The sequence below is a fragment of the Acipenser ruthenus genome, chromosome 8 (assembly GCF_902713425.1).
Source record: "Acipenser ruthenus chromosome 8, fAciRut3.2 maternal haplotype, whole genome shotgun sequence".
Taxonomy (NCBI): domain Eukaryota; kingdom Metazoa; phylum Chordata; class Actinopteri; order Acipenseriformes; family Acipenseridae; genus Acipenser; species Acipenser ruthenus.
Window position 1 is genome coordinate 40,121,838 of NC_081196.1, and position 127,465 is coordinate 40,249,302.

Sequence of the window (127,465 nt, forward strand, 5' to 3'; positions counted from 1 at the left end):
AGTCGTATTATTTACGTGATCACCATTTAACAGCTGGTCCTAGTTTATAAACATACATATGCCTGAGTGTTTCTTTCGTAATCATACTCGGGCAACATGTTTGCAATAGCGATACTTACCACAAGGTGGTGCCAAAGTCGCATGTCCGCTTTGTTCTTTAATGCACTGGCAGAATGTGTTTTTCAGTAACTAAAATGCTCTGCTAATAAATAAATGTACGTATAAAATTGATTATACTTGATGTAAATGTATACAATACCGTTTTTGGGGGGAAGACTAGAGTTTTAATCCACATCCCAGGACACATACGTTTAATGTTTTGTTTACGTTTATTACTTGGTTAACGGTATACTATTTTTCGTAGCATTTACCTGTTTATTACCCTTTAAATATACATCGTTTGTTTCTGCTTAGATAATTATTTTACATGCTTACTAATTAAAAAAAAAAAAATCAACGACTGAGTAAATGACTCACAAAAAACTCGTTTAGCCACTGAGGGAATAACATTTTCAACCCCTGGACCTGTTGCTGGCCGTTCCTTAATCTATATGGCAAACAATATACAAACATTATGCCAATGATTTTTTAAAACCCGACAGCGACATCATTGCTTAGATTGGTATTAGTTTAATGTGACGCTTTTACGGATAGAAAGACAACAAAGAAAATCATCCATATTATTTCGCTTTCAGGAATGTTACCACTGCAGCTATTGTTGTACACAAAACGCTGCTGTTCTTGTAACCTGACGTTAGGGGGCATAAACTGCAATCCCTAATGAATCTGCGATGCTTCGTTGTTTTGCATTTTGTGCAGGTACGCCGCGCCTCTGCTGGCCAGAACAGCGGTAGCTCAATGTTTAATCAGTGGAAGACTGTGGAATACAGTTTCGTTTTCCTCTCGCGCGTATCACCTTTTTATTCAAGAAAAACATCGAGATGTTGGAAAACAACATTAGACGCAACGTGGAGAAGCAAGCGTACTTTTGTTCAAAATGATTTGATAGGTTGATTTGATACGTTGATGGGACGGGACACTAAAGTCGTTTAAAAAAACAAAAAAAACAAACAAACAAAAAAAAAACGAAGGGAGTTTATTCCGCCGGTTGATAGAAAGCAGGTTTGGGAAAAATAGATCGCCTGTTGGAAGTATTTCACCATTTGCCATGTACGAAAGACTGAAACAAACTGCAAGTGATGTATTTATACATCGATTTTAAGATCCAATGGACATAAAGTAAGTAACTAAGAGAAAGAGGAAACCAAGGACACTATCGATGTAGGAACAACGTGTGGATACATTGCCCTCGTTTTATTACGAGATTGATAGCCGGATTTTAATTTAAAAATAGGGCCTGTTCTGTATTTTCTATTCATTTAGTCGAGTTTTATATTTTATTTGCCCTTTCTATGTCTGACAAACCGAGGTTGGAATACTGTTGAGCACTCATGCTCTCTGGAAGTCGAACAACTTCACAATTTCTTTAGTATAGTAGTAGGCTATTTATTGGGTTTTGATCTTATTTATTCGTAGGTGTCACGCCTCAGGCTAATGCTACATGTGTTGCTACTTTTCATAATAATTTATACAGCGCATTGCACATCGTTAATTTAATGTGCATTATCTACAAAGTAGCAAGGAACGCAGCAGGGTGAGTCTGGATTTTGGAAACCCGTGGCTTGTTATCAAATGGTGTCTAGTTTGTTAACTGAGCTGTAGTGATACACAGACTGGAGCACCATGGACATTGTTGATCACAGGAGGACTGACCAGAGGTTTACTGACAAGAATCAGAGACTGGTGCGGGGAATTGTAGACCAACAGGGAGTAGAAATATTCAGCGTTATGGAGCAAAGAGCTGCTGATACCGAAGGAACCAGCCTGGTGGAGGTAGTGCTGACAGGCGGGGCGCCCTGGGGATTCACTCTCAAAGGGGGTCTGGAGCACAGAGAGCCACTCCTCATAACTAAGGTAAGTCATAGCAGCACGCTTCTGCTCGCCAGATCTTATACACCTTACCACAAAACGCTAAATAGAGAAACAAAAGTTGCTTGTCAGTTTGAGGGGATTACAATTGAAGGTACAAATGAAACTGCTGATTACAGACGTAGTGTTTTCTACCTGCCAGGTACTCTCTAGACTACTTTCCATATATATTTCCTCTTGCAGGATGACATCACCATTGTTTCTTACTACAGTGCCTTGGGATTTGCAACTCCCTCCCCGAATAATTCGTTTTTCTCCAGTTATATTAATAGACTATAGTTTTTCGCTTCTAGTTAACGTTGCTGTATTTGTCAATACCCAATTACACTCTTGGGAACGGTGTCCTGCTTTATGGATTTTAATATAAATACATTGTGATAGTTTATATGTGATGTTTGGCAAGCATAAGTCAACATTTAAGAATCTGCAGAAGGAAAGATTGCATTACAATTAAACAAATCTGTCATTTGAAAGCTGTTCATTTGTTATTCAAAGCTGATATCTCCAGATGTTTCCACATTGTAAAAAGTGATACGATACCCCCCCCCCCCCCCCCCCCCCCTTATTTTCCTGAAACAGTTTTCTATTATAACTTTTGTTGATTACATAGCGACTCTTTAGCTAAGGCCCTTCCCTTGAGTTTTGGGGATTTCATAATAACATTTTATTCAGCTATCATTAAAAAATAGTTTCAGTAAAACTGATCTAATATATCATCTGCAGCAAAAAGTATCATAGCCTAGATTATTTTCTTTCAGATCATTTCTCTTAAAATGTATCTTTTTATAACCAATACATATATTTGCAATACAAGAAAACAAAACCAATCATCTTAACAACGGAATGCAAATGGTCCTATAGACTTTTTTTTTGTTATTTTCTTGTTGAAACCGTGATATTAGGCTGACAGGCAGCCATTCTCTTGGGCCTCCAACAATTTCCACTAACACATCATTTGGTTTGGATTTTACTTGGCAATGTTCCGCCCAAGGCTGATTGCTGTAGATTTAAAGCAGAATGTGTTGTTGTCTTTGCTTTGTTGCAAAATGTGTTTCCAACTACATCCTGCTGTTAAGTTACTGTTGTTAATTTATTTGAAATGGTTCTAAACTTTTTTTTTTAATGCAGTGAATCACTTTAATCAATACCAGATTTACTTCAGTTAATCTGTGTGTAAAATGTAAAAACTTTGGTGGGCAGTGATCTGCATGTTGCAAAAACACTGGCTCATTTCCAATGAAACTCAACATTAAACACAGCAAAATTAGTATTGTATAATGTAGAAACAATTCCATCAGTGAAAAATAAAGCTGTGTATTTAACATATTTTTCAGGCATCCCACTGTGTGTGCAGTTAACCATAAGCAAGGACCAAATGTTATTGCACAGACTGATGCTCAAAGATGGTTAATTGCTATCCAGTTCTAACTGTGTGTTGTAGATTGCTTCTTCACTTACTATAATAAATGTGTTAGACTGTTCAGAAGTCTGAGTGAATCCAGACACTGTTTCATTTGTAAACTGCACCACTGAGTACTGGTTGGCTTGCAAGATAGGAATTTGCCTTTTTTATTGAACTAGATACCCATCATGGGACCGCTGAGAGGCACAGGCTCTGTTCCTGTCTGCCCAGTTTTATAGCTGGGAGGACTGAAGCACAAGGATGTAAAGTGACTCAAGCAGGGTGTCCAGGGCTGATTTCATGTAATGATGTCATGCAATGTTCATACTTCTGTCCTACGTTGTCAGTTGGAAGCACTTTGAGAATGGTTGGGTTCAAGTTGAATAATTATTTACCTCTCCTGCAGGCTGTTTACTTATAACTGTGTGCACTCATTCACAAGATTCGAAGTAATCCTCAAAAATATATCTTTGTCCGGGAAGCTCATTCTGCCAATGCCCGCACTCTACCAGTGCTTGAATTAGCCTACATCGTCTTTCTCAGTTGGAGGAGTACAAACAGTTATTCAAGGTAGAACGCGGTAGAAAAAAAAAATTAGAAGGGGAACTGCTCACAGAAAACATAGTCTTTCTATTGTGACAATACAGCTTTATTGCGTAGAACAGGAAGTGACATCACTGACAGAACTGTGTGCACAAACTACTTTTTGATTGATGACTGATTTGTCACCAATCAGGATCTTGCGCTACGATGTAGGGAATTAATGTAATAAGTATACAGCCATCAAAACAACAGTTCACCCCGATTTTCGGATTTCGGTGTATTTTATTTAGACGCTTGTCGAGGACCGGGATAGTTCAGTCTGAATAAAGTCACTGCCTATGATAACAAACCAGAGGTTTACTCTCATACGCGTAACATTTTGTTTGCTAAAGGCTAGCTTTATGTGTTGCGTTTAACCTGTTCTCATTGCATGGTAGTTTGAGCCACAGTTTAATGTCTTACAATACTTAGTGCTTCATTAAGTTCATAGCACAATCTGGACTTGATCAACAGCTTTGCAGTTATTTTGACTTCACACCATGCCTTGCTTTATATCACACGTGTTACATGCAGTCATTTACATGTTTGTACACAGATATTTTGTTATTGCATCAGCAATTCTAGTGCAGCATTTGTCTTTTTTGGTTGTTGCAAGTAATGCATTGCACTGCCCATTGATGGCAGTACAAAGATCACAATACTTTATGTTGTGTAGGCTTACTGTATTGAATGCAAATCAGGCTACAGTTTTTTAAATAAAAATACATGTCATGCTGTATCATATTTTCTGTGTAAGATTAGGGGGCTATTTTATGTACAGTATTTGTATCGATGGGCCAACATTTCTTATGTAGCTTAACTATTTTTCAGGAATTTTGAACTTGAAAATATATACAAATATACTGAGTTTATGGTGAATATCCATATTCTAAGTAAAGACAGTATTCACTGAATCTAGAATGACTTAACACACTTGGTTTTAATTCAAATGGTAAAATAATAAACAATTCTATTGCCATGATGGTATAATGAGAGGTTTGTTGCTATATGAATACAATGCAGTTCTGATACAAGAAGCCTTAGGCAACATAAAAACAGACAGTCTTACATTTTGGGTGGGGTGTGGTTACTAAAAGTTGGTTTCTCACAAGTGTTTGTTTGTGATCCTGAGAAACAGATGTTTCGCTTTCCTTTTTTTTACCGAAGTAGAATTTATTCACACATTTTAAAGACTGTTTTCAGGAATATTTATCTAAACAGTTATTTGAAAACTGGAAATACACTTTTCTCTAAATCAGTTGAAAAAAGGGATTTGCGAGCGCAAACTTAATTTAATTTGTAAATAACAAAGGTTTTAAAAAGCCAGTCCTTAACAAAATCATATAAACCTGTTCTAAAATTGAGAAAAGTTATGGGTGGGGAGTGGGTGGGATAACTTCAGGAGAATAGATCAGGGACTTAAAATGTCTAAATATTAGGGCTGCAACGAAGGGTACATACCGAAGCAAGGTTCGAACCTTCAATGGTACTAATTTGCATAATTTACTTATGCAAATGGTGTGTCACCATAGCTACTAATTTATATTTGATTGAAAATCCTATTATTTTACAGGTAATCCATATAAATGTAATAAAATATTCATGTAGTTTAAAAATACATTGTATAAAACATGTAGTTTAAAAATACATTATATAGAACAGTAATCATGTTTTTATAATTAAAATAAAAATACAGGTTGTTTATGTATATGTAATTGATGCTGCTTGCGATGTATACAGTAAGCTTGCATTGCAGCAGCACCTTATTGCTGCCAATAAAGAGAACTGCAGCTGACAGGCAAAATAAAACTCTATTAGACAGTTACCGTTCCAAGCAGGTTATCGGTCACAGTCACATTTTACTACTACGACTAATAATAATAATAATAATAATAATATGAACTTCTGCTTGTCAAGTGACCCCGGAGATTGGTTCTGCCTCTGATACATCAACAGTTGCTTGCACAGTTTTCATTCAACATTTTTTTTTTTGGTCATCTGGGCATTTAAGAAAAGAAACTCACAGCAGAGGGCTTTCGAGACATTTCTTTCAATACAGCTATACAAAGCTTTGCCGGCGAGATGGCGAATGAAGAAATTAAAGGTTTGCCTTTAGGTGCAATAGGTGCCCCCCCAATATTTTTCTTTAGCTGTTAATGATGTTTATAATTCGTAGTGATTTTTATTGCTGTTGCAATTGTATTGAGGTCTTATCAGCTGTAGTCTGTACACCACTACCTACCTTTCATTTCTTCATTCCAAAATGGCAAGTGATTATGATTTCAGGACACAATTAGTAGCACATGGATAACCTTTATTATTTTTTAGATTACTATTTTAATGCTTTATGCAGAACACTGTAATCCCGAGTGGGTTGTGTTCCTGCACCTCTGTTCTGGGACCACACTGAAAAACAACATTCTGTCGCCTCAGTGAGTCATTTCCCAGTTTTGAAGAGTCAAGTGAATAAATCTGAGCTGTGGTTCTGAAGAGCTGCCACGTACAGTAGATAGATGCCTGGCATTGTTGATGTACAGCCAGGCCAGAGGAATTCCTGCTGTGAATACAATCTCACACACAGGGGGCTCTTCCAAATAACCTGTCCTCTTCACAGCTTCAGTAACCTCTGAGTTCATTGAAAAGGTAACACAAATTAAACCATTTGAAGACTTTTTACTTCTCTCATGAGATCTCCTTAAAGGATTGATACCCTGTGGTAGAGTGGCCTGGTGTCTATAGTGGTCAGGAGGCAGAAAGGAGACTTGGGACTGAAGAACTGCAAGTTTATTTTTCTTTAAATCAAATTTATAAACAAAAATACAGCTTACCGAGCCAAAATAAAAAGGCTAAACAAAAATAAGTCATGAACACAAAATGAAGCAGAAAATCCCTCACCCAAGTCTTGCACTATCATGGTGGGTTTTTAAATAAATATACAGGCATGTTTGTTTCTTTTCCTGTAGCAGCAAACCTCTGTTTCCAGCTCCCGGGTCGTCTCCCTAGTGGAGCTCTGGGCTCTCTTTTTATAGCATGTGGCTGCTCCCAATTATCACCAGTTATTCTATTTGGAAGCAGCCACATTCTCGCATTTTTTTTGGCAGGGACAGGAATTAACCCCATCCCTGCCAACCACCACCAAAACACGCAATGCAACCACGCTATTTACAGGCAGTGTTTTTTTAAACTGAAGCGATATATTCAAATAGCTGTTGTTACTGGTACAGAATCACACCCTTTGCTGTACAATAGAATATTCAGTTGAACGGTTGGAATGCAACGTGATCAGAGCACAGTGATTGTGTACTGGGAATCGGAAGTTTAAGCTTTTAATGTTAAATGCTGTACAGAACAGTCTGAATAAAGCCAGTGGAGAAAATGGAATATGAATATAATTCAAAACCCTAGGCATGCCTTCTTAAACATCCAACCACCCAGCCACAATAATACAATGTCATCTGCAATCTGCATAAGACTCCTGCATCTGCAAAGGCAAGTTTTATGTGAGTTTCTAATTTGTGCACACCAAAGAATTTATTCCTACAGTGTAATATCACATACTATTCCCTTAAATATGACAACTCCAGTTTTGATATTAAATATCCACTTAGAATTATTTATTTACTGTATAGCAGACAGATTAATCCAATGCATGCTGTTTGATTGTCTTAGTTTAGTTTCAGGGTCTTAAGCTACGTCAGGGTTTTGGATGTTGTCAGATAAAGCGTTCCAGAGTCAGTGCCTGAAGAGATCATTTGTCAGTCTGCTGAGCCAGACAGTCTATCGTCAGTGTGTGCAAGCAGATTGGAATAGCTTAGAGTGCAGGCGCTGTCTCATTGAACTATAGGGGAAAGATAAGACAGGACAAGCTCATTCCAGCACTGAGCATCTGCCAGGAGAGAGGGTGCAGTAGTTGATAATAGCAATAGCAGGACAAATACTACAAGTTATGTACAGTTGACCCCTGTCTCTTGTCGTATAAAAGTTTCTTCTCGTGAGCACTTTAGGTGGACAAGAGGTTCTTCTGAAATGAGAAGACACGCTTACCCTAAGAGACAGGGTCAACTGTACGTACCATTATACATTTTAAGTTAGAAATTTTGTCAGTTGCTAGTATACCGTGAATGAGACAACACTTATGACAAAATAAGATGTACTGGAATGTTCTGGAATCTGGCGTTTTAATCGGATGAGAGTGGCTTCGTGATTTATAATGTTGGTCCCTAGCTACTTAAAGAAACTTAAATCATTGCGCATTCCTCTTATTCACAGGCTAACATTTGTGGTGAATGAACATTCCTGGACTCTGTGTCAAAGCCGAAGAGGTTACTTTAAATATAACTTCTACACATACAGGGACTTGGAAGCAGATAGCTGAGGCTTGGCTGTTAGGAAACATGAATTCCTTCTGTATCAACAATACTCACTGTGTAGTGGTTACAGTATATAACTTGTCAGCAATAACAAACAGCCACAATGATTTATGTGTCACTTGTTTTTTAGGATCTTGTGGAGTCCTGGTCCATTTTCATAAAATCCCCTGTTCTTATTTTAGCTGCCAAAGGTTTGACTTTTGTCCTAATTTTGATGTACCGTTTATGTCTTGGGGAGGGGCAGGGCATTGTCAAGTAACAATTGAGTTATCTTATCTAAAGTAGGATTCCTCCCTTTTTCAATGTGAATCTCAGTCTCATGTAAACACTTAAAATAGAGTTACAAAGTTACAGCTGAGTTTCCAAGGCACAGAGTGAGCCTAGTTTGCTCGCCAGCTCAACTCTTAATCAGACTGTATCTTAAGGGGCTTGGCAGGCCCGGGGAATTCACGGTGCGGCTGCTGGCTGTGATTGGATAAAGTGCCCTGCGCAAGGTCACGAGAGGAGCTGTGAAAGCACACTTTTTTTTTCGTAGGACAGCTTGCTTCGAGGTTAATGGAGCTGAAAGAGATTGAGGGACAGGGGAGCAGACTGTACGCTGTGTTAATTTCTCTGAGGGGGGCTGGGGATCATTTTGAAACCAGCTGATTTATTTGTGCCATCTTTTGAGATTCATATATATATATATATATATATATATATATATATATATAAATATACACACACACACACACGCACAAATAAAAAATTAACCTTTTAACTTCTCCTGGCCATTTTTGGAAATGGTTGTACCCCCAGAATCAGGGAAAATGTAAAGTCTAAAACCTCTTGCATCTACGATACCAAGTTTTGTGTTAATTTGTATGCATTAGTTAATGTTGTACTGTTATTCCAAAAGGAGCTCAGAAGAGAAGTGATACTGGTAGATGGTTACATTTCATACCTGAAGAAAAACACCCAAGGTGTTGCATCCTATGATTATTGTTATTGTTATTGTTATTATTATTATTATTATTATTATTATTACAAGCACAAAGACAAACAGTTGTTATCAACTGAATACTGTTCAACAGGTTATTGCTCCTGTTTTGTTGATTTAGAAAGACACATAATGTGTAGGGTTTTTACAAAATTAAAAAATAGGCCTAAAACTGATATTACTCGTTATGCACAGCATGGTTTGCACGAACTACACAGCTGAGCCTTAAATATGCAAGTCCACCTTTGGTAAGAGATTCTTGGATAGTATCAGAATCTATGGATAAAAGGAAGTTTGTCTGTACACACTTTCATACTTATGTAACAATTGAATCCACCCACCCAGGCACTATCTTCACCAAGTAATGTAACAATACACCAACTGGGTACATGCATTATGCAGTAATATTGAATTAAGGTTGAACTGCCACTGAATATACATATCCACAGTACAGCCCTGTTTTGGAGGCTGGAAAATCTGCCTCTAAAATAGCAATCGATTAATTGGGCATACAAAATATAATCATTCGAATAAATGTCGATGATTCTACCACCCACATACATTTTCGCTCCATTCCTCTCCCCGTGACATGATTATTTTTATATCACATCAGTTAAGTAAAAGCTTGTGCACAACAATTGAATGCAAGAGGTAATTACGCCTGCGTAGCATCAGGAGAAAACAAACATAACACAACAACATTCGTAACTAGCAAGTTTAACATACTACACGGGTGTTACTAAAATATTTATTCCAAACAGATTACAGTACTTTGAATGTATTCTCTATAAACTAGGCGCGAGCATATGAAAAACGTCTTTTTTTTTTTTTTTATTATGACAGCTGCAGCATTATGCATTGCATCATAATACTGTACCACCTAACATTCACTATCTGTGAAACACAATATGGAAGTCCCTGTCGAGCAAAGCATTTTCAAAACTGATTCGCTGGTAGGATGGGACCAGCAAATCAGATGCTAGTTAACACGAGCAGGAAAAGAAGAGCACACCCACTGCTTGTCTGGCAGAAATACTGTAACTAGCAAGGCAGAGGGTTCGGTGCATTTTCGTTGATAGACTTAAATAATGCTATTAACTTTGCGCGTTACAAAAATGTAATTGAATTGATTATCCAGCATTTATATTGATATATAATAAGGAATGGAATCTCATCGAAAAATGTAATCATAGTAGCCCTAGAAAGTGACAGAACTGTAATAAAGTAGCATGCCTTTAATGAGTACCACAATACTGTGGAATGTTCTGCATCAAGGTAGGTGGGTACGAGCAGGTATTTAAAGCATGTGTATGCCATCCTGCAGGCAATATGTGTTAGTGATAGGTAAGGGGGTTCAATTCACTTTCCTGGCCTCACTTAGTATATCTAATACACATAAATAAATTAAATAAACAACCACTTTGAAAATACATTTGGAAGCTATTCATATTGAATTTTTAAAAATGTTTTCCATTTCTCTTATGATTGTTTTCCATTGGACTCTTCCATTGTAGAGTGGATTAGGTATCGGCTTCTCAATCCATCCATCCCCTATTTTGTCTGAAATCAGCCGCCCCTCTGAAACCCCCTACAAGAATGTTCACCCTGCATTCTTTAAGCTGAGCCAAGTTACTGCATCTGCACTGGAATACATTTTACTGCTTTAATGTCTTTAGGTGAAGGTCGGAGAGGATGGGGGTGGGGGGGCGTAGTTTTTGTAACCAGCAGTGCCAGGAACCATGGAGGAATGCTGAAGTTTTGTAAGCTCCACAGTGCATACTGCATTTTTTATGATAGCCCGGAGCTTGTTGGAATGGGACGATGCACCACCTGTATTAAATTTAGATTGGATTTTAGAATGTTGCTTTCTTTAGAATGCCCTCTTGGAATGAGGACTGTGCTTCTATGCTAGAGTTCTCAAGGCTTCCCATTGACCAGTGTTAGAAACTCACACTAGTCAGACACCGTCCAGAGTATCAGAACTACTTTGAATATAACTTAAATGATTAGGAGCCAGAAGTTTAAGCAATCAGGCTCCTGTTAAATAAGCTCTTCCTGTCCTATATATTAACTTATTTTAGTAAACCTGCACTCAGGTGAGACATGTTGATCCTGTGCAATCAATTCAGACACTCTGAATTTGACCTCATTGCCTCCTACAGATGAGGAGTGCCAATCAAAATAGTGTTTTGACAAGGCAAGAAAGTGTGTAAACTGTAAAACTATGAGCCCATATGTGCTAGGGATGCAATGCCCTGAAAAGGATAGGGAGTTGTTTGTACTTCTGTACGTATTGCACAATTAGTTTTTCTGATATATCGGGAGAACAGCTTATCCAATTGTCATGAAACTTGATATTAACATTATTAAGTTATGAAGAATATCAGATTCTGAGGATTAGGGATGTCACGGCTTACCGGTTTTATGGTAAACGCGGTATAATCTGCCACGGTTTTGAAACCGCAACCATTTTTCTATACCATGATTACCAAGTTCACACGGTTTAAGGTGATATGGGCAAGTTTTTTATTCACCGTTTGTCCATCGGTGAGCCACTGTGTTCATTAGAACTAACTGATGAACACAGACATCTCAAGTTCTGAAAACTGCCATGCATGAGATTATCCGAGTAGTCTATTAAATAAGCAATGTCATATTTAATACAAACCGCCCTACTAAACAATGATCAGTAGCAAACGTGATTGTCAGTAAATGAAACACAAATACTCGAAAATATCAGCAAGAACAAGGCACTGTAACTTTTCATCACTGCCTTCCTATTAATTTACCAAACCAAAGAAGTAACAGCAGCTATTATCTATCATATCGGTCAAGAGAAATGCAGTACGCACACACCAATGCAGAGAATCAAAAAGTCTATATTTACTACTATATAACCAAGTCTAAGATGCTACAGGCATTTGTATTATTTTTTATTTTAAACGGTATTGTAAAGATGTTGCCGTCTCCTCGAGTTGATAGTGTTGCAGGGATTTTGTTTTTATGTATTCAAAAATTAATACAATTTTATTCCCATGTAAAAAAAAAAAAAGACCCCTAGATGCCGCTTAACTTTGCAATGGTGTCATACCCACCTTAACTTTTCTTCTTTCCTTTGTGTTCGTTGCTGTTAACATGCAGTCAATGAAAAAAAAAAAAAAATGCAAGTGCCGTCTTTTCATCATTAAGTTTTACATTCTCCTGAGAGATCAGTGGGCGGGCACTGCATGTCTTAAAACCCACTCGATAGGCTATTGCTAGGTAACACTTTGCTTCTCTTAACTAATAGGATGCCGTCCAAACTGATAAACGTAGTTTTCTGGTTAAAAAAAATGTCTTGACTTGAGTGTATTTCTTTAAATAGCCATTTAAAAATGGATTACGAAAAAATGACATTATACCGCGGTACGACGATAACCGTGGTATATTTTTTGACGGTTACCATACCGTCAAAATTTGATACCGTGACATCCCTACAGGGGATAAAGTGTCCGTCTGTCTGTACTTTATTTAATGCTCTTATTGTATTACTTGTATTGTAACGCTTGAAATGTTTTTGCTTACGATTGTAAGTCGCCCTGGATAAGGGCGTCTGCTAAGAAATAAATAATAATAATAATAATAATAATAATAATAATAATAATAATAATAATATGTTAACATTGTTTTGCAGGTTATTGAAGAACCGCTTCTTGACATTTCTTATTCTATTCTGTGTATACTATTGATTACTGATTGTCTAACATTGAGTTTACAGCTGTTGTGGGGAATGCATTTTACTGTTGGCAGTTTGAACTGCCTACAGTAACACTTACCCAACTCCTAACTAGTCTTCTGCTCTTTCTACAACGTTATTGAAAGCCTTTCTTTTCAGTCGATGACGTCCTGCCCCGGAAATATTTTTTAACAAACGTCCTCTGTGACACTGACCTGCGCTGTTTGGATGACATCACTACAGGGCATGCCGAGTTTTATCAGGAGGAGGTGTGACATTTCTCAGGGGTGGTTCTGAGACAGAGGAGTACAGTGCAGGCTTTTTAACCTTAAATGGTTCTCACCAGGGTTTTATTTCCCTTTTGCAAACAAAAAAAATGCGCACTGAAAATATTTGTATTTCTTATATTTCAGTTATTTTAATTTTCTATGTTTATTTAAGATAAAATGCAGTAATGAAGCCTACAGTATGCCAGTAAAATAATGTTGTTTATCCTTTTCCCCACTATTGGAGTCGATCAGTCACTGCTGTGCTAAGTATTGCTGCAACGGCTTTAAGTTAGAATTGCCAGGTTTACAAACACACTGTTTGTTGAAGCCTATTTCTTGGTCCTTAGTCTTGGCTTCACTGGCTAACATGGCATGGCATGGTATGCAGTATTTAGCTCAAGGTTGTGTGTTTCCCATCACAGAAGGTGACCCATAAGCAGGCACACAGTGGGACTCAAGCAAATGGGACACACCTTGCAGATCTGGATTGCAGACATCATTGCTTTGATACACGTTGAAAGAAAATGACTCATGTGGAAATGTAGGTTTACAGATGGACATGCAACCGGTTTTTCACCCTAAACCCAGGGGAGTGTGAAGACCAATGTAGCACGGTCTGAAGGTGTCATAAAGCAGGGAAATCACACAGGTCATAAAGCAGCATTCTATTTTCTCATTGAACCCACCCCTTAAACGTAGGAAAATGTTACTGTGCTTGTAGCTGGGTCTATGCTGTTACATCTCAGCAAAGCAAAAATTTCAGTTCTGTTTCTAAACACTGCTGTTTAATCCTTGAACAGTATGGATTTCACATACACTCGTTTTTAAATTTTTCAATCAGTAATAATCGGAAGACACCAGACTCCTTTTGTAAACAGTGTGGATTCTAGGCCACAGTACAGCATAGCGCATGCTAGGTTGGCAGGTTGGCAAATATTGTTTGTTGTTTGTTCTGTTTGAGATTTATAAAGGACAAAGTTACTGTGTGTCCACATTTAGTTAGAAAGATAATATTGGAGTTTGATGAAAGCATGATGCTTTGGGGTGCAACCAGAATACTTTTTATCATGATGCTTTGATACGGGTGTCAAAATATATCCAATTGGGTTGCCAGAACCAGGATTGGGAAACCCTGGTTTAGAGAAACTGATACGTGCTGCCAGCTGAGTTTGTTTACAGGGAATCGCAGCCGAGGATTGGACGGCTGTGGGTCCTTGACCGGCAAGTGGGTGTGTCCCGACAGAGTGTCACACCATGTAAGGAAGTCGCTGACACACCGTCGGGACTGATGAACCAGGACAGGACCGTCCCAAGGTATAGCGAGATGTGTCAGCGGTACCTGGATAGCGGGAGGAGCCCTCACCGTCTTAACGGGAGCCTTTTGTTTGTAGTATTATTTTTCTTAGTGTGTTGTTTTTCTTCTTTTTGTTCCTGTCCATTTGTACATTTGTTGTATATCCACCAGTAACTTATTGTACCATTGTTGTTAGCGTCACATGGTATTTTTATATTCCTGTAAATAAATCCTGGGCTGAGGGCAGTATGGCTGTTGCCCTTGTCCCTGCCAAAACAAATTAGAGGGGTGGGAGGTAACGTTTGTGATCAGCTGGCCTCGGTCAAAGACCAGACAGACAGGGCTGTGAGCTAGCAACTTATAAAATCCAGTGGGAAAGGTTTTATATTCTATGTATTGCAATGCTTGAAAAACAATACTGTTAATCCTATCTATGTGTGCATATAGCTGGAAATCAGAAAATGAAGAAAACCAATAAACTACTGTACAGGTTTTTTAACCTTAAATGTTTCTCACCAGGTTTGTTTTATTTTATTTTCACAAAAAAATATACAAATTTCACACTGGAATATGAACTGGGGACCAGGTATCGGTTGACTATACTGCACATACTTTTATAAAATTCAAAGTTCAACCTGGCCATGAAGAAAACCAATAAAAAGACTGTTTTCCTAACTGATTCCCACTGACTTGAGTGATCTGGAGTCATGGAAATGACTACCCCAGGAAGAACCAATCAATGACAAAGATAACTAATACATACTGTCCAGTGTGTGGCCACTTTTTCAGGACTGGTTTGTAGAGCTCTCTGCATTCCTCATGGCTGATTCATTCTTTGTCTGCAACTTATGTATTGCTGGTTTAAGTTGTGGATAAGGTTGGATGACTTTTTTGTTAGTGAATAAATTCCAGTTTGGAAGTGGACAGCACTCTTCTTCTTCTTTTCTTAGTAAAATGAGACTCTCAACCTTGTACTGTCCTTGAATCCCAAATGGACATTCTGAGCGGAAAGGTTTTAGTGAACTGATCTTCCACTCCCCATGTGAGGTTTGCTAACGGGACCTCTGCTAATAAAATTACCAGGGGAGGATAAAGGCCGACCAGAATTGGAAACTTTTCATTCAGATCCCCGCAGATAAGGAAAGTGCGCAAACAATTCATCAAGCCAGAAATTCAGTCTTGACTGGATTTGGAAGCCATAGAAACAGTGCCCGCTGAGAGTTCAAGAGGAAGGATAAACATGAACTCTCAGACATGAGCCTGTAGTCATTGTTTAACTCCTTCTCCTTCTGGGAGCCCACTAGCGCATCTAGCCTCTGTAATGTATGTCTGTGGTTGGTAACTCAGGCCAAAGCACCTTAAACATAAACTGTTTTAGTAACATAAGTGAATACGTTGTGTGTAGGGTGCCTCTTATTGTATAAGAAATGTCATCTTGTGCTGTTTGGGTGAGAGGGCTGCTCAGACTGTGCCTGCTAACAACGTATTAACATAGTATTAATCACACCAATGAAGATTGTACTCAGGAATAGCTTTAACATAAAAATATTTTTATTTTTGAAAATATAACTTTTATCCCCCTCTCCCGGTTATGAAATGGTTCAGTCCAAAATCAACATGAGATTTCGGTAATATTATCTTTTAAAGAAACTACAGTAGTTCATCAAAATTTTTTAAAAAAGTGCAGTTAATAGGCTGCTCAATTTTATTATTTGTTTATTTAGCAGACGCCTTCATCCAAGGCGACTTACAGAGACTAGGGTGTGTGAACTATGCATCAGCTGCAGAGTCACTTACAATTACGTCTCACCCGAAAGACGGAGCACAAGGAGGTTAAGTGACTTGCTCAGGGTCACACAATGAGTCAGTGGCTGAGGTGGGATTTGAACGGGGGACCTCCTGGTTACAAGCCCTTTTCTTTAACCACTGGACCACACAGCCTCCTACAATAGGTACCGGCAGCTGTGTGTGTATGTGTGTGTGTTTATTTTTATTTTTGAACATTGGAATTAGATGTGATGGTACATGCATGGGATGACATCTGCACTGTGATTGGTTGATTTCTGATGTGATTTATAATTACAATAAGAACCAATCTGCATGGTTGCAAACATCATAAAAAGGTAAATTAGCTGTACCCGCTAAAAATGGATCCCAAATGGATGTAAAAAAATTTTTTTTTAAATTGATGAGAACATGCATGCAGCTTTCTTGACCACCATGTTTTTTATTTTGTTTTTTTTTTGCCCCATTGGGAAATCTACAACATTGTGAACACAGCTTATTCTGCTTTGAATAAATTTGTTTTCTGCACCAGTGTCTTCATCACACTGCCTGCCACGATCCCATCTTTCTCTAAGAAACTCAGTGTTATCCCTGGATTCCCAATCCTTGCACTTTTGATAGGTATCATACAAAAATAATAGACTTCCATTTAATAATATCTATTGTTTTATGTTCCTTTTGAAGCTGGACATGTAAATGCAAATGAGTGTTGGGTACAGGATTTGTTTATTAGCAAGTGCACATCCACATCTGTTTCTGTGCTGTATATTTAAGAGTACCTTTAGGAAAGGATTTCCCAATCAGCCACTGCATGTACAGCGATGGCTTTCGTTGAATCCGTTTTTTGCACAGATTCCATGTTTACTTATTTCAGGCTGTTTGAAATTGTGTTCTGAAGTTCAAAAATATGTTTCTAAAGTCTGTATTAGGAAATGTTAAAATCAGTATGGTTACATTATCATGTCCTCTAAGCAGCATTTCTATTGCAACCACTAGCTGTGCCTCCTTCCAGATTACAAATCCATCAGTGGGTTTAGAACATGTTACATACTATTGGGGGAGGAAAAGGGGCGCTGAAACACCAACAGGTTTGAAAACCGCCAGTGGACTGCTTAACATGAGGTTTCTATCTGTGCTTTGAGCAATCAGGATATAGCGTGCCAGCCTTCCCAACTGCTGTAATATGGAGTCTAGGTAAGAGGGGAATGTGTACTCTGGGAGAGCCACTAGGTCGGAAAGAAACTGACAAGAGCATGGCAGAAATTCACTCGGGTTCAACTGTTCAAAGTTTGTTTCATTGCCGTCAATGGAAATGTACTGTAGCTTGTTGAAACTTTAGCCTCTCCGATTAATTATTCATGCAGGTGATGGCTAATAGCAGTTCTTTTTTGTCCAGTTAGTAACCGAGCCAGAAAATAGGAATTAAGTTTATTTTGAATAGGATATGATATTTCCTCTCAATTCCTTTCATGTGACAAGAAGTTATTAAATCAGATGTACTGTAAAAACAGATAGAGTAAAAACAGAATCAATGGAATGTAAAACATGAAAAAAAATAGCATCATAAAAAAGTTCTGCATTCAGACAAATTCATAATTAACATGTCGCACTGCAACGACCTCTTACTGTAGGTGAAGTGTAGAAGTAATTTATGAACTCTCTGTTGGCAGTGTTCGCAGTGCTGGGCTGTCTTTTTAATGCTATTTCAGGTTGGCCCATGTTTACGGATTGTGTTTACTGTATGTGCTATGAAGTCGCATCCAGTGGAAAAGGTGTGGTTTTTTTAATCCATGTTAGGACAAGCTTTATGCTACTCTGTTGTGTTTTTTTCTTCTGTTGACTTATACCACTTGCTCATAAATAGCTGCATGTGCAAACTAAACTAGAGGCTTTGTATCTCCATCTAGGCAAATGGTAAACATAGCAACATGTTTTTACACTATAATTACACAAGGTACTGTAACCAAACTGAAATATTCGGCACAATGTTTTTTAGTCTAAACCTTTTTGAAGGGGTTTAATGAGGGCCGGCCCAAATCATCCAGCACACACACGAGTTTATTAAGAAGTAATACATTTACACCATCCAACAGTATCATTTTTAAATTGCTAGTGAAAACAGAGTAACCTGAAAAAAAATAACCTGCCATTTAATACAGACCTATATGTCGCTGCCTAAACTAATCACACTGAAATTAGTTATTATGTGCTGTTGCCTGGCGATTTAAAGGAGTAACAGAGCTGGTTGCTGTTTGAAAGAACAGATGGTAAAGAGACTCCATTCAGAAATTTCACAATTGGGGCCATACAGTACAAAAAGATTCCTGTAAACCTTCAGGACAGCAGTGCAATGGACCAGCAAATAGTGCGGAATCACCCAATTCCCAAATACACATTTGTATCTACTTGTATGCCAGATTAACAGAATTTCATAGTGTATCGGATGTTCAAGACATATTTATTAGGACTGAGTACCTGATATCAGGTATCACAGCCCTGACATGACGTGGTTTAGACTCTACAAGGTGCTGGAAGGTGTCTCGAGGGATGATAATCTATTGAGTTGTTATTTCAAACTTGACAAACCTCACTAACCGTCTTTTCCTCTCTGTCCGCCCTCTGCTTACTGCTCTGTTGGTGACCACTTTCCCTTTTTTTTCCCCTTTCCTGATGACCGATGTCTTGAAGCAGCCTACCAACATGACTGTGCTTGCTACTGTGGCACCAGCTTGATGTGCACCTACTATCCTCCACTTTCAAATGCTGTTAGAACTTTGCCTTTCCCTGTTTCTGGTAGTCTGTTTACAATACATTCATCAAGTAGCATGCAAGCTTTTTTTTTTTTTTTTTAAATTGGCTCACTACAGAGCCACAACCCTTATAGTTCTGAACCTCTGTCAGCCTTGTGATATTGCAGGAAGACCGCTAAGTTAGGAAAGAGTAGGAGGCGAGCAGGAATTGTTTTCACTCTTTCTTTTTATTAATTAAAAAAGGCCATTGATCAGCTGACAGATTGCCCTTTATTTCAGTCGCTGGTAAAAAGTAATGGTCAGGGCAACTTGGAGTAAGTAGTGGGGTTCTGAAAATATAGCGTTATACGTCCCCACGTGTTGCTACAACTGTTAAAATAATGTACCTTTAATTTTTCCAACCATTGTTAACATCCTGACAACTTTTTACACTTGTAACTTTAAAGTCTGTTTCAAAGTTATTTTCAAAATGTCCGCTCTAATGCACTGGGGTTTGAGATGTGTCCTCTAAATCACTGGATGAAGAGCGATTTAAAAAAAAAAAAATGTAAAAAACAAGTGCTTTGTCTTTTCTGTTCCGTACCACATCTTGGATCGTTATTGCTGTGCTACCTGTTTGACAATGTGGGCAATAATCCTTACAGTAACTGAATGCCGGCTCTAAAGACTAGTCAAGGTTAATTTTAAATGACATTTCAAAAGCAGTTAGATCTTCCTTTTTGGATAAAAGAATGCAGTCTGACATTTGCTGCATAATTATGATTTTTTGGAAAGATTCTTTACTGTTTAACAAAGGTTGTGCCCTCCATCAAATCATTGAGCCAACAACTCAACCATTACGTTGAACCATATGTAAGGTATTTAACATTCCAGCACTCAGGGGTTATCTACATAATGAATGGAGGAGCATGTGTCTATAAGTCCATGGTCTGGCACTACGACTTTGCTGCATTCTTAAGTAACTGAACTGCCTGTCTTGACTTTATCAGCCTTTCATCTGGTCCCACATCATTATTCTTCATCAGCCGTCTGTCTGTTTTCTTTGTTTCTCTTATCAGCCAACCTCTTTCTCAATTTCATCTGACTACATGTAGCATGTCCCGTTGCTCTGTGGTTGGCTCAAATGTCTTCATACAGCGGTAGTTTCAAAATACCATTAATTCCTTCAGCAGCCTATGGTAAACATAACAGAAATCCTACAGTATACACACTTTTTAAAATTTAAACCTATCCCTACATGGAAATTGGTCCCTGGCTCCCTCCATTCCTGTCATGTGCACTTGAAATATAATCTTTTTTTCTTGTGTGATGACTTTTGCCTGCTTTCCTATCAGCTGACCTGCCACAGTGGGGATCTCGCGTTGTTGCTGCCGGCACTGAAGCTGGATAAATATGAGTTTGCAGTGCTTGCACCTTTCACAAGAGCTTAAATCCTAAAACACACCCAGCAAAATCATCTTGTTGGCCAGAAAGTCCTATACCATTTTTAAAGCCTATAGGTGGCTGCTGGGAGCCTGTTGGACATCTGTTCGATAAATATGAAAGCTCTGCTGGGTCTCGCTGAGAGTTTTGGAATGCTAAACTCACCCTGAGAATCTGATTCCTATTTAGTGAGTTCCAGATGAAAACTTGGATGTTTAATATCTCAGGGCAGCAGTTTTACTGTTGTAATCCATTACTGCTGTTAAACATTGCTTCCCTTTTAGGACAATGACATATTGTTTTACTAAAGAAAAAGAAAAAAACTCTCTACATTTTACAACATTACGACAATAAATCAAGCTGTTTTTTTTTCTTTGTATTGCATATGACTGGTCACTACTTGAAATATGTTTTTTACACCTTTATTTTGTGACTGCCAGGATTTATATACTATGATGTCACAATCACGACAGCATACTTTTTAAGCACTTTTATAGGTTCTTTATAGATAATTTAATTGTATTTAACAGCAAGAAATTAACTGTAGTAACAACATTTACGATAACTACTTGACCATATAGTATTAACACTGGAATTTAAAATCTTAATGTGGGATATCTGGACATGACAACCCCACAAACGGCCTTGATTTTACTGTTGAATTTATGACTTTGGGGTTATTTCACAATCTTTTCAGCACATAAAACATGGGGGGGAGCATGCTTTTTATTGGGTTGTAAAACAGGATCTAGCTAGATGAATTATAGGGAATGAATTTCATTTTGCTAGTAAACCAACAAGTGAATTCCGTTTACTGCCATTTGCAGATGAGAATAAGAGACTCGGAGTGCTGCTGATAGATTGCTTTGTAAGAGCTATGTTTACTGCATCTTGTCCAAGTTTATTCCAGCCGTTTCCTTCCCTAACAATCAGCATTCTACCGGGCACGGGGCAGTGGGCTATTTCCTCTATTTCTAACAGGGGAATGAAAAGAAACAAAGGAAGAAAGGCTTGCAGTATGCAATCCTGAGCGGTGAAATGGTTCATTATCAGTACACAATATCTACACACTTTCCTGCCTGGGTGTCGGCTTGAGGAAACAATTATTCCAAGTCTTTTGTTCCTCATTTTCAATATGCGTCACAGCAGACCACAGGTACAGTGTTCCATCACTTTGAGTGACACAGTCCTGTATCTGGCTGGCAGGAGTCCAGCGTGAGCCATTGTACCCCATAGGAACTGCTGCAACACAGAGTGCGGGCCCCTCGTACTTTTCACAAATGAAATAAGTCAGTTTGTCAGAGTGGAGATGGTAACTTTTTTTAGGTTGTTTTGAAAAGTCTACAAAGTGATTTCCTTGTACCCAGTGCAAAGCGACATGGTTATTGTTAGGGTTCTTTGTTTTTCGGTCTTTAGTTTTGAGAAGCGTGAAACACAAGAAGTGTTTTTTTTGTTTTTCATTAAAACTTCATTAACACTTTGCGGTCCTATGTCGGACCAGGTCCAACATTACAATTGTCCCTTTCTGGTCCGATGTCGGACCCTGTCGTAAAACACAGGTCTCTAGTCGTTTTTTCTCCGGAAAAAGCCAAGAAAACCATTCAATGAGTGAGACCGATAGGAGCTGAGGGAAGCTGAAAAAAAATAAAAAAATTAAAGGGGCGGATCTGAACAATACACATAGCCCTGGCACCACAGAGATAACACGGCCATAAACAAACAAGATAGCTGCTTCTGCATCCAGCACTCAAAGAATATCACAGACATTTGCAGAGCTTTTTGAAATGTTATAGTAATAAAATAATGACTTGGATCGCATTATTGAGGAGTTTGTTGATAAAATGAGTGATCAGGAGATGATTTATCAGTATGCACGACTATGAAGAGGTATGTGAAAAATACAGTGAACAAGGGGTTGGGCGGGGCTGGAGATGCAGTACTGAGTGTCCTGTTGATATGCAGTGCCTTTTATTTATTTTATTTATTTATTTATTTATTTTTTAAATTTAGTCGTTGCCAATTATTTATTATTTATTTTTTATTATTTTCTCCCCAATTTGAAATGCCCAATTATTTTTAGGCTCAGCTAAAGAAGGCGAAGATGAACACACGCTGTCCTCCAAAGCGCGTGCCGTCAGTCGCCCGCTTCTTTACACTCTGCAGACTCACCGTGCAGCTGCCTCAGAGCTACACCGTCGGAGGACAACGCAGCTCTGGGCAACTTACAGGCAAGCCCGCAGGCGCCCGGCCAGACTACAGGGGTCGCTGGTTGCGCGTTGAGCCGAGGACACCCTGGCCGACCTAACCCTCACTCCCCCGGACGACGCTCAGCCAATTGAGCACCGCCCCCTGGGAGATCCCGTCCACGGTCGGCTGTGGAATAGCCTGGACTCGAACTCGCGACGTCCAGGCTGTAGAGCGTATCCTGCACTCTAGCGAGTGCTTTTACTGGATGCGCCACTCGGGAGCCCCCTTTATGCAGTGCCTTTTAAACCTGTTTTACTGTGAAAAAAAAAATACTTTTAAACAGCGTGTCTAAAAAAACTCCACGTGTGAAAATAAATTGGACCTGATGCGCTGAATAAATGGACTGCTAAGGGTTAAACATGTTAATTGGGCATCAGGTTTGCAGACGCTTTTCTGTTTTGAATGTGTTACTATTCAATGTATTTGTTTCTGATCAGCTCAAACACTTCCTGACTTGTATGTAGCAGCGGTGTAAATAGTGTGTGGGGGAATGTAAGGTTGGCAGGGATGGGGTTAAATCTGCCCCTGCCAGAAATCACAGGTGTGGCCATCCAAGAGGAAAAAGAGGAGCTGCCTGCCCTAAAGGCTGGAGAAGACCAAACATCCTGCCCCAAAATGAAAGAAGGGGAGGACAGGCCGTTCCTGGAGGCGAGGAAAGGAGCTGCTGTCATCCCAAGAGCCAAAAGGGGAGGAGCCTCTGCCGTCTTCAGTACCAAATAAGGGAGGAGCCTATGTCGTCTCCAGTGCCAAAGGTGGAGGAGCCTCTTCCATCTCCATTGCTAAAGGTTGAGGAGCTGCTGTCGTCTCCAGAGCCAGAAGGGGAGGAGCCTCTGCCGTCTCCAGTGCAATAGACATAGCCACCGTCGGAGGGCCCAGCGCAGCCTTCACCGGTGGAGGTACCTGGTTGCTGTCATGTTTCTGTTTAAACGGCTTCCATGATCCAGGTGACCAGCCTGTAGTTGGTCCATATGACACATTTTAAAAAGCTGCAGCTAGGTAACATACTGCATTAGTATCCTTCAAGTTCAAATTTCTTTAGAAGATGAATTTAGCCTGACAGTCCCCCACGCTCAGACGTTCTGGCTGTTCTTCAGAAACCTTCAGATTCACAGTCTTTTAATGTACTTTCTTATTGAAACTTTCAACGCTTGAATTGCCTTACCGTAAAGGCATGAGGAAGCTTGTTTGGATCTGTTTTCTGTTTTGGAGCACTACTGTTTTTGGCTACATCTGGGTTGACCTTGTAGCACAAAAAAAAGATTTAAGATGGCCCCATCTGTGTTTTCTATAAATACTGTGCAGGGAGGACTAAAACTAGCCATCAGTGGAATCAGTTAGAAGCTGTTCTTGAAACTCTGCAAAATAAAAAAGTAACAGCTTAATACTATCTGAGTTTGACCTGCTACTGGTTACTGGTTGTTTTTATGGACAGGAGTAAAGGAAAACAAACTATATGGTCTCGAAGCAGTAATTATTTTATTTTAAGGACACTTTTTCAAAGTGTATAAATCTGCTCTAAGGTTAAACAGTGTTTTGAAAAATGTGAATACATTAGCAAATCCTCTAAAGTAGTTGCAAAAATGGGCTCATTAATTGCAATCTAGATTTCATTAATTAAAATGGGATTTAAAAAAAAAGGTCCTAATAGATTTGTGAAAAGGGCTCTAAAATTAGAAAAAGAAAGGGTTAAACGGAATGAGCTCAGTGAGATTAAATGTTCATCACTAGATTGCAACATCCATCCAGATCACCAGGGCACTGCAGCTGCTCGTGCTTTATTCATTCTTTTTATATTAAAGGACGGCAGACCTAGTTGCAATAACTAACTACAGTAGACTCTCATTAATCCAAACCAGTTGGGACTTGATTAGTGATTTGTTCGGAGTTCTGATCGCTATTTATACCATGCTAAAAGTTCTTTATCTATTCTTTAGTTTTATGTTTTTATACTTCATCAAAAAATGTAATGGCCATTTGAATAACAAGTACAGAAATCTGTAAATGTTTTTACGTTCTTACCATAGAATTCTGAAGGTTTGGTTTCTGCAGTTGCTATCCAGCATGCATTTCATTATAATAGCATGTTTTGTATAATTGTTTTTTTTAGGTTAGTGATATATGACTCCAGTGGCATCCCAGATGAAAAGACTTAACAGACTGGAGTCAGATGCTGGGACATATAATATATTACAGTATGTTCTTATCTTTGCTCCACCGCCGCAAAAAACACTAAGTGGAGTGGAAAAACAGATGCTAGTGTTTCAAAATTACAAGTAAAGCTTAGCATATACACGTATAGACTCATAAGGCAGAAGTGTCCAAGAATTGTGTTGTAAAGTGTAATTCATTACTATCTGTTTAATACATCTGTCTATAGTTTTGCCCTTTATCTAGTTTATCTTTGTTGGCAGTCCATTCTGTTTATATTTCCCAAAAGCAGACACACAAGCTTCCCCCACTAAAAACCTGCTTGGCACTACAGTATGTCACAGTGCTGTATGGGCCACCACACGTTTAATATTTATTACACAACACACCTTCAGGTGTTTATACAGAAACTGTCTTTCATGCAGGTTTTTCCATGTAACAGACACTTGTGTAATACAACATAAATATGGATGCGCTATGTATTATATGATGCCAACAGTTAGTTTACCATGCTATTTCTGACATTTTACCATACTTTTTTTTTCCCTTTGATGTACTATGCATTTACCATAGTTTTACCCTGGTTTGCCGTGTTTATTAATATGCTTTACCATGCCTTGCTATTCTTTACAATGCTTATTTATGCTTTACCATGCTTTTACTATGCCTTATTACACATTTGTTATGATGGTAAACCTTTATAATGGGTACCTCAAAGACCATGAAGTTTATAGCAGATTTTCTTAGTGTTTATTAAAATCGACAACACCAAACTTCATATATACTGTGACCTTAGCGTTAATATTTCCTTTCTACTGAAAGAGTTCTTGCTTATAATTATAATAGCTGAAAACACAGAGGCTGAGCCTGAGGCACACAGTTTCCTTGAAGCATGCATAAAGGTCTATTCAAAGGAACATAACCCTAATCCACTTCTCCCTTCTGAGGTGGCAAAACAGAATGCAAAGTGCAGCTCTGTGTTGTTCAGGCCACTCAGCTGGGAGGGTTCATTATTATTCCTTCTAAACAAACACACGTGTCTCTTAGAGGGCTCTTACAATTGGCTTTTCTGGGCGTGGACCCAGGGCATCGAGTTTTTGGTTCCAGCTCATTTTCATTTGATTTACATCGAGGCCACCTGCCCAGCTGAGGGATATGCTGTGTGCCATGAAAAAGAGTCCATTTCTTTTTCGGACACTGTAAAACCATCTGCATTTCTTTAGGTTTTGTGGTTTAATCCGGATGGGAACTGATACTGTATCTCTGCTGTTAGCCTCCAGTACCTGTTCCAGTTAACCCATACCTCTCGCTCGTAAAGCGCATTGGTCTGTATAATATAAATTTGTAATCAAAAGATTTTGAAATGTAAAATGTTCTTAATTAACATTTAAGCGTTGCTTTATAATTAAAAATTCTGATGTTTTAAACATTAGTTTAAAAGCCACAAGTCAAACATAAATAGGCTTATAAAAACATCAAACGTTTGTGGTAAAAACTCTGTACAAAGTTCCCAGCGGGGAATAATGTAGGCGCCTATACATTTGACAGGCAAAAAAATAATTGTAAAGTTTGTTTATATGTACACACACACACAGGTTTGCAGTTGTTTGTATCCCCGGGACTGACGTCTGTACTGCTAAGTTTGGGGTCTACTGGTTGCTTGTTAATTCTTGGCAAAATTAATGGTAGTTCTGATGTTGGGTACCAGTAGTTTTATTTATTTTTTCTTCAAATTACCGTAGCTAGATATAATGTAGAGAAAAATAAAGAAATATGGTCATTATGATTTAAATCTCCCTACTAATAGCCAATCATATTAAATATGTTTTAAAAATGAGCACCCCTCGAGTTATGTTAGATATTAATTATGTTGATACAGTTTTAAAAAATGTAACAAAAGCAGGACTTCACTTCCCACTTTCCTACAGCTCAGTGTTCTGGCACGGAGAGCAGAGCACGCATTGTTTGCCATATTGAATAAGCAAGTTAGTTCAGGGAACTCCAGTGAAAAAAAAAGTCTAAGAGAGAACAAAAAATGAGCTATGATTTATGAATTTAAAAACCTGATCGGTTCTGGAGCATTTGGTCTCCTTTTAATATGAGCAGTGGGAGATGTGTGGTTGAGTGGAATGGCTGGTTGTCCTTTGATCCTTGTGGAATTTTTGCTTTTGTGGGTTCTATTGCTATGCGTTCTTGTTCTTTTAAACAGAAAAAAAACAAAACAAAACAAAAACTTCTGCTTGTGGCTTTTAGTGTTTGCTTCTGTTTGACAAAATAATCACTCTGCCTGTGGTTGAATTTGTTCAGTAAAGAATTGTACTAGTTTGTTTTACTATTTATACAAGTTTATTACAACAGATTTAACAAGACCAGACTTTTACCTGTTAGTCATATGCATCAGTTCACATCATGATTCAATGCAGTACATTCAGTATCTGTCAGAACATAAGAATAATATATTTGAAACTAAACTAAAAGTACCCGCTGGGATTTAGCCAAATCCAGCCTCCTTGTATTACTTTTCATGTTCACATCTGATTGCACTGTATGACAGGGCAATAGCGTAGTACAGTAGCTAAGCATATCTGTGTGTCATTGCTGACAATCTGTCTGTGAATAACTAAACCTGTAATTAACACTGTTATTAATGACCATCTGTTCATGCACCACAATTGGGTTGCATTTGAATTTTTTTGAATTTGCTATAAAATTTTATAAAAAATATTCAATTAAATGCAATTAAGATTTCATTAAGCTGGTGCAAACTGTGTTCCAACTACCTGCATTTGATGAAGTAACTGCTTTGGAATGACTGGAGCACTAAAACCACGCTGGGTTTAAAGGCTGCTGTGTCCCACATGCTTGCAAAATAATCTATCGCCTCATTTTAAGTGAATTCAATTTAAAGGGGAAATAACCAACATGTAGTCTTGCCTCTCTCTGGCACAACAAACTTCCATTTTTGTTATTTCATTATTTCGTCTTTAATTATTTTGACTCCCGCCCATTTGTGTATTCACTTCCTGTGCGGGAGGTATTTGGGTCCTATATAAAATCCAATGTGCTGAAATGTGCACTGGAAGTGATTCTTTAATGTAGTGGTTGGATAAAAAAGATTCACTGAATCAAAATCAGCCATAGAAAAGCATGCTGGGGGGGTCTTGTCATTCATACTGTGCACTGGGATCCACTATAACATGAAGGGGGTTCTCGTCAACATGCACTAAAAAGGTTTTGTATCATTATTGTAATGGGGTGAGGTAGTTGTAAATGCCTGCATAACTCAGTGTAGTGAACCAGGCTTTTTCACTCTTATTATTTATTTGTTTTCTATCAGTATATTAAAAAATAGACCAGATTGCCAAAGGACATTAGGAGGCAAAGTGAATTTAATTTCCTCAGCTTTCAATAATTACAAACTAAGAAGCATAAGGTACATGTATACAAACGTACTGGTCTTTACTATTTCAGTTTTGGACTATAATGTAATTTTTGAAGCCATACCATATGTTTTAAAAGTGATAGAATGTACTACTGTATGTTGAAATGTATGTCGAATTTTTCTAGGGGACCTTTTTATTTTATTGTGTTACATGTTCCCATGTGTTGCTACAACTGTTTACATAAGGTGTGTGTGTTTCTTTTTTTGTTTAACATTTTGACCACTTCTTTAAACTTTTAAATTGCATTCCCGTAAAACGTAGATATTTACAAATACGCCCCAATATAAACAGTTAATAAATTCAAATATTCAGGACGGTTGTGTCTCAAGTCGTTCTTCTCTTTCTGTGACTCTGCAACGGCACTGCAGCTTCTTCCTGTTTAGATTCCGTGGGGGAGGAGCCGAGTGGCACTCACGTCGTGCGTGAGCCATCCTAAAGTCGGGTGAGTTTACACTGCCTTTCGGACGCATCTAAGCTGGCACTGAGCCACGTCTTTAGTTTGCCATTTTTAGGACAGCTGAGAGTCGACCGTGTGCGTTTACACTCAGAAAAAAGACCTGAGATGGCCCAAAGCCGTCCTAAAAACAGCCAGTGTAAACACACCACTTGAGGCAGGGAGTGCAATTTAAAAGTTAAAAAAAGTGGTCAAAATGTAAAAAAAAAATTATAATAATTTAAACACCACACACCTTACGTAAACAGTTGTAGCAACACATGGGAACGTGTAACACAATAAAATAAAAAGGTCCTTATGTACCCTTTAAAACGACTTAAATTCTAAACAATGTCTTGAGCATTTTTTGTAGCCATTTAAAATGGCCTTTGATGGTTTTCATATCAAGATTTTTAATCCGTTCATAAGGACCTTTTAAAGGATTAACATTTTTTGCTCCATGCACTGCCTGGGCATTATCAGGTATTGTCTGACACAGTTAATGTGGGAACAGAATGGCGTAATCACCCCACAATAAGTATTGTTCTGTGTTGACCACGCATTGCTTTATTTATTGCCTGGGAAAGATAATTATAGACTCTTGTGCAGGGGAAAAAAGCTATGAGTGGGAAGCTGTTATCATTTCCCCTCGTACAGTACAGTAGCTTTCTAGTTATTGTGTTTATACAGGTGCCTATCCAACAAAGCATGCAAGTTTCCGAGAAGACAAATCAAGCATATTATTGCACACGCAGTAGATTGTGTGCAATATTGCTGAAGACACATTGTGGGGTCTGTTACCTTGATTTTAATGGTGACACAAAACAAGTTTTAAATAATACACTTACAGTAATGCTCTCCCTGTTATTTCACCTTCTCTTAAAATACAGGGCACTGAACTTGCATACACAAAGGGCAGTATATTAATGATCTAAGCAGTAGTGATATAGATGTTCTATTGTATGCGGCTGTCAAGTCATTTATCAACATGGATCCAGGCTTTTTTAAATTACCTAATGTGTTGATTGAGATTGGGTAATAAATACATGTTACATTGTCTTATAAAGATTATCACCATTGTCCTTTTAATTATGACTTTCTCCTTATTTGGTAATCCTTTCTGTCTCTCACACTCTTTTTTTCTTGTTCTGATTTTTAAAATAAGGCCAAACCACTGTTCAGCCCCCTACTGTGGGAGAGAATTAAAGTAATTTTCTGATGGCCAGTTAAATTATGTGGCACTTTCTTGTCCTGCACTGGTTTAGCTATAGTGTCTGCGTACACCTCTGAAGTAGAACGGTAACTGTAGGAGAAGCTGGTATGATGAGAGCTTAAAAGATCAAGTGGGGACAACATCACCTTAAGCTGTACAGTCACATTTTGGTTCCCAATACATGCCCCGTCAGACAAAACTCCTCTTTTATACCTGGCTTGAGACAAATGGTATTGTGGTTCATCATTAACTTTTCACAGTAAAAGTCCTATACACCTTACACATCTTCCAGGAATTAGACACAAAATGTGTGTCTTTTTCCAACGTCTGTTGTGTTTTCTAATCCACGGCAATTTGTGTGTTGTTTAAGAATTTGGGTGTTGATCTTTGGTTTTCTATCAAATAAAATTGAAGAAATGTGTTTTCGTGGCAGATTTGTTTATTTTGCACCTTTCAGAAGGGTAAGGGTGTGTGTCTCTGTGGGAACACGTCTAAGCCTGTCTGCGTGTGTGCAAGTGTATTTCCTCACGTGTGCCCATGTCTTGTTCTGTTCTAGATCGAGGAAGGCAGTAAGGCTGCAGCAGCAGGGAAGCTCCAGGCCGGGGATGAGATTGTCAGCATCAACGAGTTCCTGACCGGATACAGGCAAGAGGCCATCTGTCTGGTGAAGGGCTCCCACAAGTTGTTGACGCTCGTGGTCAAAAGGTAGGGACCTGAGGTCTGGTGAAGAAACGGCTGCTCGCTTTAAACAAGGGCAGGTGGTACAGCAATACAGTCACTAGAGTGGGGATGCCTGTATGGTTCCATATCCAAATGCTTCCGCATTTAAAGTGATCCTGGATGATACCAAGAGGAGCCCTTGGAAGGGAAGCATGTAATCTTTTGAATCCTGGCATACTGTCATTCTTTAGAATAAAACAAACCTTGCTCATACCATTTATTTCTAATATGTTTAAGGTTATGGAATAATGACATTAAAAGTGCAACTGTCCTACAATCAAACATCACTTTTACAGTATGCAAATGTAGTTTTTAATGTCTGAAAAGTCACATTTTGTTGACTTGTAATATAATGCTATTTGGGTAGTTCTCATACAGCACATTTGTGTATTACAGCCGACGAGGATGTTGGTGAAAATGTGTTATATGCCAAAGAGAATTAGACTTGTGTACAGCTGGTCTTATTTGAAACTACTTAACTACAATACTTAGTGTTTAAGCCGTTGTTTAAGTCCTGGTTGGCTCTCACGCACATAACATTTGGCTGGTCAAATCAATTTCTTTTAAAATTGTTTTACATTTATGACCTTGTTAACATTTCCAAAGGACATTTAATTGAAATCCCCAATTAGGATTTGTCCATTAACCTTCAGTTTTATGGGAGTAATCAAAAAGGTATGCATCGCTCTTTTCAATGTGACTAACTGACTCCGTGGGAGATTGAAAGCTGTTGTTTGCTCTGTAGTTTGCTAATGCTAAGTTTTAACTTGTACACTGTTATGAAGTTTACATCTGGACCTAAAAAGTTAATATTTAGGCCCAGCAGTGGTCTAGAAGCAGCAGTGGCACAGACGACAGTACATTTAAAACCAAGGTCAAGCATTAAACAAACAAAACCTTTTTATAGGAGGCTGTGTGGTCCAGTGGTTAAAGAAACAGGCTTGTAACCAGGAGGCCCCCGGTTCAAATCCCAGCTCAGCCAAGGAGTCATTGTGTGACCCTGAGCAAGTCACTTAGCCTCCTTGTGCTCCGTCTTTCGGGTGAGACGTTGTTGTATACACAAATAAAGATTATTATTATTTTTAGACAGCAGTTATTGGTGTGTAAGTTTGTCAGTTCTCAATACAGATGTGTCATTGAAGAGAAGATAGCACATTTTATATTTGGTTAGTTTTAGATTTTTATAGCAATTTTGTTTTTTTCTGCTGGAGAACAAAACTGGTTGCTTATTTATTGTCAAGTGTAGGGGCATTACTTCAAGCTTCTGGAGAAAAGGCCTCAAGCATGTGGAATAAATTACATATTTAATTAATTTACATTTCATTTCAGCTGAGAGAGCAAAAGGTTCATAAAAGACAAAACCAAAACTAATGAAAAAGGCAGGTTTCGCTCTATTTCTAGCAGATTACGTGAATATCTCACAAAAGGGCAAGATAAATAAAGGTACTAACATTTAAGCTGTAAAATGTTAACCCTCATGGTCTTGGATTAATAATGTGAAGGGGGAGGAATGCAGGAATTTCCTGTTCCCGTTTGTGATCTGTACAATCTGCCAGGGATTGTGCTTTACCGCAGGCTGACAACAGAGCAATATATCTCAGGTCAGCGGTTTGATCCAGAACGCTTTTGTTTATTTCCCTTTTAAGGATTGCGTGGCTCTTGAACTGGACTGTGTGCTGCAGTAGTCAAGCAGTTGCATGATCTCAGTCATGGCTGTTCTAAAGGTGGGAGGGTAGGTACCACAAGTAGAATGCCATAATTACACTCTACGCTCCCCTGCAGAATCATCCAATGTCCCGAAATGGCATGCGATCCAGATTAGCACGAAGATAAAGTGCTGGTAGGTCATTACTTGGCCACAATGGAGGGAAGTACAGTAATAGTGTGGAAAGCCTATAGCTACCACGCTGTGGTTCCTGTACACAATGTGCATCTAGGTCACAACACAAAACATTTTTTGGATATAGTTGTTCTCATCTTTTCATTATACCTGCCTACTCTTCCTTTCCTCATAGCGAGGTCCTTATTTCAGGTTCTGGTGTTGAGGTAGTCATTATCCTCCAGCAGAAGACATTTATAAATTACAAGATGAAGTCTCTACCCTCGCCTGTCAGTTTTAGGTACCAATGCCTTCACAGGTTATAGACAAGGCCATATTCTTTGTTGTGTTCTTTGTTGTGTTTTTGTTTGCTTATTTGAATGTATCTGCCTTTAGTGTGGTAATTTCAGAACAGGCTGCCACAGTGTAAAAGATGCACTAAGAATATTAAGAAAATGGGTCTGAAAAAATGTGACAACACAGTGAGGTTACGACTTTTTGATTTGATTTGTGTGTGATGTAAAGAAACTGGACAGTAACAAAGTGTATTTTTGGAGTTAACAGAAGGTGCAACAATTAAGCAGAGCAAGAGTACATTAGAAGGAAGCATGTCAGCTTTCACAAGTCATTATAAAATGATGCCTTGCTTATCCTTTGCTGTTATTTCTGTTTGTTTTAGACCCAGCATATTTTAGATGACAAGCCGGTTCTGTAGAAGAAGCCCAGTTAAGCCCTGAACAAGTTATATTCAAAGCAGCACTCTGAGCTGTTTTTTAGTCGATTTGTATGAGTTTTTATTTGCATTTTGATAAAAAGAAAAAGGGGCCTTTAAAATGCTTTCAGCTGTATCCAGGTTACCTGGTTACCGTGGGGGAAAATAAAAATAAATAAATAATCATAATGTCAGACTGCATCTCATTTTGCATGAGGTGACTTATCAAACCTATAGGGGACTGGAAAGGAAAAATGAATGCAAAAAAAGGACAGCAAACCCAAATGAGGTTTTCACTCTTTCAATAGTGGCAGGGGCCAGTTTAAAAGAAAATTATAACTGCAGAAACAAAGATTTACCATTTCTCTCTTAAAAGTTATGTTAATGGTAACCTTGAAATCCTCGATACACTGCCCTGAATCGACCAGTGAAGGTCAAGGCTGCTGATTAGTACAGGGTAGTGCTCTGAAGTACTGTACTGGGAACTACTTAATCTTAGTGGACTTTGTTTTAGCATTCATGAGCACAAATTGTGAGTAGCAAAATCTAGGCCATAGGTACAGCTGCTTTGTAATTCACGATTATTAAGTGACTGATATGATTTAAAGATATCTCGTCACACTTTTCACACCGTGCCAGTAGAGTAGATATATTAGCAGCTAGGGTTCAAAGGCTTGTCCAGCACTTGTATTAAACCATTCAATCCTGAGCTAGGAAAGGCAGTACAGTGCATTCGTTCTTTCAACATGGCAACATGGCTCTTAAGAGTTCTAGGAAAAATGACTCCACTCAAAACAGCAGACTGCCAGTGCAGCTTTGAAAAAATAATTCCATTGAACACCGTTGACCAGGTAACTAGCCCCGGTCTCGGGTCAACTGTCAGACCTTTTTCTTTCATAACAACCCCCCCTCTTTCTTTCCCAACCCCATTCATCAGTTTACTTGACTTTTATTTTTACTTTGACTAAGATGAAGCTGATTTATCATGTAGATTCACTTCCTGTGCAGCAGGTATTAGGGCCCCACTTGAGGCTCTCACAAATTTTCTGTGCTACTTATAGAACAAAGTGGGGTCCAAATACCTGTTGCACAGGAAGTGACTCTGTAGTTTGTGTTGGCAGGATACATTTACTTGAAAACTAAATGATGGCTAAAGGATTATCGATTATGATTATCAAAGTTTGAAATAACGAGGTTAGTGAACAAAAACAACACGCAAACCGCTTTAAACATGGGGACATTTTTTGCTTTAAAAGTAAGCAAACGTAGACAAGATTAATTAGGCTACAAATACACAGTGTAGATATGCGGTTTGCTATAAGCCATCTCCACGTAAAGCTTTTTTTTTTTTAAAAAAAACCCAAAACAAACGGTAAATGTACAGTAACCTGCAACTGATGGCTTCTTTCTTAACTCTAGAAGTCCCTGCCTCCCTGGTTCTCCTTTCTTAATTATCTCTGTCACGGTACTTTGTGCTATTTCTTGATATTGCCTACAGCCGATAAGCAGCTCAGTTTGAATATTGCTTTGGCTATTTTAAACAAACGGCCGGTATGGAGCTTGCTTTGTTTAAATCAAATGCATTTAAAAGCTACAGCAACAATCTGTCAAAATCTGCAAGCGTGCGCTCCATTATATAAACACATTGCATAAAAAAAAGCTTTCTCGACTGGTGTATTGAAATATCACATCTACACGCAGCCGACTGACACACGCACACAGCCCGCCTCTCTTAAAGGGGAATGCACCAAAAGGCTGATTGCTATAACTTTCCATTGCCATCGCGGAAGCTGCATTTGCTGCCAATGCCATTACTCTCGTAGCCTACTTTTAATATGTGTTTGTTTATTTATTTATTTAGCCAAGCGGTTAATTGATCAGGGCGGTTATGTGACGGTTGGATATGCGACATTCCACTGTAATGCGTGAGCAAAAAGATCTGTTCTATTATTATTTTGTACAGAGTTGCTGTTTTTGGAGGCTGTATAACCAACAATCCAAACAATGCATCTTTATTGTAATAAAAGCCAGGAGGGAGATTTAGCCAGATTTGTATTAGCTTTAGTGTGCTTTACAAAAAAAAAGAATAATTCTGAGCAGGTAGTCGACCCAAGTGAGAGTCAACTTGCGTTTAGATAATGTCCAGGAATGTTCTGTATCCTGCTGTAAACAGGAAGAAAACCAAGCACAGTGTGTTCTTTTAAAAAAGGCACATTTATTCAATTTGAGATGTAATTAAGTTTAACATGTTTGATTTTTAGCTACTACTAATCTCAAAAGGACTATCCTTGATATTGAAGAGCTATGGAACTCTTTCCTTTTGACACAGAATAGTTTTTTGTAAATGTGTAACGTTTCCCAAGGTTCACATGCTCACCTGCGTTTTTAGAGTATATTGACAACTGCTTCATGTAAATTCTTTAGAGTTCATAACCACTTGCTTTCAGATTTTTGGTGTGCTGTCCAATGTTATTGCTGTGACAATGTTTACCTCATAGCTTGTCTGTGATCTATCACGGTGGCAATGCTGCTGAAGCCAGTCGAAGTTCCACTCGTACTGATGTAGTTGCCATGGTTTCTCTGGAGCAGTCGTTAGATGAGTCCTGAGTCTTAGTACAACTCTCTTGTATTATGGCACAATACCGCTCATAGTGGAAGAGAGGGCTAGTAGTTGTCAGGTTTAGTACAGCATATCATTTTTGTTTATGTACTTAAAGCACTTCTCAGCAGGTAAGTTACACTAAACTATGCCTATGCTGGTTCAGCATCCTGTGTTCTGTCAACACATTTGTAGTCACAGAAATTAGAACAGATGTCTGTTGTGCGTGAGTAGAGTGATGGGGGAGTTCTTAATGCTATTCTATAAGGAATACATTGAGTGAAGGTGACGGGTTTGTAGGGTTTTGGCGAGAGGACTGTAAAGGCTATAAGAGAAACCCTAGACGTGGCTTACTATTCTAAATAAAAAGAAAACTAAGACTGTACTATTAAGCATAATTGGGGCAGCATTGTGGAGTAGTGGTTAGGGCTCTGTACTCTTGACCGGAGGGTCGTGGGTTCAATCCCATGTGGGGGACACTGCTGCTGTACCCTTGAGCAAGGTACTTTATCTAGATTGCTCCAGTAAGAACCCAACTGTATAAATAGGTAATTGTATGTAAAAATAATGTGATATCTTGTAAGTCACTCTGGATAAGGGTGTCTGCTAAGAAATATATAATAATAATAATAATATGTAGTTGTTGCTTATTAAGCAGAATTCTGTCATGCGCAGGATGACTTCTGTAGAATCTTTAACAGTGATTCAGTTGATTTTCTCATAAATGATTTCTAGTATCTTTCCCAGCATTTCAGGCCTTTTATCATTTTCTACTTTGTTTTTACTGACATTGCACTTTTAGTTTAGTAATCAGGTCCTCTGTTCATATTCAGCAAGTACACAAGAAATTCTGGAGCACACTTGAGGATATAAGGGTTTTAAGGGTATGTCTTCTGGCATAACGTTATGGACAGAGCAATTTCTGTTTATATGTAGCTTTTGTTTCGCTGTCGTAGCTTTTGTTAAAACATCGACTTGTCATCACTGTTATTGCTGGGACGATAAATAGCATTTTCAAGAAACTGTTAGTTGATGGTGAGTCACTGGGTGCAGAAGGCATGGGCAGCGAGATGACTGAATGGAGAGATTGACACGGGGTCTGCAAGCTGCCATTCCTGAGTGCCTGAGAGAGATGAAGACAAAAACTGCATTCCTCAGCGGATAGCTCTTCAAAACAAAACCTAATCGATGATACTGCCTCCAGGCTGATGTGAAAATAAATTAAGTCTAGCATAACTGGTCATGACACAGTTTGATTTAAAAGCACCGCTCCTGCTCTTGAATTTAAAACAAATCTATTCAGTGTACTGTAGTGCTACTTGAACCGATAACATTTTTTTTGTTTTGTTTTAAATGCTGTTTTTTAAAACAAATTGTTAAAAATGTACTGAACTTCAATAACAAAACCAAGTGCTAAAAACATTTTTTAAATGGTTTTATTTGCAAGTGTGATATTATAATATTTATTGAGACTTAACATATTAAGTTTTTATTGATTTCAATTTGTTATTCCCAATATACTGTACAGATTCAAAAGCATATTTCAGTATCCTTAGCAATCATTTTATTTTGATCTTATTTTACTTTACCTCAGCCTGCAAATTGAATAATGCAATCAAATTTGCAATGTGGTCCTATGGGACGTGACATTCCAAATCACACAGGCTAAGAATAAATATGTCTATACAATTTATGATTATGGAAACCAGTAAATATTTCAAATGTTGTATGCATTAGAACAAAACCTTAAGCTTAGGGAAAAAATAAATAAATTATAGCACTAGATCTTGTATTTAAACATATGTTAACTTTTTGATGTTTTTGTTGATAAAGTTTATTCCTAGCATGTAGGGAATAAAACATGAAAATACCACATTCGCTTTTCATCCTGGACACAATAAAATTCAAGCTGTTCTTGGAGCTTAGCTAATAAAACATTTTACTTCGGCATGATAACAAGCAATCTGGTGCATTGCCTGAGCTCCATTTATGAAGAAACCGGAGCCAGTGACCCTTGAGCTTTGAGGCTTAACCATCTGAATTGTTAAAACGACCTTTCAAGAGCAACAGTTGACACAAGCCGGTTTGCTCAACTTCTATTTTAAAGGCTAATTTCTCCAGAGTTTTACACCTCATTTTGTACTGGGACTCAGAAATCCTAGATTGTTCCCTTTCTGCAAGGAAAAAACAATAACAAGAAACCACTGTAATGTGTGGCACAGTTGAAATATGTGCTGAATCCAGTTATGTGTCAGGTCTTAAGTATTGTTAATCCCAATGGATTGACCAAACCAGTTATTAACCTTCTGGTGAAAAGACCGTTTTTGGTTCTTGTTAAGAGAAGTGTTGTCATTCAGGGCCAAGCCTTGGCTTGGAATACATATTAACTAGACAGTACCACAGGCAAGCATAGAACCCAGCCAGGCTTTATTTGTCTATTTACAGAGACGGATATCCAAAGCACTTTATTTTAAGCAAGTGTTATACGGAAGACTAGTGGATGAAAAGGACAGCGTAGCTATTCTGACAGTGAGACAAGCCAGTTGAATTTATATTTATAACTATTTGTTTTTTAAATACACATTATGGTTGCACTAAAGCTCTGTCACAGTTTACTGGTCACACTCTCCATAGCTGTGGAAAGCTTATTTACTTTGGTTTAGAAATCTACTGGTTTGTCTTGGAATAGCTGGAGTTTAAAACAACAGCACAGAGGGGAAAGGTATCGGAAAGTGGCTGTAAGTGGCCAGCATTTTCTTACAGTGCAGTAAATATAATGTTCTTGTGGTTTTTCCACTGGGTGTTTACACGGCTGGTGAAGAGCATTGAGTTTGGCTGGAATCTGAGCTGCTTCTCGGGTCTTCCAAACCACCAGAGCCTGGCAGAGCTGCATTAAAGTAAGATCGCTTCACAAGTTAGCTGAAAATGTGTTTTTGTGTTCTTATTACACATTAAATTGGGTAGCTTTGGCCAAAACAAAGCGAAAATAACTGCAGCTGAAGCTACCTTTGTTTGATATAAACAAGCTAGACAGTCGACAAAGTTCTGTACCTTTCAGTGTTGCTCAGGCATAGGGTTGACCACTCTTTTAACTTTTAAATTGCATTCCCTGCCTCAAGATGGCTTCCCATGTACCCGCATGGACCTCTCAGAACTACATTTCCCATCATTCTCCTGCTCACATATGTAACTGAGATGGATTTACCAGTGAGCAGAAGGATGATGGGAAATGTAGTTCTGAGAGGTCGATGCAGGTACATGGGAAGCCATCTTGAGGCAGGGAATGCAATTTAAGTTTAAAGAGTGGTCAATGTAAAAAAAAAAAAAAAAAAATTAAAACAATACACACACCTTATGTAAACAGTTGTAGCAACACATGGGCACATGTAACACAATAAAATAAAAAAAAGGTCCTTATGTACCCTTTAATTTTCATAAGTTTTTATCGCAGACTAATGCACACATGCACACATACATACATCGGCATGTTTCATACCTCTCTTCTCTCTGTCTCGTTCATTGATTGATAAGGAGTCTTGCATTCCTGCACACACACAGCTCCGCATTTTATCATTGTAATAGGACACAGGCCTCCATCTATAAACAATGATTTCATGAGTTCACAGGCTTTATTGGAAACCTCACATTCCACCTTTGTGACTTAAACTTCATGTTTTCTGGTGTAAAACAGGCAGTAAGAGAAGTGGTACTGTATATTTTGGAACCATTACTGTGAGGTCTGGTAAATTAAGTGGCAGATTGTAATTAGCGGTTTTCTAGTTCCTGATCTAATTTTTATGTCATTTTTGTGATCAGTTGCTCTAACATACATAAGTACACATTTAGTTCTCAAAAAATTATAGCAAATTAATATATTTTATTTGTAAAGGAAAATGCTTGAATGCATTACAGTGCTGTACAAGACAACAACTGGGGCCATCTAGTGGTTGGGAGGTGGTAAGAGCAAAATAAAGTTCATTTGAATGTTTGTTCTGGTTTCATTGTGTTTTGTTTGTTTTTTTCTGTTTTAATTTGGTATTTTCCCATGCTGATAAAATGATATTGAGCTTTTCCAAGTGTGACACAAATCCTCTTTATGTACTTAAAAAAAGTTTGTAACCTTTTCCCACAGTCCTGCCTGTCCTTTGTGACGTAAAAGCAATGTAAAGTTTAGTTAAGCGAGAAGATAAGCGAGAAGATATGCCGTACACTAATGTATTTTACATTTCTGTTGGTCCACATACCAATCTCTTCCTATTCCTGGGGACCATTAAGACCTCAGTGATTTCAAGAAATAAGGCTGCACTCACTCCTCAATTATCCAATCCAGAAGTCTCTGTTTTCCTGGTGTACTGGCAGTCCAGCTCTCGAACTTAGGAATATTCTCATATTGTCACAGTTAGTGTGGCACAACCTCAAGATGCGTTTAACTATTAGGAGTCATATAAAAGGCTATTGTATCAACTCTGCACCACCTAGCTTCTCCTTCTATATATTTTTTCAGTTGCATGTAATAATGTATGGTTAAAGTCATTGCTTTGTGTCCCAGGCCAGAGGTGAATCTCCTGGAAAGATCTGATTTCAGCATGTTCAGTTAATGAAGTCCTGTTTTACTTTGTAACTAGTAGGAGGGGAAGAATGAATAATTGATTGTACCCGGTACAGTAGGTCTGCATTGTGTTTCGGTCTTTAAGCTGGGAATGTGCTGGAATTTGGTTACAGCGGATCAGAATACAAGCTGCTTTCTAGTTTGTGTTTATTCTGCTGTGCCGTGAGGGAGATGGTATGCAAACCAGGCTGGTGTTGCTGTGGATTTGCCTGCTAAAATGACACGTTGCAGTCATTACTTCTGAGAAGGGGCGGTGACCAAGTTTGTTAAACAGTCCTTGCATTGGCTGTTTAGTTGACCATCGATATACCCTGCAGAATGTGTTCTGCTGGCACGGTTAGTCACAAGTAAATAAACTGTAGCTTACAGCTCACGAGCGCAAAAAAGAAAATGTTCAAACAGCTAATTATCATTTTATATACAATAATATTCCCAGAAGAATGCTGTTTTATAACATAAAAGCAGTAAAAAGAAGAAAAAAAAAGCCCAGAATCATTTGTGTATTTAACTGTTAAGCCCATATAACACCAGGCAGCTTCTTGGCAACTTTCTCTCTCTAGTTTTGAAGTAACTTGTTATTGATGACATCTTTAAGCCCTATTTGTCATTTGAACAGTTCAGTACACACTATCTAAACAATCTTGGTTTGAGTAACAATGTTAAAATTGTTTGAAAATGTCCCAGAAAACAAGTTGCTTAAACAGTTGCCAGAATGTTGTCTGGTATTTTGTTGATTTTACATGTTTCATTGTGCTTCCTGACTAATTAAAGTATTGATTGTAAAGGGATCTGTTCTCCGTGCATGTAAATCTAGCAAGAGATAACGCGTTTATTCAAATGTACGGTTACAGAACCACACCTATAGTACTCCTTCAGTATTATATAGTTAACCATTTATTTATACCCATTCAGCCAGTATGCATTTCAGAGTAAACTATTTGTGTATGGGTTTTAACAATGTGCGTTTTTGTTAAAGTTGTGTCTTGTGCTGTAAATTTAAAATGCATGTTAACAGCGCTGTAAGTTCTGTATCTGGGGTTACATGCAATAACTCTTATTAGCCACTAGAGGGAAGCCTCACTATCTGAAATATAAATCAAGCTGCTCTGTTACTTGGACAGGAGTGTCCACCAGTTACAAGCCTGGATCACAGCAGAGTTAATCTTTTCCCAAATCCTTGGGGAATATGGAAGAAGATGTATTTATTAAACATGAAAGTTATTTAGAGAATAGTTCAGACGTAAACAGTTTAGAAAAGTACATGTATAAAACATAACTTTGAGAGGCCATGATGTGTGTTTTTTTTTTGTTTTGTTTTTTTTTTTAACTCAGAATATAATTCAGTTTTACAATAATTGTTAAATCCACAGCAGTACAGTGTAGAAACTGCTATGTACTCACATAATATTAAAATGACTGGAAATCCAAACAGCTGGGAAAAAAGAAAGAAGAAAACAAAAGAAACTTAGTGAAGGACTGTTTTTAAAGAATGCATTTAATGACTTTTTGAAGAGTTTCAGTAAACGTTCTCTTAGTTTGCTAAAACAGTGCTTTGATAAACGAAAAGAAGCTAATATACCACCTCTAAAGCAGATGAACAAGGTTTAGAGAATATCAGGCTGGATTTAATTATTCAAAATGGGCTAAAAAAAAAAAACTGTCCTTCACCAAACATTACTTAAAACAATCTTTCAAGTTTTTAAAATAGGGCCCATTGTTGCAGAAGCTTTCATCATAAGTGTTTACATTATTTTGTCATTGCTGGTGGTCAAGTGCATTGTTTACCAATGTTTAAATACATAGATTATTATTCCTGTTGAAATTTAATGCAGTTTTACAAAAAATACATTGTAATTGGAGAGAAAAATATGGTTGGAAATGGGCAATGAAAATTATTTGATTCTTCTGTACTTGAGTACCACTAAAGCTGGTTTGGAACTTACCATACTATCATTTTCCTTTGGAGGTAATGGACAATGGCCAGGCATATCTGTTCCCTACTTTTGTGTACACGATATGTTAACATATACACAAAATTTAAACTCATCAATTGAAATTGAGATTGTTGGCTAGCTTTGTGTTCGCAGTCAAAATACAATAGTAATACAATACATAGTAAGGCCATGGCTTGCATTGTGCAAATCAGTGACTGTCATCTCAACTCAACTCAAAGGATATTTGAGCATTAGGTGACTCCATGCCTTCGGGGACACTGCAGAGAAGAAGCAGTCAATGACGAGACTAATCAAAGTAAATACCGGTTTCTCAGAACAATGAACAGAAACACAATAATCACACAATGCAAGACAAACAACAGATTTTCCAAGAAATATTTTTGTGTCCTTTAACTGGGTTAGTATTTTGGGTAAACAATTTATTGAGGAAAATGAAAACTATAGTATTAGTGGTTTTCAGAACATATGCTTTAAATGAATAAACTGTGCTTAGCTTTAGCATATCATCAGTGACGTCCAGAGTAGAATTTGATGGCTAGACCTGTAACAAAATGGAATCATTTGAGGTTTGTTGTTCAGTATCAGATTATGATGTTGAGCACGGTCAATGGCTGGAGAAAATAATAGAAACAACTTCAGGAGACAAACATAATTACCAGTACTGTATGTAATTTATTTGTTTGTTTGTTTGTTTGTTTGTTTATTTGTTTATTTATTTATTTTTATTGATGTACTTATTATTATTATTATTATTATTATTATTATTATTATTATTATTATTATTATTATTATTATTATTATTATTATTATTAAAACGTGATTGATACAGGGCCACACGTTTCAAATGAAACACAGAACCTGAATTTCAACTGCTTCAGTCAAGCAGGTCCTTGTGACACCACAGTCAAAATGAATGAAAAGTGGGACACCTAATCTATTTTTTGACATAAGTTAATTATAATACAATATGATTTAGGACAAATGTCAGTACTTAAATAGAAATACTATAGACATTTTGATGAAAACTTATATTTTAGTTGTACCTTCTGATAAAGTACATTTAAAATATATTGAATCATCATAATTCTTTTGAAATTAAATCTAACTGCACAAAACACAATTCATTTATGGACTGTGTGCAAATCAATCTGTACCGCTTCCTCTAGCAACTAGAATGCAGATAAATCCAGTTATGAAGGACAGATTAGTCAGGAAGAGGATAAACCCTGGAAAAAAAAAAAAAACATGGAAGTCAAGTAGGGCTCACTATTATTATCATGACTAATTGCCATTCAACATATTCTACCGTGGCAGCACAAATCAATTCAGTAGGGGAACAAAACTGCTTTGTATCAAACTAAATTAGTTACTGAGTGCTGCTGCTGCTGCACCTTGTGTGTGGTTCACTTAGATTTCATTCAAATTAAAATATCCTCCCCCCCCAGGTTTCAGGATGTGGATCATTCCATTGCCTAGGTGAACTTGCAGCTTTCATTAGAACAGATGATATTGGAGCCATATTGGTGATCAAAGAGAAGTCTGGATTTGATAACAGAAACATGGTTGGGGTTTAATTCTGCTTTATTTGCACGGCAGGTATACTGTGGTATCTGGAAGTAATGGCCCCCTAGTCTATATTAGACAACAGAAGTGGTATGTACATGCAGATATGTTGTTTTAGGTGATTTAGTGCTTGGTGATGAGGCTAGTATGTTTTTTGTTCTTTGTGAACTCATTGAAATACTGTTTTTTCAGGGGGGGGGGGGGGGGGGTCATTATTATCTGGTATAGCTCATTCTCACAATGTATTAGCTGTGTAGAAAACATTTTTTATTTTGTTTTCTTCATTTAAAGGTATACCGTACCTTTTCCTAATACTGATGGAAATTGTTTGCTAATGGCTGTATTCATATTGGAAAATACATAGTCAACACAATTCAATTAATGTTTAATTGTAAATAATCTGTAAATGAGTTTGGGGACGTACTGTAAACATTCTGTTTGTGTTGTCCATCGTCATTGTAGAGTCCTGCAGGTAACTCGCTGACTAAAAACATGTTAAGCTTTTATATTTATTTCTGTGTACCATCCACTATAATATACTCTCTTGTTCTTCCAGCAGCTTGTTTGCTGGTTAAATTACATGTTTGTAGTGACAAGTACACTTTTTTTTTTTGAGAAGCAGAGTCCCTACAGCATATGTGATACTGCATTTTTGTCTGAACTGACTACCTAACAAACAAGTTAATTCCACTTGCAGAACAGGTTGTCATGACAGCTCTTGTTAAATCGTCAGACATTACATACAAAGGCCTTGCTGGCCTGCTGTACTAGGCTGGAAATGTAAATACTGTACTGTAGACATGTAAAATGCTACATTTACCGAGGGCTCATACATTTTATACTTCAAAACCTTCTTTGGCATAGAGCATTGGCAGTTGCAACTTACCATGATTCGGAAATGTAAACATAATGTTATGGGTAGATAACCCAAAGTTTATAGCAAGTCAATCTATATAATAATATGTTTAGAGTAAGAGTGAAGCACTGAAAGGAATGCTAGGGCATCCTGTCAAGATAACCCCAGTCAAAGACAATTGCCAACATGTTACCACCAAAATTTTAGCTGGTTGATAAGCATCTCCACGATGCGAGGTTGGTTATTAATATCGTGTTTATGTTTGCTCTCCAAATCATTGTAGCTGTATTCTCTGTGAAAATGCTATTAAGTCATTTTGCCTTTTTACTCTAGCAGTCCCCACAGCTGCATCGGATTAAATCGGTAGCACTTTGCATGCGACCCCAGAAACCCTCAGTCTTTTGATCTGCATTCCTTTAAGTCACTCAGGTTCCAACACAACAGTCCTGGAAGCTACCAATTGGTTGGGTTTATTTTCATACAGTCATTTCACATTTAGTGATGCCATATGGACACAATGGTTTGCACTATTTATACATTATTCTTGGTTTATTAGATTGTGTTCTTTGCATTATGAAATCCTACTTAAGGCACTGATTTGGCAGAGAAATAACTTGACAAGTCCTTGGGGATGCTGGTAACTGGACGTTCTTACGAAATTTTGTGAAGTCTTTGTCATCTTTTTCTAGATGCTAGAGTACAGCATGCAGAATGTGTGCTCCCTCGGGTTGCTTTAAAATAGCTGTACGTTTGTTTATTCAATGGCAGTACAGTACAGGATACAGGAGTTTTTTAAATGCACTGTGATGAGTTTGTATAATTGACATGGAATGAAAGTGTTTTTCCATTCATAGCCTTTGACCAAGAAACATGTACAAGACCAGTGATTCCCTAAAAGGTATGAAAAGGTAAAATTTCCAGGCAAATCTTTTTTAAATCCACTATTTGTGTAAGACAAAAACTATTCTCAGAAACCCAGAATGGAACCCAGAGGCTAAATAAATCATTTTAAAACAAATGTTTTCTGTCTGCCCCATGCAACAAAAGAGGGATAAACTCTTGGGGTTAAATGTCAAGCAGGATAGAATAGATGCACTGACCTTTTCAGGGGGATATTTGAGCCAAGTTTTTTACATCCTGGTCTTCAAAGTCTGAAGCTCTTAACTGAGACGGAACTATACTAACTATTGTTTAGGTATTTCAACGTTTCAGGGAAAGATAGACATAGTTACACCAGTTTAGCCAGTTTAAGCTACTAAATAACATTCACTAAAAAAATAAAATAAACTTGCTTAGCTTTAAAAAAAATGACCTGATAACAAAAACAGTAAAGGATGTATTGCCGATCTTAGCTAATAATGATTATTAGCCTGAGAGAGAAATTCTGCAGTTGGCTAGCTACACTATGAAGGCACTTTTGACAAGGTAAATGTTCAGGTCATCTGAGTGGCTGGCACAGTCCATTCGAATGGCTTGTCAAGCATTTGTGTAAGTGCCAAGGTTTGTATCATTTCATCAGCTCAGTCATCCTGAATTAACGTTGTGACGTTAGCCAGTGTTTTGTCATTCAGCCAATAATAACTAAGAAGGGGTGGGGGGGGGGGGGGGTGGTGTCGGGGTGTTCTGCCTGGATGGGCTTCGATAAGCCCTGTCTATGATTACGACTGCTGCTTCTATTGTTTGCATGTCACCCACATTCACAGACTGATGAATGCTGAACATTTCTGTTTGTAAAGCTGACAGCTATTTGCTTTTGTTGGGTAGCAGAGAAAAAAATGGTTCATCCTGACTGAAATTGCCTGTCAAGATAAAAGAAAAAATAATAGGCCAGCAGTCCTGCATCCTAGTTGTTTCTGAGTAAATATTTATTTTTTCCTGCCACAAAATACTCCACAGTGAATTCATAGACCTGTCTATTAACAGTAGGCCTATGTTGCTTTCACAGTCTTCCCTTGTGTTTGGGAAGCAGGAGGGCATTTATTAATTGCGATATGCAGTTTTGTTCAACATTATGATTGTATGATGTCGACAGATCCTGCATCCACCTGCTATGCTTGCATTGTCTGTCAGAGTTCATTTGTCAACTGTTTTCCCAGTAGAGCAAGATTCATAACAAGGCTGATGTCACATTAACTTTAGGATTCAGTAAATATTGTGATTCTGAAGTACAGTACCTGCGTAAAACCAGTTTTTTTTTCTTGAAATTTTTTTAAACTAAAATAATATACACCCTATCATGTAATCTGTACTCCAAATGTGTATTTGTGATTTATGGGTGTTCAAATCCACTTATGTCTTGAAAACATAACACACAAACAAACACACACAACAGTCTGTGATGAAATATTCCTGTGTACATATATCTTATTCTTCCAAGAAATATTTTTCTCTTTCTAAAAGCTTTCAGTACATATTGTTACTACATACATCTGAAAGGGATTGTTCTGTAAACGGACCCCATTTAATTAACCTTCACAGAAGCATACAAGATCAACAGATTGAATCCTGTTGTGTAGAGTCCACTTTGTCATTGTTTTTTTCAGTCTTAATTATTCTGGATTGGTTGGATATATGCCTTTTAATTGTATTTACTGTACAATACAGTGCATCACCTGAATCCACAAAGCAGCATTTGGCTGGCTATATTACAGATCTTTAGGATTCCTGTTGTGTGTTCTGTAAATTATTGACAAAACTAGGTCTGTAGGCCTAATCCTGCTTTGTTACCAGGGTCATTTTTGTGTCAGGACAGGTTTACTTGCTAACCAGTGGACAAAAATGATTCTCATACCCTGAATGTCCAGTCGTAGCGGTGATGAATAGCACTGTCATGCTTATTAATTGATAACATTGAAAGTTAAAGGTGTTAATCTTGGAACCATTCCTTTATGATATTGTTTTAGTCAGTAGTTTGGCAACACGATCTGAACAAGCTCAGTAAAATAGTGCATGTAGGAAGGCAGCTACTAGAGTGCCTGGAACCAAATTACAGCTGAATAAAGGTTTGGTGGGTGTGATTTGAATGTGAATGAGCATTTTGAATTGGGGGAGCCTGTATAAAGAATAATTACAAACATGCAGTGTTTGTAATTGGTATTTCAGGAACGTGCGTGGCAGGTGCGAGACTGGCTTCACAGTGCCCTCATTTGAACAAGGAGATGAACACAGCTGTCTCCGCCCCACACTGATTCAGTATTTAAAGGTGTCGGGAGGGGGGATTACTAGAGTGGTTCAGAATATTTTTTCATTGGAGATCCTAAGAATTGATTGCACTGTCACTAGTTGTTGGAACTGGACAGGAATATCAATACAGTTCCAACAAGGCTCAAATATTGTACTGTTAAAGTATTTTGCAAGTCATGGTTCAAATAGACTGTTTACAATCAGGCTTTAGTAGGACCTTTTAAAAATAAATAAAGTTAATCAGGGTGTCTATTTAAAACAATACAACAAAAATGTAATGTGTTATCTATTAATCAATAGCTAATGTTGTAAATAGGCATATAACCAAACTAAGCATTTAATATATATATCCCTAGTTAAATAAAAAGGATAATGTCTTACCTGGTGTGATGAACTCCACACACAAAAGTGAACTCCCAGCCTCACTCTGTGTTATCTCTGGTTTCCTCTTCTAACATCTACCCCACCACCCTCTTGTTTTAAGCCGGGTCCACACCTGAGCGATCAGTTGCACAACCCAGTTGCTCCCGAAATCACGCAACTTGGTTGAGAGCAATTGCTGTGTCCACATCTGAGCAATTACTTGTGCAACAAGGTTCCCACATCTACAAGTTTCATTTTTTTTATGATAACTGAGGTGACTTTTTTTTTGTTTTTGTTTTTTTTTTACATTTTTATTCCATCTACAAGGTGAAGTAGTTTTTGGGGGTTTTGACAACTGAGTTGACACTTTATTTATTTATTTATTTATTTATTTATTTATTTATTTATTTTTTGTCCTGTGTCTACAAGTTTAGAATTGTATTTATTTAATTTAATTTTTGACAACTGAGGTGACACTTTTTTTGGTCAGGTCGTAATGTGTCCAGTAATTAACAAGGAAGAGTTGACTGTTATTATTTTTTCAACTGTTGTTATTTTAAATGCCATATGCCAATAATTCATTCGATTATTAGCGCTTCTTTATGACAGGCTATGAAAGCCATGCAGTCAGCATTATAACAGCCAATCAGAGTTTGCGAATTGCCACGTGATCGCCTATGTCTACAGAAGTCGCTCAGGAGGTTGCATGGAAAGTAGAGCACTGCTCTACTTCAAGCAACTGGTTGCACAACTGCTCGCAACTGGTTGCAGGGATGTCCACATATAAGCGACTCGGTTGCATGAAACTAAGTTGCGCAACTGATCGCTCAGGTGTGGACCCGGCTTTACATCCTTTTTATTTTATCTGGACAGTGAATCTGGAATGATATCTGATTTTATGGGGGAGGGACATTGACTTTAGTGCCAAAAAGTAACACAATTATCTCTGAGTAAGAGATTGATTTGTTCTCCTGACCCAAGCAACGTGGAGACCGGGAGCTCACTTTTTGTGTCGACTGGAGTTCATCATCTAATGATGAAACATATTACAGGCAATTTTTGTATTCAGTATGTTCTTCACACTCATTATATCACAAAGTAGGTGATGAAGGTCATTGTGACAAAGGTAAACTACACATACGAATAAGGATTGAGGGAAACCTTTGACCTTTTGAACTCCCAAGTCAGAATCACAGAATACAAAGACATTCCTCTGTTTTCTAAGTTCTCGTGACAGCAGTAGAGCCACTGATTCAATATGGATAAAGAATTACAAACTTGGTTCCTGTCCGTTTCCATGACAATTTGGTGTACAAAACAACAAAGATGCCTGCTGTTTTTTACAGATGACACAAAGGTGTTGTGAGATACCATGACTGTACAGTAATCTAATAACTTGAACATGTAGGCCTGTGGTATTTAAAAAAAAAAAAAAAAAAACTGGTGACCTGGTTTTACGTACTGTGCTAAAACATTGTATAATATGCTGTTTTTAGGTTCAGAACCTGTTTAAAAAAAAAAAAATACTGCAAATTCTACATTGACTCAATTTTTTCAAATATGCGAAAGTATAAGTATGTGCCTAATCGTCATTCAAATCCTCCTGTGGTACTCTTCCACCTACATTCTTCAGCCATATACTGTATACAGTACAACACCAATTCAGCTTTAACCTGCTGAAATCAAGAATGCCAATGTGTGCCTCTGTTTGTAATATTGTGTATTAAAAGCTGGGTGGAAGAAACCTTTCCTGGCTAAACAGCTTTTGTAGAAGGAGGGATGTTTGTGAAGCCTACCTGCTAATTGAGTAAACGTGTTGCTATAGTTATAGGAGAAAGAGCATGGGGTGTTGGACAGCCCAAGACTGCTATATACAATAGGAGCGTATGAACAGCAAACCCTGCATTTTCGCTTCATTTGTTTGTGGACTGTCAACCAATCAGGGGAGACTAACTGCTGGATTACCTTCAGGAGGGCTAGGGGGTGGGAGAGTGACAATACCCCCTCCTTTTTTGTTTGAGGAGGATGAATGTAGTGAGTTAGATAAGTCCATTGACCACTAGTGCATGTGGCTTGCTTTTGGAATTGCTATCTTTTATTATTATTATTATTATTATTATTATTATTATTATTGCCGTGGAAGAAACAAGTGTGCTGCAGCCAAACCTCAAAGTCTGCTTGTTTGTAGAGCTCCCATTGTGCCTGCCTATCTTTTGAAGTGTCTGAGGAATGCTTAGCCTGCACTGAAGTGCACTGGAGCACAGCGAAGAAAGGTTTCAACCTACTTTTTTATGGTTTGTGACCCCATACTGTAGTGTCCCATTTTTAGTGAGGTACTGCTTTGTACTCTACAAAGGATTGTTCTATTTTTTTGCTCTAGTTATGATAAGTTATTCTCTGGAGTCTGGTAAGTATTCATTTTTATTTATTGTGAGGGTTCCTCTGAGCCTCCAACTGTGTTTCTTCCCGCTACTGTGTTTGACTTCTTCTTTGGCTTGTCTTTGTGCATTGTCTTGCGTGTTTGTCAGATGAAACTTTTCATCTTTTAACTGTTCTTCTTTCTTTAAGCTTTGAACACCATTTCTCTAATCTCTTCTCTCAAAAAAGCTGCTTTGATTGGAAGTAGTTCAGTTTTTCGCTGCTGTAGAAGTGGCATCTCTGGATTCAAAACTGAGGCCTGTGTGTTTTACTGTGCAGTTTGCACAATAATTTAAGGATGATTTTAAATCTTGGTCAGTAAAGGGACATATTTTATTTTTGTAAAATAAATCCTGTAGTAAATATAAAAAAGTAGTGCTCCATAATCATGTAGTTGTACACAAGTAAAGTAATCTTATTAATATTTAGTTTTATTGTACAAATGTAGTTCGTCAAGTTTGTAATTTTTTTAAAAGCTCATATATAACAAAGTAATAAGCAGTTGGCTTTTTCTTTTCCCAAATGCACGAGTGATTGATTCAGTGGTTCTGGATATCTGAGGCAACACAGCTGTAGTCCTGACGATACTGGTAATAAAAATAGTCATTTGCATATCAATTGTGATCCCTATGTGAGGCTTGCGGGCTGCATTTAGAAAATTTGCATGATTTGGGAAGCAGAATCACTGAACTGGTAACCGCGTATCTCTACAGAAAGTATGGTATCGCTAGCTTTCCCATCAATCCTCAATAATTGGTATTGTACTGTGCTTCATCTTTAGGATCCCCATATGCCATTCTATTACAATCATGTTAGCAAGACCTTGGAGTACAGGTCTCAAGGAAGAGCACAGACTTGCTTCATTCACATCCAGTCCATACTAATATTCCATCCTTTTTCAGAATCCTCTGAATGACTTTCAAACTCCCTATGCATATTAATACTTTTGTTGGCTTGTAAGTTACCATATTCTGGCAACTAAAGTCAAATACAGAAGAGGAACATTTTGGCATATACGAAACACACTGACGAAGGCATTAGCATAAACATTTGTCTAGTTACCCAATTCAGCTTGGTTCATCTTAATGTCGTGTTTCAGTTTGTGTTGGGTAACACTGGCCTTCAGGCTCATTGTACTGCAGCATCTCTGTGTTTGAAGTGCAGAAAATTGCACAGGCTGCAGTTTGTGATTGTAGTTTGAAAGTTGGATGGAGAGCATGACAAAGTCCTGCCAGACAAAATTTCTAACATCAGCGTTTATTGTACTTGATGTTCTGTTGTCTCATGTAAATGCCAAATCTGTACAGTATTCCGGTAAGACAATTAACATCCACTGTGAAGCGACTCAGAATCTCTCCTTATCGGTTACTTATAAACACTGCATTTGGAACTTCAGACATTAGGTTTTGCATCTGTTGGTTGCCATGCATTTATTATTTATTTGTACAATGATGATTCTACATTTAAATTCATCTTTGTGAAATTTAAATTGTTATCAAATAAAATTGCCTTCCTTGTTTTTAAGCCATCACCTTGAAAAGATCCAATATTCTCTGCCCTAGCCAAGGGGAGTTTACAGATTTGAATATGGAAATACAGTGTTTACTTTTGTTTGTTACAAGAGCAACTGTATATAAATGAGCATAATGAAATACTGTATGAGCAGAAACAGGAATCCAGTTGATAAAGTGTTAGACCAAAAATCAGCAGTATGGCACTGTATTAGTTACTTATAATTTTTGGGGGGGATATTATTACCTGTTTTATATTGTATCTTTTAAATGTAGAATATTACTGTATATCTATGGTTTGTGTCATCTGTCTGTCTATCATCCGTTACCACTGACAATGTTACTGCAAAAAACACTTGAAACTTTGTAGAAAGTCAGATAGCCTGCAGAACCCTATTAAAAAGCAGGAAAGTTTCATATAATTGTGGCTAATTCTAGTTATCTTGAAACCAACAATTGAGTTCAGCTAATTTATCAGTTTATTCAGATAGCATAGGCCTATGTGGAGATTTGAAAGTATAGGAAGCAGCTGGTTAAAGTCAACAATGGAAATGTGCTTATGGTTGATGTTGATAAATATAAATGTTACTTAAGTTAACAATCAAACCAAGTATCTGAGATCTTGACAAATTGTTATACGTCTGTTTCTTAGCGTTTCCACTGATGAAGACATACCATACTCTACAGGCACTAAATCTTTGATATGCAGGGTTCCAGAACCTTAAGTCTTTTAATCTGAAACAACAGCTTGGACAGCCTGTGAAAATGCTGATCTTGTTTCATAAGCGATCCACAGGCCATTAAGTCCCCCAACCCCAACTTTTGATAGGTTAACAGAAACCATGTGGCCAGGTGGTGGTGTGAACTTATAGAAAGTTCAAGGGAGCCTCTTATCTCATCTCCCAAGTTTACAACAGGGGTCTGCAATTTTTGAAAAAAACTTGTCCAAGGGTCAAAATGCTAGAAAAACTTTTTGTCCCTCATACAAATCTTGTTGTCCTGGTCGTTGGGCGATATGAATTGCACACCTCTGTACTAGCTTGTGAAGCAGAAAGGGGTCTCAAGGTGCTGCAATATGGACACACCCACTATGCTATGCAGTCTGTTTATTAGCTACTGTGAAGAGGCCAGTGGATCATAAACTTCAAAACTGAGGAAACGTATTAGTCCTGTGTGTGGTGGATAAATTGTTATTAGTGACAGTTACAGTATCAGGTTTTATGCACTGTACAGTAGGCCTATACTTTTACGATCAAATAAACAACTCTAGTACAGTTTTTAATGCATACTGAAATCTGAATTGGAAACCTGAAACTTGCATTTTGTTCCGGCTAATGCTGTAAGAACTTGCTTTTATGGTTAGTGTTTAGTTTTATAGCCAACATGTTTCGGATCATTATTTTACTGCCAGCCTGAATTGAGTGCTCTGTATTAAGAAACCGCTACTGTAGATGCCAAATGAGGGAGCATTGGTACAGATAATCTGGTAATGAAGGCCAAGTCTGCAACACTTAGCAATGTTTGTAAAACAATGCGGTTTAAACTCTTGCTGGGAATGGATTAGCATGGAGGTGAGGGTGTTATATTGTGTGTGTGTGCAAGAATCTAATCCAAAACAGTGTCCACCTGACACAGAAATACACAAATGTAGGGTAAATACAGGTCAATAGTTTAATTTATTGAGTTTTGCTTAGTTCCCTGGCAGTTTTTGTTTGGTATTTTGTTTAGGCTACAGTATGTCCTTTTTACAGTTTGTTAGCATTAATAACAAAGAGTTCATTTCAACACATACAATGACTAGACAGAAATTTGTATTCTTAGGAACGCTGTGCAAATGGATATAATGTACTGTACATTGTTACAGTGACCACCTGTAGTAAAATGGTATGGCGTCCCACTGCCTTCCTCCCGCTGTAGATCGAGAGCAATGCACAGGGGGTCTGGCCAGCGCTTTCCACTTTACCCTTAAGCAAATAACCTTCTTTCTTTCAGATTTTTCTTTCTGTCTTGTTTTATTTCTAAACTTTAAGTAAAATAAAGTCTAATTTGTGTCTGCTGCAATTTGAGTTGTTCTTAAATGGGAAAGTATTACACATAAAGTATGCTACTTTTTTCTGTAGTGTTTCTCTTATTTGTAACTGCTTCCCTTTTTACAACAGTAGAGTTTGTGAACTATCATCCGCATCAGTTCAGTTTTATAGGATTACAGTAGGTATTAATAAAAACAAATGTTGCATACTGTACCACACAGAGCTTTCACATGCACACACTTTTAAAGCTGCAGTGTCTCTCAATCCTGTTAAATTTTACACAAAAGCAAAACTCATTGGGATCAAATGACCAAATGTAACTTTAACTGAAAGGGCACAAGAAACCTCCTTGAAACACACTTGCCGCTATGCCAGTATCAGCAGGCTTCTGTTACTGCTTTCAGCAGTAGGAGGTTATAGCATGTGTTTTTAGAATTATTTATTTCCAAATGTTAAAATTTTTTTTACAGGAAACAGTTTTACAGATAAATAGAAGAGAATGGCTAGGGATCGCCTCTCATCTTTAAGAACAGGCTACAATGTCTCTTTGCAATTCCTATGTTGTAATAAGGTTAGCAAGTTGATATACTATGTCCAGTCCATCTGATTTTAAAGCAGTTGAACTTTTGTTGGAATTTGTGTTGAGCTTCCATACAGTAGCTCTTTCTACAGTAGTTAAAACCCCAATTTCCAGACTTCATTGAAATCAGTTGTTCCTCCCTCCTCCCTGTTACCCAGGAAGATGAAAATGGTGGATATTGTAGCACAGAAAATGCCATCAGAAACTGACGTTCATGTGGCCAGGAGCTTTCTTACGAAGATTTTGAGGAGTTCCATGAGGTACGGTACAAAAGTAACCACTTCTAGGCAACATAATCCACTCCTTCCCTGCCCTTCCTCAGATCATGCGCAGTAACCCTACAAAATGTTCTTCAGTGTGCCTTATTGCTGTATCACATTACCCCTCATTCCAATGATGTTCTTTTGTGCTTTGTGGTAGAATGATGTGTACTTGTCTTGTGCTGTAGTGCTTAGTATTGAATGTATTTAATTAATCATTTTTGTTTTCAGATTGAAAACTGAATAGTTATATTTCCACCAGTATTTTCAGAAGTGCATTTACAGTGTAAAGGTTTTTTTTTTTTTTTGTAAAATGTATCCTCAACAATAGTGCACTTTTTTTATACTATTTGGCAAAAAAAAATAATAGAATGCAGCTGTTGGTATGGGTCAGCACTGCTCGGACCTTTCCAAGCATTACTGTAAGCTCCTAACCCACGTGGTTTTAAGCTCGTCTCTCCCACGCAGTCACTCTTCTGGTCTACCGAACCTCAGAAAAGGCATTCACTTTGTATGCAATCAGATCATATAACTTTTTTGGCTCCAACTGACTATGATGGAACAGAAATGGTTCACAGCTGTAATGCCGATTTGTCACTCAGGGCTTTATTTTGAAGTGAGTGTTTGCCCCCATTTTTTCTGAAAGGAATATTAAACTCCTCAAAACAACCATTTAAGTTATCAGTAACTACAACACAAGTTATTTATTACTAATTTTATATTTATTGTCATTAAAAAAAAAACAAAAAAAAACCTCTGCATGCTTCAAAACTGGACCCTGTGTGTTCTGCAGGATTGTCTTAACAGTTAAATAAACAGAAGTGTTCCTAGACTTTTGCCAGAGCATAGGACTTGCATGGGTATCTTGCAGTGTAATAACTGAAAAAAAAAAATGAGAACAGGGAAAGTTTAAATATTGGTCATAGCCCATGTTTCCGGCTTGGTTATATATGTAAATGAGCATTACTATCTGGTTAACAGGGTTTTACTGCAGTTTGAAACTGGTTAACAATGTATTTTATTGCTATTTAAAACATTTCTTTTTACATGACAAATGTTTTTACCTTTCAATAATGATTTGTTTATATATTTATTTATTTTCTAACGCAAAACCTTTTATTTGAATGTTCTACTGCGTCTAATGGAGCTTCCTGATTAGTGGACACATGCTGTACAGTAGCTCTTCACCCTTTTGATAGTTTTACTGTCAAGCACTCCTACTGTGATTAAAGGCCACTTATAAAAACAGTGTTAAAGTGCCATTAGTGTTGTATGAATTTATTATGTCAAGTGTTTATGTTAATGTTTTCTTTCATCTTTCTGAAACGTGCATAACAGAAAGAATCGCTTCAAAGGGTATGTTTGTATTTATGAAATGTATCAAAAAAATTATAATAATAATAATACTGAAGTGTAATTTACAGCACCAGTAGTCCTGTTGCTACAAATGTACATACTATCCCAGAAAGCACTATAATGTACTGTTTTAAATTATATTTTACCCAGCCCAAACTTCTGAAGAGGCTTTTACAAGCAGGTTTCATTTTCTCTGTGTAGAATAAAATAAGTGTTTTAATAAACTTCAGTACAAAATCTGCTGCACACAAGTTGTTACCACCAGTGAATATATTTTTTAATGCATCGTCCTGGGTTCTGTATATTTGGTGGGCTTTCACTTGCAGTCACATGCACCATTATTTATTATGTCAGAAGTGTTCTATACTGTTTTACTGTATGTTAGCTTCAATTCTTGCTGTTATATGAGATTTGTATACGCCTTTTTTACAACTAACTAATTGACACGGAACAGAATGTTGACACAGTAAACCCTGCCTTTCCAGCATAATTGCATGGACTACAGTAGGCTAATATTTGAATAGGAACTTTTACATATAACAGATACACAATTGTGTGCAGGTCATCTCATCTCACCAGGTAAGATCAGAGAGACACACACTCTCCCCTCACTTTTTTTTTTTTTTTAACTACAAACAAAAATTTAAATCCTGCTGCTTGCAATTAATAAGTGAATTCCCAGGAGAAGCACATTCTTTTCAGTATCTGAAAATGTATGGATAATAGAAAGTAGCATGTTCAAGTGGTGAGATTTGAAAGGGTTTAAGTAGGGCTAATATGGGTATTTGCAACCTCTTGGTTTATCGTTTCCAAAGGGAGAAACAAAGTGGTGTGCAAGTTATGTTCTGAATGCATTTTCTGCTTTTGCTAATGATGCACATCGCTCTCTATTGTTTTTCAGGAGAAATGAACCTGTGAGTCGGCCTCACTCTTGGCACTCCACCAAGTTCACAGAGAGCCAGTCCGAAGCTGCTAAAACAAAGCTGGCCCCTGCTGTCTGGTCCACCAGATGCGATGCAAGGTGAATCTGCACGGCTAAAAAATAAATGAATAGATAGATATCCTGCTAGCACATACAATACAACACCTGTTAAGAGCATTGGTGACATTCTGTTGTCTAGTCCACATCCCAAAAATTGGCACGAATAAGGAAGAAAATGGAAGTTGGGTATGTACAGTTAGGGTTCTCCCCAGGAATTCTGTATAGCCGGGTGGCATTATAGCCCGGAGCACTTTTAACGACAAATTAAATTGCCTTACCTTAAATATATAATAAGACAAAGAATTTGAATAATAGGGAATTGAATAATGAAAAATAATCCATCATAATTCATACACAGGCTACACTGCTCCATTTACGCCCTGATCCTTTGCAATCTTTTTTGTGTTTCTGCCAGAGCTTGCACATCATACCACCCAATTTCTTGCTGTAAAAAAGCCATTTCCATCCCCCCCCCCCACCCTCCATAACATCATACCCACTATCACGATGTTTCTTTTTTTATGCACTGGTCCCTCTTGCGGTTCTTCCCATTCGCTTTCTACAAGTTGCTCTTTGTTGACTCTTATCAGGTTGCTCTTTTTCATTTTCTTCATTTTTTCTTTCTTTTTTTCGTCATCCATTTCGGTTTGGTAATTTCCAACTTCATTGTCACTATTTTTGCTTTGAAAATGATCAGTTATTTTTTTAGCAGACATTTTAACGTTTCAGCCCCTCGAAGTGCTTAAAACAGAAAACCCATCCCTTCAACTCTCTGATTGGTTAAATGTAGTGTCAAGACATAACACAGTTGTCATTTGGTTCCAAGATTGTGTTGTACAGCCTGAGCTCTTTTGTTGCACTTTGCTCAAATGTAATGCTAATGTTCAAATGTAAGTTCATTCTTTTCCCTTTTCTTAAGTGTTCGTCTTTATGAAAACTCTGGTATGTTTAATGTGTTTTTTCAGTTCTGCATGATATATAGCTGCCATGTAACTGTGAATACATAGGACAGTGAACATGGTATAATTTGTGTACAGAACATGTAGAGGGCCTGAACAGCAGTATGGAGCAGATTATGAAAATACAATACTTTATTTTTTAAATTAGCAATAATTCATCCTCAAAAATATCCTTTGACAGGTTTCTTTGCATTTATGTAGCACAATTCATGAAGCAACCTCTTGAATGTTTATCTCTCAAGGAAATTATTATTAAGCTTTCCTTCGCACTGCTTTTTTGAAGTGCAACCATACAAACTTTTGGATTATTATATCAAAAGTGACCTTTTAAATAGAAAATATATTTAGATCCACACAAAAACTTGGTGCCAGGGATTTGTGTTCTTCAGAAATATTATAAACCAGGGATGTGGAACCACCGTACCAAGTAAAACATTTTTTTTTTTTAAGAGAAGTTATTGTATCCTTGTGGGCATACAGTAATTTGCTAAGCTTGTAAAGTCTCTAACTAATGCATTATAGAAAGCAATGCCTATATGTAAAATGAACATACCATGTTGTTGCATATTCCTGGTAAATACAATGTAGAAGTATGAATATGCATTTAATAAATGCCTTTTTCTTTTTATTTCTAGTTCGTTTTCACATGACCTGTCTAACTCATGGGATCAGACGAACCTGCAACGAGTTTCCGATCAGTTCAGCTCCCTGGGCAGCATGGACAGCCTAGACCATTCCTCCCACAGCTACCAGCATGGACGACTCTCTCCTGCTAAGTCCAACAACAGTATCGACAACCTGGGAGGAGGCAGCAACAGCAAGCGGGATTCGGCTTACAGCTCTTTCTCCACCAGCTCCAGCACCCCAGACTACACTTTGTCCAAGAGCAACGCAGCCTCCACTGAGAACATGCTGTATAAAGTGGGCCAGTGTGACTCCGGGAGGTATGGAAACGGGAGGCACAGCCAGAGCCTGAATGAGAACAGCAGATTGGATGACAGGCAGGGATATCTGCAGCTGCCGGCTAGGAATGGGGGCAGAGAAAGCCCAAGGACAGAAGAGCAGCCTGGATCACGGCACTCCAGCTCAGGGAGGTCCAGCTTCGGCCCGGTGTGGCACGTCCCTGAAAAGAAGAAGAGAGCCCCCTCCCCGCCACCTCCCCCCCCTCCGGTCCGCAGCGATAGCTTTGCAGCTACCAAAGTTCATGAAAAAGGTCTCCTCCCGCCTTACTCGGAGAGACCTGCCACCCAGAACGTTCAAAAACCTCAACCCAGGGTTGCAGACGGGCCACCTATCGAAGCTGCAGACTATCAACAGAAGCTCATCCGTGTCAGTGAAAGAGGACCTGATGCAAGGAGGAGCTATAACCCTCCTCCCAAGAAAGAGTCTCCCTCTTCTTACCTATCGATGGACAGCTATAATAACAACCAGTTAAATGCTAACCGGTTACAGTCTTTGTCAAGCACAGATGTACGAATTGGCCAACCTCCCAATGCATATGTGGCCCATCACCAGCGGCAGTACAGTGATGAAAGCACTTTATATACCCACACTCGATCTACTGCAGTACCAAAGCAACAGAGTGTTGGCAGCTATTATAGCAGCATGCAAGAGTTACCGACTGGCAACTTTAATCAGTACTATAATCAGGCCCAAGTCAGGACCTCTAGTGCTTCCTTGGCCAATCCTCCTACAGAGCAAAATATGGAGAGTGCTGGGCATAGCAGATATTACTGCGTTACAGCAAGGCAGCCAGCCCAGTCGGTCTCTCAGGCATCACTGGTGAAAGTTGAAAACTGGAAAGGTAGCACAGGGACAGAGTCGGCCCAGGGACTAAGTGAAAGGAACTCTGCTGCACCCACAAAGGTCCAAAAACCAAAATATCCGCTACCTCACCCTGAAGTACAGGAGAACAATGGATATTATCGGCTGGAGGACAGCCATGACAGGTCTCCTGCATCCATGGAAGAGATGCCATCAGTAAAACCCATTGTAGATGAAAGGGGAAGCCAGAAGAGTAACAGTGGATATCATTTAGAATCGCATTACATTGGCTTTACCCATAACAAACAGGATAACCTCAAGAACTGTGGTGGTGTTCAGCAGAGAAGTCAGCAAAAAGAGCCCCAGTGGCCAGAAGATGAAGGCAAGATTTGTCCACAGAAAACCCCAATGTTGCACTCCCTAGCTCAAGAGAGCAAACATTTAGCCTCCAAACAGATGGAGCCTCCAAACAGCCGCAGGCAGGATGCTTTAGACCCCCTTGCCACAAAACAGCAGCGACGGAGTGACCGTTATGCCACCACATTACGTAATGAAATTCAAATGAGAAGAGCTAAGCTGCAGAAAAGCAAAAGTGACGCCACCCTGACGGGTCCCAACGAGGTTGAAGAGGAAGCTGAAATCTGGAAGGAGGAGTCAGCTGAGAACTCCACATCATCTTCAGATGGCTCCTTCAACAACACTTACAAGGATCACCTGAAGGAAGCTCAGGCCAGAGTTCTTGGGGCTACATCTTTCAGGAGACGGGATCTTGAGCCTGTATTGCTTGAGCATCCAGCAAGCCCATCTGATACCTTGCCCAGTTACCCCACAACAACATCATCTCATCCAAATAAAGATGCCAACCTCCAACCTGCCTTCCTTGAGGCCCCACAAAGCAAACTGATCCCTGTAGCTGCTGGTGGTGCTTCCCACACGTCTCGCATTGGAGGCAGGAAACGCTTCACGGCTGAACAGAAAGTCAGATCCTACTCTGAGCCAGACAAGATGAACGAGGTGGGAGTGGGCAAGACCCACCATCATTCCAATAATCCTGATAAGGCCACTACTTTTGCAGATCGACGCAAATTCTTTGAGTCAACAAGCAAGCCTGCATTCCTAAAACCAGCAAACAGGCCAAACCAACAGGGCTCCTTCGAAGAACAAAGTGAGGTCAGGTCTTCCAGAAAACTGCATCCTAATGAGACTGAGGAGTCTTGGTATGAGCGCAGAGCCCGTGCCGCCTCCTTTGGCTATGAAAGCTCTCTGGGAGCTCTTCACGAGGATAAAGATAACTATAGGGATATAAGCAAAAAGTACTCGGACAGGTATATGATGCTGGAACAGCAGCGGTTAGGTACTTTTGCAGAGTATGAGGCTACCTGGAATGAGCAAAGGAAGCCATCAGAAGCAAAGAACTCTGGAATGTACCACTCTGCTGACAACATCCTGGATTCAGGGGTCGAAGAGCATAGTAAACCTCAGTACGTGCATGAAAGATCCAGGTCATCTCCGTCTGCAGATTTCTATGGAAAGGTAAACTGATTTTTAAATGTTCCTATCCGTTTTAAGACGTTTTATTGATTTACTTTCAGTAGTCCTTTTTAACTGAATCGCTGTGCTGTTTGCTTTCATTGGGATTCCAAATAATGTTATCCTATGATAACAGGACACAGTTTAAATTACAAATGTCACAAAGGTTCCCACTTGCATCTTTCTGTCGCAGAGTACTGACTGATTCGGTTAAATTCAGAAGCTGAACATAATATCTTGCGAGGCAGAGCCATAAAACTTATGACATTTGTTTTGTAAGTATTGTCGAAAGCAGCAGGGACAAAACAGTAAACTCCAAATGCAAATGGCTATTTAATGAATATAAATCAGTGTAATATCAACGGAAGTAACACTGTTGCCTTGTCCATCCCTGACTTAATGTTTTAAACATGCTACAATAAGTCTCTGTAAAAATTGGCTGTAGTCTGTATGTCTTTTACAGCATATTGTTATAATTATTACCCTGTCTGAGCAGCGCTATAGGGGAGTTAGACCTTCACAACCATATATCACTATCCTGAAATAATGTTGTGTACTATTATATGGGTATATAGAGTCCGGTATTTCCTGCACTAAAGCAGGAGGCAATTAGGGAGGAGTCAACTGACTAAGCAGTGTTCTCGCTTGTTTGATACGTCGCAAGACCTTTTTATCACGTCTGCTTGGTGATATTAAAAATGCGTGTGGACGAGGTGAAACAAAAGATAGCGCAGGGTTTATATCATGTAGTGGATAATGGTTCGAGAGGTAAATCACAAGTGTTGAATTCTTTTGGAATCAAAGTGAATGAAAATAATGAACATGTGACTGGGTTCGTTGCTTGTAAAACCTGTCATGTTTTTGTGAACGACAGCCACAAAACTGGTACATCATCTCTGTGAAAGCACAGGTGTAGCTCCCTTTAAACTGGTGGCACGAAAGGAATAGACAGGTATTTTATCGTAAAGAAATAGAGATAGTTAATATGTTACAATGTTAAAATATATCCAGACCACTAGAGAAAGCTACCACACTGTATAGCCTATTGTGTAAATTCAATCTGTGGAGAATGGTAGAGATATCTGTGTGTGAGTGACAGCGTGAGAGAGTCAGTCGGCACAGGCAGTAGGTAAAGGACAAACACTTGTGGGTTCGGGTTGCAGGCCTTATTAAAGTGGGTAAGAGGATGGTGTTGCAGCAGGTTGCGGGTTCGGTCGGGTCCTGTAGTAGCGGGTCCGGGTTGGAAGCGGGTCGTAAAAATCAAACCCGCGCAGGACTCTACCAGTATACCATGCAAAATTAAACTGTAATTAAAATACTGCCAGATTAGTTTTGTGTACTGAATTTTTATAATCCAATTGTATTAATTTATACAGCATTGAAAACCTCTATTTCCTGCCCCCACAAGTGCCACGACCTGGTGCACAGTGCCCTAAAAGAAAAGCCAGTGGAAAGACACTGCATGCCTCCTTCACAGTCCACATAGGTTATTGGAAACTGGGTTTAACTGACCTTTTTATTAATATATGGGAATCTATTTGGAGATTACCTGTCGCTTGCAGGTATATGTGTCTGTAGCTTGCAAAACGGAAACTGTACATTTTGCAATATTCCCACCAGATTGACAGGCAACGTGACTAATTAAAATAACAAAACATTCAGGCTTAGTTGAACATTAATCCAAGTTGGTAAATGTTGACACACCCAGTGAACAAGGAGTAGGTGTAGTTGCAAAATACAACTTCTCACACGATGAGCTGTATTAAATAAGAATTGTATTACATTGCATATTTTATTTTTCTTTATGCCAAGGCAGACCAAATCCTCAAGAAAGAGGTTTCATAATAAAAGGTCTTCTTTCAGTTTGAAGCTCTCAGTCTGTTAGAGATTATTTTATGTTGTAAATCTTTTTTCTTTTCTTTTTTTTCCCCCAGAACATTGTTGTGCAAGCAAAGAAGAAAGCTGAAAATTCTCAAACAGACCAAAAACTTCCTGGGGCTAAAAGCACAGATTGCAACATTTCTGTAGCAAGGTAAGGAAGTGGAACTTAAAAGTATTTTTTGCATAGTATGCCATTTCAGAAACATCTTTTAAATCGTTATCTACAATTCTTTGTCTAAGCCCTTTTAGAATTTTATGATGCGTGTTTCAAATAGTATGAGAGTTATGTTTCTGTGTATAAGATAATGGGTACAGTTCATAAAGAGAACAATAAGTTGTATTCTCTCTATAGACTTGTATCTCTTGCAGGTTTGCATTTAGTTGTATTTCTATTTTAAAGGGAGTCGAATGTAACTGCTTGTGTTTCTTAATATTTCTAATACAGAGTTGCAGTTTTTATAGTATAGTTTAGCATTCTTATTGCAGATTTTGTGTATTTGACTGTTTTAATCCCAGGGATGCTGGTTCGTTTGGTTTAGAAAAGCTGGTACTCCAGAACCCACTGAGTGTCCAAAAATTAATTTTCTTCTGATATTCTCTGAGAACTTTGTAGCTTGTGTGTCTAATACTGATGAATTACTGAGTAGGTGGATCATGGTTTTTATGGTGGCATTCATTAGTAGATCCCCTAACAATGGGTGCCAGTGTGAGACTAATACACCTACGCTTGTACTTTGTTATTGCTTGTGCAGAACAATTTTGTCATTTATAACCGGGTAATCCATGTCAATTACATGGCTGAGAACCAGCTGTTTCATATAGAAAGTATTTGGTGGTGTTAGGCCATAGAGTGTAGGTACCACTCGTAGAGGGAAGGCACTGTATCAGTAATGCTCAGGTGGGTCTACCATTATAGTAGAATTAACATTGATTATTTAAAGCTGTGGTAGTCTTTAGTTTACAACACCAAAATTAACCCTTTCATTACTTGGGCTCAGAAAATCCCTGGTAAAAGGGATTTCACTGGGATGTCATTAACCCAAAATTATTTTTCTTAAAAAAAAAAAAAAAAAAAAAAAAAAAAAAAATTGTTATTTTTACAAAATATCTTATAATTTTAAGTGTAAATATATAATGTAGGTATGAAGAGTGTAACTGATATAGAAACATAGCATCATTTATTCAGTGTTTTAACTTTTATTTGTACTGTCCTTTTTTGCTCTACACACAAAACTCATTATGAGGCTGGCATAGATACCATTAGAACTTGCCCTTGATAACTACAGTCAGTAGCTGACTTTACAGTATCCTGATCATCTTTATTCTTATTAAACTTTCTTTTAATCAGCTAAAGCGTTTATATGCTGTCTTCATAGTTTCCGTTTTCTGATTTAAATTCTTCTGGGTATAGATTCATTACTTTTGAAGTTCTTGTCTTAATGTTTGGTACACAGCTGTATTCTGTGATTCATTCAGTCAAGTTCCATTACCGGTGATGTCCACTGAAAATAGCTGCCACATTGTTTTAACCAATGGCCATATCAATAGCCTTACATTTGTCCCCCAGAGATGCTATGTTTTTGTTCATCTTTATTTTTTTATTTTTTTATTTTTACTGTGAATACTGCAAATTGACACCTGCTAGAATACCAGATGTTGTCTATTTTAAATTAATTGATGTAATAACTGAATATCGGATTCAGTTCTAATAAACTGACACTGAAGAACTCCTTGTTACAAGCAGAAAATGCCCTTTTTGTCCTCATCTGCAGTTAAATTATGCATGTGGCTAACTGGTTTCCAAGGTCCTGAAACAAATGTGTGCTCTGAAGTTCTTGCACTCCCGTTAACCCTAGAATTCAGTTCAATGGGAAAGGCGGGCAGGGCTTGATATTGTGTGGGTTTTACAGCTGCTGTTCATTAAAGCTGGCACAATGTACCCCTTAGAATTGCTGTTTAAATCATTTTGGCTTATTTCATATTCTATACTATTATATACCTACTTAATATGTTTGTGGTGTGGCAACAAATTCAACTTTTGGTTGTAAGATAATGGCATTTATGCCACATTAACATATTGAATTACATACCGCAATGTACTTAACGAAAACTGACAAAAATGAAAAAATGTGACATTTCGAAATCTAACATGATATACTGTACTACTATTATGACTTCCGGTATCTAAATTTTGTTTATATAGTTTATTTTTTATTCTGTCATCCTAAAATTCTAGATGATGCAAAACTTTTGGCCATAGCTGTAGGTTAAACTGTTCTTTGAAAACTACGTTCTAACTATCTCTAAAACAGTTACAAAACTCCAAACCTCATAAATAATCAAAATGTTACTTTTTCTTTTTTTCCTTAACATCAAACATTACTTTAAAATAGTCCTTGGTGACCATCGACTTTAAAAATGATCACAATTATGTTAAATCCTGTTTTAATTGTGTCTTTATCTGTAGTTAATGGTTCTTTCTCTCACTTGTGCTCTTGTGCTCAAAATCGCACGGTACAGATGTCATAATCACAAACTACAAATATCTTCTTCTCCCAAACCGCTAGTCCGATTGAAATAAACCCAATGGCACATATGATCGTAGTGTGGTTGTCTTTAAAGGGTGTTAAAGGGAAGTTGCTACAATAAAAAACATGCCGGCCATGTTGGATGACATCATCAACATACAAAACTGACTTTTTGAAACCGGTAGTCCGATTGAACCAAAAATGGGCACACATGATCCAAGTGTGGTTGTCTTTGAATGTTGTTCAAGGGAAGTTGCTACAAATAAAAACATGGCGGCCACGTTGGATGACATCATCAACTTACAAAACTGGCTAATAACTCCTTGTAGAGTGCAGATAGGGCCATGGTTACTATGGAACACATATAGTAACTCATGTATGCTCTGTACAAAAATGTCATTGCCTGTGATCTTTGACCTCTCCTAAAGGTCAAATGTAAAACTGCCTTATAACTCATAATAGAGTGCACATAGGGTCATGGTTACTATGTACAAATGCCATTCTGCACTATTTGATAAAGTGTTTGGTACTGGTACTGTTACACAGAGTATATAAAAGTATTAAAGTCTTCTGTGATCTGTGCTCAAGTTTGATTTTATAGCCTTTTCTAGCACATTAGTTACAGATACAAGAAAATGTATCATACTTGGGAGGACACTAAATAAATAAATAAATACATACATACATACATACAAACTCACAGCTGTTGAAGGCACCGACAATTATGCCATGAAGAGCTGTTAGAAACATCAGTTATCTGATACATTTTGCAGGCTTCCGCTCTAGGCGTGCACAAAGACATTAGGGTGGAACACTGCGATTCTGTGTCTCAGTGAAAGGAGAAGGCAGCACAGTGCTGCAGCTTGTGGGAGGTGTGACGATAGCAATACATCCATATTTAATGAGGTTTTGAACACTAGCAAACTGTAGTTAACATGCTTTTCATGGGAGTGATGCTGGCTCTCAGTAACATTCAGATTATGCAGACAGGAGGACGTATTGCTGTCTTTTACTTCAGTCCTGTTTATTGAAGTTTTACCAGGTATGTTGTTCTAGCCTTTTATTACAGATTTTTGTAACTAGAATGGAGAGGTTCAGAGATCTAATTTGAACTAGAAGCAAATCTAGTTCCATGCAATGATGGGACAGCCCAAAGGATATCTGTTATGTCATACTTGCAATATGCATTAAGTTAAACTCTATTAGACCTTATGTACCTGACAATGCCAATAGAAACACCAAGTCTCCTGATTTCACTAGTTATATGATGTTTTTTAAATACATTTTTTAGGTTACGTACTGTACTGTAGCTCTGAAATATCAGTGAACATAAAAGTTGTCCTTCTGCCACGTTTCTTTTTTTTTAATACTCTATTCATGTTTATAGGTTATCTGTTGCCTTTTCTAAAAAATATATACATATAACACATTTCAAATCGCCAGCTTTAGACTACTATAGTTGGTATTTTTCAAATGTTCAGATAAGATAATCTGTATGATTTATGTTTGTCAATATTTAACATTAAACACATTAATAAAAAGGTTTGCTCTAAGGCAGTATTGTTTCAGATTTGTATATGTAGTGTATTGTACTAAATATGGAGTGTTACAGATTAATTTAAGTTGTGTTTACTACTATATTTATTAGACATTTTCAAATGGCCCTTGGATAACTGCTTAATTGTGTACAACTACCAACTGTCTTTCAGCGAAACAGAATATTCAATTATAATCTCATGTTCAACTTTCCAGAATAAATGGTATTCTATATGGGACTGGTGCACAAGAAAACAGCTATTTGCAGCTCCTGTAAGTGTACTGGAGTGTACTGCATTGAATGTTAACAGGAAGTTCTGTTGGTATAAATTCAGCTGCATTAAAGAATAAACTGGCAGCTCAGAGGTAACATGTCTTATATCTGTCACCCCCGTCCACCCCATACTGGTCTTTTAATCCTGACCTCGAGAGACAACGTGTGCAGATTTAGAGATTATTGTAACACGTTTAATTAACTTTTTTTTTTTTTTTTAACCTCAAAAAGAGGCCAGCTGGAAAAAACATAATCAAACAAAATATTTAAGTATGACTCAAGATAAACTGTTGCCCAGCGTCTGTAGTGTCCTTACATAACATGTTTAATGTTTAATTAAGAATAGGCTTCATGTAGAGCCCATAAATTGAAAGGTAGTGCAGCGACACAAGATGTTTATTTTAAAGGTGGATATGATAGTCAAGTTAGTTCCCCAGGTGGATTTGCTGTTTGCTACTGGTGCTGCTGTAATATATTTCCAGCAAAGGACACTTGGCTAAGGCTGTAGGAGTAAACACAAACCTGTGTGTGAATAAGGTATACCACTGTGTGACATGAAAGGACTGCTTTTGCAAAGTATTAATGCTTCAGTCTTTAATCCTCCCGTCACATAAATTGGCATATTGGGCTTTCTTTACTGAAGGAACAGTGCATATTTATGTGTAGTTTGGTATGTAGTTTAAATTTCCAGTAAGCTTTTGTCTGTATGAATAGAAAAACGATGCATGTGATCTTGGAGTACTGTGCTTGTCACTCTGTTTTAAATGAAATGTCTCTATTAACCAGCTGAACAGACGCTCTGTACACACATATGTATTGTTTATGTAGGGAGTGTCAGCTGGATGTGTCTTGTAATGTAAATTAATCTGAACCCCTTTTATGACCTTAATATTTGTGTGGCCTATTTCAATGTGATTGGCGTGTTCTCTTCTTCTGCCACTTTTCATCTGAGAGTTGCAAATGATATACCAGAGAAAACGCTCACCTTCGCCAACAGAATGGCAATGAACTCAACATTTCTCCCTGCAGTTAACACTGCTCTAGTAAACTGAAAGTTCCACGTTCAGTGACCAAACCTCTTAGAAACTGAAGCAAATTTCCTCCCACTGGAAAATTCCAAACACAGTAAAACCGCTTTGGGGTGATAAAAAACATCAGCAGTACAATTCACATTACAAAAAAAAAAAAGCTGGCATGATTTATAGGTTCCATCTGAACTGCTTTTGGCTATAGCGGGTGTGGTAAGATTCAGTATTGTTGATACCCTCTATTGATAATGTCTTTTGACAGAAGGGGTGGATTTATCATAATTAAAAATGTATATATTTTGTTCATACATTTTGGCTCCATTAAGAATAAAAAATAAGTCTGAGAAGCTTTTAACATTGGTCGTTTAAACCATACATGTTTTACGCTTTTAGTGAGCACAGTCACCTCAGTTTAAACGTGTAATAAGCAGCCCTTTCCAAATAATGTGTAGATCCGTTGTACAATACAATGTCTGGAAAACTACTGCGGTTTTGTTTAGGTTCCACACTGTAGGCTGTTTCCAGTTTATTCTTGACTGGTATATGTTAAGAGGTTGTGATCACTATGGTACAGAGGAGCTACTCTAAGCATTTCAATTGTGATTTAGTAGTTGGAGAGGTCCTGTATACTGGAAACCGGTGATGAGCCTGAATGGAATGGCCTTTTCTCAATCCCAGCATGTTCTTCAGTGTAACATTACGAGGATTTGCTGTGCCTACTGAATTACACAGAATGAGCTGTTACTATGTGGTCCAAATGTCAATAAAGAGTTAAATATGGGACTTCAAAAGGCCGGCATCTCCAGATCTTTACCTCTTGAAGTCCCCCTGTTTAGGATAGAGTCCAGTATAATTTTAAATGTGATACAGGGAATTACTGTAAATAGTTCAAATTGAGATAGATTTATTAACACTTACCATTAACACTTTGCAGGTCTTTGTCATTGGGCACCTTTGGTGCTTGGAGTTTTCTTTTTCTCTTCTCTTTGAACAGTAAGATCTTCTTAGCATGCTGCATGAGAACTAATCGTGTCCTTTCTAAGACAATTGTTCACCCTGAGTAATGGTTCCTTGACCCTCTATGATGTGTGTATTTACTACAGTATATTTAAAATAAATGTGCAACCTATATTTATAATTATTAAAGGTCTGATGACTAGTAAGAAGCAAATGGACAAAACCACTTTTACTTCCAAACCAGTCAAGGCTTGACTCAATGACACTATCAAGCCTCTTGAAATACTTTCTGACATGTACAGTATGTTTAAACAGAATATACCATAGAGGGTCAAGGACATTTCCCTGATGTTTTACCACTGGTTTTATTTAACATGGTCAATATTTCTGAATAGCACCTATTTATGAAATGTGGAAATATGTCCTATGTATTGATGCTCACAAACTGTAAAATGCCCCAGCCTCTGGTACACACTATTGTTTAAGTGCATTGACTCTTCATTAAGTCCTGTTATCTATTTCTGCCAAGTTACCCTCCCCAGTTCAAAGAAGATTGTTTCTGCCATGGTAAATGCAGTACAAGAAAAGGACAACTCGTATATCTTCACTGATTATTTGGCATGGTGGTAGAACAGAGCTTGTTTTTTCTCAACAAAAGCTCAACAGAGACTGCAGAAGGATGATGCAAACTGTAAACCTGGTTGCTCAAATTATTCAGTACATGATCTTAGATTAAGACCTTCCCACTCCTCACTCCTTTTCCATTTTAATCATGCTTGATCCCCACAATTCTGTGAACCAGTCATTGTGCTTTACCTTTCAAGATTGTACTGAGTGACACACTGACATCCAACACTGTTACCAAATACTTTAGTAATACTCGCTTATTAGTGAGACGTGAGTGGAGAAAGCCATAAAGGGTGAAACTATATGAAACTCCTTTAAGTTTCTGTAATAGGTTTTATTTTCATTATATGATTGCCATATGTTATTTTAGTAACACTTTATTTTACTTACTTTATTTTACATTGGTCCTGTGTCCTTATATTTTTCAAAAGAGAACTAATCAGTGGCTTGAGTTTGAACTGCAAAACATGAAGTCAATAAGAACCAGGAAGCAGCAGGATTTTCAGCTATAGTGTGGTCATTGAGATACCAGCATATTGCAAATGAAACTATAAATTAGAGGCAAAGAATCGAAAATGTCAAGACAAAAAGGAGACCAGTGATAATATAGCTAGTGCTAATATGAAGTAAGACAATTTAATTTTAAGTTCTTGGTTACCACTCCTTTTAAGAATAATGTTTCAATGTATTGCTGGCACTGATAATATTTTCTAATACCGGCATAATAAAATTCTCAAGTCTGTGCTCTGCTGCAATACAATCTACACCCACTTACACATAACCTTATATAATAAACAAGTACACACCTAATTTTTTTTTTTTTTTTTTTTTACACACACAGTGCTCTGCTGAGAAGCTATACAGGGCAAAGTCCTCTTGGAACTCCTCATACAGTGTGCTGTATAGTGTAATCAACACATCTCAATAATATTTTTATCTAATGTACAGTAAACATTCATTCTCATTGACTTTATAAATGTTCATGCAAACAGTCAAGAAAACATGTTTTGCCTACTCTTACAGAAATGTATGTTTTTTTTATAAATCATTCATTTTGAAGCCTAAACATAAGATGTCTCCATTATAGTTTTTTACTTTGCTGTTACATTTGCTTATTATGCCTTCCATAATAAAGCTGCTTCACCAAAGCAATAAAAAAGACTCTTTTTAGGTATTAAACCGGAATGAAAAGGCTTCACCAGTAGAAACAGTGTGGTTTGGGTTAATTGAAAAGGATACACTTTATTTGGTACGATGTCCTTGGTTCAGGCTTTGGCAGCACCTGGCCTGGGAAGTGCCTAATAAGCACCTACAATAAACATATTTTGAAACCATAGGGTTTCAAAAACCCTGTAGGGGAACCTCAATTGGGAACACTGAGAATATACTGCAGTTCACTTACAAAACTGTACAATTGTATCCCATGGTAAAGGCATTGCAAAGTGTAGTAAAGCTTAATAAAAGCAAAGTGAAAACGTGGTAAAGCACATACTGTCCACTTATGGTAAAGCATGGGGAAATGTATACAGTTGTACTGCATAAGCATGGGAAATTAATGGTAAACTGTTGAATTACCTTGTGGTATACAGTACTTGTGTAAGAGATTTGCTGACTTTCCTTGGTTACCTTTCTGTTTTCTTTCAAGCCTCTCTCCTGGTTGTACTGTTTCTCTTCAGCCTCCTTACAGCACAAAGCAGACTTGTTGGCTTTCTGTGCCTGACAGGTACTTTCTCACCGCTTTCATCCTTTCTTTTCCTTCTCACTCACTGTCCTTTAATCTGCAGCCTTACATGGCCAAGAGGGCTGCAGAATAGTTCTGATAATGAATATGTTGTAGTTTCACAAGAATTCTATCTTACAGCTGATCAGTTTATTTAAGTTTTATTTATGTTGACTGTCCAGCTAATTGTCAGTTGTGATGTTTTCTTATACCAGATTACAGGCTCATCAGTGTTATTTTACAGACTTCAAAATAACATGTGCGAGCTCAATATCCTTTTCAATTGCACAACCAATCATTTCATATGGGAATTATAAAAATGAAATGACCGATACCGTAATAAAACTAGTAACTCAACCAATTACGTGATTGTTTATTTCAGATATAACAGTCATTTTGAAAAGAAAAATGTGTTGTCTGCTTCTAGAAAGTTTGGAAGGGTTTTTTTTTTTTTTTTTTTTTTTTTTAATATAAACAGCAGCGTACTCTTGTGGATACATTTGGGCATGTGTAAGGGTTAGGTGTAACAGCATTAGATGTATAACTTCTTCAGATGTTATGAATTTGTAGTAATGGGCTGGATTTCCCACAGTATTAAATTAATGTTTTTTTTAGAGTAAAAGAGTGTGATCCCAATTACAGAATGCGTGGTTCTAGCATCATTATATTATCTTACTATATGTAAGCCATGTTTTATCATTGCAGCACGTGGAGAATAGGGCCCGATATTGCATAACGGATAACTAACATATTTTCGGTTCTGTTTTAGACTTTCTGACGGAAGACATAAGGAATGTAAATCGGATGAAAAGCTACCTGTGAATGACCAAAGCACAGAGGACAAGCGCAGATCAACCAGCAGGCAGACTCAGCCAGAACAGCTGCTGCGCACATCTGCAGAAAACCGAGAGAGAGCTGTTACGCTGCCCAGTGACTACGGCTACATAATTCAAGAAGGGGAAACTGAATTCAAGAACAGAGATTTTAACAAGGATGTTCCCACTTACTTAGAGAGCCATACCCTGAATAATAATCGCATCAGATCTCAAAGCACAGGACTAGATAATCCGTCTAGCAATATAACTGCAGCGCCCTACAATAAGAAGAAGGGGCCTGTGCCTCAGAGGCCTCCTCCGCCTAAGCTGGATAAATACAAACGTCAAGACATCCCATCCTCCTTGATAGACTCTTCGGAATCGCTGCTCAGTTCACAAAGGGCTGTTGGGCTTTGCTCCCCCAGCATAGAGGGGCCGCTGAGCACCATACCTGCCCCAGCCTTGGACACTGCTTCCACTGCAGCAGAGCCTGCCCGGGCTGCCAGTCAGTCAGGGGAGAACCAGCACGGAAAGGTGCTGGAGAATGAGCACAGAACTATAGAAAAACCTGACGTTGCACAACACACCACCACCTCCTCCAAGTATCCCTGTCTTCTTAAGCCTTCTATGGATGTTCCTAGATCACCTTCTCCACAGTTCGCCCCACAGAGACTTACTGATAAACCACCTGTCTCCATAAAAAATGAAACTCCATCAAGGTATTATATTTGTATGATACATTCTTGATGTTCAGCATCTGATACATAGCTACAGGACACAGCTGCCTGCATGATAAAACATGATTTCCTGGGTCAACATGACACACAACTGGCTAAGGAATAATAATATAATAGACTGTTCTGCTTCAATAGTGATGTCTGGTATACCAAAGATTATCTTATTTATAACCCTTTTAAAATGTTTGAACGGGGGGCTCCCGAGTGGCACATCCAGTAAAAGCGCTCTGTGTGGAGTGCAGGATGCACCCTATAGCGAATCCAAGCTATGTCACAGCCGACCGTGACCGGGGATTCCCAGGGGAATCCGTGGTTCACTGCGCACTAGCGACCCCTGCGGCTGATACGGTGCCTGTGGTTATGCAGTGGGGATGCCAGATCTGTGTTGTCCTCTGGCACTATAGGTCTGATGGCCTCGCTGTGGATCCGCAGTGCGAAAAATGACGGATTGGCAGGAGCACGTTTCAGAGGACGCGTGTTCCAGCCGCCGTTTCCCGGCGGGGGGGTTGCGAGTGGTGAGCCGAGGATACAGATAATAATTGTGCATACTAAATTGGGGAAAAAATGTTTGAACAAAAGTTGTAAGTGTAAAAAGTTGTCAGGATGTTAACAATGAAAAGAAAAATTCCAGGTATATTATTTAAACAGTTGTAGCAACACGTAGGGATGTGTAACGCAATATTTTTTGGAACCCCACTGCTTACTCTTTTTAAAGTTGTATAAAACATTTTTTCTGTAAGTCTATACTTTTTATTTCCAAATTAGCCTTTGCCTTATGTTTTAGGACAAATGACTCTTATGACACAGTACAGTAAGTAATTTATTAGTGACACTTTGCAGTGTGCATTTCAGTCCAGCTTTTATAGGTACAATGCAATAAGTATCTACTTTAGGACCTGAATGGATGTACAATTGATTTAGAACACTGTTAAACAAAGACCTAGACTGTAAGGCAGCTTTGTCCACACTTTGAGGATCAGGGGTGTCTTTAAGGAATTGAGGACTATAGGAAATGAGTACAGCACGCATATGAGAAATATGGTATAAAAACCTGCAGCCTTATTTTGATGGTTTGAATTTACATGTTCTTAAATTTCATATTTTGTGACAGAATCGAAAAACTGATGGAGAACAATACCACTGTCAAGATGGTGCCTATCAAGATTCTTCATTCTGAAAGCCATTCCGAGAAGGAGAGCCGACAGTACCTCCTCCACAACATCGAACCCATCAGTGTGCCCGACCAGCAGGAGAAAGACCAGATAAAGACTCTGGGCACTAAAGAGCAGTCCTACTCCCTTTTCTGTGCTTACACAAGACAGAAAGAGGAGCAGATGAAGGAGGAACAAGACAGGACATGCGACGCGACACAAAATGAGCTTCTTTGGGAAGAGGTAAAGGATAGTGTTTCACTTTCTCCAGCGAACAATGCAGGGAAGGCTAATGACAGGGCAGTAGATGACTTGAAGACTGAGGAACTGGCCAGAGAGATTGTGGGAAAGGACAGATCACTGGCCGACATCTTAGATCCCAATATTAAAATGAAGACCACCATGGACCTCATGGAAGGCATTTTCCCCAAAGATGAGCAGCTGTTGGAGGAAGCCCAACAACGCAGGAAGATTCTCCCAAAACAGAATTCTCCGAAACCTGCAGAAGAAAAGTACGTTTTTTATGTTTTTTTGCAACCGTAATAATTCACCAGTAAAAGTGAGTTAGACACACCTTACATGACCAAGAAAACAGAATTACACAGTTTTTGCATGCTTTTCAAATGTTACACATTATGCAATTGAAATTCAGCCATGAATTATAAAATGTGTTGCAACTATTAAAGCTAAGGTGTTGCGCAGTCATGTTCAGTCCTGCACAGATGTCTGTTTATTACATTCTTTCATAGTTTATCATTCTGTAGTTTTATCAGAACACAGACAACATTGACAGTCTAGTCTGTTTATGTTTACCACAGGTTGTTTTAGCAGTAGGGGCACTCATTTGTTGTTCTCACTTATATATCGATATGTAAGCTGAAGGGCATGTTTGCAGCAGTAGGAGGTTATACTTTTGTAAACAAACAAGGGGATTGCTTCAGCCCACCCCCCCCCCCCCCCCCCCCCACCCTGTGGTATTTTCTTTAATTAGCTTTTTTTTTTATTTCTGTATTTTTGGGAGCTTTTCAAAATAACAACATATTTGAATATCATACAGTGTGTAAAGAGCTGTGATTGTGGCCATTTTGTATAGTTTCATTAATAAAAACAACTTCTAAACAGCTTTTTAATTATTAGAGAAACAGTGAAGGCTCAATGAAACAGTATGACATACCGTCAATAAGTTATGTAACTGTCAGTTCGTTTATGGGTGGGAATTTGTCAGTACTGGGTTCAGAAAAACAGCTTAAAGTACCTGGAAAATATATATATATTTTTTTTATTGTTTTTCTAAAATAAAGTTTGTATGATACCTTGAAAATGTTTGCTGCTTCAGCGGTTGTTATAAGAAGTTACACACACACACACACACATACTTAATGCCTTCCTAAAAAAACAGAAGATATTTAATGTACTGTATCAATAATAATGTTACCCATATTTAAACCTAACATCAGAAAATATGACTAATGACTCTCTGCTGCTGCCTGGTGCTACTTTTCAGCCATGGATAGGACTTTTCAATAGATTTGGTATATTGTAGGGTTTTTTTGTATCTATTAAATTTGAGATCATGAACAACACAGAGAATGTGCGTAGTGTGTGCGTATAAAACTGATTTTATTTGTTTTTCATAGGAAAAACGAAGAGAGCACAGCCTCCCTGGCTACCAGCTCCTCCTACTACAACACATCAGCCCCGAAGGCAGAGCTGCTGATCAAGATGAAGGATATGCAGGAACAGATTGTAGAGGAAGAGGAAGACTCTGAAGATGAGCTGGACCACGACCTCTCAGAGAAGAAGGTAAGGAATGCATCCTTTCGTTTGTGTTCACCCTTGCATGCCAAACCTTTGAAACATCAGGGCCTCTGTTGGATGTTGCACGTCGTCACACACAATACAAAATGGGAGCCAGCAGCACAGTCTTCATGTATTCACATCAACTCCATAACCTTCAAAGTTATCTCTTTGACATGGGTCTCTGGTGGCTTACCTGTACAAGCACTGGCACAAGGTGAGTCATGAGTGTGTGCCAAGTTCTTGGCAAGTAGGTTGCAACTGTGAAGCCATACTCAAATTGGGCATTTCAAATTGGACAGAAAATTGGGTAAAATGTATTTAATTATTATTATTATTATTTTTTAAAATAAATAAATCAGATCCTGCAAACACACTCACACATCTTGAAGAAAGAGGTCTACCTTATACATACTGGAATTTACATTATACCAGGAAGTCTGTTTCCATCTGGGTAGACACGTCAGCAGGTAACTGTGATATTGTGGATTTGCATCTCAATCCACATGAAATAAAATAAGTATTATTTCCAGAGCGTTGGCATGACTAAAATCTGTAACATGAATCCATACCTGGAATCATCTAATAACAGCTGTTACCACACAACATTTAATTAGCAGCTGCTGCAACCATCTAAAAAAACAATGCCCAATAATATACAGCAGAGGGCACTGTTTTACAGCAAACACATCACACTGCCTCCCAAGTACATCTGCCACCAATGACTCTCCAAGAAGTTAGAACTAAATCATATTTATGTTTATTATACATTTCAGTATTATTAATCTGGTAAATTAGCCAGTACTATAAGTACAGTTGTTTTTTTATTTATTTATTTTTATTTATAACTGTACCTGATATGTAAGAATATTTTGCCAACTGTGTGTATTTGTCTATACATAGGAGATAATTTAACAGTGCCTTGACATTTACCAAAATGTTGACAGATGACAAATTTGTTAAATCATATTCAAGTATTTAGCAATACAGTATGCCTGCTTACATATTTCCATAATACAACACAAGTCACATAATAAATGTACCAGCCAGACTATTCTACCATTTTTATATGTGGTCCCCCTGCTGCTTATGTACAGTTTATTTCTAAAGACACAAAGCTAGTATGACGTATCGAAATACAGTCAGTGCTGGAGGCCAAATTAAAGGCAGGATGTGCTCCTAGGGTTGATAAAGGTGTGTGGGGGGGAGAGGGGGTATAAATGTATGAATTAACACATATTTTTCTGTTGTCCACAGCAAGAGCTGATTGACAGCATAAGCAGGAAGCTGCAGGTGCTGCGTGAAGCCCGGGAGAGCTTGCAGGAAGACATCCAGGCCAACATAGCCCTGGGAGAAGAGGTGGAGGAAATTGTGAAGCAAGTGTGCAAGCCCAATGAATTTGACAAGTTCAGGATGTTTATTGGAGACCTGGACAAGGTGGTCAGCCTGCTGCTGTCCCTATCCGGGCGCCTGGCTCGAGTGGAGAACGCTTTAAACAGCCTGGACGAGACTGCCTCCACAGAGGAAAAGGTGAGTCTCATAAACGGTTGTCACTGTGGGAAATTCACTCACCCATTCCTGTAAACCTTCGAGTGCTTGTCATACGCTCCTTCACAATTGCTAACAAAATCAATTGCAGGTCCCCAGGACTATGAGTTCAATGGAACATGGCCCTCCCAGAAGATACATGACAAAACGATTTGAATTGCTCAGACTATAATGATGCATATACAAATGAATAGGAACAGTAGTTAAAGGAAAGGCTATAATGATGTTAGCTGAATAAGCAAACATAAGTGCTGGCAGCTCAACTGTATGTTTATCCTTTCAGATTAAGGTGGTGTCAGAAAAAAAATAATATCTGCTGAAATAAATTCTACTCCATCATATTTAAGAGTAGAGCAAGCAAGTGGCTGACCCATGACTTTCCTACATAATAAAACCATACCGAATTGTAGCCTGAGACCAGCCACACCCCATGGTTGTTTATGTGTTTTATGTTTTCTACTGTTGCATCACTATCATAATAATCCTCTTATGTGGAAGATTTTTGCATTCATTTGTAATAAATTGTCACGTAGAGCCAATGGAACATAATTATGAATGAGTGATCACACTGAATCCAGGGATGCTAAACCAAAGCCATTACTATCAGTTATTTTCAGTCAGTTATCTCATTGATTTTTTGTTTTGTTTTGTTTTAAACAGAATTCATGAACTGTTACTAAAGTTTCATGCCCAACGCAGAACCATCTCCTTCAACCTGAGCATACTACCATAGCTGCACTGGACTAGCCACCACTGAGCTAATTACATTAAAACTTGCACAGATAGGAGGAACTGTAAACTCCAATATCCAAATGATTACACTTGGCCAGCCGAAACACTAATGTTCCTCAGGTTGACGACACCCATTCATTGTTTCTGTGTGTATAATTACGTCTGTTCTCTTCTCCCTCAGCGCACACTGACAGACAAAAGGAAGCTACTCATCAGGCAGCACGAGGACGCGAAGGAGCTCAAAGAAAACTTGGACAGAAGGGAGCGAGTGGTCTTTGACATCCTGGCCAGCTACCTGAACGAGGAAAACCTGGCCGACTATGAGCACTTTGTCAAAATGAAGTCAGCCCTCATCATCGAGCAGCGCAAACTGGAGGATAAAATCAAACTGGGTGAAGAGCAGCTGAAGGGTCTGACGGACAGTCTTCCCCTGGAGAGCCGACAGCTGGAACACCGGATCACCTTTTGAGAATGAGATTGAGATTATCTTCCCCAACAGAGTGACTGTGGTGTGAAATGTTTTTAATCCACTAGGGGGACACAAGCAACAGAATTAAAAAAGGATGGAAGATAAACACAACACACACCTTTAATTTGCAGTGTATTGTTTCTAAGATTTCTTTATTGTTGTATTGCTTGAAACCATTACTTTTTTCCACAAAACAAACTCTTTGTTTTCTGTACTCTCGTAAAAATTGTCTGTTTTTAAAAGTTAGTGTGAATATAAGAACAAAGAAGTACCTGATACATATGAGAAAAATTTGCTTTTGTTTTTTTTTGGTTTGTATGTTGCAAACTCCTACTTTTAGAATTTGAAGTGATTAGTGGAACTTGAGGAAAGAGCAGTACTACTCTCGAGTCAGAGTAATATAAATATCAGAAGACCCTGAAGCATCTAACAGTAATTGAAATGTTACATATTGTGTAAAATTCATTATTCTGCTTAGGCGTGATATTTAAATGAGTATCTCTCCTGTAACATACATACATATCATATCACTAGGACCACATGTTGCTGTTGGTGTAGAGAAAATCACAAGACTACTTAGTATCACTGTTTAGGAAAATAGCACATTTATTGTATCAATCTAACATCTAACACAAAACATGGTGCTGATTCGGACAGTGTCACACAACCTTGCATTCCTGTCCTTTTAGTCCTGTTTCGTCGATGTTGCTTACTGCCAGGGAAAACGTCTGGCTTTCTAAGACTTAAAATGCTTTTACTATTGAAGCTTTTGCTAACAGTAGATATAGTATAAAGGGATTGTGTAGAGATCAGCTGGGCTTGTCTTACAGGTGTGTGTGTGGGGGGGTTGTCTTTCAAGACTTCTTAATACTGAGGCTGCACTTTAGTGAGAGCTCCCTTAAAGCAAAAGGATTACGGAAATGTGAGAGTTTCAATGCTTGATACAAACTATATATGCTGCAGCTTGATGTCCTGCATCGTTTTAAGGTAATCCATTCAGTAGAATGGATGGTAAGGTTTAAACCATCCCAAGTCTCCAGAATCTACATCGCTTTCATTACTTCAACAAGGTCCTTATTCTCAGTACTGTAGGGACAAATTATTTTCCACAACACAAGAAAACCCAGTCAGCTGTGCAATAGAAACAAGTGGACTATCCAGTTGTGGGATCAGGCTTAAGGTGGAGTCTGGATATAAATTAAAACTCTACTTTGACATTTTCTATACTCAACATTACAACCAATGGGAATGATGATTTTAATAATTAGGTTTATGACAAATACAGTGTACTTGGCAGGTAAACACCAGAGAGGTGGTTTATGCCGTCCAGGTGTTCACTAAAGGGATAACCATCATCAGTGCTTTGGTACCTAATGATACTTGTATGGTACAACTTGTAACCCATGATCATCCCATAGGGGCTGGTGTAATATATCTGATGTTTTTAGTCGTCATGTTTTTTTTTTTTTATGGCTTCTTTAATGAAGAGTTTATATGAAATGTGAATAATTATTTAACTTCAAAATAAATGTGTATATAGCAAGATTTGGTCCGTACTGTAGCTCTAGAGATCTGGTAGAGTACCCAGCCCGATGGAGTAATGTTTGTATGCCTAATAAGGAAAAGACCCCACAAATGAGTGAAAGTTGGTTCCACAGGCTCCAGTTAGCACTAATCTTAGACTACCAGATGTCACCGTAGCTAAACAGGGTCTGTGTAACTATCTGAAATATTCCAAACACTGCTGCACCTTTTTCTGGTGCACTCTCAATTCTTCATATTGATTCACTATGGATTTCATGGGGCCATTCATTTTTATTGGGCTATAAAGAGGTCAGTCTTAAGTGGTGCTGCATGACGTGTACTGCATAGTGTATACTGCCTTTTACATAATAAACAAAACAAAAAAAAATTATACCACGGTCAAGCCACCAAATCCACAATGTTAACAAATGCACATTAAGTGAATTGATTTTCATTTCGAATAGCACACAATATCCCTGTGACTGACAAGCTTGTAGCCTTATATATATATATATATATATATATATATATATATATATATATATATATATATATATATATATATATATATATATTAGTTTTAACTTGATACTTTTAACATTTGTATGCTCTCAGCTGTACAGCTTTATTCTTATTTTAATAAAGTGTCTGGTTGAATATAAATAAGTGTTTCTTTTTTTTCTCTTCTGTTACTCTACAAAGTTTGTTTCAACAAGTTTTTACTGTAGCAAACTCACCTTGGGGGTCTGTTTTGTGATCTAAACCAGGGGTGTCCAATCGTGGCCATGGATGGGCTATTCTGTTCCAAGGTTAACGGGTAAAATTATGTCATTAACTATTTTAGGACCTGGAATTAAGATTTATTGTGTGAATTAAACGATTTTGAATGTGGCTGAAACAAAGAGCTGAAACTGCCAACTTTGCTCATGACCATGTCACAGCTTCCCTTTCATGTCTGTGGCAAGTCTAAGAATAGCCTACTAATGGCCCCTAAACGTCATTTAGTTTGTCAACTAACATATACTGTACATTATATGCAAATGGAATTGCACTGTAAGGTAAGGATGGGCTCTTAGTCATGCTTTAAAATCCATTATCTGACCTCTTAATAGCTTTATTAACATTACTACTGGTAACAATTCTTGTGTTAAGAATCGTGTGGTTCTTCACTTTTTTATTTTTATTTATTTTATTTTTTAAGTTCACATTCACGTTGTCTGATTACAGCTGGACCGTTGGCGTGCGTTTGAATTCTACAGCACTTGGAAGTGATGAGGTACCAGGAAGCAGCAGCAACTTCATATATTTACTGTATTGCATATTTCAAATTGAAGTATAAAATACAGACAAAGAATCAAACAGTCCTCAACAAAAGAAAAGGCGTGCCAGTAGTAATATTTTTAATACTAAGAGCGCAACACTGTACAACATTTACAAGCAAGGACACGCTGGACACTGTGTGTGATAAATCGTTTGTTAGTGTTACTTTCTCTTAGCTGAGCCTTGCCCTGTCACAGAGTTGTACCTTTATTGAAAGATTAACATTCAGAACACAGTTGGATTAGTGGGCAGGGAAATTACTACAGGACCAATCCCAGTCGATTAACCCAGGGCATTCTTTATAACCCCTTAAGGGGTTAAAAGGGATTGAGCAGCAGTTCTAACATTTTCTTCTTCAATTATTATTATTATTTATTTCTCAGCAGACGCCCTTTTCCAGGGCGACTTATAATTGTTACAAGATACAATTACCCATTTATACAGTTGGGTTTTTACTGGAGCAGTAGGTAAAGTACCTTGCTCAAGGGTATAGCAGCAGTGTCCCCCAGCTGGGATTGAACCCACAACACTCCGGTCAAGAGTCCAGAGCCCTAACCACTACTCCACACTGCTGCCTATACATTTGAGAGTGATTCAAGTATCACAAGGAAACTGACAGTTTGGATGACCAGATTCAACCTTTCAGCAAATTTTAAACCCTGTTTTATGCATCTCACCAAATAAGACACATATGTCCTTTGTACTTTAAAGGGTTCAAATAACCCCTTTACCTACTGCACAGCGGCCTTTTAATACATGTGTTATTTATGCTGTATATTTTCCTGATACTGAAGATTGCTTGTAAAGATGATAACATAATGTAGGAAGAGGTTACCTAGCCTATGGTGGTACATGATATACAGCAGAAGGGCAAAGCAGTATTTGGACACTCCTACTATCCTGTATCCAAAAGCAGCCCCAAATAGTCAAATCTATATCTAGTGCCATTGTTTAACTTCATGTCCAACAAATAAGGTGACATGAATCGATTCTGTAGCCATTTAACCTCTGGATATTTTTATTACGGTATTGACTGAATTCCAAAGATGTTAATGTTAAGCAAATACTGCTGATTAGTCAGTTTTAGTGTTTTTAACATGCTGTGTCCACAATCATTTTCAATATGTTATCTGATGTATTCTGTGCTAGTAGTAACTATATGAACATAATTTAGATATTTTATTTAACATCACGTAATAAAGATACTACAAAATGATATTACAAGTCAGCCGGAAGTCATACTAGTAGTACAGTATTTCATGTTATATTTCGAAATGTCACATATTTCGTTAAGTATATGGAAAACTACAAAGCGTTATGTAATGCAATATGTTAACCTAAAATAATTCAGCAGGTTTCATTCAACTTTATGAAGCAAAACTGTTGGCCATAGCTGTACCTGTAGTAGTGGAGTTTTGGTTTATTTACTTTTTTAAAAGGACATCCCTTTTTATTGGGTTTTTGTTTTATTTATTTGGTTACTGGATTGGGGAGAATTACACCGTGTAACAATTTTTTTTTTTTTTTTTTCGGTTCCTGGGTAGTAAGTGTTATTTCCTAATTGCTTATGCCTCAAAAGTATAGAAAATGGCTATTATTCCCCACAAACTTTGCTTTTGTGATTATTTTGAAATTTACCTATTTTCCAGAACATTCCAGATAGATACAGTGCTGAGTAAACTTGGAGTAACTTCTAGAACTTTCTAGAACTTTCCAGTAATATAAATAGTAGTATAAATACAGGGGCCTTAAGCCCACCAGTTCAGTTTAGTTTCAGCTGCCTAAGTGGATACATATCTGCATTTTTCTGAGATGGCATCAAGAGGCTGCAAGCATCCGGCAGACGCATTTTGCTATGTCTGCGGCCAATTTATCAAGACAAGAGCGAAAAAGTACTCCGTGGAAGCATCTGCTAAGATGTGTGAGGCCTACAAGGCATATTTCGGCATGCCTGTCGGGGATCAAGACAAACCCTGGGCACCTCATTTCACCTGCGAGCACTGCAAAAAAACTCTGGAAGGTAAGATGGACAATTGCTGCTCTGAATTTTATGTTATAAAATTTGTTAAAATTTTTAAAATTGTGAAAGTTTTTAATTTTAAAATGTTTTACAATTTTCAATGTTATTGAAAAAATATATATGAAAAATGTTGCAAGAATCTCTTACACATTAGTCATGGGTGAAATAAATGTATTTTTGTAGGATGGTACAGAGGGGAATAGAGAGCCATGAAGTTCGCTATCCCAAGAATTTGGCGGGAACCCACTGACCACTCAAGCAACTGCTACTTCTGCATGGTGGACCCTTCCAAATGTCGGACTGGCAAGAATGCACCTGCTATCACGTATCCGGACCTTCCTTCATCCATCGCCCCTGTGCCACACTGCCATGAGCTCCCCTTACCCACTCCTCCGGAGAGAGAGCAGCCATCTTTAGAAGAGAGCAGCAAGTCAGAGAGCGAGGAAGACATTGTAGATCCAGATGACAATTTCAGAGGTGGAGCTGAGGAGAGAAACCCATACTACCCCAACCAAAAAGACCTCAACGACTTGATTAGAGATCTTGGTCTCACCAAGTCCAATGCCGAGCTTTTGACGTCTAGGCTCAAGCAGTGGAACTTGTTGGATGAAAGTGTGCAAGTCGCAGATCAGAGGAAGCGTCACCAACCTTTTTCCAGCTTCTTCACCTGTCAAGATGGGCTCTGCTTCTGCCACAATGTGACCAGTCTGTTCGAGGCAATCAGAATCGCCTGTAACCAGAATGAGTGGCGCCTCTTCATTGACAGCTCATCCAGGAGCCTCAAAGCCGTGCTGCTCCATAATGGTAACAAGTACCCGTCTCTTCCCCTGGCTCACTCGGTGCACCTCAAAGAGGATTACAACAGCATCAAGACCTTGCTGGACGCCTTGAAGTATGATGAGTACGGCTGGGAGGTCATAGGAGACTTCAAAATGGTGGCATTCCTGATGGGTCTCCAAGGCGGTTTTACCAAGTTTCCCTGCTATCTTTGCCTTTGGGACAGCAGGGACACCAAAGCGCACTACCACAGGCGGGACTGGCCACAGCAGACCGAGTTCTCTGTGGGGAGGAACAACGTCAAGTGGGAGCCACTGGTGGACCCCCGGAAGGTGCTTATGCCACCACTGCACATCAAATTGGGCCTTATGAAACAATTTGTCAGAGCTCTAGATAAGGAGTCGGCAGCCTTCAAGTACCTTCAAGACTTCTTCCCTAAGCTGTCTGAGGCAAAGGTCAAAGCCAGTGTCTTCGTCGGACCACAGATAAAGATCCTGGAGTGTAATGAATTCCCCAAGAAGCTCACTAGTAAGGAGAAGGCGGCTTGGAACAGCTTTGTCGCAGTGGTTCGGGGCTTCCTGGGCAATCACAAGGCCGAAAACTATGTGGAGCTGGTTGAGACTCTGGTGAAGAACTACGGCACAATGGGCAGTAGGATGTCCCTCAAAGTCCATATCTTTGATGCTCATCTTGATAAATTCAAGGAGAACATGGGAGCGTACTCGGAGGAGCAAGGCGAGCGCTTCCACCAGGATATACTGGACTTTGAACGCCGCTACCAAGGACAGTATAACGAGAACATGATGGGAGACTACATTTGGGGGCTGATTCGTGAAAGTGATTTACAGTATAATCGTAAATCTCGAAAAACTACTCACTTCTAAATCTTCTGTAGTCATTTTTGTATTACTTTAGTATAAATACATGTTAATTTGGATTCATAAGTTGTTTTTTTCTGACTTTATGTGAACGAAAAGACACAAATTCGCCCGTTTTCTCATTGGAAAATTTCAAAATATCACTGTCCTGGTCACAAAAGCAAAGTTTGTGGGGAATAATAGCCATTTTCTATACTTTTGAGGCATATGCAATTAGGAAATAACACTTACTACCCAGGAACAAAAATTGTGTTACATAGTGTTATTTTTTATGATATGGGTATTGGGGTTTAATGAATACAATTATAAAGCAACTTTAGTTATCCACACCTTAATTCCCCCTGGCTGAAGAATGTTAAATATGCACATTGTATCCTGCTGCCAATCTACACCTGGTTCGGCTAGCCCCTTTTCTCTTGTTTTGTATTAAATATTAACTATAGCATTTTCTTATCACTAAATCTATATTGACATTGCAATTGTTCTGTCTTTCGTTAGAGGAAGAGAATCAGGTGTCAGCAAAGCAGCAGCTTCCTCTTAGAATTCCAGGTTCTTGATATTTTCAACGTCTGTTCTTAATTCTAAAACTGTTTATGTTTAAATACTGTCTCATATCAGAACTGTGTTGCACAAGGTAGAAACTTTTTTTGGGGGGTGGGGGCAAATCTTTTATTTTTTTTTTTGTCTTGATTGTCATAGTAAACAAATGGTACTAAATCATGCAGCTTTCGCTTCGACGGTATCAAGATTAGCGACAATTGCCGAATGACAGATCATGGTGATGGAGGCAAAGGATGGATTGAGGATTAATTTAATCTAAACACACACATAGGTAAGTCTTTCTAATTTTAATTAGTATTGTTCTATCTAAATGTCTACGTCTGGTAGTAGTAATAAAAAAACAGTTATGTTTAAAATGTTAATATACGAGATTATATTGCTTTATTTATTTCTTAGCAGACGCCCTTATCCAGGGCGACTTACAATTGTTACAAGATAACACATTTTTTTTTATTTATACAGTTGTGTTTTTACTGGAGCAATCTAGGTAAAGTACCTTGGTCAAGAGTACAGCAGCAGTGTCCGCCACGTGGGATTGAACCCACGACCCTCCAGTCAAGAGTCTAAAGCCCTAACCACTACTCTACACTGCTGCCCTTACAAAATACTAAAACTTGTGTTCAATATAAATATTAGGATTAGAATTTGCAAATAAATGTGACGGCGAAACCAGAAAAGCAATAAAATATATCTCTCTAAAAACCTCTCTAAAAACATTTTGACAAAATAAGCATCTAAAGTGGCCAGTACTTGAACATTTTGAACGGCTGAAAGGCAGTTCAATTTCCATTCTAAATTTCAAGCTGTCACACACTTACCGAAGGTAAATCAAAAACATCAGACCATTATATAAGTAAGACAATTTTAAAATGTAATACAAGACATCGTTTTAATACAATCTTATTAAAAAAATAAATTAAAAAAAACTAAATTTTAATACAATATCTCAACGGTTTAGAGGAATAAATAAAAAATATATATTTTTAGAGTGCACTTTTATTTCTAACAAACATCTCACAAAGTAAAACTGTAAAATAAATACCTCGATTACATAATGAAGTCATAGCACAATATTAGGCTAGACGTATTAATAAAAAAGAATAAATACATTAAAAAAAATAATAAGAATAATAATTATAAACCGCAATATTTACCAGAATACGCTTAGCAAACAACCTTGAGGCGGTGGATGTTTTCCCTAGATTACTAGCCATCAACCAAAATTAGTCTTTTCCCAATATATTTATAAGAAAAACAAATAGCACTCAAATGTTTTGAGAAAACCTAAACAGTTCATCTTGGAGTGTTGCTCATGAAACAATTGACTCCGCTGTTCAGACACAAACCAATCTTTGTATGTTTTCAGATCTTTCCAACTGGCAACACAAAAGTTAGGTTAAACATTTATAAAATCTATACTACAGAATCAGTCAGAGGTTTATGAATATGGTGGAAGAGAAGGTGGTTTAAACGCTGCTCAGTTATGGATAGGGCGGTATTATTTTCACAATAAAAAAATGGCTTATTTCACGATCTAAAAAGTGGTATTAAGATATTCCACGATTAAACACACAATGTATTAAAGCAAAAAAAAAAATTGCTTGTCACATTAAAAACTGACAATTTTCTCTTGAGTTATTATACATCAAGTTCTTAAATATTTAAATGCTTACCTGAAAAACAGTAAAAATTAAATTGGAGAATATTTAGTTTTTTATGTCCATCTTGTAAAGACATTATGTTTTCACCATCAGTGAATTATCAAATGAAATAAAAACATAGATATAGGTCAATGTTAAAATAACAACAGATGTGAAATGACCCCTTTCTGTACTGGACAGTGCGATCTTTAGCAGAAATATTGCCAATCTTTGATGCAGCTGGTGTCATTTTCTTTAAAGCAAACTAGACCAGCTGCCAGGTTAATACATTTATTGTAACTGGTAGTGGGGCAGTAAGGCAAACGTGCGCTGTATTTATTTTAAGAGATACAAATATGTATATTTACACTATTCATTCAAAAGTGGGAATTCACAGGGAACTACATTACACAGCAATGGGTACATTTCAGTGAAATCTGTGTTAACTGTGAAACAAATACAGCTTTAGACATGGATGATTGTAGGTAAGTTTTCAGCCCGCAAAGGCACGAAAAATGCACTCAGCTGTAGAATTAGACAATAGTTAGGTAGGTTCTTATAATTCTCGCCTTGCTTTTATGTAGTCAAAAAGTGAGGAGGCCATGCCCCCACCCCCCACTCCTCCCTGGCCCCCCGGGCTTCAGCTCCCCTGCTATCATGAACAATTGGTACAGATAGCAAACATTGACTCACACTACTCAAAAAAGCTCAATTTAAAGGAATTTTTCTCACTTGGTTCTTATATTACACTGTGCCCACTGCTAGACTGTAGAAGGTGCAATTTTACTAGGGGAAATTTGAGTTACTGTGTGCCAAACTAGGCACTTCTGGAAATAAGCACTGTCAATGATCAATGTAGATGGCTCACATTGTCACACAATATCATTCCAGGAATGTTTTTCACTTGACTCTTTTATTACTATATTTATAAACTATATAAAATACAAAACAAAAGTCTATAGAAACAAAGTATATAGAAATTCAGGATTACAGGGTGAGTTGTAGGCTTAATGTCATCTTGAAATCTGATGGGGATAAAAACAAAAATCAAATTTCTTCTCTGAACTTTCATCAGAAGATGTTTGTGTAAACCAATGTAAAATCTGAAATGGTTTATTAGATATTATCTTATACAAGCTCCCCTCACAGGGAGCAACAGTTGTCGTTCTGTGATTTTAGTGTTTTTCATATATCTAGAAAACCGGTTGTCCAGCTGTGACTAAGCTTGCTAAGATGCATCATGATCTGGGGATGTATAGAGACTGCCATCTGTCTGTATGTCACTATGACAGGATAGTGTCACTGGCCAGGCTGTTAGGACCAGGAAGGGAGACTCGGACACAGAAAGCTTGCAGTTTCAATGCGCTAATGCACTTTTTAATAAACAAATAAGCAAAATAAAAATGGTAGAAACACTTAACTAAACAAAAGGTCTATTTAAAACACTCATGGATGTAAACACAGAACAGGACAGCACAGCATGGAACACGGAACAGGGAACACGGAACACGGAACACAAAATACGCACGTCCACCTCTAACACCAACATCAATCCTAATCAACCTTTTACAACGCCCATGATCACCCTATTTATACACCTTAATTAACCATTTAGTAATTTATTCAATTACTGGCTCCAGCCACATTCCTTTGTATGGAGGATTTTATCTCCCTCCCTGCCACCCAATATTCCCCACACACACATACCTACCCCCGTGCCTCAGCAGAGCTTTTGCCCTGCCACACTGCCACATACACATTTCCATTTTTACGCATATGTAGAGATCTGATGAAACTTGAAAAGGACATGCTTTTACATCCGTTATGAAGAGTATCTACATCTGGGGGTTTATATAGAAACCTGTTTGTCTGCCTATGTGTCAAACGTACATTTGTACATAGAGTGGATATAGATCATGATAAACTACCTTGTCATGTTATTGATAGCTCTAGTTTTGATTTTGCAGCACAGAGGGGGAATGAATGCCACTGACATATTGTACTTGTTTACCGTGCTTACTTACTATTCCTACAAAAACTAGACATCTTTTTTTAAAAATTTTTTGTTGTGAACAAAGCATTCCCAGGGGCATAATGTAAGGGCAAATTGCAGCTCTGATTGAATGATTGTCTATGGCAACGCATAATATATTTCTTATAATGTACGTCTTCCTACATCATGACACTCCCTGGTTGGCAGCTTTATCTCAAGCTAGGCATTTGCATAATTTGGAACAGTGCCCCTACATCTAGGCCCAAAGCTAACCCCATAGTCCCCTATCATTGTGTTGTCCTGTTCTGTAACTGTGTTGGTTTCATTAAAAAAAATGGGCATTTGTAATTCCACCCTGTTTACCTACGCAGAGAAATAAAGCAAATCTGGTTTGACAGCTTTCAGTAACCAACAACAAGTGGAAACCTATTGTTCCTGCATTTAACACCTTCCTTTTGCCTTGTCATTAACGCTTGCTTTTTCTTTCAGTCGTCAGTATCTTCTGAGAAGGAGACAGGTCCTGCTTCCAAGCCCAGACCCACGTGCCTCAAACTTGTGTTGATCTAAAAGGGGGCTTGTTTGCAGTGTCTCCAGGTAACAACAGATGAGAGTGAAAATAGCAAGAAATAACAAGCGGTTTATGGTGGAGCTAATGGGACTTTACAACTGTTTTTTGCAACTAAAAACATTATTCAATATTGTGTGTTTGGTGAAGACTTTCAACAACAGCCTGAAGCATATGCCTTCTCCTCTGGTTTTTGTGTGGGGAACACACACAGCATGAATTCTTACAGCTAATCTCGCAGCACTTCTAAGTCATGCCCTACCTTGCGGACACTACTAATTTACAATTTGCCAGTTTTTGGTTAGGTACAGTGGGATGGATCTTGGTAGCAGTAGCAGCCGGACTCGTAGAGTGGAGAATATGGTACGTGGCAGACCGAACCATCATAACCGCTGGGGTGGCCTGGGTTGGCATTTGGCAGACTTGTTTCTTCAGTGACCGGCTGGTGTCTCCTGGGTTGCAGTTGATGTACTGTCAGCATATCAGCATGTTCGACACCTTTGCCCCAGTGGAAATATATGTCTCTCAAGTTCTCATGGTGCTGGGCATACTCGCCGGAGCTTTCGGAAAAGCTGTTTCTGTTTACACTTTTAGAAACATTTTCTTCAGATTGAATGAGGCCAGATCCCTAAGGATTACTTTTTCATTTGGCGGGGCTCTGTATATTTTCTCTAGTGTGTGTGTTGTAATTTCTGTTGGCTGGAATATGAACTCTGTGCTGAGAAACCACACAATAGACTTCCCAGCCAACTTTTACATGCCCTCTTCTCCCTCAACCCAAGAGGTTGGCTCTGCTATTTATGTTGGAATCTCAGCTGCTATTCTGCTGATGTTCAGTGGGATTGTGTTTCTCTGCTACACGTTTCCAGAAAGACATGGTCCCAAAATCCGTCTAGGGGATCGCTTAGAGTCCATCAGTGTGAGTTCATTTAACACTTCCCACTCCAGATATACTCCGTCCGCAGTTAGTCGTGATGATCAAAGCTCTCATGAACATGCCATGGACAATCCAGCTTTTCAGTCCCATGAGAATATATCAGTTTTTTAGGGCAGAATGAGGTCTATGCACTGCATTTCAGTAGTCATGCACTGCACTAATCATGCAACTAGCGTACTATAACGTACTTTTAAAATATACATCAATAAATGCAAAACACACAAAAAAATTCTGGTGTTGATATAGTTGGGCCCTTGAGTTAATAATATAAATGCCAAAAATCGAGAGCCCTGATTTAATATTTTAAACACTTGTCAGTACATTTTTTTCCTAATCTGTGTTTTTCAGTTGCTATCTGTCCCTTCTCAATAGATTTGTCAATAAAAAATGGTGTTAGAATTTCTGTCATTCCAAGGCAGCCAGGAAAACTGCTTCCAGTTCAGGGGCCTTCTTGAAAACTAAGACAAGACACATAGAGACTGTGAGACACTACAGAAATTCAAACACCACCCTGAGCAAATCAAAGCAGCTTATTGTAAAATTAAGGAGATGTTTCAAGTTCAACTGTCTTCCAAATCTGTTTCTTTGTAAATGTCAAGAATGTATTCTAGTTTTGATGCATCCTTGTTACATATGTAATTATACACCTATATGTTTACAATTTTCAAGAACATTAATGAGTTTTCATGGAGAGCAGAACAGTGGGCTTTGAAACCTCCACTCTGTGGTGTAGCTTTGACATTAAAATCAACTTTTAAAAAATTGATTTAACTTACTAACTTAATTTATTTTTGTGAAAGATCAGTAATCTATGCTGTCTTGGATTTGGAATTCACTTCTGTCAGAAAGACTATCTTGCAAATCTTGATTGAAACCAACTTCTGAAATGCAGATGCTGCATTTATGTATCATAAAATACATCCCACCAATGCAAATGTTTAAATGACTCTTATATGATGCACACTATTATTCATTGCTGTTTTTTTTTTTCTTTTTTAACCACACACCTTTAGTGTTATACAGTAATAGGCTTATTTGGTTTGATCTGAAGGATTAGCAGTGTTTTGCCAAAAGTCTGTGTGTTATAAGCAGTGCCGCCCACCGATGGGCTGGCAACCTGGGCCCGGATTGGACGATTTATTTTTTTACAGCTGAGAGAAAAACATTAATGCCCTGGGAGGCTGACTTAAAAACTTGTCCCAGGCTTGAAACATTTCTGTGGGCAGCACTGGCTATAAATCAGTAATTTGTGGGTCTTTGGACACTGTACTTTGCGCTGAGATTATTATTATTATTATTTATTTCTTAGCAGACGCCCTTATCCAGGGCGACTTACAATTGTTACAAGATATCACATTATTTTTACATACAATTACATTATTTATTTTTTTACACATTATTTTTTACATACAATTGCCCATTTATACAGTTGGGTTTTTACTGGAGCAATCTAGGTAAAGTACCTTGCTCAAGGGTACAGCAACAGTGACCCCAACCGGGGATTGAGCCCACGACCCTATGGTCAAGAGTCCAGAGCCCCTAACCACTACTCCACACTGCTGCAGATGTAGATTACACAATGTAGATTACACTTAATGAAGACCTGGTTCACAAATGTTCTTTCCACCAGTTGATTTTGAACACTCCATCGTTAATGTAGTACTTCACATGTTTGCAATAAAGGTACTATCAAAATGTATGATTACCAATATTTTAGACTATTTTTTAACGGCAATAAAACTGCGTAGAAATGAATCACCAAAACTGAAAAAATAGGAATTACAAAAGGAATACTGTTTAATCTTCCTTAATATAAGCACAAGCATTAGCCTATGCACAATACGCAGAGAAACTTTCAGATTGTCAGGAGACGCTTTCTCATTATCATTAATTGATACTGAAAAACATATCATTGATTGGTACTGAAAAACTACATAGACAAGGCAGGAAATATCATCATACAATTAACATGTTTTAAACCAGTTCTTTTCTGTTTTAAGTGATACCTTTCGGCTTAAAACATGTTAAAAAGGAAATTTGGAGATAAAACTATTTGGAGAAACTTAAAGGGATCGACCCCACCCCCAGCCCCCCAGTAATTCCAGCCCTGACATTTGCCTCTTTTGCTGAAGGAAAAACACATGTTTTTATCAATGTGTTGTTTTTGTTCTATAAACTAATAGCTGTGATAAAGTAAAATACTCATAAAATACCTTGTATAGATATCACACGTATGCAACAGATAACATTCATCTTAAATATGAGTACTCCATATTCTCTATTTTTTTTACAAACTTTGCAGGATAAAATATACTTCTTCTATAACACATTTAACACAGAAATAAAAATAAGGGATCACTAAATTAAAAAGAGATTTATCCTGCCTCTAAGTCATCTTATTTAGCTAATTTTTAATGAAGAAAGGTAAAATTGTTTTAAACTATTTTTGTATCACATACAGTACTCAATGTACATTTTTTTAAATAAATTAAATTAGCACCGGGGGACCTGAAACTATTGTATTTCATTATTGATAAAAACAACATAAAATGCATACTTAAAGAAATACAAAAAATTCTGAAACTTGTAAAATATTTTTACAACATGAATTTCACTAGTTCACAAATTATTTTTATATGTTTCTTAGAGGGTTACCTGTGGTGAACTGAAAGTGAATATAGACTTATTTCAATAGAAAATATGTTTTCAAATACATTTGTCATATTTTACAGCCCCTCCTATTGTTGTGATGGGCTATTTTGATGAATAAAGTGTTCAAACCACGACACGCTCCAGCGCACTGCATTGTAAATGCGTTTTACTGTATTTAATCCTGTACTTTAGAGTACTGTAATCTGTCACAAGTGTTATTTAATCTGTAGTATTTTGTATTTAATTATATCCTGATGTAACTATCACTGACACTGTTATCTGCTCCGTTACTGAATCATATTTTGTCATATACTTGTACTTGCTAGAACCAAAGTCATTGTATTTTATCTTGCTCTTAATTGTATTAATACTTGTACTGTGATTCTTGAAATGTATTTTTGTTTACGACTGTAAGTCGCCCGGGATAACGGTGTCTGCTAAGAAATAAATAATAATAATAATAATAATAATAATAAACATGACAGCGTTGATTTCAGCAATCGCCTATAGCTAACATGAAGCAAAGTCGTTTGCACGCAGATATACAAATATCATGGATGAAGGAAATAATTCCAACACAATACAATGGTACCTGTATGAGCCATTATTGTTACAGTAGTCTAACCTCTTCGGGCAGCGAGAGTGATGATTCAGACGAGGATAGCTGCCAGTTTTAGCAGCATGGATAAACCCACCTGCAATTCTCTGTGATTGGTTGCAAATATGAAAGTTGACTGTTCAGTAATGCTCCAGATTTGCATGGCGCTGTACGGCTGTTTTTTAATGCTACTGGTTGTCCAACCTTCCCTTCAGTCACATCAAGTGTCTTTGTACTGTAATAAGTTAGATATGGTAGTAACACAGCAGCCTGCATGAAAATACAATATTCGGTTCTGGGGACACTGGGACCAGTGTTTCAAATGTGGGACTGTCCCGTCCAAAACGGGACGTCTGGTCACCTTACATTATCACCCCCTGCCCTTCTTTCCATCACATGCCTGCCTGTGATAGAGAGAGAAAGGATCGATCCTGATTAGAAAGGGCGCTGTGTAAGGGGGAAGGTAAGCTGCCTCCTAGATCTGCCACCTCGATGGTAGGTGGAAACCGGTAGGTAACCATATTAGGAGGGGCACGTAGCTGCAAGTACTCAGGACGATTCCATTGCAGTCAGCTGCGGGGCAGCCCTCTATTGGAGAAACCAGGCGACGCGTTGATTGCAGGGAGGAGTTTTCTGGGTACAAAGGGGAAGCAGCTATGTCAGTACCTCCCCTTGCGCTGAGACAATAATTGACCGGCCGGAGCTGGTGTATGTTTGTTTGTTTTGTTACGTGTTTTTGTGTTTTCGTAGAGGAGCAGGAGGACAGGAGGCTGTCGCTACAGAGCCAGCACTAACCCCAGAGCACGCCCCTCATCGCACAGCACAACACAGCACAGCGCACGCACCACAGTCCCCTTTGGAAAGAGCACAGTTTTGTGCACGGAGGATTGTGGTTAAGGAGTGTCTTTTTGTTTGTTATTTTTGGAACGTGGACCTTGTTTTGTTTTGCCCCGATTACCATCGCTGGTATCGGGGTGTATTATTTTTCTGTTTGGATTATTTTTGTGAATATTTCTGTTTTGTTTGGATTATTAAATTACTTGTTTTGGGAGAATATGTTTGGACATTTGCAGTCTTTTGCACCACATCATTCATCCTGTCACACTGCCGCAGTTGTGTTTGCCAGGAGAAGGGAGCTGATGATGTGCGCAGACTGGCAGTGGCAGGCACGTGGTGGGGAGTGTTCCATTGTTGAGTACTTAGAGTTGTTACAGAGTCAAAGGGTTAATTGTTGCCAAATGCAGTACAGTAGCGCAAATAGAGCAGCGCTTTACTTACACTTAGATCAGCATTGTGCTTGTGGGTGATGACTAGCAACAAAGGGCCTTGTTCACAAGGGTAATCTCTTTTGTCTCTTGAGAATTCATTCAGAATATCAGATCTGACTCTATCCCTTATTCATGGAGGAAAAGGCTTGTGAGGTCCCCCAGTGTGATGACAGAATATTTGACTATGACAGCACAACAAACGGGGTCATGCCTAGATGGAACATGTAAGCAATAAAACACAACAGTGTGCAGTAGTTATGAAACTGTGTGGGAGGCGAAGCCAAGTGCAGTAGTGCCAACATTCCTGCACCATCAGATGATTGCTAAGAACCAATCACAGTGCTTAATTTGTCAATAACATTTTACAATTCATCATTAAGGTAAAGCTTTAAGAAGAAAGTTAAGTACCCACATATTCCCCAATTTAGATTGTCAGATTATGTCTGCTTAAATGCCACGTTTTCATCTGCCACTTGGACCCAGCTGAAAGCTGTTGAATTGTTAGTCTTAGCTCTGAGTAGGGCCGGATTAACGCATAAGCAAACTAAGCATGTGCCAAAGGCCCAAACTCAAGGGGGGGGGGGGCCGGCCCCAAATGGTTATTTATTTAATTTTTTTTACATAATACAGATTTGTGGCTAAACTGGAAAAAACTTCACTCACTGACATTCAAACCGAGGCATGTATCTCAAAATCTAATTATTCTGAGAGGTGTTACAGAGATTTCTGTATCCCTACATGATTCCATGCCTGTGCAGATGCAGTTTTTCAGCCCTGCTATGTTCTCAAACACTTCCATTGAGTTCTGATGCAGCTTGCAACAAATATTGTAAACAAGACAAAACTAATTCAGTTGCAAAATAAAATAGCACATTTAACACCACCAATTTTCTAGCTATACCGTACGTTCCGCCTCTTGCGTTGCTCAATACACAAAACCTTTGATTAAAGTAACTTATAACACTTTTTTTTTCTTTTAAAACACATTTGCATTTTATTACATGTAAATACTGTTCAGAAACATCAAGCGTTCACGTCCAGCGATCTTTGAAAATGCAGCTGTGTCAGCGTGGAATCATCAAGAGCACAGAATTCTATAGGGTACAGAAATCTACCTGAACTTGGCGATTTCTCTGCTCTGGAGAAAAGGACATTTTCTTCAATGAAGTCAAAATGTGACTGCTTAATGTTAGTGTCTTACCTGGACATCGTATGAAGTTTGCATGGTTATCATATATACATACTGGTACACTGGATCGAATAAGGATTTGTATACCAAGTGTACAAATACTTATCTAAGCCACTACAGTATACCGATAGGAATGAATAACATGGAACTTCAAATAGCACATAAAAAAAACAATGAACAAATGTAAATTACTTTATTAATTTGTAATCAGTATACAGTATACTTGCAGTGGTTCAAAGTGTATTTAGCATTATTTCATATTAACATTTGTTTTAAAATGCATCACAAACCACTACAAAGTGGTCACCTATATTTTCAATCTGTGCTGACATATAGGAGAGGCAATAGTCAAAAGTCTTTTTTATAGTGAAAACAAAACACAAGTAGAATTTTTTAAATTATGTTTTTTGTTGGTCCTATTGCCCTGTTATTAAAAAAAGCAGTTGTAGATGTATTAAAAATATAAATTATTAAAAGTCTTGTTTAGGAAACTTAAAATAATAATATTTACAGAGTTTATACACACACCCTTTGGGCTCTGCAATAATAAACTGCCTGAGCATTCATTGAGCGTGTCAGTCTGCTTTTTCTTTCTCTGCTGCCGATCACATCAGTGTGATTGTTTCTGGGGAATCCTTGTAAGGGCTATCCATATGCCCCTGTCTCGTCACAATACTTCTGTAGTTCACATGAGTTTGCTTGTATGAGGCACGTATGCAAACAGTACTGTCTTGTATAAGTGAAATTATAAGAACTGGTAGTATTTGCACTACAGTGCATATATGGTTTATACAAGTTAGCTTATATGAAACATATATGTAAAGTATGTGCTTTTTAATATGTTTTCTAATAAGAAAGTGGACATATTTGTACCATATTGCATATATGGTTCATATGAGTTTGCTTGTATGAGACACATATGAGAATACTGTCATATAAGAAAAATTGTAAGAAACTATCTGTATTTGCACTACAGTGCATATATGACTTTTACAAGTTTGCTTACATGAAGTATCCACAAAAATTCACCACAAAACAAATCAAACGAAAAACAACTTTAGACTGATACAATCAGCCTAGGCGTCTTCCAGACAGGAAATGAGCCAGTGAAATCAGCTGGGGGCGCAGCTTCGGTTTAGGCCACGTTAATTGAAGCATACCCAGTAGAATAGATGGCCTAGAGCTTATTTACACTGGTATTTATTATTTACTTTTGCTTTTTTGTATCCTGTATTATGAGGGTTTCCATTCAACACATTTCTCTTCAAACTCAAAATAACAGTGTCTTAGGAACAGAAATCTGCAATCTGTGCCCAGCGGCCCAACACAAACATCAATATTACAGACCGGGATTTAACAGCAGCAGTCCCAGCTACATTCCAAGTAAACGTTTCACAAGGCCTAAGGTTTTTACTCACACAACAGAACTTCTGACTTTGTTATCCTTCTGGCTTTGTTTCATCTTTGGTGTGCCGGGAACTACAAGGCTGAAGTTGAGGTCAGAAATTCTCAAGGCCAAATGGAGCTCCATAGAGGGCACTATGTGACTCCTTAAAATTGAGAAAGAATGCCTACTTTAAATAAGTGAAACAGAAGGAAACAATATTAAAAAGGTAAAACAAAAAACAAAACAAAAAAAACCTATAATTTAAAGGCAATGTTTACTGATTAACACACTAAAAGCCTGGGCATTACCAGGTAGTCTGTATGATAAGTTCACTCTGACTGGTACCTTCCTGATGTGGTCAACTACCAGATGATAATGCCCTCTAATTAGGGTTATATTGCTTAATTAGTAAATGGATCAGAGATTTCATTTAACCTGATTGCTCAATACAAGGTCCTTAATCTCTGGTAAAGGACCCTGAATGTTGTCTTTCAAGCTATGTTTAATCACTGTTCCAAATCAATCCGTTGGAAAATAGGGGAATACAGTATTCATGTATTTTACCTTTTTTCTACTTGATGAAAGAAAATCTATTTTCTAGTACACGTTGTCAATGTAGATTAAGATGAAGATTAAAAATTGAGAATAGTGTTTGCTGTCAGTAACCATCATAACTAGTTGGAGAAATCAATGACTAGTTGAAGAAATCAAACAACTGGATGCAGTTTGATTGCTTTCAGGAACGTTATTTCAGCATATCACAGTAACAACACATGATGGTGCTCTCTTGGACTCTACAAAACACACTGTGAACAATTTATTGAACAAAAGCAGGATTATTCATTAGCAACAAAAACTGTGCTGCATAAAACCATGAAAGAAAACAAACAGAAAAACTTGGAATGCAATATTTTTAATGTATCCATTTTCTAATAGCAACAGAACCCTTATAAGAGGGCTTTACCCTCTTCTTCGGGTTGTTTAAATAGTACACTAGTGGATATTAATATCCAAGAGGTTTAAGTCAGTGTTTTTCAACCTCTGGTATATGAATCAGTACTGGGACATGACAGACTTGCAAGTTGTACACAGTGGTAGTCTTCAAGTGAACGTGATTCTCAAACCACAATATTCCACTAATTACACTGTTATAATTTATCAATGTGTTTGTACCACTGAAAGAAAAGGACTGTCTGAGAAGATGTGGCGTTGAAATTATCAGAAATATTTGTCCCACAGTTTCACAGTTACTGATGGTAGCACTCTGTGGTAGTTGTGGTGAACTCTTGTGAAATAGTTACATGAAGCCGTCACATGTATATACTGTAGATATGTGCACACACACTAAAAAAAGAAAATCGATTGTAATACGGTAGGTCTCTTTTGACAATAGCCATTTTAAGACTGTTCATAGTTACTGATGCACCGGATGATCCCTAGAAATGGTTGAAAACCACTGGTTTAAGAGGTGCTGGTTTAACTAATACTACTGAGTAAGTCCTAGTATTTTACACTGCTTTACTACAGTACATTTGAACTTCTGAGTAGCTTTAGTACAAACATGTAATACTGTATAGAACTTTTCTGGTAAAAGACATGGGACTTTGAGATCTGTTAAGATCCAATAAATAACGGGCAATATCATACCATTATGTGAGTCATGCAGTATATTTATTTAGCTTATCTATTTTGTATTTTTTTTGTACTGCTGTCATATTGTGACGGGGTACACCCCGCCCCTGTGTTTATTTGTGTTATTGTGTATTATTATTATCAGTATTATTATTTTTGTTTAAATGTATTTTGTATTTTTAGTGTGTGTTCTGTGGCAAGCATTGGGTGGCAAACACATGTGAGAATGTGGCTGGAGCCGGCAATTGAATACTTGTTTAAATGATTAATTAAGGCTCCAGCCACAGGGGTATAAAATAGATGTTCACAGCTGTTAATGAGAATTAGTGGTGCTGAGAATTAATGTTGGTGAAGATGAGGGTTTTGTGTGCTGAGTTTTATGAAGCCGTACATTGTGTGTGTGAAACCGGTGGCTTGGTCTAAAACCGCAGTATTTTTAAATATATATTCTTTTTTGTTTGTTTTGTTCTGTTTATTATTTATAATTAAAAGAGCACATTGGCGACTCAACCCGCACTACTTGTACCTGCATCTTCTTGGTCTGACGTCACCCACCAGCTATCTGAGACTTATGGGTATCGTAAAACAAATAAGATAAGCAGGTCAACTGGCTGTTGCTAAGGAAATTTCCAGTAATTTCACTCTCCTGAGGAGTCTAATGAGAAGTAGCCATAGCAACCACTGAACCCAGAGTTCATTCTGAAGGAGATGAAAGTGTTGTTCCCATGAAGCACAGTTAATGCGAGGAGAGGGATTGATAAAATTGATAAACGAGTCCCTGTCACTCTGGACTGTATTGGATGGATTACCTGTTGCGGAGATAATATTTCGAGTTCAAGTTAACTATTGAAAAGAACCCCTGTCTTGAGCATCTGAGATTCTCACTGGTTGCAATTCCAAGATACGTTTTAGGTCCCTGCTGTGGAAACCTTCATACTTGGGGCCTGAGTTCCACCAGTATAAGCAGGTCCTGATAATATGCTTTAGGTCCGAAAACTAATCCATACAAGTATTGTTTATGTAGCACAAAATTGGTTGCAGAGTTATTATTACAACAAACCTGGTTTCTCCTATTTAAAAGTTGACTTGCATGTTCATGTTTAGAACAAATGCTTTACTGTGTAATCACCCCTGACGAGTATAAGCACATCATGCTGACACAGACATATTCTGCTGTCTTGTTTTCTCCCAACCTTGCTACTATCATACTACAACTCTGCTTTGCACCCTCCACTGGCTACTTTTCTCTGCTTGCATTCAATTCAAGACCCTTGTTCTTGCCTATAACTCTTCACCACACTGCCTCCTCCTACCTCCAATCCCTCGTGTCTCCCTACACCCCCTCTCGCTCTCTCCGTTAATCCTCTGCTGGGCAACTGGTCATGTCGTCCCTCCACTCTCCATCCTCCTGTGCCCTCTCCTTCTCTGTCCTAGCCCCCCTGTGGTGGAACCAGCTGCCAGAGAACTTCAGGACTGCTCCGTCTCTCACTGCCATCTCTTCAAAACATATTGTTGTTTATCCCTTACTGAAAATGTATTTTCTTTCTCAAATGTGTAGCTTCGAAAGAAACACATGTTTTTAGCAAACATATATTTCCATTTCAAAATGGTATCTGGTACTACACTAGGTTAAATAAATCTCTGTTTGCAAGACATGCTTTTAAACTGTCCTGCACTTCCTGGGTCATTTTAACTGGAGGGTGAAACTGGCCCCACCCCTTCACTAGCCTCCTTCCTGTCAATAACCAGTCAGCTGCTTCCCCTATTAACTGACATGCTTCAGCCAGTAGCACGCTTTGACACTGTAGGGATGAAATGACCAAGGAAGTAAAGCAGTAACAGACTTCCTGGCAGTCAAGACAAGCAAACTAAGAACTTAGTGTAGTACCAGATGTCTGTTTTGAAAATGAGGATGTAGTTAATGGAAGTGCAAAGCAGGTAAGGTTTACGGAAATATTTTGTCAGATACAATTAGGCGTGGGAAAAGCAAAGTACCCAGTTGTTAACGTAACAGTTACAAAGTCTACCAGGAACATTGCCAATAAGCTAAAGCTGCAAGAGGGAACTAGTTAGTCTGTAAAGCTTGTTAGTGCACTCTACATTTTTTTTTTTTTTAATTAAATAACACTGTGCTTTGATTGATCCATAACAAGAGTACAGAAGAAATTCAAAGTTACAAAGACTGCTTCTATTGCATTTACATAAAAAATGCATTCAAAATTATATTAGTTTCAATTATTATATAATATTAATGCTATTAGTTATAACATTATCTTAGTTATGAACGTTAGTTATATATTTGAGAATATGTTTGTATTGTAAGATTGCACGTATGTTATTTAATAATGTAATACACATATTTATAAAAACAAATTATATTAGTTTCTATTTTTTTCTGCTTCCCTTTTATGTGTGCTTAATTACTTTTTAGCCCACTGGGCTTCCAAAGAAAGAAGTAAAACAACATATTAATTATATATGGGATTTCGGAAATAATATAATCAGGGAAAGGGCTTTCGCCAAGGTACTTGAGAGCATTCGAAATGACATCTCTAAATTACACAGCGGCCACAGACAAGCACACTGCTAAGTTTTTGTAAAATAAAAGACAACTGGTATGTTACATAGAGGTGTGCAGCTCTGCCTTTCTGCAGGTTTAGAAACGCTGAAAGAAACTTTGTAAATTCAATGACAAAAGATTCCAATAAAAGTCTTTGTCAATGTCATCTGCAGGTTCTGTAAATCAAGGATCATCTGCCCATAAAAAGGACATTTGTAAAGCAGAAACAACGAGACTGAAGATTGTCTAAAGTATCCCTGTACATTAACAGACTGAGTTAGTATTTTACAACATTACAATTATCCTTTTAAATTAGTATACTGAGCAAGGATTATATCATTGTAGTACAGTACAGTACATTACCATTTTGTGTCCCCTGTCACTGTTAAGAACTTTGTGCAATGGTATTAAAGATTGTTAAGAGTGGCGGAATAGTAAAGCTTGTGAAAGATGGGAAATGTTGTTTCTTAAGCCTAACAAGTATGCAGTAATGCCTAAAATAACATTTAGAAATGTAAGCAGACAATTTGATAACAGCTACGGCACCGAAGCTATCATTTGAAGTTGGGTGAGGCCCCCTCTCTTGGGTCCACTGCATTGCCTGTTTTTTGCGGCTGCTGCTCTGTCTGCCAGCTTCACTGTGAGGTGGAATACGGTCAGAAGAGCGTTCAGAAAAGCAAGCTGCTGTAATCTGATTTAAAAAAGACAGAAGTCTTTAAAATATTCATTGAAATAATCATACGTCTATAGTTGTTAGCTTGTGCATCATACAGTACCATTTTGTCTCTGTGCCTTGTGCTTTTGATTTTATTATCTATACTTATCCCCTTATGATTACCACAATAAATTAGTAATTTCACAGTTTATTAAATTTTTACAAAGTAGATAATAAACTGTACAATGATTTATCATGGTTAACCATTACTATTCTTTTCCATGTTTTCACTGTCACACTTCTTTACTACACTTTAGTATTTTTTTTTTATCGTGATGTACTTTTTTGTGGTCTTCAGTGGGTTAATGCCACCAAAGGCAACCCTGACAGGAGTGATCCAAAGCCTTTATTGCTGACTTTGTAGTTCCTGGGGAATTCAGCTTTTCATAGAAACCTCTTAACAAGCATAGCCTGATTAAAGGAGTTATCTAAAGACAGTCATTTGGGCAGTTACTGTCATGTAACATTTTGTTTACTTCTCGCAGAGTAGCAACACATTAGATTAGTCCTTTCTAATTTGGCTTGACTTTGAACTGTATGGTACCTGTTACTTGGGAAAAGCTGTTATTGTGGAGGCATGGGACAGCAGGAGAAATGAAAAAATGTGTACTTTGCTGTACTCTCAAGTATAGCGCAGTTTTTACAAGCCTTAACGAAGTAGCAGCCAATGCTCTAAAAAAATGTCATCTCACAGTAGCATGACAGCCTCTTATTTTGACAAGGTACATTTTTGCTGCCATCACAATATAATATTGGTCTCAAACATGACACTGGCTTTATGTACGTCAGTATATAACTTTACTTCCTGTGTTAAAGGCAATGTGACCCAGCTGAGCCTTAAACCATGTATGTATATGCTTGTTTACAGGGTCCCGGCTTCCGTTGTGTCTGCGCCGGTATATTTTTATATGTCCCATCCTGCTATCCCTCATCTTAGGTGTGGGGCCGAGTGGCCTGGTTTTAAAACCAAGAGCTATCTTCAGTGGAGCCTGGTGGTATCTTTCTGTGACGTTTTGAGTGTTCTATTTTACTACTGTCAACCCAGTCAGTGCTTTTTATACAGAAAATGTTTCAAAGGGAACAGAAAAAAGATTACTTTCGTTTACAGCTGCAGTTACATAATGAGTGAGATAAATGATTTAAATTATTTTATTCATTCATTCATTTATTATTATAATTTTTTAAATGTCTTATTACAGATTATGTTTGTTTGTCTAATATTTGTTTGATAAACATAATAATTAATTTGAATATAAATACTTTTTTGATGTATATAAAGCCTGTGTCTTGTTTGAGACGCATGTCTTTGCATTACAACTTGCCAGATGTGTTGGAATAGAAGACTCCATTAAACTGAGCCTGGCCAGATCTGTGATGGGTGGATTACATGCTGAAGAAAGCCTGTGGAAACAAGGCTTTAGTCATGTGTTTTATGCTGCACGCAGGACACTACGGTATGTGGGATCAGCATCATTTTATTTTGAAGACACTAGTGAATGGCATTAAAAAGAAGTCATATAAAACTCAAAATAAAAATAAGGTCTAGAAAACCAAAAACAAAAACCCTACATGTATATTTAAAAAATGAATAGGTAAATGTGAACAGGATGGCTTTGCAGGGGTGACATCAGACCACAAACACAGATTCAACACAAGGACTGGCGGGGCAAAACTGAAACGCTATGGCATTCAGTTATTTTATTAAATAGTAAAATAAACAAAAGATTTAAACAAACACAAAACAAAAGGGCACGTTGGCCAAACAAACATAACCAAACAAGTATCGTGCTGGTTTTCTGCCAGCATGTACAGCAATTGTTTACTTTAGTTTTTACCTCCTCATTCCTTGTCTACTCTTGAACACTCTCCACCCTGAACAAAGACAGCTGCAGGCTTATATATTCTGGCCGAGGGGTTAATTAGTTATTAATTATCTTATTACCCCTGGGCCATAGTCTACACGAGTTTAATAAGGATGCGTGACTGTCAGCTAGTTAAATAATCAGTAGCTGATCAGTCACGCATGCTCACAAGGTTTTGTGTTTTTGATTATAAAACAATAATAATAATAATAATAATAATAATAATAATAATAATAATAATAATACAGTGGGACACTCCGCCACAGTATAATAATTATTTTTTAAAACTTATTTTTAACTTACATTATGGATTGAATCACAGTATCGGTCAACACATAGTATTGTAGTGTTCGTTTTTAAAGATGGTCCCACCTACTTTGTTATAATTTTATTGTAAGCATTAAAGTGTTACTATTTAACAAAGCTAAACGTCATAATGAAAGAAGGAGGCTTACTGAACAAACACAGTTTGTTTAATGCTATGTCATTGCAATAAGTTTCATTTTCCAGTTATCCAGGGTACGGAGTACTGTATACCACAAGCTGATAAGCAATTCAAATGAACAAGAAACAGTCACTTACAGTTAGCTATGTTGGGTACATTTTCCTTTGTAGTGGCGCATAGGACCATTTGGAGTAAATTGCTTTGAGAATCAAGCATCTTGACTGTAAAAGTGATACATTTGGACCAACATGTAATTAAACATCAGACTCAAATGGTATACTTTGAATAAATAAAATCTTCTTAAAAGATCCAGATTGGTTAAGTCTACATGTACATTTTCATAAATTGCCTGAGTTCCTAAACCTTGCTCTACTCAGCACAACCTGCAACTTCCTCATCTACCTCAGGTTGCTAGGAAACTTCAGGATAAGGCCTGTTTACAGTTCAGCTCATGAGAATTATTTGCCTTCACAGGCCTTCCAACAATTACGGAGTCTATAGAAATAGAAAATATTCAAATTTGTTATCTCTTTAAAGTATTGATTATAGAAATTGTATTTTTTTATATTTCAAAATATTTTATTATGATAAGCCAATTGTTCATATTTTCAGAATCAAAAATTGTAGTTTTTTTTTTTAAGTTTGGATCCACTTGAGCTTATTATATAAGGTACAGGTCAGGTTTTCTTGTCTGACTGTAGAATGGTCCATACGAGTTTGAAAGATATGACTGCATCAAATAGAAAATGCTACAGAGAGGTAATCTAACTCTTACGATGATTTAAACTATTTAATCAGTGACTGATTTACCTAAATATGGTTTACTATCAACTCATCTCACGTAAGATAAATGGTGGTAATAAAGTCAAGTGAATAAACTATCCTGTGGAAAATCACTGCAGAGCAAAGACAAAAAGGTGGAGGCAGTGGATGTACTACAAGATTCTACCAGTACCATTAGGGGCCATAAAGGCCCCTGTAGCTGTGGCATGAAATGTAAGTCTTGGTACAGTAATTACAGTATGCTACAATTGTGTACGTGCTTATACTCGACACACCTAACTGCTGGAGAGCAACCACATCTTTATAACCTGATCTGAACTTGTATCTATCAGCTTGAGACCTCCATTTTGTAATGCTTTAGGCATCTGATTTTCGAGGTTTAAGAATGCTTAAGGAGAATGCTGCTTTGATTAAATTTATTTAACCCATTATTTGTGATAGCTGGCATTACCTTAGTTAATACATCTCTAACATCTTCTTATCATTTAACAATTTATTCTATTCCCTTGGGAGGATCCGGTCTAAAGGTGATGCAGCTTTCAGACAACCATCATGAGTGAGTTTTTGAAAAGGTCTCTTACACAGTATCAGAATTGTGGTGAAAAACGTGCAATATAGTTTGAACAAGATCTTGAACCCATGTAAAACCAGGCACATTTCTGGAAGCTTTTCAAGCAACTTGTAGTGGAAATTGTCAAGCAATTTTAACTAAATATTTCAAATCATGATAGTTTTGATATTGTGGCTTGGGCTGTTTGCATGACAAGAATTGCCTAAAATTGCAGCCTACTACTTCTTGCTTTGTAAGTTGTGTCATGTGCTTCAGAGCGAGAAGAAGATGATAGGAGGCAGTGTGGTCTGGTGGTTAAAGTCCAGGGCTTGTAACTACAAGGTCACCGGTTCAAATCCCACCTCTGCCACTGTGTGACCCTGAGCAAGTTACTTAACCTCCTTGTGCTCCATCCTGTGGAAGAGATGTTAAATCAATGTCCTATTGTAAGTGACTCTGCATATAATGCACACTTCACAGCCTACCTCTGGAAATCACTTTGAGATGGTGGTCCACTATGAAAGGTGCTATATATATATACAGACGTGCTCAAATTTGTTGGTACCCCTCCACAAAAAACAAAGAATGCACAATTTTCTCTGAAATAACTTGAAACTGACAAAAGTAATTGGCATCCACCATTGTTTATTCCATATTTAATAGAAATCAGACTTTGCTTTTGATTTTTTATTCAACATAATATTGTAAATAATAAAACAAATGAAAATGGCATGGACAAAAATGATGGGACTGCTAACCTAATATTTTGTTGCACAACCTTTAGAGGCAATCACTGCAATCAAACGTTTTCTGTAGCTCTCAATGAGACTTCTGCACCTGTTAACAGATAGTTTGGCCCACTCTTCCTGAGCAAACTGCTCCAGCTGTCTCAGGTTTGATGGGTGACTTCTCCAGACTGCAAGTTTCAGCTCTTTCCATAGATGTTCGATAGGATTCAGATCAGGACTCATAGAAGTCCAATGTTTTGTTCTTATCCATTCTTGGGTGCTTTTAGCTGTGTGTTTTGGGTCATTATCCTGTTGGAGGACCCATGACCTGCGACTAAAACAGAGCTTTCTGACACTGGGCAGTACGTTTCGCTCCAGAATGCCTTGATAGTCTTGAGATTTCATTGTGCCCTGCACAGATTCAAGGCACCCTGTGCCAGGCGCAGCAAAGCAGCCCCAAAACATAACCGAGCCTCCTCCATGTTTCACTGTAACAATGGTGTTCTTTTCTTTAAAGCTTCATTTTTTCGTCTGTGAACATAGAGCTGATGTGACTTGCCAAAAAGCTCCAGTTTTGACTCATCTGTCCAAAGGACATTCTCCCAGAAGGATTGTGGCTTGTCAATATGCATTTTAGCAAATTCCAGTCTGGCTTTTTTTATGTTTTTCTTTCAAAAGTGGAGTCCTCCTGGGTCTTCTTCCATAGAGCCCACTTTCGCTCAAAAAGCGATGGATGGTGCGATCAAAAACTGACGTACCTTCACCTTGGAGTTCAGCTTGTATCTCTTTGGCAGTTATCCTTGGTTCTTTTTCTACCATTCGCACTATCCTTCTGTTCAATCTGGGGTCAATTTTCCTCTTGCGGCCACACCCAGGGAGGTTGGCTACAGTTCCATGGACCTTAAACTTCTTAATAATATTTGCAACTGTTGTCACAGGAACATCAAGCTGCTTGGAGATGGTCTTGTAGCCTTTACCTTTACCATGCTTGTCTATTACTTTCTTTCTGATCTCCTCAGACAACTCTCTCCTTTGCTTTCTGTGGTCCATGTTCAGTGTGGTGCACACAATGATACCAAACAGCACAGTGTCTACTTTTCTCCATTTAAATAGGCTGAATGACTGATTACAAGATTGGAGACATGTGTGATACTAATTAAAGAAACTAATTAGTTTGAAATATCACTATAATCCAATTATTTATTATCTTTTCTAAAGGGTACCAACAAATGTGTCCTGGCCATTTTAGAATATCTTTGTAGAATAAGCAATAATTCATCTCTTTTCACAGCTTCTTTGCTTTATTCTATGACATACCAAAGGCATGCAAGTATACATGATAAAATAGCTTTTAATTTCATCACTTTTCAGGAGGAATGAAGCATTATTTCAATGAGCTGTAAGGGTACCAACAAATTTGAGCACGTCTGTATATATATATATATATATATATATATATATATATATATATATATATATATATATATATATATATATATATATTACAGATAGATATGAAGTCAAATATTTTGTATATCCCCATAGTATGTTTTGAAAACCAGGCTCTAGGCTTATGTCTAAACTAAATATAATAGTGACTGCCTTTCATTAAAAATATACAGAACATGGGTAATATACAAGTTATCATTACAGACCAGCTAAAAAAAACAAAACCGTTTTTAAATTGAATGCAAAGAAGACATCACTTAAATTGTTACACTGGAGAATATGATACATAAATATGCCAAACAGGGAACAAAAGTGGTATTTTGTATTAACTTTAATGCAATATTCTCAACTTACATTGGTATTTATAGTCCGAATTGGACCTTTGAACACATATGCTGTATATTGTATATTTCATCACATATACTGTATATTGTAATGTGAGATAATAGATTGTTCAGTTCAATATATAGTGACATATACACAAACAGCTCTGGGAGGCCACCTCCCACAGTAACTAATACGATTGAAAGATTAGCATATAATGAAATAATGCTGTCATTGTATGGGACAACAAAAGAATCTTTCAGAATACAGCATGGGCATAGAATATGACAAAGCGCAAAGCACAGTCTTTAAAAGATTTGAGGAAAAAGAAAAATGTAGATCAGAGCCTTCAGATCAACATGACCTTAACAACCAAATCATTTTTGGAAGCACTAGAAATATTTTTCACTCCTTGATCCTTACGTAACTATAAGAGAGCACAAGCAGCACCCCGTTCTCCTGAACATTCTTTTCATTAAAACATTCATTAAACACAGCTTAGCTCAGCAACCAACAGGGATGTCAGTATGGATTTTTTCAAACTTTTTCCAACAGACTAGATCTGCATCACCTTGAATTAAAAAAAAAAAAAAAAAAAAAAAGTACTTTTCCAAGCAAGCCACTGTCTGTCAACAATGTTAATTATATAAGTGAGTGAGTCTTAGCCACTAGACATTTCCAAAAATATACTGGAAAATTATACAGCTTTTTTTCAGCACGTCTTTAAACTGTTCTTTATATATATATATATATTTAACCAATTCAAAAAAAGGATTAACCAGCATTGAATTCAATGACATAACAAGACAATGTCTTGATATACTGGAAAATGTCCAGAATATTAACACATGGATCACTTTATAACATTGACATAAATATACCAGTACACAACAAAAAATAAGCAGGTGGGTGAAATCTGCTCCTGTGATGTACTCTCACACCAGAACCTACTTATACCTAAAAATAGACTTAAATACTGATCAGTAGTAGCAAATATTAATGGAAGAGCAGTGCAAAACAGGGCTAATTTTATCAGATGAAAACAGATGCATTGTCAACATGAGTTAAATATGGTTAAAAGTGTTCATTAAATGCTATTTAACATCACAATTAAGATTGGAATTCAATTTTAATTATGTGGCTACTATCTTTTTAGTGACATTAAAGTAATATCGGATAAAAAACCAAACGCTTTGGTAAAGATTATTGATGTTTTTTGACAATTTGTCACACAGTAATTGTAATTATCTTTATCACACTTTTGTTTGATAGTACTTTAAAGTCAACCCTATGATATTAGTGCTATAATTGCAATATAATCCCAGTAGGCATTTGCTTAAAATAATTCAGCTTTGCTAGACTATTTATGGAATGCATCGCTCCCTGTCTCATTTTGACATTTTCCCTGTAAAACAGCACACAAATAAGGAATCCTGTTGTGATTATAAATAAACACATTATCCAGATTGAATGTACAAAATCGTGATGTTTCCGAGGTAAAAAATATAGCAGCGCTGCATGCAGATTCCAATTCTAAAACCCCAAATAAAGCTACTTATTTCCCTTAATCAGTTTGGCATCAAATATAACTAAAAGTATTTATTGATAATAATACAGGTGTTGTCATAGTGATAACACTACAAGGCTTTACTAAGACAAGCAAGTGAACGTTTAGAAGAAAGAGCTGTGTTTTGTATTGAGGCATACAAAATAGTTTTTGCCTGTTACACATACTCCATCCTGGCCTGAGATGTGTTGTCCAAGGCCTGCATTTCCAGACTTGTTGGAGCTTTACTGTCCGATTCTTCTTCATAGCAGAAGTGAGAGGAAGCAAGGACGATCCCTCCGACAATGTGGAGGAATCCAGCAGTCCATCCACAGAACAGGGCTTCCCCAAACTCCCACCTGGGAACAATATCAGGAACCGTGTCATCCCAGAACTTGAGCACCGTCAAGTGAGCCATGTAGGACACTGGCACCAGACAAATGATGCCAGCGAGAAAAGAGAATGCGCCTCCCAACACTCTCAGGACCCTCTTTGTCCGCTCACCACCCTGGCCATTGCAGCAGTTCACGTAGGTGAGCCCAGGTATGGGCACCAGTAGACCCAGGAGCCCAGTAGCCACTGCCACACACATGAGGATCCGAGCCAGCCTGATATCCCCAGGCAGGCCGAGCATGCTATCATAAGGTCTGCATTCAATGCCACCCAAATCTTGAACAACACAGGTCTCCCATAGACCGAGCTGGTAGCTTTCTGTCTGCAGCAGTTCCGTGGAGAGTGTCAACCACTGGGGTAAAATAGTGGTGGTCAGAGTGCAAACCCAAGCCCCTACACAGAGAAAAAGTCCCAGCAGCTCCGCAACACACAGCCCTGGCTCCATTTTGCTTGAGCTACTTCTTCTGTGAGGCTGGTTGTTAATTATGCTGTATCACTGCCCTGCAGCTGAGCAGCTTCTGTTTCGGTATAAATCCTAAAGTATACAGGTCAATTAGTACTAACAACTTCTGCTTGGTTGAGAGCACTTCTTTAAAATCGACTGCCTCTTGGAAAAAAACTAAACAAAAAAACAACTAAGAGTGAAAGAGACTCAGCTCCTTGACACCTGCCCTCCCTTCTTCTGCTGCTTCTGACCAGGAGAAAACAAGTTGCAGAGACAGCTAACAAAAAGATCATTCAGATTCATGCCAGTGCCCAAACGTCAGCCACATGGGATATTATGAAAACATAGACAGGATGTTATTAAAAAGCAAATTTCTGCAATTTCAGATGGCTGTCTTATTTATAACGTCCCCCTAGCCTTTTGGTTTCTTTCACATAATGACGGGTCGTTCATGAGACAGAGCTTACTCAGTCCAGGGTATGGTAAATACAATTAGAAGGGATAGGAGAGTAACCTGTTGAAGGTCATTTTCACTATCATTATATAAACTGCTGGCTGGGAAGCAACACTAAGTTTTTCAGACGTCATGCAGGTAACTGCTTCTTACAGTTTGGGTTTGCCAGATTTGCAATGTGCATCATATCTAGAGAGTTCCAAGCAGTACTTCCTAGAGGACAAATACATCAACTTCACTTTTGTAGCTGACTCTGTAAAAAAAAAACATGCAAAATAAATATAAAATAAAATTTGCATTTATCAGGTTATCAGGTAATCCCTTTTTAAAAAATAAAGCTTGCCCACCCGATGTCAGGAAAGATTAAAACATTCAATTCAAACATAACATATTAAATATTTACTATTTTTCAATATATTTTTTCCAGTACTAAATACAGCAAAATACAGCTAAGTAAACAAATGCTATACAGTATATAAATCAATTGATAAAGAGAGCTTGACCAAACCTGTGTTTAAGACACCAAAACAAAATAAATGTTGGTATGTAACAAATTGCTAACATGTATTTGTAACAACAAACATATTCTATCAATTATCAGTTTTGGAAGGAATTTAAATAAAGTTTAACTGCACTGCATCTTTCCTTTTTATGTAACAATTTAACCTTTTGTTCCTATGAAAATACATCAAAATTAAAATAAATGTGGTTTTACATACCTTACAGGAGGTATTTTCAAAGTAGGCTGCTGTCCTTTGCAGTAAAACCTGTAGTTCTAGTACTGTACAAAAAAAAAATATCTGTCGTTCTTTAAACAATAGTGTTTGGCAGGGAGAATAGTATTGATTTCCGCTACTCATCCAATAGGTATGGTATGTACATTATATTATGTTTAAGTTCTAATTAAATAAAGAAATCCCTGAGTGCCACAGCTCCCTTTGTTCTAATGGATACAGTTCATTTCATTATTAGGATCCTTGGCGAGAGACAGAGCCCTTTATTGTTGCATTCTGATTAAGACTGCATTCATTGGAAGAGGGATTGTGGGTAAGGGGCATGTTGATATACGTTTTCAAAGGCAAAAATGGTCCTTCAGATCGTTCGGATCTCCTACACAAAACTGCTACTTGCTCAGCTGATCCACAAAAGAGCCATAGTCCCCTTTTGTTTGTCCATCTGGATGTCTGTCCCGCAGCAGTGGTCATGTGTCCAAGAACAAGTGAGACCAAGGGAAAAAGTTACAGAAAACAAAAAATCCACATTTCGATAAAAAGTGTTGTTGGCAGAGTATTTAGCAGGCATCTCTTCAGGAACAGGACCTCTACATCACTCTCAGTCAGTGTGGTGCACTTTCTGATGAAGAAGAACTACTGACATGGTGGCACCATCTTAAAATTGGCACAGGGCCTCTTGGGAAACAAAAGCCTAAATGGCTGTACTGTATAACAGGGCCGGAATGAAACCCACAAAATAAAAGAAGTTCTTTAGCGTCTCTGGTCTTTTACAGAAGACTGGTAAAGTATCATCCTTCAGAATTCTGTTTAATTAACACCTTAGTCGTTTAAGTTGCAGTGTCCTGTGGTAATAAACTATTATATAGTAAAATGAAATATGATTATTCTGCTTTCATTTTATTGCATTCTTACATAGTTTAGTCTTAGCCTACCGTAAGAAAGAATACAGTTAATGGAACTTCTAACATTTCTTATTAACCAGTCTCTGAGGATTTTTTTTTTTTTTTAATGAGATTTGTTGCAGTTATATAAAGAATTGTTGTGCCTGCCATATGACGCAATCAAGCCAAAGCAGGCTGCCCCCCCCCCCCCCCCCCCCCTTTTGGTTGTACCACTTTTTGGTACACACTTCATAACAAATACATGAAAAAAAAAATATGCATGTGCACCTAGTTATATAAAAAAGACTTCAATGTGGTTTAATGATGTTATGTGGTAGACTTAAAATATAAATACAACTTTATTTAAAGATTATTATATAAAAAGTCTTAAGAGGAGATCCGCGATACTCCATGTGATTTGCCTGGAGAAAATCCTCATGTGACTCACCCACTCGAGGCAAGTAGGCATCACTGAACTGCACAGTGTACTGTGTGAGATTGTGGGAGAGGGGATATATATATATATATATATATATATATATATATATATATATATATATATATATATATATATCCATATGGAATGGGAGTCATTCTGTAATTGCAATGATCTGATCTTGCCACTAAAACAGCTGGTCAGTTTTTATGTACACTTTATGCATTTAATACGATACAGAAGCTGATAATGCACTGTACATTTTATAAAGTACTATACATTATCGAACAGCCTACACTTTAACATTACTCATTTCTGTATAATTACATGGTGTGCTTTTTCTTGCCACATTTGCGTGAGGTGAAAAATTTTATTTTAAATCAGCTTGAGATTGAAGAGTTGGCTGCCCTGAAGCTTCCCTGTCTTCAGTTGATTATATAGTGTTCCAGAGCTGAGCAATGCTGGTTCATCAAGGATTTGAACTCACATGCAAAGGCAGCAAGTTTTTTCACCTAACAGCACTTGTAATCCAGGAACAGCAAGATTTGCCCAGGCTTGTATGTTTTGCAGCTCTCAGTACTGTGGTTTCAAATATGTGTGTTACTGTATTAGGGCTATTGAGCTTTTTCAATTGTGATTAAACCTGATATTAACATTATTTAACATAAGTTATTGAAAGTACCAGATTGTGGGATGTATGGAGGTGTCTCTCTGTTTGTACATCTGTCCTTTTGTATGTCCCAAATACATTTTTACATTTATCATGAGAATCTAGATAAATGTAAAATTGTGACAAAACTTGGTGTACACATTCTTTAGCATAAGTTACTGACAGTAACACAATATGGGGACATATGAAGGTGCATGTACATCTGTGCATATGTCACACTATCTTGGGAATTACTGTTTAGAAAACTTTACATTGCCATTTCATATTAGATGCTACTATATGTCATGGTCATTATTTTTTTCGTTATATTCATTTTTCTAATTTCTAATTACAGCTGTATGCTTGTTAGCACTAGTAATATTATCAGCGGCCCCCTTTTTGTTTTGTTGAAGGTCTTTTGGTTCTTAGCTTGTTTGAAATGTATTTGAAAGCATTAGTTAGAAATGGGCAGTGTATAGAAGCTCACTTTGCTTCTGCCTGTGCTGTTATTCTGTGGATACCCAGAATCCTTAACCACAGTAGAGGAGGTAGTGACCCTGGTCTCCAGGTGCAGGTGCTGCCTGCTGTGCTAAAAGAACCAAGTTCCATAAGCAAAGCTAACAGGCACCCCTTTACAGCACTCAACTCCCTTCTACATTCTGTCCTTGTGAGCAAGCACACGCTTGCACACACGCTCAACCCAGGCAGGCTAAAGTGCTAGAAGCTAACAAAATAAGTTGATACATCTTATATGGCATTTGATACATACATTAGGTCTTGAATCTGCTATTTTGAAATAAATACATGCTGTAGCAGACATGTATTTTCAATTTAAATAAATGTAACTCATATTTCGCTTCTGGGTTAAAGCATGTGGCTGTCTGAAAGCATGTCAGTCCAGAGAAGAAGAAGCAGGTGAAATGATCAGGAGCCATTAATTACCTTGCAATTTACATCCTTTGAAATTATGCTGTTTAGTTCAGGCAGAGGCCCTGGTAAACACTAGCTTGAAGGTAAGGAAGGTATTGTTTGAATTCTGACAGAAGAGATCATACAAGTCCATTTCAGTTTGATACTGTGCCGACATTCTGTAAGAGAGTCCCAAATTAGTTAAATACGTTTTGCTTAGAGTATGTAATTAGGAAAAGGGGTTTTCAAGGTGGTTTACACATGGAAGACAACAGCAGCACTATTATACAGGAATAATAACGTATGCATTTGGTGCCACCTGATGGATGCTGTTGTAATAGCAGCATTTATAGTCTTAGGAAAATGCAAGCTGTTTTAAAGCACTCACTGTTTGAATGTGTATTGGTAAAAAACATAATCCCTGCAGTGAGCCATTGTATAAGAAGGTTTTCACTTTTTTTAGGGTACATCATACATTAAGAAAGTGGGGAACTACTGCTTTTATTGTAAAAAGAAGTTTACACACCACCATTTTTATTCATTACCAAATTGCTTTTGTCTTTCCAGTTGTTTCAAAACAGGCCCAAAGAGACACATTTATTGAGGCCCAAAGCAAGTCAAAGGGTTTATTCAAGTTACTAGTTTTGTAACATCAAATGTTTCATTTTCCATTCTCAAAAAATATTAAGCAAATTACTTTTTGGTGATAGGTCAATACAATTAACTATACAATGAATTATAAAACCTTTTAATGCTTGTATTTCATTAGGCTTCACTTACTTGTGGATCATCGCCAGCCTTACGAGCTTTACAAGTCAAGCCTGCCTGCCTTCCTGGAATGCTGTGTGAATGACGACCACTGCTGAATTGAAAACGCTACAGAAAAGCACTCGTGGGCTAGATATTCACAGTGTGACTTTATTTAAAAACAAATAGGGTGGGACAGTAGAACTCTGATTAACTTTAATACAGTAAGAAAGCATTGGAATCTCTTCTGTTTAGAAGATGTAACTATAATGGACTTGATCCTAATTTGAAGACCTGTCTAATAATTGTATGTTTCTGTTGAATCATAACTGTGTGTGAATTTTAGGTGTAAAAATGTACACATGTCAATTTTTAACCATTGAATACTATTAATTAATACAAAAAAAAAAAAATAGATTCAGCTTAATAAGCTCATTACTGATTTAAATCAGCTCCTCATAAACTAATTTGATTGAACCAAAAAAATCAATATTGATTTGAGACAATTATTATATATTATTTTGAATATTTCATAAACCAATGTTTTATTCATAGCAGACAATATTTGTTTTACGAAATATAAAAAAAAAAAATCAATTTGCTATTAAGCACGTAACTAATAGTTGTGACAAGCTTCGTGTGATTTCTTCACATCTTCATGAGGCTGACATTGACACACAGTGCTGCACTTCACTTTGAACCTGCAAATGACATGCTGCAGTCTTCTCCATGAATCTGAAATTGACATACAGTACGCACTTAAGAACAATGCTTACTATTACTGTATAGCAAACAAGACTAGATTAATTCTTTATGTAACCCTGTGTCAGGGCAGGTGCGATTTCTTCACATCTTCATGAGGCTGACATTGACACACAGTGCTGCACTTCACTTTGAAAATGCAAATGACATGCTGCAGTCTTCTCCATGAATCTGAAATTGACATACAGTACGCACTTAAGAACAATGCTTACTATTACTGTATAGCAAACAAGACTAGATTAATTCTTTATGTAACCCTGTGTCAGGGCAGGTGCGTGGCTGTCTTTAACAGGTTCAAGTTGTGATTTTTACTTTTCTTTCTTGTTTGTTCACTAAATATACAGTGCAAACAAACACTATATCACGGTCTTCTATTTAATTACTCTGACTATCGGAAAGCCTGCTCTGTCAAGTTGTACTAGTAGTACTTTTAACTCGGGTCACAACTATGCTACTGTGGTGATTTGTATTGTAAGGCAGTTTGTATCGCAGCTCTGTGATGACGCACTGGATAGGTTGGTACCGTACTGCTCTTTCCAGCAAATTATGGAAACTCCCACCAGGCAGATATATCACAGGGAGCTGAATACAATAGGGCTATACAGGGTAAGTCATGGTCTAATTAAACCAATAACAGTATTTACTGTAAATGGCTAACACACCAGTCTAAATAATATATCAAACAAATATAGATATTATTCAATATCTATACCTCTCGTCCGCAAAGGTTGCTGTGCACAGTGACGCTAATCTGGTTTGCTCAGTCCAGTTGAGCAAATATATACCAGCCTGTAAGGTGGTATATATTTTGGTATTATTCCCCTCAGTTTCCCTGCAAGTTTCTTTCCAGTCCCTGGAGATAAACTGGGGCTCATTATCAAACAACAGGACTAGAGGTATACCCCAGAGATAGAACACTTCATCTTCCAGCTTCTTCATAATGGTTTTGGGGGTGGCTGTATGAAGTGGAAACAGCTGGTAATGGTCCCATAAGATTAATGGCAATCTTGTACCAGGGTGTTGTAAGGCTGAGACCTTGACTTTCAAAGGGGCTGAAAGCCAGTCCTTGGTTTTTTGTTCTCCATTTGGTTGTTCTTTGTCAGCAAGCTGGAATTGAATGGGCTGGGAATCCACACGACTGCGTGTATGAACTAGGGTGAGCAAACAAAGCAACCACTCGTGATCACCATGTGTGTTAACCGGGATCCAAGTACTTAGCATAGGGATTTGTTTAGGGGATTTTAATCTCACCCCAGTTTATTTAGTGTGTTAAGGAGATGGTTCCTGGAGCGGGACCTCCCTTTTAGAACCACTGGATGGCAAACTTTTGTTTTTATCTGTTTTACACACTGTATTGTTTTTCAAGTACACTTTTGTATATGTCCTCCTGCACTGGGACTACCATTGTTGGTAACCAAGTGGTGGCCTCCAACCACTGCAACTTCCTGTTAATTATTACTAAAACCTGGACGCCTGAGCATTGTTTCAACGTCAACCTCTGTGTCTCTCTTGTCAATAGGCGGGTACTTACACAGTAACTGAATACCCCTGTTACACAGGGATTACACTGTTTTTTGTGGCTTCAACAAACCAACAGTCAGTTGGTTGTTTGCTGAGTGTTGCGTGACACAGCATTGTCTGCCTGGACATCAAGCAATTTGTTGCTCCAATATCCAGCAATACTTGGACCTTGCAGTGGCCAATTTGCACATGCAGCAAGGGAAGATTCCATATCTACCCTTCAGGGCCACCATAAGAAGACATTGCTGCAATGCTGTCTGCTGGTGTTTTTTTTATTCTAATAAGAACGCTGGAGAAGTCCACCAATGTATTGAGTTGCTCTTTCTTCTGAGCATTGTGGGTATATCTGAGAATACAGCTCACACTTTTTCCAGGCAAATGCTTCTAGTGGTTCCTTTGCTTGTTGACATACTTCTAAGTCTCTATACCTCTTCTCTGCTGATAGGCCAGGAAAGCTTGCTGCTTGTGGCACCACCAATTACATGCACGTCCCTTGAAATGAAAATCACGTTAAGGATGATCAGGGTTTTTTATATTTTTTTATTACAAAGATACAAATGCCTCACTTGAGTCAATGAACAATATTATCTGGAGACTCAATAAAACTGAATAGATTTAACATGGTGCTAGGTGTAAATATCAGCAGATCATCATCTTCAGCCTTTTTCAATCCACTGCTGGATGAAGGCCTCCCCAAGATTCTTCCACAAAGCCTGTCTGCTGCGTCCGTCATCCACGTTGCTCCAGCGTGCTTCCTAGTTTTATCTTGCCATCTTCCTGGAGGTCTTCTTCTTGGTTGCTTTATCTCTCTTGGGATCCAGTCTAGTATCTCCTTGGTCCAGCAATGGTCTCTTCTTCTTGCTACATCTCCGGCCTACTGCCATTTCAGTTTTTTCGCTTTTATAATATCCGTAAGTTAGCACAGGCAGCACGCATTGGTTGAAGACTTTCCTCTTGAGGCATAAGTGTAGTTTCCCTTTCAGAACCATGCTTAATCTTCCAAAGGTACTCCAGACTATTTTTGCTCTTCTTAGTTGCTTTCAGTGTCAAAGTTATTTGGCTCGCTTGCTTGTTTGGTGCTCCCATTGGTGAAGGATGATTGTACATCTTCACACAGACAGATTTGTTAAAAGTGCCTAAAAACATGAATTGTGGGTGTTATTGAGTGATTGAAAACAAGACATTTTGTGTTTGAAAGTGGTCTCGGGTGCACAGGAGTTAAATATGGGTCAAAGGTTAAGTATAATCTTCTAGATGAATATGCCATTTTGACGTCAGTACTGTGGTATTATGCCTTTTTTTCGAATGGCTCAGGATGCAAATATAGCCTTAACCCCTGTGTGTGTGTGTGTGTACTTTGTGAAAGATTGGTAGTGTGGTGCTACTGGACTCTGGTATTTTCTTCCCAAGGACTGGAGTGAACTTGTTACGTATTCAGGTAATTACTTTTATTTACAATATTTACACAAGATTATAATCAATCAAAAGCGTTTATCTTGCTCTATACGGGCTGCTAACTACCTCACTTCTTCTCCCCTCTCTATACTACTGTGAGATGACCAGACTGAAACAGGCTTTGCCTGTAGAATGTCCCGATTCTGCACAACAGGAAGGTTGAGGTTGGGCTCCCTTAGGTGGAGTGAGCCAGGAACACAGGTAAGTTGCGGTTGGGCTCCCTCTGGTGGAGTGAGTCAGGAACACAGGTAAGTTGAGGTTGGGCTCCCTCTGGTGGAGTGAGCCAGGAACACAGTGAGTTGGATGAATACTGACTTCCTTGAAGCGGAATGACATCACACTTCTGCTATCACTGCAGTGACTGTTTAAAAAGCCACCTTCCAACAGAAATAAACAATGTTCCAATGCCACGTCTCGTGCTTCACTTTCTTGACTAGTAAACACTTCCCACAATACCGTGCAGATCGCTGCTCCTGCAGCTAGAAACCAAACAATGTCTAAACAGTCCTGATCATAGAAACAATACACTTGGTAGAACAGTTCGCTGCTCCTGCAGCCAGGAACCAAACAGTGTTTTACGCAGTCCTGATCATAGAAATAAAACACTTGATAGAACAGTTCGCTGCTCCTGCAGCTAGGAACAAAACAGTGTTTAAACCAGTCCTGGTTATAGCAATAATTCTTGAAATATATTTGTTTACTGTAAGTCGCCCTGGATAAGGGCGTCTGATAAGAAATAAATAAATAAATAAATAAATAAATAATAATACTCTTAGTTGAACAGATCGCCGCTCCTGCAGCTATGAACCAAAACAGTATATTCGCCGTGACTGTGCCACGTAGGTACCCAAGCTAACCCCGCAGGTCACCTACTAGCCACGGCTCAGGCAGCCGACAACACAGTGGGTTTAATAAATTGCAACAACGAAACAAAACCAAACAAATCCAAAAACAAAAGGCTGCCTCACCAAGAGGAAAAAACTTTCACGAAATAACTACGACTGAAATGTAAAGCACTTACTATCGCTTTCCAAAGGTATTGGAGACTCCAAAGTTTACGCAGGCAGGACAATCGGGCTGTGTTCCCCACAATCACACTTCCCCCGATTGTTCTCCCCTGCTCCCTTTTAAACTGTCTAACCCCGCCTCACTAATTTGCGCTGAGGTTTCTGGGGTGTGTAGTTTTTCTTCAGAGATGCCATTCCTTAAAGGCGTCCATACTCTTTCTTCACTATATATATACACTACCTTTTATAGTTTGGGGTCACTTAGAAATGTCCTTGTTTTCCATGAAAACATACATGAAATGAGTTTGAATAGGCAATATAGCAAAATGAATAGGAAATATAGTCACTGACAAAGTTAGAAATAATGATTTTTAATTGAAATAATAATTGTGTCCTTCAAACTTTGCTTTCATCAAAGAATCCTCCATTTACAGCAATTACAGCCTTGCAGACCTTTGGCATTCTAGTTGTCAATTTGTTGAGGTAATCTGAAAGATTTCACCCCCTGCTTCCTGAAGCACCTCCCACAAGTTGGATTGGCTTGATGGGCACTTCTTACGTACCATACGGTCAAGCTGCTCCCACAACAGCTCAATAGGGTTGAGATCCGGTGACTGTGCTGGCCACTCCATTATAGACAGAATACCAGCTGACTGCTTCTTCCCTAAATAGTTCTTGCATAGTTTGGATCTGTGCTTTGGGTCATTGTCCTGTTGTAGGAGGAAATTGGCTCCAATCAAGCGCCGTCCACAGGGTATGGCATGGCGTTGCAAAATGGAGTGATAGCCTTCCTTCTACAAGATCCCTTTTACCCTGTACAAATCTCCCACTTTACCACCACCAAAGCACCCCCAGACCATCACATTGCCTCCACCATGCTTGACAGATGACGTCAAGCACTCCTCCAGCACCTTTTCATTTGGTATGCGTCTCACGAATGTTCTTCTTTGTGATCCGAACACCTCAGACTTAGATTCGTCTGTCCATAACACTTTTTTCCAATCTTCCTCTGTCCAGTGTCTGTGTTCTTTTGCCCATCTTAATCTTTTCTTTTTATTGGCCAGTCTGAGAGATGGCTTTTTCTTTGCAACTCTGCCTAGAAGGCCAGCATCCCGCAGTCGCCTCTTCACTGTTGACATTGAGACTGGTGTTTTGCGGGTACTATTTAATGAAGCTGAGGCCAGTTGAGGACCTGTCAGGCGTCTGTTTCTCAACTAGACACTCTAATGTATTTGTCCTCTTGCTCAGTTGTTCACCGGGGCCTCCCACTCCTCTTTCTATTCTGGTTACAGCCAGTTTGCGCTGTTCTGTGAAGGGAGTAGTACACAGCGTTGTGCGAGATCTTCAGTTTCTTGGCAATTTCTCGCATGGAATAGCCTTCATTTCTCAGAACAAGAATAGACTGACGAGTTTCAGAAGAAAGTTTTTTGTTTCTGGCCATTTTGAGCCTGTAATCGAACCCACAATTGCTGATGCTCCAGATACTCAACTAGTGTAAAGAAGGCCAGTTTTATTGCTTCTTTAATCAGCACAACAGTTTTCAGCTGTGCTAACATAATTGCAAAAGGGTTTTCCAATGATCAATTAGCCTTTTAAAATGATAAAATGATAAACTTGGATTAGCAAACACAACGTGTCATTGCAACGCTGATGGTTGCTGATAATGGGCCTCTGTACGCCTATGTAGACATTCCATTACAAATCAGCCGTTTCCAGCTACAATAGTCATTTACCATTAACAATGTCTACACTGTATTTCTGATCAATTTGAAGTTATTTTAATGGACACAAAATGTGCTTTTCTTTCGAAAACAAGGACATTTCTAAGTGACCCCAAACTTTTGAACGGTAGTGTATATACACACACACACACACACACACACACACACACACACACACACACACACACACACACTGTTCTAATGCTATGAACAAATATAAACAAGATATTTTGTATATCTATACATGGAGGTGTGTGCTACTGCATAGAAAGAAAACAATCACAGTTCTGGGACTCAATAGAAAACAACTGAGGTTGTAGCATCAAATGGACAAAGGTGAAAACAATCAAAAGAGAAACATGCTGTCTAACAAAAAACAAACAAACAAAAGAAATCTTGTTGTTACCTGTAAAAAACAATGTGTAGTAGAATGTGAGCTGGGAGAGGCCCCTAATAACAATGCAAGATACAAATGACTGGAGACTCACCATGCTCTGATAACACAGCTGTATGAGTGCTGTAGTAATAATAGGAGTGTACCTGCCTGGAGGAAAAGAAAGGCAGGAGAAAGGTGGGAGATCTGTACATTTTAAAATATTCAGGGGCAACAGTTCTGGATCTCGATAGTGTAGTGTTATAATTAACTCCAGTTCATGTTTTACATAGAGCCGACTAAACTCAGTGGAGCATATTCCAATTCCAGGTTTTAGGAAAGAGAGCCAAGTGTGAAAGCAGAGAGTAAATAAACTAAATAAATGAATGACATCACACACTGCACTCACACCCACGTCGACAAGAGAATTTACATTCTGTGCATGTCATAGAAAGAATGACAAACTTTGAACAATACAAAAACATTTTATTAGTGTCCATCTTGTCCTATACAATTGCTGTAGTGAGGAATGCAAAAGGACCAAATCAAATCTCCTGCTGTCCCAACTACACCCACAAGGACTCCTGCCAGCTCCACCTTTTCCAAAGGAACTTTTCTGAAAAAAAAAAACAGCAAAATCTTTTCTTAATAAACATGGTTTTCAAACAGCACCTCAGACAATGAAAGTACAGTGAGAACTGCATAGACACTCACTTCATCAAGTAGCAGGAGGCAAGAGTATGCTTGTATCCATAGCATAACCCCTGGATAATGATAAAGAAGCCATCGTGCTTGAAGAGGAATGGGAGGCTTGAACAGGGCTGAATATTACACAGCATGAAGTCTGGGCTCAGGAGTAACTGGAGAAGAAAGTAGACTGGATAACACGTTATATGGGCCAGGCTGAAAAACAAGAGGCAAGGGGAAGGCAGACATAGTTTAGTGTAGATACTTTGCTAACTGGTAACAGGTGGGCGAGTCTAACAGATATTACAAATTTGTTTCACGTTGCTGAAGATATATCTGTCTATGTCAAGATCACAATCATCAACAAAACCCTACAGGCTGCTCATTACAGGGTTTAAAGCCCAGTGGTGGTGACAGGATGTGAGAGCACAGTGACAAAGTGAAAGGTGCTAACAGTTCTGTTTTACACTGAGACAGAGGTCTTAATGTGCCTTTTTTAAAGAAATACAAAGACATGTTTATTTTCATTTTAAATCAGACAGCTGGTACTGTACTGCACTTAGTTCTCAGTTTGCTTGCCTTGTCTTCCAGGACGTCTGTTACTGCCTGACATCTTTTGTCATTCGACACATTTTGACCCAGCAGAGGAAGCGGCTGATTGCTTATTGACAGGAATGAAGCCAGTGAAAGGATGCAAAACAGACAAAAAGCATTACTTAAAAACATGTATGATATGAACACACTCAATAGGTCTGGAGTAGGGAATCCATTTTCACAATCGCAGGATTTATCCCGGGATTCCATTTGTGTAATAATAATAATAATAATAATAATAATAATAATAATAATAATAATAATAATAATAATAATAATATTGTGCTTTTGCTTTTATTAATAATTACCGGTGCGGAAGCGTAGGGTAATGCACTCGCATGACAAAGGAGTTCTTCAACTAATTAATAATGAAAACACATACAAGCATTGCAAGTACAAAAAACAGAGTCGTGTCGCTCTGGCTCAGCGCAGAACAAGTGTGAAATTTTCACTGTAAAAGTAGGGCGGCCAAGCTGCCAGCTCAACTCAATAATATGGTTATTTGAAAATGTAAACTTAGACAAAACACTGAACTGATTAAACTACTTACACCGCAAACTCCGGAAAATAAACTTACGTAGTAAATACTACACAGTTTTAAAAGAAGCAACAATCATACAATGACAATCTTTGAGGTTTTCTTTAACGCCCTGCTATTTAAAGTTAGTTATATATAGTAACCTAATTAAACTATTAAAAAGGGCAGCTAAAACATATTGAGTGCCTTTTATTGACTATTGTTCATATCATTGAAATGGTGTACAAATTGTTAATATATTTCTTATTGTAGTAACGAATGAGACCAGGTCATACCTTTTTATGTTAGTTATATATTAACACATAATGAGCAACAGTTGTTTTAGTAATTTAGATGTCAATAAGCTAACCAGCTTTTATATTTTGCTGAATACATATCAGGGGTGACATTCGGATAACAAATATGGGTGCTACGTAAAACAAGTGTTTCTAACACCTGTGCCCAACCTCTGAATTATACATTCCCATCGTTTGTGTTCCACCAATGAGGCCATCTGAGACAATAGTTTATGACTAAAAGCGACCACAAGAGGGAGCCATTGCTTTTTTTTTCTTGTAACATATAAGATATAACATTAAAGGTATGAATTACAGACTGGATGAACTGCTTAAAATGCCCAAATATGTCATTATCACCAAAAGAAACCCCAGAAATAACAACATGACAATACCTTCAATACCTACAAATCTGGTACTTGAGGTTATATGAGTTAAACTATCTGTCGTAAAAGCATGGTTTATAAATGTAACAGTCTATTTGTTTACACTTTGAAAATACCCATTCATATTGCAAAACTGTTCTGACTATTGAGAACTATTTTATAACTGTTAAATAAAAAAAAAAACTGCAGAGTGTCAGCAGGTGGTGCTGTCAGGCATCTTCTTGCTGGCTGTAGAGAATAGTTCAGGGACAGAACTGCAGGACTGAAACAGAAATGAGGGTGGAGGATCATGGGTATTGTATTTTCTGAGTTTAATCTGTTATGGAACAGATTTCAATAAAATCGGAAAACCTTGTAGTTTTAGAGCCTTAGTAAATTATTGCTACACAGTAATCTTCCGAGACAAGGCAGTAATAATTACTAAAGATAAATAAAAAGGACTGTTTCATTAAACCTTTCCACCGAAGGCACTAAGGGGCAAGTCTGTGGTTCAAAGGTTAATATCGCTGGAAATGTTCATAATTAATACTTTCATACAGATTTGAATTTACTTTTAACATAGACTGGTCTGTCAAGCAAAGTACTATTAATATCAAATATAAATTGCTACTTTACTATTATGTGCATATAACATCGGACACATCACAATCGAATTTATTGGTAGATTAGGAGAAAAGTTTTTTTTAAAAGTGTTAATGCATTTCTTCAATTGAAATCAAAATAACAAAAAAGTGATATCTGACTTCCATGCACTTACAATGGTCTGTTTGGATAGTATGTACTTGTGATTTACAATAAATGGATTAGCTGTAAGACATGGTCTGTATAATAAGGTAATAAAATTACCAGCCCTACAGTTTATAGAAATGATAATTAGGGTAATAAGGGGATAAGCCACAGCTGGGTTTCATTTTTGTTGTAGTATTTTACAGCACCAGGCTACACTCTTATGTTTAAAGCTCATCCCTGGAAAACCATTCCTAGG

At 37.9% G+C, this 127,465-nt stretch overlaps 3 protein-coding genes across 10 annotated transcripts; 2 read left to right on the forward strand and 1 right to left on the reverse strand.

The window, feature by feature from the left end:
- The first annotated feature begins 755 nt into the window (after window positions 1-755).
- LOC117406915 (protein Shroom2-like) lies at window positions 756-81,659 on the forward strand. Of its 8 annotated transcripts, XM_059028961.1 has the most exons (13): window positions 756-1,974; window positions 30,598-30,746; window positions 55,118-55,219; window positions 56,558-56,575; window positions 57,477-57,596; window positions 59,152-61,813; window positions 63,745-63,842; window positions 72,287-72,364; window positions 73,131-73,895; window positions 75,025-75,576; window positions 76,702-76,867; window positions 78,119-78,391; window positions 79,323-81,659. In XM_059028961.1, the coding sequence occupies exons 1-13, from the start codon at window positions 1,744-1,746 to the stop codon at window positions 79,608-79,610; spliced, it is 5,502 nt and encodes a 1,833-aa protein (XP_058884944.1). In that variant the 5' UTR covers window positions 756-1,743; the 3' UTR covers window positions 79,611-81,659. The 8 variants fall into 8 exon arrangements, with proteins under 8 accessions (XP_058884944.1, XP_058884945.1, XP_033867210.3 ...); XM_059028962.1 differs by lacking the exon at window positions 56,558-56,575; XM_034011319.3 differs by lacking the exon at window positions 72,287-72,364 and having other exon boundaries at window positions 757-1,974.
- Window positions 81,660-86,648: 4,989 nt separating this feature from the next.
- LOC117406626 (claudin-34-like) lies at window positions 86,649-96,372 on the forward strand. Its single transcript, XM_059028969.1, has 2 exons — window positions 86,649-86,961; window positions 90,813-96,372. Exon 2 carries the CDS (start codon window positions 91,142-91,144, stop codon window positions 91,934-91,936), a length of 795 nt encoding a protein of 264 aa, XP_058884952.1. The 5' UTR covers window positions 86,649-86,961; window positions 90,813-91,141; the 3' UTR covers window positions 91,937-96,372.
- Window positions 96,373-109,751: 13,379 nt separating this feature from the next.
- LOC117406970 (putative claudin-24) lies at window positions 109,752-114,418 on the reverse strand. Its single transcript, XM_034011463.3, has 2 exons — window positions 113,525-114,418; window positions 109,752-113,058 (listed from the first exon to the last, which is right to left on the reverse strand). The coding sequence occupies exon 2, from the start codon at window positions 112,349-112,351 to the stop codon at window positions 111,692-111,694; it is 660 nt and encodes a 219-aa protein (XP_033867354.1). The 5' UTR covers window positions 112,352-113,058; window positions 113,525-114,418; the 3' UTR covers window positions 109,752-111,691.
- Window positions 114,419-127,465: the final 13,047 nt, after the last annotated feature.

What these genes read in the sequence shown, in the direction of transcription:
- LOC117406915 (XM_059028961.1), top strand. Translation starts at nt 1,744, where the DNA reads ATGGACATTGTTGATCACAGGAGGACTGACCAGAGGTTTACTGACAAG. An exon ending in AGCCACTCCTCATAACTAAG is followed by an intron (nt 1,975 to 30,597) that starts GTAAGTCATAGC and finishes GTTCTGTTCTAG; the next exon opens with ATCGAGGAAGGCAGTAAGGC. An exon ending in TCCACCAGATGCGATGCAAG is followed by an intron (nt 57,597 to 59,151) that starts GTGAATCTGCAC and finishes TTTTATTTCTAG; the next exon opens with TTCGTTTTCACATGACCTGT.
- LOC117406626 (XM_059028969.1), top strand. Translation starts at nt 91,142, where the DNA reads ATGCCCTACCTTGCGGACACTACTAATTTACAATTTGCCAGTTTTTGG.
- LOC117406970 (XM_034011463.3), bottom strand. Translation starts at nt 112,351, where the DNA reads ATGGAGCCAGGGCTGTGTGTTGCGGAGCTGCTGGGACTTTTTCTCTGT.